The sequence below is a fragment of the Rhinolophus ferrumequinum genome, chromosome 20, assembly GCF_004115265.2.
Source record: "Rhinolophus ferrumequinum isolate MPI-CBG mRhiFer1 chromosome 20, mRhiFer1_v1.p, whole genome shotgun sequence".
Classification (NCBI taxonomy): Eukaryota; Metazoa; Chordata; class Mammalia; order Chiroptera; family Rhinolophidae; genus Rhinolophus; species Rhinolophus ferrumequinum.
In genome coordinates this window covers 43104422-43248600 of record NC_046303.1, presented here as the reverse complement: position 1 = coordinate 43248600, position 144179 = coordinate 43104422, and the positions used below count along the sequence as shown (strand labels likewise).

At 35.3% G+C, this 144179-nt stretch overlaps 1 pseudogene; it reads right to left on the bottom strand.

The window, feature by feature from the left end:
* Positions 1 to 68032: 68032 nt before the first annotated feature.
* Positions 68033 to 117917, bottom strand: LOC117012226 (keratin, type II cytoskeletal 8-like; annotated as a pseudogene).
* Between the last annotated feature and the right edge of the window lie 26262 nt (positions 117918 to 144179).

Below are 144179 nucleotides of genomic sequence, written 5' to 3'. Positions count from 1 at the left end.
AAATCTCTATTAGCAGGTCATTTCTTTGGATTAAGTTTTTTTGGTTATTTTACATTGAAAACAGCCTGGAAATGATATGATATAACCATTTATACCTTCATGAGTCAGATTATCACTCCTTTTAGCTAATGGGGATAAAAGATGAGTCAGAAAAACAGGCTAGAGATAAGATCTCAAAAAGAAATCTTGTAAAAGTTTTAGTTGGTTAGAAAGTTGAAAGGGAGGTACTGGATGTCTAGACTGAGCGGTAAGTAAAGGGCTAAACAACCAGAAGAAAAGAGTGAAGAAAAGGGACACTGGAAAATTAGGGGTTGGATTGGAAAAAAGTCAGAAGAGATCCTATTTCTATATTTGAAAGCTGCTAGGAGAGAGTAGATCTTAAAAGTTCTCATCACAAGGAAAAAAAATTGTAACTATGTATGTTGACAGATATTAACTAGACTAAACTCTGGTGGTCATTTCACAATATATACAAATATCGAATCATTAGATTGCATACCTGAAACTCATATAATGTTATATGTCAATTATACTTCATTAAAAAAAGATAGCATAATTCTCACCTTAAATATAATATTTTTGTTAGCTCAACTGAACATACAGAGAGAGATTATTTCATCGAACTCTTCCACTTTATAATTTAATTTCTCTCAAAAAGTTTACATGAATTTTCTCAAGTTGAGGTAGCTGGATCGGGTGACAAACAGGAGCAGGACCAGGTAAGCAGACTCCGTTTGTTCTCATTTCAGCTCACTTCACTGTATTGCAAAGTGCGTCCACTTCATTTTCTTTAAATACACTATTTTACAAAAATTCATTTTATGGACTGCAAATTCATTGTTACGAAGAGCACATTGCAATTACCTAAATGAGGCTGAATTTAAAAACTCAGTACAGTTGGCTGATGGTAAATTTGATTATCAAGAATATTAAATAGTTGAAACCAAACACACAAAGAGAAAACTACAAAATGGAGAAAATGTTGAGGATTTGTATGAACCTTTCTCAATTTCCCTTGGAATTATCTTGTCCTCAAAGGAACGGTGGCTTATTCCCTTTTATTTGGTTTCCATAGTGCTTATTTATCATTTAAACAAGAATTATGTTTGTATAGTAATGCATCATCAAGATCAATGAATACACATTCAGTTAAACTTATATAGATACATACCTAGACACACAAATTTTCCAACTTGAAATTCTATAACTGCTCCACCTAAGGGATTCAGAATGGTGCAGAATTACTCAGAGTCCACACCTACGTTAAAAGACAAACCACACATTCCACAGACACTAAATCTAAGAGTTTCTCATAGTAATATCACTCCTGAATGTTGTTTTAGAAACTTCTGCCAGATCCCACGTCTGGAACTTGTTACAAATACAAGCATGATAAATAGGAAAAAAATAAACAAGTGAGCTGAATTTTTAACCAAGGCAAGGAACAAAACCTGCGAGCATAATTTCAACCGAAAAAGCATTGGAAGGCTCTCCTGTGTCTAACCCCCATCTGGGGGAAAGGAGACAGAGGTAGAGGACGGGAGAAATGCATCTTTGGATCAGTCGCAAACATTGGGTTTTTTTGGATAACATGCTTTTGTGGTGATGCGACCTGAGAAAAGAGACTGACTGTAAATTCTGTAAATAAATAGTCTTTTGTTGTAGAACGTAGTGCTTATTCTATAGGGGTTTTCTTGTTCCATCTTTTAATTGAACCAATTTTTATCTCATACACATCACTGACAAAAAAGAAGATGCTTGTCGGTAAAGCCAGAAAAAATAAATTGTTAGCTTAAGGGCTAGTGACAGAGTAATTCAGGGATGGATATGTCTTTTCCTGATCTCTACTTCTATGAGCAGTGTTTAGTTAGGCAAAGATAGAACTTGGGCTGCTTACGAGACTGAGATGTTTTAGGATTGATATAAGAAAACTAAATCTCTCTCCATAACAAAGTTAGAATAATTCAGGGTTTCCCAAGGTTGCTTATAAAGAGAGTGACATTCCTTGGAAACATGAAGCAGTTGAAGTTGGTGAGGAATACAGATGGAAAAAAATAAATAAATAAAAATAAAAAAGGTCCAGGAAGATGACAAAGATACGGGGCCCAAGAAAAAGAGTCAGCTGTGAGATAGTCTCAGCTGTGGGTATGACCCAAATATTTTGAAAAGATATATCCAATTTTTAATGTAAGTACAGTAGGTAGCTGTGCTCTGCTATGCTCTGTGCCCTGTAAAGTAACCTCTACTCCACCATATACCTTGACCTCTACTCCTTTTAGTAAAATATTTTGTATATTTCTATATGTAAATGTGATGTCTTATGTAAATGTGATTTGAGAAATATAAGAAAAGAGACTAAAGGGAAGGCTGCTAAAACTATCTCAGGCAAAGCCAGGAATGAGACCATAAGGCATGACCAGAGGAAACATCATGAGAACCATTTGGTGGGGTTCATGGTGGTATGTCCTCTTGGTAGAAGGAAATTTTAATATCCCCTTCTTAGAATTAATCAAGGAAGATAAAAAATAAAATGGGATCTAAAATGTGCCAGAACAGGAGGAGGGTTCTTTAGGCAAGCTGGGCAAAGCCTCTTTGAGGAACATATGCTTGAGCTGGAATATAAATGATGAGCAGGAGGGAAGCAGATGAAGATACAGGGGAAGAATGGTAGAGGAAGGGGAAACAATTCCAGTGCGGAAATAAGCCAGTGTGGCTAGAGTATCACGGATCAGGAAGATTGGGGAGGAAAGATAGAGGATAGGTAGGCTGTGGTGGACCCTGTTGTCTCACATACTGTCTCAGCCTGGTTTCCTTAGAAACAGAGCCTGAGGCAAGCTTATACACTGACACTATTGGGCGGAGTAGAACCTTAGGGTAGTAAATGTGAACAGGGAAGGGAAATGAGTCAGGGAAGGAGTGAAGACAAACACAAATTGGGCTTTAGTAAGCTAACCACAAACTGCTCAGTCAGGAAGCAGATCTCTGTAGGGCCCAGGTGGACCCTCCCAATAGTCAATTAGGGGAGATGGGTGAAGGAAACATTCATCTCTCAGCTCCTTCCAGGTTCTGCATCACATTGGTGTAAGTTTGCCCATGGAGTTTTACCTCCCTTACTTTCCCTGCTCTATGGAGGCACTGGTTAGAGGTACCGGAGATCCTCTAACAGGTGCCTCCATAGAGCAGGGAAAGTAAGGTATATGGTTGGGTGAACACTAGGCAGTGAACTTGCTGTGGCCTTTTCCACAAGGTGGCATGACGGAGTACATGAAGAAGCCAGACTCTAATGCTGAGGGGAGGCTGACTTGGCCAGAGGAATTAGCAGATGATACTGCCCACCAGTAGTTGGAGTTTTTCAAAGATTTAGGGATTTGTTCTAATTTCAAAGTCAAGCCATATTGTAAGCAAGTAAGCAATAGTGTCTCATTTATGGATTCAACATGGATATTTACTTTCATATTTTGGGCTATAATCCAACACTAATTTTACTACTCAAATTGTTTCATCTTTAGCCATTGGAAGCTCTCTCAGTTGACTCCTTTGTCCCTTTGGCATACCCCTCTCAGTGGGGGACGGTTGTATGTATGTATGTATGTATGTATGTATGTATATATGTATGTATCCATCCATCCATTCATCCATTTATTTATTTTTATATTATTTCCTTAACTTTCTGGCAAGACAGAATGTTCCTGCACAGTCCTAGAATCAGCGCTTTCTCCAAGAAGCCCTGGTTCACTTTACTGAAGAATAGTATTGGAAACAAGGCTTGGTGTGCTCATCCCTACTGGGATGTTGTTTCTTTTAGGTCCTCTCAGCAGACAGAAAGAAGAAATACATGTGTGTAAACTAACCTGTGTATATGCACATATCTATAAACATTTCTTTATGTAACCACCTGTATCTATATTAAGCTACACGAGTTCATCCCGATGTCTCCAACTCTTATCTGTTACCATAAGGATCATTCTAGCCTGCTACCCTTCCTTATCTACAAATTCACATTCCAGCAGTGAGAAACCTGGCTCCCACCATCAATTTACTCAATTGTTCAATTCCAGTATATGTGTATATAAGAATATCTGAATTGTTAATCCATATCCCTATGGGAAACTTTACCGTCTGGGAAGGTCTGATGTGCAGTTCCTTTTGTCTTTAGTCTTACCAACTGCATTCATTTTCAAAGTTCCTTAGGTTAGTACCTTTTCCACTACTCCCTTCAGTGAGGTTGTTTTATAGACAGGTGATAGTTAGATTTTTTACCATAGTCTTTATTCCTTGCTGGGATCCCCCCGACTTCCTAAATGATTTTTCAATTTGCACACATTAAGTTTCATTCTTTGCTTTGAACAAAGTGCTGAGTTCTGACAAATGCTTAATGTCATATATCCACTCTACAGAAGAGTTCAACTCCCCCAAAGTCCTCTGCTTTACCTATTCATTCCTTTCCACTTTCCTCTGAACCCCAGACAACCAATGATATTTTTAATGTCTTTGTAGTTTTGTCTTTTGCAGAATGTCACATAATTGGGATCCTATAGTATATAATTTTTACAGACTGGCTTCTTTCATTTAACACTATGCATGCAAGTTTCTTCCATGTCTTTTTGTGGCTTGATAACTCATTTCTTTTTGATCGCTGAATATTTCATTGTATACATGTGCCACAGTTTGCTTATGTATTCACCTACCAAAGGAAATTGGTTGTTTCCACTTTTTGTCAATTATGAATAAAGCTACTGTGAACATTCAAAAAATCATTCATGGATTTAAAAAAAAAAAATCACTGTCTGCTGTGTGGGAAAAAAGACACGGAGAAGGGTTTGGTAGTGGGAGACAGGGATTTCAGAATTATCAGCCTGAAGCTTTTTTTTTTTTTTTTCGGTTTGTCAATTCCACTGAAAATTTGAAAAAGATGAAAAAAGAGAAATTACCATTTCTCTCATTATGGAAATCTTAATGGCCTTTTTCTGAGTCATTATGGTGAAGCATTGGAACAAAAGCATAATTAGAGTGAGAAGAAAATGGAAGACTATAAACTGAAGACTCTAAAGTGAGAATAGGTAACCCTTTAGAGAAGCTGTAGGATAATTTTTTTGTCTAAAAAAGAAAACATTTTATTTTTAAACAAATGATTTTAAGATATATACGTACAGGGAATTATCCAATCATGATATAGAAATTTATTAAGTAGGACAAAGTTGGTATAATTTCAGGACAACTTTTGAGTGAGATGAGAGCTAGGCGGGGACCAGAAGTGGAGGAATTGGCCTTAGGGCAGCAGAGGTATTTCTTTAATCACAACATTAAAATCCTAGTCACTGATTATTTCACATCTATATGTACTGTTAAAATGCCCATCCCATCGCTAGTTAACTTATAATAACTCTTTCAGGGATCTAAGAGATAAAGTTTTAGAATTCAGGGTGAAGTTCCAAATACATGCCACAACTCTGATATTTGCACCAAACAAATATTGGGGAATCTTACTTTAAAAATTTTCAACTGTTGCTATCGTTTGAAAAACAAAAAATATTACTTGGAAAACCATGTATTCTTCCAAAAGAATGTCACATGAATATTATATTCTGAATTTTGCTTTCAGTGAATTCAAGTCAATTTCTTTCCTGTCTATAACACTTTATCCTATGAGGATGCACTGAAATGGGCATTTTCACACATTGCTGGTAAAACATGAAATTGGTACAACCTGGTGAAAAGTAATTTGGTACTTATGTTATTAATAACATATGTACACACCCTTTGATACCAATGCGCTTCTTCTCAGAAACTAACCTATGGCAACAGACTTTACAATATGGGTGGGGAGGTGTACAGTATAAAATATTTATTACAGTAGTGTTTACAATAGCAAAATATAAGTGATGACACATATTTAATAATATCAGAATGTTTTAATATTAAAGATTTACAAAAAGAAGTATTACAGAGCTATTAAAATGTAGTGTCTTATTGGCTATGTAAATATATTAAAATACTTTGTTGGAATTCTAAGTAAGAGGAAAGAATAACAAGTGGGCATATAATATCATTAAACATGCTTAAAAATATATAGAAAAGTGGCTGAAAGAAAAAACATACAGATGCACAAAGACATATGAAACACATTGTTACAACTCTACTTCCATTTATTATCAAATACTCTATGAGGTTTTTTGAAGGAACTTTCAAATCATATATATATATATAACATTTGCCTGAAAGCCATTAGATCCTTATAGCTGAAGTACAATGAAAGATCTCAGTGTTAACATAAAGAGAGGTTTAAAAGCCGTACTACTACATGTGGATTTGATCTGCACATTAATGAATTCCAATTTAAGACAGAGAAGCAACAGTGTCTTTTCCACTTACTGCTGAGGGTTTCTTTGTTTCTGACTCAGCCTTATTTGCTATCCAGTCATGTGGCAGCAGATCTCATATTCTTGCCATCTTCCCACTAAAATTCCTAACTATGGAATTGGAAAACTTTTCTCGGATTCATGTTGACTTTTTAAATCCAGAATTTCTCTTCCAAATGATTGTTTTGAATCCAGCCATAATGCTCTATAATGGCAATTGAAATCCAGTTTCTCAGGCATCGAGTACACATTCTCCATAAATACTCTCTCTCTCTTTTTAAGGAACATTGAATTTTGGAGTTTAAACAACCAGCCTAGTTGGGGAAAAAAAGAAACAAAAAAACAAAACAAAAGAAAAACAAACAAAAAAGGACATGCATGATTTCATTTCACCAGTTAGCTTTGGAAACGGCTATTATTCATTGTAAACTTTGCTTTTATTCCAGGCAAGTAGTAGGGAACAATGAATCCATTTGTTTTACTGCTGACATAATTTGGAGATGGAATCTTTGCAATATTTCCTGATGAATCTTTCTTCTTTTGCCCCTGTATGGGTCCAATTTTTCAAATTGTCTATAAATAAGGAGACCACAGCAACAAGGGTTTTATGGCACACGTATAGGTATTTGAATGCTATTATCGTTCCACCATATTTTAATTTCCACCATTGTCAGCTCATTCAAAATTACCCAATTGGATAGTCTATGAATTGCTAGGTTTTCCCTAGCATGCTTTTGAGGATGAGGGAAAAATAAAAAGTAATTGAGACAACTTCCACATTTTGTAGAGGATACTAGATATTAATGTTTATCCATTATTCGGGATGGCTCCTTATAGCTCTTCAAAACAATAACATATCAGATTTTATCTACCAACAATATGAAGTGATGACAAAGTCAAGCATCGAGCACTTTAAAGCCATGATATTAAAAATTCCTTCACTGGGAGGGGATAGACTGTGGCTATGCTTTGCTTTATAGACGGATTCCTCAGAGGTTTATCAGCCAATACAAATGTAAAACCTAAGAAATACAGTTGTGCAGTAAGAGGAAAAGTACACATTGCCAAATAATCAATAAATGTAAAAAAAAAACAACACAAAAAAACCACATTTATTTTGAACTACTATTACTACTTGTATAAACACCAGTAAATAAAAATAGTAAAAGAAACATCCTATGTTTATATTAATCTCACAGGAACCTAATTTTTAGCTTCTGAGTGAAAACTTTATTGGATAAATGTACTTGAATATTCTCTACCAATATATGTTGTTATTGCTGACAATCCTTTAAAAATGCAATATTTTAAAACGTATGACATTTTAAAATGACATAAATTATGAGAATATATTAGCCTCCTCAAAGATGTTAGCTGCTGAAACACTGGTCTCATCAATTCTATCTGGTCTATTATTATCTTGTCTTATGAATAAATACCATTTTTTCCTTAAAAAACTAACCTAAATTCCTAATCTCTGTTTTTATTATACAAAATTTTTATTCAGATAAATTGCATTCAGAATAAGATTATACAGCTAAAACTGATGTTATTTATTAACTAGTTCATTTTTGTTATGTTGCAATAATTGATCTATCATAATTTTTATAACCTTAAGTAGCTACAAATTCTTAATGCAAAGGGTAAGCTTATTGTTTTAGAAGTCTCAGATACCTAAGATATCTGAAGTATTTCTGCTAAATGTATATTTTAACATATTTAAGGCAACTTAAGTGCTTATACACTTTCAGATTTTGGAGACTTGTCTCTCAATTCACCACTTTTTAAAGTAATCCACATGGAAGGGATTCATCTGAGAATGGGAATTTATGTCAACCCAACATTTAGGATTATTCATAAAAGTACTTTAAAGAAACATATTTTAGATTTATGAGTTTAACTCAGTGCCAAACTGAAAAGTGGAAGAACACTGGGCAGTGTTTCTCTATTTGCTGCTCCCAGTTTCATTTGTACACCTAACTCATGTGACACACATTATTATTTCTTTGTTTTTGTTTGTTTATATTTTTAGTAATCATAATTAAATTTGCACTAAGCAAAACAAACACTCATTCTGCTAATGAATATTTTTAATTTTACATTTTAACATTTGAAATCTATACTGAATTCTGTTCAAAAGGAGGAAAAACATAAAAACCCAAATGTTTTCACATGTGTGTGTGCGTGTGTGTGTGTGTGTGTGTGTACATGTTGGTGAAATATGCTTATGTGATATGTCTGTGTTTGTGTTTATATATATATACATATACATGTATATGTGTATATATATATATATATACATATATATATACACACACACATATGCACATGTATATATATATCCTTCAAATTCATTGGAAATGTTGGAAGAATAATTACTGAAAATTTTTGCTTTTATTTTTATGTGCAATGTTATTGTTTCTTTGGGACAACTTTTCAAGTTCTTTATTATTATTTTACTTTTTAAATTTTTTTATCAAGAAATCAAATGGTTCAAAAGAAGAAAAAACTCAATATAACTAGATATCATGCTTTTTTTGGTCACTAAGAGAAAATTCTATTATGTCATATTCTTAACACTGTTCTCAAAATAACTATTACTCTTTGGGATGTTTTAAAGTATCAGTAAACATTTCCTCTTAAAAATTGTATCATCCATTTCATAAAAGTATAGTCTTCTGTCATTTAAAAAACACATTTTCCTTGTTTTCAGTTCCCTTACAAAATAAATTTACTCCCAAATATTATTTTCTAGATCAAACGTTTCCTTTGAGTGAGGCTACACATCCCAAAGTTCATTTTTTCTTTCCTCTATCTTCGTTTATATTCCTTTCATTTGTTTGTGTATCTTTCTTTCAATGTACTCAATACAAATGGAAACTGGTAGACGATATATATTAAAAAAAAGAATTGCTGATTTCTTTAATGCTTGCATTTATGAAGGCAAATATGCAGTGCTATGTAGGATGTTGCATTTAGAAGGTTATATGCAATCCAAAAATCCATGGTTAGTAAATTGACTAGGAGTTCATAATTTTCTTAAATTAAGTGTGGAATAAAAACCCTGCTTAAAGTGTAAGTAACTCTAGGACACCAGCCCAATAACAAATTGAGACTCATTTTTAAAGCGACTTCACATCTGAACTTTAAACAAAATTTTTATATCATCTATATATAATTGTTTTCATTTAGATGCAGTATGATGTTGAAAAACTTACCTGCATAAAAATACCAGTATATTTCCGTTTTTAAAAACAAATGTCATTGATATATTTTTATCAGGGACTTCCAAATCTGATATGTCCTTCACTTTGTGAATATCAGCTCAACTTAAAAGAACATAAATTAAATATGGATATGTAATTTAAGTCCGTGGGTTGTACTATTGATTCAAACGAACTGGTACAACACAGATAACACATATTTAGTGATTGATTAAACTACTTTATGTAATAAACAAACTAGTCATTTATTTAAAGATGTTTATATCACAGTCTTACATATGACCTTAAAGTTTATCTATTACAGGGGTTTTCAACCTTGGCCCTGTGCATTTTAGTATGCTTAGCACTATTCTTGATCTCTGGACACTAGACGCCACAAGTTACTCTCCAGTGACAACCAAATATGCCTCCAAAAGCTCCCAATTTTCCCCTGGTTGGCAAAATCATCCTGGTTTAGAAACACTCATCTATTACAATTAGTCATATGATGCTTAAAACTCTTCATTAATACTGATTATACAGAAACTTTTTCTTTGATACATACATAAAAATAATTTATGAGACAGGCACATTAGAGTGAAAAAATGATGAAGAGCAAAATCTTATTTAATTTACTATCTTCAGTACATCTTTTAATAATCTGCATGCTTGCCATAGTTTTGAAAAAATTTGTAGAGATAGTTACTTTATTCTAATTTTAAAGCACATTAATTGATTTTTAGACTTTGGGATTAAATACGATCTATATAAGCATTTTGTAATCATTTAGACATTTAAATTAGTCATCAAAGTTATTATATGATAATCACCATAAACTTGTCTCAAATACTTATTTCCAAATATTCACAAAAGTTTAATGACAACTTTAGTTTAACATTTCAGTATTTTTTCCTACTGTAAGTGCCAATTAAACCCTCTCTCTGACATTAATACACTCGGAGGAGTTATTCACAGGGATTAACATTTCATTGGCCACAATAGTGGAATAAATGTTACTCACCATTCAACCAATGAACAAAAACATGAAAACTGAGTTTTAGTGAAAATGTCTTTTTCATGCTTATAGAAAGTCTGACTCTTGAGCAAGAGTGATTTTGGTTAAGGAAGCGTTCTTTCCATAAAATGTTGATTAAGTCAAAGGACAAGCTAAAACGGAATTTGATAATAGTGGCAGAATAACTATGGATAGAATTTGCTGTGCTTCCTTTTCTCATGAAAAAATTCCAAGCACTTTTCCTCATGTCTTCAGTGCCATGATTAAGTCAATTACACTCCTGAAAGAGGCTGAGGGTGAAAGTACGAATGGGAAAGGGACATTGTATTACACTCAATCTTTCATCCACTTGACCTTAGAAACCCCTTTCTCTTTGCAGCACAGACAGCCTGATATATACCATGGTGATTGTGTTAATGAGTATTCAATTTATTTGGATCTTCTTCTCTGATAAAATTAGGAAAAAGAACAATAAATCCTGCACGCAGTTTTCCCTTCAAGCATGAATCACCAGGGGGAAAAAGAGGAACAAGCCTTGGCCAAGTAATGGCAACAAGAAGCAGAACGGCCAAAGTGGGAAGTCTTGAAAAGCACCCCAGTACAACAAGGAAACAAAGCAAGTCTGGCAATGGAGAGGGGAGTAACACTGGCAGAGGTGATACCTCAATCCTTGAGCAGGACATGCTCCCCAGGGAGGAAGCAGAACTGTGGGTAGACATACCTAGGGATGATGGGAAAGGCCATCACTGAAGCAGACACAGCACAGACTGGTTCCAACTCAGGGGTTCAGAGCTGAAACAAACTAGGGATAAAAGCACATTCAGCTCCTAAAGCATAGAGAAAACCCAGGAGTTGGAGGGCCATTATTTGGGCAATGACAATGTGTGGCTGTATTCGACCCTCTGACGCTCATTTGAGGGAGGAGGCTTTTCAATGCTTGGGGTACATACAGGTTGCATGTATCCTGTTTCTGTACTGGGGAAATCTATGGAGAAGCAAGAAAAGGATAGAAGGAGAATCAAACCTGAGCACTGATTTAAAACAGGACTTGGTGCCTACTGACAACGTGAAAAGACATAAAGCCTGGGATTTGATGCCTCAATGAGATGCCAGGCAAAGAACTTTACTCTTTGTAACCCTAAAGTTCTGTATAATAAATTTTCTGACTACCATTATTCCATGAGAAAATCATTTCATAAGTGGTTAGAAACATGCAAACCCATTTATAGTAAATCTAGGATTCACCAGACTCCAAAGGAAAAAAAAAAGAAACCTAACACTAAACTATACTGTAGACGTACATAGTTAGAGCTTTGAATATTGCACTCATGAGTATAACTCCTTTGTAAGCTCAAACCACGTGAGAAATTAGAGCTAGCCAAGTAATTGGAAGCAGAAGAGAGACGACCCAGGAACACAACATTTTCTCATCCCAAGGTGGCCGGTTGCCTAACATTTCCATTAGCAGCAGATGGCAAAAGGCAGTGAGGGTGGGAGTGGCTGGCACCTCATAGACTGCCAGGCTCCGTCTGGGCTCTTGATAAATATTAATTAAATGAACTGAATCCATTGAAGAGTGCTGTCCATGCTGCCAATTATGACAACCAGTCTTTGTTTTATGTATTATCCTCATGTTAGTGTGACAGGCGAACTTTGATATATTTTACAAAGACTGAATGAGAACTCAATAGAGATGAAACTCAAAAGCACGTGTTTTTTTTTTTTTTTAATACTTCCTATTTTATGAACATATTACTAAAATCTTATCCTAGTGATATCTTGATTAGCAATTCATCTGGAAGAAAAGTTATAATACTTTAGCAACATCCATCTGTGTGTGATCCAGTCTGGGAGAGAGTCAGGTTTTTTCTTAGCTTGGCCTTGGGCTTTAGTGGATAGGGAGGAAAATAAGCCATATACACATAGAATTCATTCATGAAGGGGCTTATATTCCTGGGGCTCACAATCCTTGTGACTTAGGAGTTGTGAAAGTGTTAACTGGGCTCCTGAATAGGAAACTATTCAGAGGGATCTGTGTGCCTCCCTTCAGGAAAGAGAAGGATATAGAGCTGCAGCCCAGAGAAAAAGAAGGTGATCTGGAGATTGGCGAGCCCCCTGAGGGATTCGAGTTGAGGAACTCCAAAGAAATCTAGATGTTCAAATGCATCCCCAAATTCGGTGTATCAAGTCTACTTTGTCTGAGGGGGCTCCCCGAGTTCAAGTGTCATAGGAATACATCCTCTTTGTTACAGCGTTTCCCAGAATGTCTGCCAGCCTTGCCAGCCTGTGGGTTCAGATAAGGATTCATTAATATTAATGCCCACATTCCACAGCCTCTCTCTTAACAGCAACATAGCACTGTCCCTCTTCATGTGCAATGTCAGAAAAATGTTGGCTAGTTATTTCTGGGAGTCCTCACGTGCTCTCTGAGAAGTTCTCAGTGTCTTTTCCTCCAGCCGTCTTGTTAACGGATACTGCCAGGACATGTCCTAAGGGGAGGCACCTGGTCACTGGCAATGTCCCAGGATTTTTTAAGAGGATATTTTGTTAGGCTCCAGAATTATCATAAGGGAATGATGTCTCTTTGTGCCCTGTCATTAGTGCTCCAAAGAAGCACAATTAGTGCCTTGAGCCCCTACTGAACACAGCTAGCTCTAGTTTTGGTATGTCAGACCTAGCCCTGGGCACAGTAAGGAATATTCAGGCATCCGTACTTATCCTTTAGGAATGAGGAAACACACTGCTTCCCCAAGGACGCATTTTCTGACTTCCAGAATGTGTTAAGGACTTCTGTCTTTATGTTCTCACAGTTCTCTCTACTTCCATCATGGTAGTTCGTGATTTCATTCCATGACTTGTTTGTCTATCTTCCTCCTCTAAACTCTTGACTTGCAAGGACAGAAACGTTGTATAACAGAATGGTGTTCCTTAGCAGGGGTATGATTGCACTAGTCCAGTAGGCACCACTGACATTGGATTCTCTGAAGTTGGGGAGTGAAGGCTCCAATCCCCAGATACTTAATAAGTATTTTGTTTTCCTCTTTCTTTATGGAGTTTACCGGGGTTACACTCCATAACATATATTTCAAGTGTACAACTCTCTAATACATCATCTGTATATTGCACTGTGCGCTCACCACCCACAGTCTAGTATCCTTCTGTCACTGGAGGCCACATAGTTGGTCTTCTTTACCCTCTCCATCCTCCCCATATCTCCCATCCCCTTTGATAACCACCCTTCTGCGTCTGTGTCTATGAGTTTGTTTGTTCATTTGTTACTGTCTGTTTTATATCCCACACATGAGTGAAGTCATGTGGTTTGTGTCATATTCCGTCTGACTTATTTAACTTAGCATGATACTCTCAAGATCTATCCATGTTGTTGCAAATGGCAGTATTTCATCTTTTCTTATGACTGAGTAATATTCCATTGATATAGATGTACATCTTCTTTATTCAATATCCATGGAAGGACACTTTAGTTAGTTCCATGTCTTGGCTACGTGAATAACGCTGCAATGACCATAGGGGTACATATATTCTTACGAATAAATGTTTTCACATTTTTGGAATAGATACACAGAAGAGTGTTTGCTGGGTCATATGGTAGGTCTAGCTTTAATTTTTTGTGGAACCTTTATATTGCTTTCCAAATTTGCTGTACCAATTTAGCAGTGTATGAGGGTTCTTTTTTTCCTCCACATCTTCTCCAATTAACTTCTTGTCTTATTGATATTAGCCATTCTAACACATGTGAGTTGGTTTTTATTTGCATTTGCCTTACAGATAGTGAAGTTGAGCATCTTTTCATGTATCTGTTGGCCATTTTTATGTTTCCTTGGGAAAAAGTGTCTGCTCAGGTCCCCTGCCCATTTTTAAACAGGATTGTCTTCTGTTGTTGAGTTACATGATTTCTTTATATATTTTTGGATATTAACCCCTTATTGGAGATATTGTTTGCAAATATCTTCTCCCAGTAAGTAATTTTGAATCAGTAAATCCTATTATGCATTTCTATGTTTCTCATACATTTTTATTGAAAATCCATGTGTAAAACACACTTCTAAGAATAACAAATAGTGCAAATATTTCTGAATTGTGCAGCCCACCAGTTAAACAGACACTTAAGTTCTGAATCCCAAATTATACCTAAGTAAAACACCTGAAATTTGTTATATAAAGAAGTAGTGCCGGCCCGGTGGCTCAGGTGGTTGGAGCGCTGTGCTCCTAAACGCCGAGGCCACCGGTTTGATTCCCACATGGGCCAGTGAGCTGCACCCTCTACAGCTAAGATTGTGAATAACAGCTCTCCCTGCAGCTGGGTTGCCGTGAGCTGCGGGAGTTTGGCATGAGCTGCTGTGAGCTTCTGTGGGCTGCCAAGTGCTGCCGCAGGTTACTGAGCGCTGCCACAGGCTACTGTGTGCCGCCACGAGCAGCTGGTGGCCAGCGTGGCCAGCGTGAGTGGCCGGCAGCCATCGTGAGCTGCCAGGAGCTGCTGTGAGCAGCCGACCCACGTCCAGGAACCGACTGCCTCAGCTGGGGGGAGCGCAAGGCTCATAACACCAGCATGGGCCTGAGAGATGTGTCCTACACAACTAGACTGAGAAACAATGGCTTGATTGGGGGCAGGGGGTGGAGGCGGAAGAAGGGGGAAAAATCAAGATAAAGTCCTGCATATATAAAATTATATGAAATATAACTAACATAAAAATTATGTAATGTAGTATAATACAACACTACATCTCTTTCTCGTTGGGAAAACTGACGATGAGTCAAGTGCTACACAGAAGAGGCTGAAATTTCCATCACCCAATTCACATATCCAGACAGGATGAAGCTGTGGTGAAGACATAAGCAGCAATGAAGGTGTATAGACGTTGGGCTGAGGAAGCAACAAGCGGGCAGGGGCATGCATGTATTCATTTAGTTATACTGCAAACAGTCATTGGCCACCAATTCTATAAAAAGTGCTGTTCCAGGCCTGGGGAACACAGGGTAAATAAAATTAGGGAAACAGACAATAAATGAGTTAATAAATAAATGACAAATAATGTTAATATATAGATAATAAGTGACATGAAGAAAATTCAGTAGAGCCACAGGGCAGAGCAAAATATAGGCATGTGGTTATTTAGTATAATTTGGTCTCTGAATAAAGAGGAGTGAGCATAATGATACTGAAATAAGCATTGCAGGCAAGGAAACATGATGAAGCAAATCAGGTAATAGCAGTAGATAAGGTATCTTTGAGGTTATTTGGTGAATCACAAAAAATGGATGAGAAAAGTATACAAATGGGATTTATGGCGATGCCTAATCCATTGATACTCATTCATCTTATGAATATTTGTACTTTACAAGTAGCAGAAATTGGATGCTCCATGCACTGTACTGAGAACTTTACATTTAACCATCTCAAAAATCCTATGATGTAAGCGGTAATATTAACCCTATTTTCCATATGTAGATACGAAGGCCAAAAATTAGGAAACATTCCCATCACAAAATCAACTAATGTTAGTGCTGAGTTTTGAATCCAGAAAGCCTAGCTACAGAACATATGATAATAATCACATAAATATATATGGTCTCTAATGCATTTCCGATTTTAATGTCATTTGAGATATCTAGATATATGGAGAAATATGTATTTTAATATTTGAATTATTCAAATAATTACTTTTCCCACTTATTGTCAATAATTTGGTTTCCTTCACTGAGAAACATTAATATCATTACTTTGTGTCCTTTACCTTATTGTGTACTATGTAATTGAAATGTCTGTGTCAGAAATAGCTATAAAATAACAGAATTCACGCGATTGTTTCTATTTTGTCACAGTTCACATCACCAAATAATAAAGTTAGCTGTGGTAGTTGATGTCAACCACTGAGGCACCTAAATAAATGGGTCACCTTCACTTTGGGTGAATAAACAATAGTCTGTGAATTTATATCAGCTATAATTTTAGTGTTCACCAAATCTGCTTATCATGCTCTCTGGGTGAGAGAAGAAACTACACAAACATCAATTTAATGTTCTCTATGTCCATATATACTATGTTGGATTCCAAATATGATTTAAGAAAATATTTTGAAAGGATTAAAGTATTAGAAAAAAATCTTAAAAGATAATATTATAAATAGAATCAGCAAATGGTACAGCCACATAAGATGGTTCATAAGGTATTACAATTAATATCTGTCAGTGGATACTTCTTAAAATTCTTCCCTTGGACAATGTTAACAATGATATATCAACACTGTTATTTATGAAAGTATCCATGGTGATGAGTAAATAGATAAACAGAGGCAATTTAATTCATGGAACATTCACATTAATTTTATTAAAAATTTGTCTGCTAATATTACTACACATTCATTACTACATAGCTCAGTGACTGGAGAGCTGGCCCCAAACTACTATTTTCCCCCAAAAGTTTTTAAAAAAATCTTCTACCCATTTTGTTTATTTAAATATACCATCAAGAATGGCCCCACCTATCCATCTACTGCTGGCACATTTTCTGCTACATACAAATCACCCTATTCAAGTGCTTTGCCTCCTATCCGATAAAGCTGTGGTCATAGGAATAACAGATTTAATAGATACACTTTGTAATAGCTGGAAAAACACTGACTTGAGGAGATCACAACTAGGAGAGAATTTTAACACCAAAAGCCACTCCGAATGTTCCAGTGGGCAGTGCCAAACAGAAACATGGTCAATGACAGATGGTAAATATATTCTCACCAACTGACAATTGTAATTCCCATGGCCAAATAGTTCCTATGTCATGCAGTTCCCAGGTCAAAGTGACTTCATTCTATAGTTATGCTCAACAAATACATGTGACTATCTTTAATAAACACATATTTTGAGCTACAAGAGGTGCTTGATGTGTTTAATAAAAATATAAATACTTGTTACAAATTTAGAACACTGAAAAATCTATTTGATCATCATATTGTGCTACATTATTCTGGAAAGTTTTTAAGTATTATAGAGTACTCAGTTAACACCTTTAGTCTTTTGAAAAAAAATATGTTCTCACAACGGAAACTAAAACAGAAAATCTTTCAAAATTGTTTCGCCAAGTTACATGTTTGTATGGGTATTGGAATTAGGGAAATGAGTAAAACGGTATACGAGGGTATTTTTTTATCAGGCTTTTGCTGTGTGCAATTGATGTTTTAGGGAAAAAAAAATGATTTGGTCCAGAGTTTCTCCAGATTGGTATGAATTAGATATAAATGAAAGCTACTGTTTTATTTTGATATTGCTACATTACATAGATAGAATCCTTTATTCTAATATTAGTAAAAAGGATCAGCTGTTCACTTAGAAAAAAATATGGTCCTTACTTAGTTAGTCTTGAAATATGTAACAGATTAGAAATGCTGACAGTGTTGGCTAGTTCAAAAGAAAGATCTTTCCGGATTTCAATTTTGCTATTTCATGGAAGTCACATTTCAGAGTCTGTAACAATCCCCCCAGAAATGGAATATACAAAGGAAGGTGACACACCCTATCCCCAGGGTTGAGACTGTGGTACTGAAAAGCATCCACTGCCCCGGACTGGCAAGATTTCTTGTGATCTTTTTTCTGTCCTTCGTTCTGAGAATTTCGCTGGATAAAATCTTGCGGGAACTTGGAAAGTAACAGTTTTCAATCGCTAATTTACAGTAAAGTCTAGGTAGGCTAGCTTCAAAAATGAGACTAAGTACAAAGACAGACGACCTCAAATAACTCCAGGAATGAGCAGTCGTCTGTGCATTAATAATCTGTATATGGCATGCTCCTATGCAGTGCCAAAGTATATCACGCAGATTAGAATACCGATCTGAGTTCCCCAATTTGTCTTTCCATGTCATCATGTTAATCCAATAATTGCCAAATTTTCACATAATTTCCCTTCATTCATACCATTTCCCACCATTCATACCATAGTGTCAAGAAAGATTCATTGATCTTTATCTTTTTTTCTTTTTTTATTGTGATTGACTTGACTCTACAGGTGAATATGAGGAGAATTTACATCTTAATGTTGGGTCTTCTAATTCAGGGGAAAGGTAACTCTCTGCATTTATTTAGATCTTATTTAACTTCTCTCAGCAATATTTTGTAATTTTTAGTGTACAATCTTTCATATATATATATTTTTTTAGGTTTTTCCCTGGATATTTCTATTTTTGATGCTATTGTGAGTGGCCTTTTTTTCACCCCTCCCCCTTTGACAACCATCAGATTTTTCTCTGTATTAGGGGTCTGTTTCTGTTTTGTGTTGTTTTGTGTTTTAGATCCTGATGTCTAATTTTCTTACTGTTATTTTTGAGGAATAATATATCACCCTGAATGTGAGTGGCTTAAAAGTCCAGCTAGTGAATGAGTTCACAATTTGTCACGCTGCAATATGTACTGAACTTAGTGGGCAGTTTTTCCACAGGCCTCACCTAATCTCAGTCACTCATCAGGACTCACCTGGGGACTGATTGGGGCTGGCTGGTCCGGAATGCCCTCACTCACAGCTCTGGGGGATGGCTGGCAGCTGGCTAGTGCAACAGGAGTGACCGGGTCACAGGTCTCTCTTCATCCAGCAGGCCAGTCCTGGCTCATTTACATGGTGCTTGCAGAGTTCCATGGACAACAAGAAAAGGACAAGTCCCAATGCACAAGCATTTTCTCATTCTCTGCTTGTCTCATGTTTGCTATTATCCTATTGGCCAAAAGAAGTCCAATGGCCAAGTCCAGCATCAGAGTGGGTGGGCACTCAGAATTCTAAGGAAAGGCCACGTGGATACAGGGAGGTGAAACATTTGTAGCTATTTTGGCAGTCTACCATACTTATTAATCATATCAGTTTAACATGCAGAACTGAACATTCACTGGGTTTATAGCTTTAGCTATGTTTACAAGAAAATAAACCAAAAATTGCCACAGTGCTGAGTTTTCAATAGGTCAAAAATTTGAATAAATGCTTTCATCTACAATTTAACATTGACTAACATTTATTCAGCTTTGACTGTATAAAAAATCAGCATTTTATCTACATTATTTTCTTTGAATGGAAAAATGAGGCAGCTGAGTGTAATATTTATGAGTATAGATCTAATGTCAGACTGCCTCTGTTCAGTCCTAGAGGATTTCCTATTATTACCTGTGGGATTTGTGTTAAATAATCTACCTCACAGGGTTCTTGTGTTTTCATGTATTAGTATATACACGGGCCTTATGTGCCTAACATATCATGACTGCTATGTAAGTTATCACTATTATGATAAATTAAGTATATTATCGTCTCCATTTCAGTAATCATGCAACCTAGAGAAATTCATTAACTCAACAAAATAACAGTCTGCATTTACGTTGAAGATAGTCTGAGTCAAAATTCCATGGTTCATCTACTGCACTCTATTTTGTGTAATGGGGAAACAAATATGGAAACTGTTTTTACACACAAGTAATATTTTTTGCCTATAAATAATTCCCCACTTTATTAAAGATTTTAACATAATAATCCAAACCATGGTTTTCTTTTTCTTATTAACATGACAAATATTTTGACCTGAGTAATTTTGAATAATTGCCTCTATTCTAACATAGGAATTCATGATCAACAATTCCTAAGTCATATTTGATTAAATTGCTGTCTCAAAAAATATTACATCATTTTTACTTTCTTTCTGTTAATTGTAGTCATAAATACGCAGTTTGCCATATTCCAATATTAAGGATTGCTTTGCCTATTGAAAAAGATGCTGAACACAACATAGCATCTAAAAACATGTGGGTTTGAATTCCAAATCTTCCACTTACACGAGGCCTAGGCAAGTTATTGCCTTCTCTAAATCTTAGTTACATACACGAAGATAAAACTATGACCTACATCACAGAGAATTAAATGAGATAAAAGATTTTCAAAAGCAAGAACGGTGGGTAGTATGTAGTTAATATATGCTATGATTATTAAGAGTTGCAATACTGTTTTATTAATTTGAACAATTCTTTTTGAGTGAATTTTCCGTAAATCATATAAAATATACATGTTAGTATTAGATTATTTTATCATTTGGATTCTGTTATAACAGCTCTGATAAGGTGTTATGAAAACACTTTTTAAGGTAAGTGGAGCATAGTTTTAACTTATTTATGCAAATAAAAATGGCAACTTTCTGAGAAGGCATTAGTAATGGAGAGTAATTTCACGGTGCCTACGTATCATAAGCGTCAACTTACTGGTACTGATTTACTATATAAAATACTTAATAGTTGGGAATTGGGTGCTGGATACCATAATGGTTAGGACATGGACTCTAGAAACAGACCATCTAGATTCAAACACCATCTCTATCAGTTTCCCTGACTGCTTATGTTGGGCAAAGACCTGACTCTCAGTTTCCTTATATATAAAATGGAATTAATACACAACGCATAGATTTATTGTAAAAATTAAATTATATCACTTTAATTAAGGTGGAACCATATGAAAATTGTTAATATTTCCCCCATTTTGGATCTACAAAAAAAGCAATTTCATGTGACTCAACTTACTAGTATAGTTACTTAACAAAGCAAGCCCTGAATCAATTCTAGCTGCTACTATTATTGTTGTTGTTGTTATTATACCTAGGATTATATAGTAGGATACCTTCTTAATCTATGAATTTTTGATAATGTAACAACAAAGTATAAATGAAATCTAACTAGTAAAATTTAAAGTATGCATGACATGGAAACATTTCCAAAAGAAAAAAAATATACCAGTGAAAGATTCAAATGGATTCAAATACTCTGAAAATACTGGGGGTGCCAAAAAATGTATACAAGTGGACACTTTGGTCAACATTGCTCAAGAGCAGTTCGCCGTAATCAGAAGTGTCTGGATGCTGATGGTTACCACTCTGAGCACCTTCTTGTAATTGCAGAAGTCAAACGTGACTTGTGTTCATCTTTTGTTATCGGTATATATGGAGTATTACAATTTTAATACAGTTTTCCTTTCTTAAAAATGTGCGTATTTTCTTCCTCTTCAGTGTTCCATAGTGAGATATTACTATGAAATAATATATGAATATATTTGCTGAAGAGGAATATAAATACAACAAAAAATAACCAAAGATGCATCTTCTGAAAATTAATATCTATTGAAACACAGGTCAAGGAAGCCAAAACTTTGTTAGACTTCCTGATGAGGTGTATCAAAACAGTTCCTATGCTTACACATTCTATAGCAGTAAAATTCTACATTCTGCACATGACACAATGGAATTTCATCCTATGTTGCTCTATCTGTTACTAAACACCTTACTAAAACATCTTTTTCTTGGCTGCCACACATCTGAATATGTCACCCTCTTTATCATCCATCTCTGTGATTTCTTATTACCTACGCCTGGCATTGCAACTACACCTCTTAATCCTCCTGACCATCACACTCACACCAGTGTCTACTAATGAATGGAGCTGGTGAGATACCATTCTTGCTTTTGGCTATTTATATGCATTAATTTATATTAGGGCTGTTGATCCTCCTCAATGAATAACTCGAGCTAATGTAACTACCGTGGCACAAACATATTAAAATGTTTCAAGGACTAGTTTTACATCTGTGGAGTGCAGATTGCCTGCAGCAAGAAAAGAGCTTCCTAGAGAATACTCAACTAAAGGAAGGAGGCAGGATGGTGAGCCAGATGGAGACTCTGGGACAACTGGCAGAGCAAAGAAATTCCAAATGTGGGTTGATGGGACATTCTAATTCTAACCCAGGTGTTTGGGCACCAAGTTTTAATGCTAGAAGACAGAGGTTCTCTCCATAATTTGAAAGATATGCTGAGGACTATAATCTTTTGAAACAGAAGTTAAGTTTGGTTTAGTATACTACCTATCTACCAAGTTGAGTGTTACAGAGGAGTATTGTTTTCTCACTTCACTAGTGCAGAGATACTGCTCATCCGCTTCAGGGTCTAAAGGTGGTTTTCCAAATCCACTCAGAGTGGCATATTTCCAACTTCACCTACTCCTAGGTGATGGCAATGGCCTCAGAAAGTGTGCTGGAAACCACAAACATTGCAGTTTTGAAAACTGGACTGGCTGCACAGTTGTTGCTCAGCCATCTGAGCAACCATTGAGAGAACAGTTTTCATAATTCTTGTAATATATTTTGTCTTAAGTAAGCTCTTGTTGGATGTCCTAAACAGGCATAGCATGGAAAAAAATATGCTTCTTTTTATTTTTGTAAGAGCTGAAAGAAGGCAGAAGTTGGTGCTTAAGATTTATCAAGATCCAGTGTCCTCCTGGGGATGACCTTAGAGAAGCACTGTGGATTTGTGAGGGATTTGGGCCACCCAGTCCTAAGTCTGCTGCCCCCAGAGGCAAATTACAATTCAAAGGGATTCATGGGCCCCAGTATTCTTTTAGGCAAGCAAGATGGTTTCTGGAGCACGGAGATTTGGGTATTAATATCAACACTCTACATTCGCAGTGGATGGATAGTGGGGCCCGAGCCCGTGTTAGCAAGTGAGGTCCCTGTCATGGTCCAAAATAAAAAATTACATTCATAAAATTTTATAAAGTAAGTAAAAATTTGATCCAATTTATTATTACTCCAAATTAGCTAACATTTTTGGGGATGGCTCTAAACATTAGTGTAAATTGTTACCAGATTTTTCTTCTTTCTACCTGGAAGAATTAACATAAAATATGCTTTTTAAATGCATACAATATGGTTTAATAACTTTTGATTCTTGCTCTTTTCCTTCTCTTGCCTTTAGCTCTTGGCTGACCTACCGGGATCGAGCCACTCCCTTCATTTTCCAGCAGAGAATGTACTCACTCTTCCAACTTACGGTAGCCTGATGTTTCTAATCAAATATAAGGACTTGGGATTTAGTTTGAAAGCATCAGCATAATACATTTAAGTATAGATAAGTTACTACAAGTGTTATTCTCTGGTTCTTAAAATAATAATACTTGAGGCTATTTTACTCCAAATTCACTGTATTAGTAGTTTTCACTAATATAATCAAATTCCATTTATTTATTTTTTTAATTAAGGTTATTTTTTCTTTTATTCTATCCCTCTATTTTTCAATCAGCATATATGTAGATAAAAATCCTTCCTGATTGCATAAACTCAACTCAATTTGTTGAACCAACATGGAAACTCTATTTTAGAGAAGATATTGTCAGGCATCAAAAAGAAGTAATTGTGCTTTCTATTTCTTTGCACTAGAATGTCTTTTACATAATAGATGCTCAATAAGTAGTTATTGAATTAAACTAAAACATATTTTTTTGTTTATGCTTTTAAAATAGTGAAACTAGCATATAGCTTTAGATAGGCTAACAATTTGCACAGCAAGAGTTTGGGCTTCAAAGAATGTGCCACAGCAGAGGCTTAGTGAAGACTGCAAAAGAAATACGATGATTTCAGGATTCTCCTCCTCCTGTCAGATAGGAGAAGGCACGCGTGAGGCACAGAGAAACGGTTAGCCAATGATTCACTGCTCTGGTGATGGACATTGGAGTACAAAGTGCAAATCTGGGACCATATGAACCCCAAAGACCAATACAAATGACGCTGACATGTTGTTAGTCATATCCATCAATATTTTCATACATAATATATAATATTGGTGGATTTGGAGTTGACAAGCAGAAGTGGGTAAGTAAATGGTACTAGGAGGCTGGCAGACTGGGATGCAGGGTGGTGACTGAGCTATTACATAACATGATGAGACAAAACCCAGGCCACCATAGCTAACATATGAGTGAAGCCCGATTGTTACAGGAACCACACAAAAAAGTGAAAATCTAAAATAAAAAATGGGTAGATATTGTGAAAAGACCATGAGCATCGGAACTAGACAGACTTGGACTTTAATCTGTCTGCGGCATTCAGCACATTAAGTGATGTATTTAAGCCCCACTTTATCCTGGCAGCAGGAATAATAATAAATCTACGTGAACTATCTAGCACAGTGCCTTGTACATGGTCGAGGCTCAATAAATGTTAATATATGTCCCCTTATGAATGAATAATGAATAGATGTGTGAGCTGTGGCAGTGGTTCAAGGAGAATCGGGTAAAAGGAAACTTCTCTAGCACCGAGGGGCAAACCCATTCGTGGTATGTGGCACCAAGACCACCTTGAATTCCAAGGAACCAGGAGCAAGACCTACTCTCCTGAGACAGAGATCAGTCGTCCTCTCAGACAGTTTAGGATGGTATATGACTCTATCTATTTTTCCAGTTAAACAATAACTTATCCCTTATTAAAAATAACAGTAATTTCCTTTCATCTCTATAACAGCCTATGAAATATATACTATTATATTCATTTCCTGCTGAGGAAGGTAAAGCTCAAAGAATCTAACTTTCCCCAGTATACCTGTAACCTATCCACTTCACTCGTTTTGTCAATACCCTCATTCAGATCACTCTCATTGCTTGCCTGTACTACTCACAGACAGACCCTCCTAATTAGAAGCCTCAAACCCACTATTTCTTCCTCTAACCAACCTTTAGTAGCAGTCTATTACTTAATGTAAAAATGTATATTTAATAAGTCTTTATTTTTAAACCTTTCATTAGCTTGCCAGTGCATTTAAAGCAAACACCAGACACATCACGAAGAATCATGACCCCTCCAAACCCGCGTCTTCATTTGATGTTCTAGCCACACTGCCCCTCTTTCAATTTCCAAACACAAGGTTTTCATTCACATTCGTCCGCCGCGAGAACAATCTAAACTTCATTCCTTGCCTTCTCATTCTTCACTTCCTCAGTGAAGCCTCACTTCACTTCCTCAGAAAGAATTTCCTTGATTGTCCAATTTAAATGGGATCTCTCCGATTGTCTCTTTAACGGTATATTTGTTTCAATTATGGAGCTTTAAATTTCAGTGTGCAATTATATGTTTATTTGTGTGATTACTACTTATTGTGTATCCTCTCCTCTAGACTTTAAGTGCTGAAAAAGTAATGACCTTTTTTGTATTCTTCACCACTGTCTATCTGCCCAGGGGATAGTACTAGACACGACACACAGGTGCTTGATAAATATTTTTGTATGAAAAAATAAAGGAAAGATCACAGTTCAATAGGCAGGATGACTGAAATTCTGAAAATTATTATGTTACACATATATGGAAGACCATATAATAACCAGTATTTCTGGTAAAACCAAAACTCCATGATATTCTTCAGGTAACAATATAATAACTAAAGTAAGTTATATAGTGAAGCTACAGCTTTTCCTTTGGAGTTACCATGTGAATATCGGGCTTGCTTTTCTGCCACAGTTTCTGAAGTTCAGATTCTTAACTCAATCTTCTTTTTAAATTATAGGTTGCCCTACTCTTAAATTTCTTTAAAAAATATATCTCCTTGGTTTAAAATTTTCATTACAGTTTAATTATAATTTTCCTTCCATAATCCAATTGAAACCATTATGAGAATGGAAAGCACCATTAACTTTAAATATTTAGCTAAAACTCAAAGATGTATTTACTTCATAAAAAAGCAGAGATGTTTTACATTTCTCAAGATGTTTCCTATAAATGTTATTTTAAATATATCAATGTGCTTATTTCTTTTAACAAGAGATAAGAATAAAGCTCTTTTTAAGTTGCTTATATTTCTAACAGAAATTGAAATTAAAATTTGATTTATTACGTAGGATCCTCTAAATTTATATTGAAATGTAACACAGACACAGGAAAGTACACAGATCACAGTTATAGAGCCCAATGAATTATTACAAAATGAATACACATATGTAAATCCCAGCATTTCTCAATTATTATTGCCCACACAAAAGATAACCACTATTCTGACTTCTATCCATATAAAATGGTTTTGCCCATCTTTGAACTTTCTGTAAAATAAATCAGATAGTATGTACACTTTTGGCTTATTTCACTCAACATATGCTAAATTCTGCCCTGCTTTTGGGTATAGTATGAGTTTTATCCTTTTTACTGCTGTATAGTATTCCTTTTAAGTATTTACCACGACTGTTTACCAATTTCAGTATTGATGAAAATGTCCCCATTTGGGGTTTTTATGAATAATGCTTCTATTAAAATCCTTAAATATTTTCTGTGGTGCACAAGTGTATGCAATTCTGTTGGGTACAAGTTTAGCAATGAAATTGTTGGGTATGCATATGTCTAGTTTTAGAAAACATTGCCAGACTTTTTTTTTAGAGTAATTGTTTATATTTCCACTGCGAGTGTTTTAAAAGTCCTGTAGTTTTGAATGTGCACTAACACTTGGTGTGGTCTTTTAATTTTAGCCATTCATGTAGGTGCTTAGTGGTGATTCATTGTTTAAATCTGAATTGTTTAATAACGAGTAATAATGTTAAGCACTGTTTAAATATTTTTAACGGTTATTTGGATATATCTCTTCTGAACTACCTATTCAATTTTTTTATCTTTAAAAAAATGGGATTCTGCCTTTTCCTTATTGATTGTAGTTTCTTTCTTTTTTTAAAAAAATATGCACTCTGGATACATGTCCTTTGTCAGATTGATATATTACAAATATCTACAACGCTGAGACTTGCTTTTTCACTGTCTTACTGTTATGTTTGGACAAACAGAAATATGTAATTTTAATAAGGTTAAATTTATCATTTTTTTCTTATGTTTTTTCATGTTTTGCTTAAGAAATGTTTGATTATTTCAACGTCAAGAAGCTGTTCTCCTATCTTATCTTTCGGGAAATTTATTGTGTATCATATACATGTAGGTCTGCAATCCATTTGATTTTTGTGTGTGGTGTAAACTGGATATGTAGTTTATTTATTTGATTTTCTACATCGATATCCAAATGAATCATTACCACTTATTGAAAAGAACATCTTTCTTCACCATATTGCAGTGGCGCCGTTTCATACATCAACTGAATCTGTAAGTGTAGATCTGTTTCTGAACTCTGTATTCTGGTCAATTTGTCTTTGTCTTGCTTGCAGCAATAATATACTATATTTAAAACAAGTCTAGATTGTCCAGTAGTGTGTATCACTGAACTTCATTCTACTTTAAGAATAGATAGGTTATTCTTGATTCAGAGTTTTCATGTAAATTTTGGAATAATCTTGTAAATTTCCTTACACATGTGCAGACAACTATAATCTTTTGGGGTTTTGATTGAAATTGATTTTATTCTGTTGATCAATTTGGGAAAAATCAATATTTTTACAATATTGAGTCTTTAAGGGTATATACATTCCCTTGTTTAGGCTTTCTTTTAGCTTGTCAGTGATATTTTATAGTTTTCTGTTTAGATTCTTGTATATTTAGCATTAAACTTATTCTAAATTATTTGATTATTTTATTCTATAATAAAAAGGTTCTTTCTTAAATATCATTATCTAATTGTTATAAATGTATACACATTGATTTTTGTATATTTTCCATGTCAATATGCTTTGTCAAATTTGTTTGTTAGTTCTACTTTTTTTTATCCATGGATGATTCAGGATTTTCTATATTCTATTATTAGCATATTATGATTATTTTAGTCTTTTCCCACTATCTATGCCTTTTATTCCTTTATTGCCTTATTACACTCTATAATTTCCCAAACAGTGTTTAATAGAAATAATGAATACCTTATTTCTGATATCAAGAAGAAAGCCTTCAGCATTTCACAATATGTATAACATTAGCTGTTGTTTCTTTTGGAGCTATCTTTTAGCAAGTTAAGGAAGTTCTTTTCTAGTCATTGTTTTCTAAGGTTTAAAAAATATTTCTTAAATTTTATCTCTTTTTTTTTCACAGCATCTCTTATTATCCTATGGTTTTCCCTTAATGGAGTGAATTTATCATTTTTGGGATTCATAGTACTTTTAGATCTTTAGCTTGATCTTTTGCCATTAAAAAAGAAAAAAAGACATTTTGAGAAATTAGCTTTTCAAATATTGTTTTGCCGTCTGTTCTTTTCTCTGCTTTTTGGACTTTAAACATATGATGGATTTTTTTTTTCTTTTTATAATATTCTATAGTTCTCCAATGTTCTTTTTTTTAAATTTGTAATTTTTGTATTAAAATTTATTGAGGTGACAATAGATAGTAAAATTACATAGGTTTCAAGTGTGCAATTCTGTAATATATCATCTATATATCACATTGTGTGTTTTCTCTCCTTTTCTTCTCCTCTTCATCCTCTTCTGCCCTCCTTGTTCTCCTCTTCCTCCGTTTTCATCTCTATGCTTCAGCTTGAACACTTTCTACAGATCTATATTTCAGTGTACTAATCCTACCTTTTGCTGCATATAATATGATGTTAAAATAAAAAATTAAGTTCTTAATTTTAATTATTGCAGTTTTTAATTCTAGATTTACCATTTGATTCTTTTCTCAGATATTCCATTTACAAAACTAGAGTTTCATCTATTTTTAACATATTGATAAAATCTGTGGCTGCCAACTTGAATAACTAGGTGATCTATGGGTCTGTTTCTCACTGAAATCTAGAGCTTTTTAATGAAAATATCCTAGCAGCTCTGTGTGGTATTATCATCTCCAGAAAAGGTTTACTCTATCCTCTAGTGAAAATCTTGAGTTGTGAAAATCAGAGTAAACCAGAGCTTAGCTCATGTAGCTGGATTGAAATTTTTGTATGGCTCAGTTTATCTCTGTTTTATCTATTGCTTTTAGGGTGTTATTCTTTGGGGCACTAACTCAGAGCTCAGGATATCTATTAGGGTCCTTCCTATTCAACAAGTCCTTAATTTCAATTCTGATCTCCTTGGCACAAGAAACTTCCAAGTAGTCCTGTCAGCTTTTAAATGGTTTCTACTTTCTGCTTACATTTTTAGATTTTTTTTTTTCTTTTGCATAGGATGGAACAAATGCTTCTAGGATGGATACTGCTAAGTGTAAATAATGTAAGTCCAGTTCTCTTTGCCTTCCTCACTCTTAGGTTTTTCTTCTGAAATTCTGATGACTTACTCTAATTTTTGTGTCTCAATCCCATATATTTTTGCTACATACCCCATGTGTTAACCAAAACATTTTTCTTCTCTTCTGCCTGGTTATTGTCTTCTGCCTGGTTTCTCAGTCTCTCTCCCCACTCCAAGAATTAGCAAATGCTCTGAGAAAGAAAGCTTTTCCTAGAACGTTAGCTCACTACTTTTTGGTTCACTTCTCTTTGGGATTTTGATCCCTCAAGTTCTGATAGCCTTAGCAACTCTCTAATGATTTCAAACAAATCTTTACCCCCTTTATAATGTTATGTGTCTCTTCTAGTTGTTCTCAGCAGGAGTGTTGTCAACCAAAGCTACTCTTATTATGGCCATAGGGAAATAGCCAGCAAGTTGCTTTTGATAATTCAAAAGTTATATATTGTTTTTGAGTGTCAGGATCTGAGTGATTTAACAAGCATTGCATAAGCTTTAATAAAAGACATAAAAACATGAAAAATGTTTGCTATGTGTGAAATCCTTTAAATAGGCAACCCAAAGGCCCTATGCAAATGGAATGGTTCTTATTTCTGAAAGAAGAATAATTGAAATGGAAGGATATGCTAGTTTTTTTAGAATCTGAGAACAGATTATATTACAATATAAAATGGCAAAAAAATGTATCAATGTATAGTTGCTTAGTTTACAGTGGAAAGATCATGCTGATAGCAGTACACAGGAATTTCCTTTGCAATCCATTGGAGACCTAAAAATATTATTAGTCACTTGTTTTTCAGCTAAGGCAGAGAAAAGAAAAAGTCGTGCTGTACGCAGATGAATGGTGAAAACTTCAATGGCAACAAGAGAGTTCCACAAGTTGAGATGTTGCAGATCACGGGGCTCAAGAACTGTTGCCACTGGAGAGACCGTTTCACTTTTACTCTGCCAAGAAACATTAATAAACAGTTGGCTTTTGCCAAAAAGATTAGGACAGCGTAAAGGAACTTATTGAAATGATTTTAAAATCCTGTAAACCATTTTCAGCTGAAATTATATTTTGGATATGAATTAAAAAAAACAAACCTATATTCTCTGTTTATTTTATGTATTAGTTTTTTAGGTTTAGGTCTAATATCAAACTAAATGTTAACCATGCCACTGAATCAAATTTAGAGTAGGACAGGACATTATTCAGATGCTTTAGAGGGTAGAAATAAATATATCTATGCTTCTATTTTATGCACCGGGGCTGTATTTTCCTAAAAAAATAGCGTCCATTTAAAAAAATATATTTGGTTTCATAAACATTATGTATTTTCTATGAGAAACATATTATTTTGAAATTGTCAAGCAAACATTTTAATACTAAAAAACATCTAGTATATAAAATTTCATATTGCTATAATATTTTACTGTGAAGAACGCATTATCTATTTGTGCTTTAATAATTAAATGTTAGCCACAAATTCCTAGATTCGGAAAGCTTTGTTAGCATTGTAGACACTCATAAACGTATTTCAACTAAAAGTACTAAATCTATAAATAGCAACAATTGGGAGAGTCAGAAGAAGAGAAAGGATTACACTTCCAGATATAACGACTTGTTCACAATTATAGTTTGTATAGGTGGAGACTCCTGACTCACTGTAACTTATATACTCATGGCAGGGTAAAAAGCTATTACCCAATCATTCTGTTTCTTATTCACCCTTGTTTATAACATCATATTACTTAATCACATCATTATTTTATATAGCTTATAAATACTTTCTGCAAGTTTTCCATGAAAGGAATCTATTTTTTTTAATCAACTTCTATATATTTGTTTCTTGTACCATGTACAATTTATTTGAAACTCCCTCATGTGCCAATCTGTCATTTACCAGTATTATTCCACGATTGAACCTCCTATGGAACTTGTGTGGAAAGAATCTACATGAGAATTATCAAAATCAAAATCTGTCTTGGCTGTCCCATTATTGCCTGCCTTGGGTGAGACACTTTCTAGTCTTATTTGTTCTTAGAATGAAGGGATAGCTACATATAGTCTCTGATTTTCAGTTTAAGTTATTTGATTTGATTTTACTTTTTTAAAGATATACTATAACTTCTATTTTTTTCAACTGCATAGAGTTTAACATTTATTTCATTTAAGTTTTCTTCAGATCTAAAACTATTCTACCCTTTGTAGTTTTTAGACACTGTTGTCACCTTCATCTCCCATGAGTATTTCAGATAAACTGACTATGCAACTAAAAAACAAACAAACAAACAAAAACATTTCTTAAAGCAAACTTACTGGCAAAGATTTTACTAACATATGGATGACCAATTGTCCCAGCACCATTTCTGAAAAATCTGTCTGCAATGGTCTGCAACTTCAGCTCTGTCAAAAATCAAGTTTCTGTATTTGTGTCCACCTGTTTTAGGGTACAATAGTCTGTTCTACTGTTCACACTGCTTCACTGTCTTATTATTATAGTTTCAAATTAAGTTTCAGTCACATTTTATTCTGTTACAGGAGTCCAGCCACAGTTTATTCCATTACTGGAGTGTTTTGACTTTTCTTGACCCTTTGAAATTCCATATACATTTTAGAATTTACATCTAAGTTCCACCAGACTTTTTAGATCTTGACTGGGACTGCACTGAATTTACAGATTAAATTGGGGAAATGACATCTTTATCATATTGTGTCTTCCAATCCATGAACTTGGTATATCTCTCCATTTATTTAGTTCTTTCAAATGTTTTGCTATAGTTTTATAAAATGGTCCTATAAATAGTGTGCATATATTTTGTTAGGTTTAATTTTAGGTCATTTATATTTATTTAATCGTACTGAAAATTTTATACATATACACACACAGTAGTACAAGTCAGCTGCATATATTTTTCTACTGGTTTGTGCTCATGGTACATTGTTATATCTTTATATGTATTGTGTCATTTCAATACAATCTGCTAATCGGAAACTTATCTATGGAAATACTTTGAGCCTGGGATGAAGTTGGGTTCTTTCAGAAAGAACTTGTAATTACTTCTGTCAGTAACCTGGAAGCACCGAGTCTAGGGTGTTTTAAACTAAATTCTTAACTTAAGGGTTTTCTGGACCTCCTTTTAATATAAATTCAGACTATCAACCTGTATAACAATCAAGTTATGGTTACAAATATAATTCTCAGGAGTGATGTTTTTTGTTAAATCCTTTGTGCCAAATCTCAAGACAGTCAATTGCCTACCAGTACCCAGCTTGGGGAAGAGTATTTCTAGCTCATCTTTATAAATCAGGTGAAACTTTTTGGCTGTGTTCTGGCTTTATAGCAATCTTCAATTATACCCGTCAAGTCAGTCTCTGTAATTGAATTCTTGTCCCAAGTTATTCACATTTGGAAAAACTGATGCTTCTATTCACTTAGTTCACAAAATTCTCCAGAAAAAGCCAAATTTAGTGCCCCTTTTTCATCTGAGTTCTTACTTTTTTGCCAGATCATGGATACATTTAAGAAGATTTTTATCTAATATTTTACAGTGGATCAACATGGATAATTAGACAACCATATTACCTGAAGCAGAGTTTCCTCATGTATATTTATTAAATGTTATTTAATTATATGTGAATATTATTTCAATTAAAATCAATATTTAAATTTTAAAAATTAGTACTAGGACAATAATCATTAATAATATATAGTTACATAATAATTATTTCCAAGACCTATGCATGGAAAACACCTACAAGCAATGATAACCCAACAGAAATAAACACTATTCATCCATGTTATGGCTCTCAAATATAATTCCCCATTAAAAGGAACTATGGCTTTTGTAAAGAATATTTATTTCAGCCATGAGGCAAGAAATATATAATGAAATTGGAGAATTTCAGTGAGTCAACAATCAAGCATTTGTCAACACTCTCATTTTATGTAAAAGGACATGGAGATCAAGATAAAAGAAGACATTTTTCAAATACTGGATAATTTGAACAGCAAAGACAATGATTAATGGTAATTGTATAAAGCCCATTAAAAATGTATTGAGTTTAAAATGTAGAGAGACAGAGTGTGAAAGAGATACAGAAAGAGAAAAAGAGAAATCTGACAGCACTGGAAGTAACTTGACAAAAATTTTTCTTAAAATCAGCAACTAAAATGAGAGAATCAAGCATTTATTCTGGAATGTGATTTTAATTCACATTCTCCAAATAACCTTGGATGGTGAGGAAGGGAGAGCTATTCTTTACGAAAATATTCCAGCTGATAATTAAGAAAAGGATAATTAAATGAAAAAAAAAAACATTTTGTTATTCCCAATGAATAAGTGACTTAGGCACATAATCGTTAAATTGATAAATTGACTTTGTCAAAATTAAAAGTGTTTGATGTTCAAAACATATCCTTATGAAAATTAAATGATAAGGCACAGATTAAAAGAAAATATTTTTGAAAAGTATTTCTGATAATGGACTTGTATCCAGAATTTATGAAACAGACAGACAAACAAAAACCTCTTTCAATCCAGTATCAAGAAGGCAGACACACTAATTGGCAAAACTAAACATTTAGCCAAAAGAAAATGGATTACAAATAAGCACATGAAAATATGTTCAACATCATTAGTTACTAGTGGAACTCAAAACTACAGTGAACTATCTCCATACACTTACTAGGATGATTAAAATGGAAAGTCGGACAATAAGTACCAGGTATCCGTGGAATAATTGGACCTCCTGTATATTTCTAGTGAGAACAGGAAAAGCTTTTTTGAAAAGCTGTTCGGAAGTTTTTGTTTTGTTTTGTTTTAATAAACAAATAAGAGGCCAATGTTTTTTTAAAATCAAATCATTTACAATGTTAAATTTATTTATAGGTAGATCATTCTTCCCCTGAGGTTATGTGGGAAACTCATATTTTATGAAATTCAGAATTGTTGTAAATACAGAAACAGGGGAGTTATTTCTGTGATTAAAATTTTAAATGTCTAATGGTACAGCTATCTTTTAAGAAGTATATTTTAGACAGATAATCTCGCTACCTCATATTAGGTTGAGAATTTTCTACTGTGACTTTTCTTTGTGTCCAGATATTTATAATTCCTTTCATCCCTTTCTCATTTTCATTGTGCCTAGTGCAGTGTAGATGTTCAATAATTGTTCATTTAATAAACTAATTATTTTGTTATATATAAGATTATATTCCGTCAGGTTACAGTTTAGTCTTTTGGACTTTTGAATGACTGTGAACCTTTCAGGTAATGCTGCATATGTCCCTTTGATCAACTTGTCTTTGCTATATACACTAATGTAACCAGATTTCTAAGCTATGTATAGCATCTCAGTTTTATATTCTTTGCACTAATTTATAAAAAAACAAAAAATGAGAATTTGTAAAGCAGATCAAGTTCTGTTAAATTTCATTCATTCACTTATTCTTTATTCTCCAAATATTTATTGAACTCCTGAAATGCAGCAGATGCTCTGCTTTCTAAGGAGCCTTTTTCAAATACATATATGTGTTCTTACACCATGTCATTTTATAACTTTTGAGAAATTTTATTGACCAGAATATTTTGGTTTATTATCAGTGAGGTTGCTTTCTTCCTTTTAATATACCATTGAAGCCTTTAGTTGCAAATTCTACCTTAGTTGCTTTAAGTTAGGAGAAAAAAAGTATGTTTTCCAACTAAAAACCATTTTGTAAAATTTATGTTTGGAAACTAAATTTCATTTTCCTCATAACATTGGTGAGCATAAAGATGTGTACGGCTTCAAAAACCATTTATGATTAAAACACTTAATTAAATGGGTATAGAAGGAAAGTACTTAAACATAATAAAGGCCATACATAACAAACCCTCAGCTAAAATCATACTTAATGGTGAAAAACTGAAAGCTTTTCCTCTAAGATCAGGAACAAGAGAAAGATGCCCTCATACCACTACTATTCAACATAGCATTGGAAGTCCTAGCCAGGGCAATCAGGCAAAAGAAATAGATAAAAGGCATCAAAATTAGAAAAGGAAAAGTCAAATTATCACTTTTTGCAGACAATGTGGAGATATATATATATATATATATATATATATATATATACACATATATATAGTCTTTAGGGTATATATATATATATATATATATATATATATACCCTAAAGAGTCCAACAAAAAACTGTTAGAAACAATAAATAAATACTGTAAAGTTGCAGGATACAAAATCAATGTGCAAAAATACACTGTGTTCCTATGCACTAACAATGGAATTTCAGAAAAAGAAATGAGAAAAAAACCAAACAATTTGTTTTGTAATTGCAACAAAAAGAATAAAATGCTTGGGAATAAACTTAACAAAGGATGTGAAGGACTTAACTGAAAACGACAAGACATTATTATAAGAAATTGAAGCAGACACAAAGAAATGGAAAGATATTTCGTGTTCATGGATTGGAAGAATCAACATAGTTAAAATGGCCATAGTACCCAAAGCAATATACAAATTTAATATAATCACCATCAAAATAATAATAATATTTTTTTGAGGAAATAGAACAAAAAACATCATCAGATTTGTATGGAACCACAAAAGACCCCAAAGAGCCAAAGCAATAAGAAAAAAGAATAAGGCCAGAGGTATCACACTTCTTGACTTCTAATTATACTACAAAGTGACAATAATCAAAACAGCATGATATTGGCAGAAAATCTGACACACAGACCAATGGAAAAAAACTGAGAACACAGAAATAAACCCACATATATATGGACAAATAATTTTCGACAAAGGAGCCAAAAGCATATATTGGAGAAAAGAAAGCTTCTTCAATAAATGGTGCTGGGCAAATTGGAAAGCCACATACGAAAGAATGAAACCAGTCTATTTGTCACCACACATAAAACTTAACTCAAAATGAATCAAAGACCTAATTTAAGATCTGAAACAATAAATTGCATAGAAGAAAACATAGGTACTAAACTTAAGGACTTTGGTATTAGAAATAATTTTATTAATTTGATCTCAAAGACAAAGGAAGCAAATGTAAAAATAAATGAATGGGACTATATCAAACTGAAAAGCTTCTGCACAGCAAAAGAAACCATCAACAAAATAAAGAAGCAACCAATGGAATAGGAGAAGATAATTTCAAATTATAACTCTGATAAGGAGAAAATACCCCAAATATATAAAGAACATAAACAACTCAACAACAACAAAACAAACAATCCAATATAAACATGGACAGAGGACCTGAACAAACACTTCTCCCAAGAAAACAGCCAACAGATATATGAAAAGATGCTCCACTTCACTAGCTATTAGGAACACACAAATATAAACTACAATGAGATACCACCTCACACCTGTCAGAATGGCTATCATCAAGAAGACAAGTAATAACAAGTGTTGGAGAGGTTGTGGAGAAAAAGGACCCCTCATAGCTGCTGGTGGAAATGTTAATTGATACAGCCACTGTGTAAAATAGCCTGGAGGTTCCACAAAAAATTAAGCATAGTATTGCCATACGACCCAGCAATTCCTCTTCTGGGTATCTACCCCCAAAATCCAAAAACATTTATTTGCAAATATATAAGTATCCCTATATTCGTTGCAGCATTATTCACTGTGGCCAAGACATGGAAACAACTGAAGTGTCCTTCATTAGATGATTGAATAAAAAATATATGTTATATATTACTTGGACATAAGAAAAGATGAAATATGGCCATCCAATACAACATGGACAGATCTTGAGAATATCATGCTAAGCAAAAGAAGTCAGATGGAAAAGGTAGAGAATCATATGATTTCACTCATATGTGGGATATAAAACTGAAAGCAGCAAATGAACAAGACAAACAAACAAAAAAATATCATAGACACAGACAACAGTTTAGTGATTACCAGATTAAAAGTGGTGAGGAGGGAGGTAGAAAAGCATAAAGGGTGTGAAATATATGGTGATAGAAGGAGATATGACTATAGGTGGTGATCACACAATGCAATGTACAGATGATGCACATTTGAAATCTATATGATTTTATTAAACAATGTCACCTAAATAAATTTAAGAAAACAACAAGAAAAATTAAAATGTACGACAGCCACACCAAAAAAAAACCCCCAAAAAAACAACCAAACAAAAAAGAAGTGTATAGCTTTTCTAGTGTGTTTTTTGGTTTCTTTGATGTACAAGGTGTGATCACAACATAAGGTCAATACCGCTGCCGAGTGCCACCCAATGTAAAGGCAGGGATCTTCAATACAAGAATCGGAGCATTGAACCTTAGTAACGGTGTGTGACAAGTTTCAACTTGTTAGGTGCTGTCAGTGGGGTGTGAGCTACGGTTGAGCGAATGTGTGTTTTAAAGTGTGCTGTAAATCATCCTCTAACATGACAATGTTCCATGTCACACATCCCTTCTGGTATGCTGGCCATTTCTGTCAAATAAAAACATTACAGGATGTCCTCATCCACCTTATTCACTAGATCTGGCACCGAGCCACTTCTGGATCTTCCCCAAAGTCAAAATGATTTAGAACATTGAGGCAGCCACATCAGTGTAACTAAAGACACTCACGAAAGAGGACTTCCAGAACTGCTTCAGAAAGTGGAAAGAATGACGGGATAAGTGTGTTTGAAGTGAAGGGGAGTATTTTGAGGGGGATTAATAGAAATGTGTCTTTTATTGTATTTTTTTTAATTTAAACATTCACCGCTTTTGTTGATCACAGCCCTGTGTGTATCAGAACCAAAGAACATAAACTCTCTATTTGCTTTTTATATATTGTGAGGACAAAGAAAACCAGTAAGTACAATCTACTATTTATTAACTGTAGCTTCCAGTAATAGGAAGTAAAACTTATACTCAATATATTACACATCTAAATAAATTCCCAAGTGATTGCATGATAATTTATACCCTAAGTCAACAAGTTCTGCAAGTCAATTTGCATAAAATTCAAAATGTCACCAGTTTTACAGGATACCAAATATTTGAATAAAAGAGAAAACTAAATCATCCATTTATTTTGAAATATTCAGATGTCATTCAGATCAAACATTCAGATATGTGATGAAATTTATGTTTTCATTGTTTCATACGAGATAGATATGTATAAATGTAACCAATTAGATCCATGTACTTTAAAACCCATAGCTAAAATGTGAAAATATACTATGCACAATAGAAGAATATATTTTAAACTTTGCAGTAATGCAAATGTAGAACCAATCACTAAAATTACCATTTTCAAGAGCTCCTTTTGTAAATGTAATTTCATTCATATGACTTCAATCAACTAAATGCTTTAGTCTGGATCCTATAAATATATTTGAAGCTATAAAATAATAGCTATACATTATTATAATTTAATCCTCAATTCATCAAAGGGTCTTAAACACGATTTCCATTCTTATTAATATCAAATATAGATAAAAAAGGTTATATTTATAAATTTGTATTTTAGCTTATTCAAAAGGTACTTTGCTGATGCTTACATGAATAAAAACTAAGTAAAAGCATATGGAATCAAATTCACAAATTCTCTGTGCTCTTTCACATTATTTTCATTCTCTTCACTACTCTTTCTATTGAAAATGAAGTAACTAAATATTTAAGTTATTAAAATGGAAACAAAGATCCAACTAAGAAATAAAATAATCACCTGCAAATATTTTAACCTTTAGTTAGAGCTCCTAAGATTTGGACATACCTATTAGTACTTCCATATTAACGAAATATGAAATGTAAGTACTCCTGATAAATAGATAAAGGATATATCCACCCAATATCAGTAAAATTATATTTAAAGTAGAAACTTTTTCATTGGTCATAAGACTGCATAAAAAATTAAACAATGGCTTTTAGTTTCCAGTATCTGAAGTTCAAAAGAGGAAAGATTAACTTGTATCAAAGTATCTGTTTCCATCCAAATCATTTTTATACTATATTTGGAAATCACTAGTGGTACTAATATATTTTTCTTGGAAATAACTAGTTAACTCTCCAGAGACCATGATTGTGTTTTTTTATCTAAAAGTTTGTCTGGCTTTTATTTATTGAAATATTTTGACCTAGTAATTGACCTGTTATTCTCAAATGTAGACTCTCCCCATAACCAGACCCTTTATCACCAGGGCTCCAGTGAGATTAACAATGAATATAAAATTGCTTTCTTTTTCAATTTTTTTCTTAATATGGTTTAACTTAAATTACATGCCACAAGAGAGAAAAAAAATCAAATAAATGAATTCCAATTTGTATTAATATCTGATAAAATATTTATGGGTAAACAGTATTAAAAATCTACAGTCAAATTAAGATTTGAAGACCATTTTCCATTGTATTCATGGTTCATGTTTATTATGTGTACAAGGTTGGATTTGGTGGTTTCAAGTCAGTGGCAGTTCTTGGAACCAATTAGGTTATTTAGCTTCATTCAGAAATTGTATAAGAGTTTTGTGATTTTTTTTTTCATGCGTGGAAATTTTTAATAAAAACTGAAGATCTTCGCTGATTTTTATTCTTGGATTTCCATAGGTAACCAACCAAATCAAATTATTTAAGGAAATAATCCCAGATGATAGGATCATTTATTCATTTATTCATTCAACACATACCTACTAATTGCCTATTATGTGCAAAGTACAGTTCTAAATACTAGAAATACAGTGTTAAAAAAAAAGAAAACAGAAGTTCCTATCTCATGGATAATATGAATCAGTGACAAAGGACAGACAATAGACAAAATAAAAATATGTTGTTATAAAATGTAAATTAGTAAAATAAAGTTGGCAAGGAAATAGGAATTATTGAGGCATATGGCAGTATTATATAGAGTACAAAGTGAAGGATTCTGTAGGAGATATTTCTGGAAACGTTTAAGGTGAGTTTTGGGATGGTCAGTACTCGTATGGGGTCAGGGAACAGCATTATGGAAAGAAGGGAACAGAATATGCAGAGGTCCTGAGGAGGGACCATGTATGAAGGACGTAAAGGAGTCCCAAGTGGCAAGAGCAGAGAGAGAAAGGGATGAGTAATCAGAGATATGATCGGAGAGGTAATGCTTGGGGGCAGACTGAGTAGGGATTTATGGCTATTTTAAAGATTTGGAAAAGTTCTCTATAAACTTTATTCATAGTACAGATAGTAATTTTAAAACTGTTTGAATTGCACTTAATGAGTATCAATTAGTGCTTCAGTATTAATGTGGAAAATGAGAGTCATTTCTGTTCTTTCACCTAAGTTATCATTTTTCCAGCTTAATGGAAATTCTAGGCATTGGAATGGCCCAGTGCTCTGTTCCTGTCCCTGTCTTGTCAAAAAATGTAGTGATAATTTGAGTGAAAGCATAGAACTAATATTTATTACACTTAAATTTTAAATAAAGCATGCAAATGGCTAATATGAAACACTGAGCTAAAAATACTAGAAAAAAATTGCAAAGATAAACATAATAAGATTTGTATTTAATTTAAAAATAAAAAATTGCATAATTTGGGAAATTCCTGTTAACAAATCCAATAAAATTAATAGAGGATTTAATTTTATCAAAACCTTCAAAAGATGTGACTAATAAAAAGAAAAACATCTAGCAAAATCTTAAAATGTAGCATTAGAAAAATAGTGTTCATATCATAAGACATAATTGTCTTATGTACTTCTCTTGTCACATCATCTGGGATATTGTGTTCTATTTTTGGAGCCACATTTTAAGAGGGACACATAAACTGGATCATGCCAAGTAGAGGACACAATGGAAATTCAGGATGATAACAGGTCAGGAAATGATTTTATAAACCACACAAAGAAATAGATATAACTCTATGCTTTCGCCTTCAGACTTTGCCCGACCCCTGTTGTGAACCTACTCTCAACATTGCAGCAGAATTGAGATTTTAAAAATGTCAGAGAATTTCACTTCTCTTCTCGAAACTCTACAATGGCTCCACAAAGTGCTTAGAAGGGTCTACAAAGCTGTGTAGACCCCTCCTCCACAGGGCTCTAACCTGCCCTCTCCTACTATATGGTTCCTTGCTCACCCTGCTCCAGTCACATTGGCTGCTTTGGCTGTGCCCTTTGCACTGGCCGTTCTTTCTACCTGGAACACTTTCGCCTTGAATAGTCACATGACTAATTCCTATACCGCTTTCAAGTCCTTGCTCAAATATCTCCTCAATTAAGCCCACCTGCTGGCTCTATTTAAAACTGCACACCACCCCGATTTCTGCATGGTCACCCCCTTACCCTGCACTTCTTCTTTCCACAGGACTTATCAATGTTTACAAACTATGCCTTTTACTTGTTTATTATGAATATGGCTATGTTTACCCAAAAATAAGACCTAGCCAGACAATCGATCTAATGCATCTTTTGGAGCAAAAATCAATATAAAACCTGGCCTTATATTATGTTAGATAATACCCGGTCTTATATTATAGTAAAATAAGATCGGATCTTATATTAATTTTTGCTCCAAAAGACACATTAGAGCTGATTGTCTGGCTAGGTCTTGTTTTCGGGAAACATGGTGTTTTGTTTGTTTTGGGCTATGTCTGTCTGCGGAAAAGGAAGCTTCATGGGAACAAGAATCTTTGTTTTGCTCCATCTGAAATTCTCAAAATAGATCATAAAACACAGTAAGATGTTGATTGTTTATTTAATTAAAGTGATTTTTTTAAACTGATTTCACTCAAAAAATAAATAAATAAGGCATTATGACGTTAGAAGGGCAATTAATGATATCGTTCATAGATTTAATAGATACAGTTTGTCCAGCAGAACTTTTCACAATGATGAAAATGTTCTCCAGGGTCCAGTATTATGGGTCCTAACCACATGTAGCTGTTGAGAACTTGAAATGAGCTCAGAGTGTGGCTGAATAACTGAATTATTTTCCATTTTATTTAATTTTCATTCATTGAATTATATAGCCACAGGAGTCTAGTGGCAACCACATAAGACAGTACAGCTCTAGGAGCATAAACTAAAGCTACTGAGCAAATGTTAACGGTAAAAATTGTTGAATTCAGGAAGAACATTTCAGTCAGAGGCATCCAACGATGGAATGGGCCACCTTATCAATAGAGTGTTCTATGCCTCATTGCAATCATGTTTCAGCAATGGCCAGGGGGTCACGTACCAGAATTATTACAGCAGAGATGCTTGTCTGGATAGACTAGCTGTACTACAACATTAATGTAATTCCCAAATTCAATATCCTATTAGTATATGCTTGCTACCTAAAATTCTGTCTACTATACCTTCTTTAGTATTATCATTGTTGGAGAGAAATCCAGTATTCCAAAAGTAATGAAGGGTGTGCTAACAACAGATACCTTTTTAAATCCTCAGTTAGTGAAGGAAGAAAGTATATTTATAAAGGTGCCAAAATAAAATAAAATTATTATCATCCATCTGGATATGAAACCAGACTTTACAATGAGGAGACCATGGGTTCTGGAATCATACAGTCTCCAGAAACTCGGGGGAATAGGAATTCTCTGGTGGTTTAAGGCCACCAGATGTCCATCAATATCATTCTTCTCTACTTCCATAGTAATAGAATTTAGGCCGGTTCATGGGTGCCCACTCAAGAAGGACATGTCCGTAAGCCACAATGATAGTTGTCCACATGCGACGTAGCTCTTGGCCCTGAAGTATAAGCGGAAGTGATGTATACAAATTCTGCTTTGATTACTGAAAAGGAAATCTCTGGTTCTGGACAGCCTCTCTTCCTCTCCTCACTGGCTGAAATGTCAATGATTAAGTGACTTTAGATTTTCGAACAGCGTGAATATATTATTCACTCAATAAGTTCAAAGCAGATCCACTGAAGTTCTGATATGTAGAAACACTAGTTAGTAAGATAAACATAAGGCGTGTCCCCCAAAGCAAAAAAATTTTCAGACATCTGTTTTTCTCAAATCGGATTTCTTTCCCTACAGGTTCACATTAGATTTGCAAGTACAAATTTGGGGAATAGTCATGGAATCGTGGTCACCATGACAGGTAAACCTTTATAACTGCTACTAGAGCTGGTGACTTTTCAGTTTCATTTTTAACACTTCATATGAAAAAGGGAAAGGCTATTAAAGCAATGACAAAGATTCTGGTGGGCAGGCACCTTTCCTTTCTTCTTACATGGTACTTAATGTTTGACAACAAATACTCTTAGCTTTTAGGCTGCAAATTTGGATGGCATTCAGAGGATGTGAAGCCGTTTCCTGATGCAAACGTGTAATTATAATCAAACAATGAGAATAGTTACACATGGCATTGCCCAACAGTTCTTTAATGATGGACTTCCTTTTCCCCCTGGTCGAAAGGTAAGGGTTCATTGCAACCATTCAGTAGTCTAAATACAATTTGTCTCTTAAAATATTTTTTGACAAAAGCCATAGTCCTCTGAATGTATATTTTCTCATGTGCAAATGCTAGGTTTAATAGGTATTTTATTAAGCAAAATTGTTTCCCCCAGAAAGGCTTGCCAGAAGTCAAAGTTGAACTAAAAAGACTCACTGTTTTACCCCTTGTTGTATTTCTGATATAATGAACTGTAATTAGCGTACCTGACTTATATCATAATAAATAGAACATTCAGTTTATAATACAAGCAGATGGTAAAGTTTAGCCAATTTATCTCATAAGGTAGCTATTTTTTTTCTTACGATTCTTTTTGTCTGTTTGCAGTCCCATTTTATTTTACTTAAATTTTCTTAATTTTTATTAAATTTATTAGGGTGATATTGTTCATTAAAATTATATAGGTTTCAATGTACAATTCTATAATACATCAACTATATATTGCACTGTGTGTTCTCCACCTACCACCCAAAGTCAATTCTCCTTCCATCACCATATATTTGATTCCCTTTACCCTCTTCTAACTCCTCCCTTTCCTCCTTCCCCTCTAATAATCATTAACCTGTTGTCTGAGTCTATGAGTTTTTTGTTTGTTTGTTTGTTGTGTATGTGGGATATAAAGCTGAAAGCAACAAACGAACAAGGTAGTATTAAGTTTTAAAACAAGAAATTTAATTGTTGCTATTTTCTCTTGTTAGGTGTATTCTTCAAGTTTGAGCAACACATTCAATTCCAGCATTCATCAGAAGTTCAAGTTTAAGCAAGTTATTGAAATGATGTGTAATCAGGTCTGTTTTGAAAAGGAGAGTACTAAGGGCCTTAAGATTTTCTCATAGGTAAAAGTAGTCTATTGCTTCCAAGAGGTACTGGGAGAACACTTAAAATATTTAACATTGCAATAAGTTACAAGGTTGAAAATGAGTATATTGCATTATGTTAGTACACCAAAAGTCAACTTCCTATAACATATCCTTAAGGTGATTCGACGTAATACACAGTGTTAGTCTGTGCTGCAAAATAAATACACCAAGGCAACCAGACCAACATATATCTAACAAACTTCATCTAATTTCTTGCTCTAAACATAAATGAAAGGAGGCAATTCTTGAGACATACATCTATTAAGTTCCTATGGCGTGTCAGGTACTGAGTTACGTGATTTATCTGTGTTATTTCCTTCTCCCAGCAACCCTGTGCTGTGTTACTGAATTTGAAAGATTATGAACTAAGACATCCAATTAAACCTTTCTTTAGGCCACACACTTAATGTAGCAGTTGAGTTTGGAATAAAACACAATTCCACTTTCATCCACAGTCCATTCTCTATGAATTTGTCATCATGCTATCTCAAAGTATTGCCAAGTGTAATTTGATTGTTCAGAGTTCAGGTGAAGAGTGAAGAGAGCTTTTTATCCACACAATGAATGTTTCTGTGCTCAAATTCAGATCAGAGCTGTCTCCTTTTTCATTGCATATTCATTCAATATCACAGAATGAAAATGAAAAGAAAGTGTCGACAACTCGTGGTCTAGACACAGTGTGTGCACAGCAGTGCTCCTTGTCAAAAGGCAGTAGACAAAAGTAAGGAAATATTTCTGATCAAAACCCAGTTGTTTTCCTAACTGCTGTTCTCCATTTCCAGCTGCTCCAGCCTTTCATTCGGCTGCAGGAAGTTAATGACAGCTGTTGCAAGGATTATGATGAGAGACTTCCTACTTTAACTGATCTTCTGGACAGGCTAATAGCTTTGATCTGTCATTGCTCGGTCTGATCTAGTGCTGGCAATAGAAAAACCAGTCTTATTCCCATTCGACTAAAAGCTGATCAAAAATTAGATATGGAAATAGAATTATATTGTTCCATTTTGTTTAAATTATCATGCAACTTAAAAGGACTAAGTGAATAAGAACATCCATAAATGGAATATGATTTATTAATTGTCTTGGTTTTCTAAGAACACAAAAGTATTTTACTGAAAGAAGAGCAGCAATTGGGCATTATCTCTCCAAATCCCAAAAGTTATTTCACAACTATAATGAGTTTTAAGTGATAGAAATATTTCTTTAAAAGAATATAAATAATATAAAATAAAAAGAATTAAACCCAGAGTGATTTTCAGAACAAAATGATGCAATCACAAAGATGTGTCAAAAATATCATTGGTTTACTCTGAGTTTTATTGACTGAATTTTTGTTTTTCATTTGGATCAGTCAATGCATCTTAGAATTGGCTTTTGTAGCACTATTTAGTTCTCCACAGGGTTCACGTCAAAAATTTTCTACTCTAATCACTCGCCCACCCTTATCCCCATTACTCACTCACAAAATAGCCTGCCTCCTACTTTGTTTATTGAATATTTCTATACTCTGGAATTCCTGTACATTCTCTATTCCTTATTACCTCCAGACTGTTTTTAAAAGTTTGCCCATGCTTTTATCATTTTCTGTGGTTTCAGAAAGTGTTTCCTCCTTTTTGGTCTCACCTTTTCCATTGTGCTCATTAATCCAAAAACCATTTTATCCACTTCTGTTCTGAGTCAGAAATTACGCCAGGAACTAGGAATTCAGAGATGAGTCATGTTCCCCCTGAAAGCACTTATTGCCATCTTCTCCACTCTCAATTACATTCTATCACACTTGCATCACCAGGCTTACCCTTTCCAGTGGCTTGTTTTCCTATGCATCAAAACAAACACAGTGAGAGAAAATAAAACAAAGCAAAACAAAATAAAAACAACCTCTCCCTATCAAACCATTGTCCTATCTCTTGCCTTGCTATTATCGCTCAATCCCATAGTAACATTCATATCTATGAAATTTTTTTCCACTTATTCAGCACCAAGTAGTTCCTTAACTTACACCTCTGCTTCCATCACACCACTTCTCTGAAATTTACTTGAATATTATCTATGGTCTTCCAATGGTCTTCTTTGAAGTCCTTTTTCTCTATGACTTATTTTCAATAACTCTATGACTTATTTCGACTTGTTTTGAGAGCTTTGGGAATCAATCCCTTTGTTTCTGGCTTCATGAGGCTAATTTTTTATTATTGTTCTCCCTATTTGTCTGATGTTTTTTTCTCTGTCTTATTTGCTGAGCTTGGGCGTCTCATAATTCCTAAATAAAGGTACCTCCCAAAGTTCTCTTCTATCGTTCCTTATTTTCTTTTCACAAAATTGTCTAGTATAAGGTCTTCAAATAATGTCTTTGTATAACTGCCTACCAAAATTGGATTTTTTTCTTTTGGGGGGGCAGTTGGGGTGGAAGATTATAATGAGCTAGCCTCCATCAGGGGTTGGGATGTATTTATCTAAGACATAGGGAAGAAGAACTCTAGCAGTATGTATGTATGCATATATGTATGTATGTATATGTATGCATGTATGTATATATTTATTTTAGTTATTCAATGAAACCTAATGATGGCCTCTTGGTTATGTGGTATCAAAGGTCTACTAAACAAATACTAGGTCATAATTAGTAAAAATATAGATGTGATGTTAGTATTTATAAAGAAGAAAAATTAGATGGTAACTCATGCATCTCTAGTGACATTATTGAGAAGGAGGAAAGGCTGTATTTTGTGGGAAGAGAATTCCCTGATTCCCATCAACGTTCAAATCACATTTCCCCAAAAGATAGGCCCTGCCTGCAAGGTCATTGTTTTGTAAACCTCAGGCAAGCTGTGTTTATTACTGAAGAAAATTTGGGGAAGACATAGCACAGATCTGCTCAGACTTTTCCATAGGACTTTTTCTTTCATATCAAAAGCATGAGCTGATCTGCGCCCTCCACAACTAAGACTGAAAGGACAACAACTTGAAGCTGAATGGAACCTTCCACAACTAAGTTTGAAAGGACAACTTGACTTGAGAAAAAAAAAAAAATCCTGGAAGTATACTCTGTTCCCCAATAAAGTTCTGTTCCCTCCCCCAATAAAAAAAAAAAAATCTAAAAAAAAAAAAATTAAATCTGGGTTTTCTTTTTTTACCTTATACAAATATACATAAAAACTAGGAGACATCTAAATGAATCATTTGCTCCTTAGAATTTCTTAAATGGAAGATACAAAGACAACCTGCTCTAATACGCTTTCTGTCACTTGCCCTGTAGAAATAGCATCAAAGATAGGAATTTCGGTCTTAGAAATACGGGTGTACTAGAACAGGGGCCTGTGGTCTGAAAATTGGATGAGTAATGCTTGCTGTCATAGGGATCAGAATACCCCTTGCTTTAAGACACTTACCACACATCTGAGTCTTAAGATTCTCTTAAGAGAGTCAGCAGGTGGCTAAACAGATATGGTTACCAGACACATCACTATAATAATGACCCCAAGTTACCCAATGATAGTACCTATCATTTTTGATGACATTGATTTTGAAATTAGCTTTAAAATATGAAAAACAAGGGTATGGATGGTTATGGGCTGGCTATTATAGGTGGGAAGAATAGTATGATTAAAAGGTAAAAGACTAGGTAACACACGAAACATTCAAGATTTGGATACTATTTCAGGTTAGCTTAACGTAGATGTGGGAATATAGTGGACAGCCACATGGGAAGCTAATGTGCTTACAGATTGTAAGGGGTCTGAATGTCATGCCACATAGATTTGTACTTTATTTAGTAGGCACACTCATTGGCAGGAGGGGGGCCAATAATTTTCTCTCTCCCACTTTTTCAAGAGGGTGATATAAAAATAGCTTTGTTTGTAAGATCAACTAAGTAATTACTCGAAAACATTTACAGGTTATATTCTAAAAGCACAGAGACCAGTTTTGAGAACTTTGTTTCTCTCTCTTTCTCTCTCACCCCTACTCCTTTCCTTCCTGCTTTCTTTTGTTAAAGGAATAAGGTCATGACAGTCAATATTAGGGTAATTACCACTGGGATGGCTAAAAAAGAGGGGAAGACACTGGCAAACAACAACAAAAACATCACAAGAACATAGAATACAGATTTAATATGGGAGAAACGAAGAGGTTTTGAAGCATACGGTAATGAGCCAACAATGCCGAATAGAAACGGGCGAATGTGGGGGAGGTGTAGCTCAGAGATGGAGGGCAAGAACTGCAGGTTTGTTTTCATAAATGCTGAATTAGGGCAAAAGGATAACAACCAGGGTACATTTGGAAATTCAGAAGGAAGATGTGGACAAGAGATAGAGATTTGAAAATCATCCACAACAAAGTAAAACAAGCAAACAAAAACAATTCAGGGAGGATTTTTATGTTTTAAAGTCAGTGTTTTGCTGAGGGATTCTATCGTTTGCCACAAGAGTCCTGGACTTCATCTCTTTTGCATAAGTGCCCTTCTAAATAATTCAGTGCAATGCTTATTGTGTGAATGTCAAGCTGTATCAGGGGGGCTATTCCTAGGAATAAGCCAATATGGAAATGTTTTCGTCTGCTAATTGTTTAGTACTTTCCATAAACAGCTTTATCTGCACAAGGTTTCTGCTTGTGCTTGAACTTCCCATGCTAGTACTTTCACCATAAAAAGTTGAAGAATGTAGAACACTCCTCCGAATCCTGTTTTGACAGAAAAATCTTTCTTGAGGTTTTAAGCTTGTACTCAGTAAAGCTTGTGATTGAAGCAGCATCACATCAGACGAGATGTAATCATTTTTTTTAATGTCCAACAGAATGAAATCCAACCAACCTATTAACATAAATACACAGCAGTGGGGGTAGAATCATATTTTATAATAGTAATAGAATTTCTAGGAAATATTTTGGAAAGATGGGAACTGGGATTCAGAGCGACTAATTGAGGCTTTTGTGGGAATCAATAGTGAAAGTATGTAACAGCTAACAGTCAAATAAATGCCAATGAAAATGAGAGATCTGGTTTAATCCTATCAGTTTGGTAAATAACTAAATACAATGAAAAAATAAAAATAGATTTATCATTGATCCCAATGAGTAGGAGAAATAATCCTCTCCGACATTGTGATGGATTGAAAACTGGTTACATTTTTATAGGGAAAACTGTATGTGTAAAAATAGTTAATAACTATACCTTTTCATTCAAATTCCCACTTCTAGGAACTTGAGACTACAAAGATATAAACAGATGTTGGTCAGCTAGAACTTGGAGGAACACTTAGCTTTGTAGGAAGGGATAAACAAATTTGGGGACAGCCATAAAATTAAACAATATGCAATAATTAAAACTAATAATATCGCTATGTAATATTATTTTAAAAAGCTCACAATGCATTTATTAAATTAGGGTAAGGGGGATCAAATATATGGTGATGGAAGGAGAACTGACTCTGGGTGGTGAACAAACAATGGGATTTATAGATGATGTAATACAGAATTGTACACCTGAAATCTATGAAACTTTACTAACAATTGTCACCCCAATAAATTATAAAAAAAACTAATTACAGAAGAATATGCCTGATCCTATGTACATATATATTATATACATTGATTCACTTTGACTAGAACAAAAACGATCAAGTATTCAGACTATCGCTCCATACCCACCAAATCAATGGAAATTTGTCCCATAAAACAGGCTTTTTCCCTCCTCCTGAATCCTGGCCTTTTTGATGTGCTCATACATCAGAAAGTGTAGGCGGAAGTCACTGAACAGCGAGTCTAGATGAGGTTCTACATTAAAACTGGCAAAGAGCAAGACACAGAAGAAAGCAAAGGAAGATAGAGCCAATAAAAAAAAACTGCTGGGAAGAAAGAGCTTGTGAAAATAATAATGAGTATCAGAGATTTGAGAGAGAGAAAAACAACTATCATGTAGGTTGAGATACTGTAAAAAGGAAAATCTATTTACCGTGTTTTTCCGAAAATAAGACCTAACCGGAAAATAAGCTCTAGCATGACATTTTCAGGATGACATCCCCTGAATAAAAGCCCTAATGTGTCTTTTGGAGCAAAACTTAATATAAGGCCCAGTCTTATTTTTGGGGAAACATGGTATCTATCTATCTATCTATCTATCTATCCATCCATCCATCATCTATCTATCTAGATGGCCAAGCCCCATGCCAATCAGAATCTCTGTGTGTGGGACCCAAGCATAGGTATTTTTCAAAATACCCCAGGTGATTCCAATGTGCAGCTAAGAATGAGATCTACTGTTCAAAATGTGGTTATGAGCCGGCACTATTAGCCTCCCCTTTGTGCTTGTTAAAAATGCAGAATCTCAGGCCCCACACAAAACCTCTTGAATTAGAATCTGTATATTGACAACATCCTTGGGTAACTTATGTGTACATTAGAATTTGACAAGCTCTAGAATATTGCTTGTGGAACATTAGAATCATCTGAGAAGCTCTAAAAAGATGCTGGGTCCCTCTCTCAAAGATTTTTATTTAATTAACCTTGGGTATTTCCCTAGGCATTTAAATTTTATTAAATTCATTGGGGTGACACTGGTTAGTAAAATTGCATAGGTTTCACGTGTACAATTCTGTAATACATCATCTATATATCACATTGTGTGTTCACCATCCAGTGTCAGTTCTCCTTCCATCACCATGTATTTGACCCCGTTTATCCTATTTCACCACCCTCCTCCCCCTTACCCTCTCGTAACCACTAAACTATTGTCTATATCTATGAGTTTTTGTTTGTTTGTCTTGTTCCTTTTTTGCTTTCAGTTTTATATCCCACATATGACTGAAATCATTTGGTTTTCAGCTTTTTCTGCCTGACTTATTTCGCTTAGCATTATAATCTCAAGATCCACATTGTCACAAACTGCAGTATTTCATCTTTTCTTATGGCAAAGTAATATTCCATTGTATATATGTACTAAAAATTTTTTTTTTATCAAATCATCTATCGAAAGACACTTCAGTTGTTTCATGTTTTGGCCACCATGAATAACAACGCAATGAACATAGGGATACATATATCTTTATGGATAAATGTTTTCAGATCTATGGGGTACATATTCAGAAGTGGGATTGCTAGGTCATATGGTTATATCGAAAATATAGAAAGAACATATGCAACTCAACAACAAAAAACAAACAATTCAATTAAAAAATGGGCAGAGGACCCAAACAGACAGTTCTCCCAAGAAGACATACAAATGGCCAACAGATATATGAAAAAATGCTCAACTTCACTAGCTATTAGGGAAATGCAAATCAAAACCACAATGTGATACCATCTGATACATGTTAGAATGGCTATCATTAGCAAGAAAAGTAATAATAAGTGTTGGAGAGGTTGTGGAGAAAAAGGAACCCTCATACACTGCTAGTGGGAATGTAAATGGTACAACCACTATGGAAAACAGTGTGGACGTTCCCCAAAAAATTAAGAATAGAAAAGGGAAATTTTTAAAAAAAATGTGGATTAAAACTGTACTCTATCAGCAGGGTATTCTGGAAAAGTATAGATGCATAATTAGATCTCAACAAAGTCTAATTTTTGTAGGACATTATTTCTTTAAATGTAATTTACTGTTCAGGCTAACTTTTATGCATAGATTAATAAAAAATAATTTTTAAAGTAACTATGGAAATATTTTTTCTTTTCTAAAACAAATGTAAAATTAAATGTTGTCTGATGCTTCTAAAGAGATTTATAAATAAAATTTATTTGCATGCTATTGTTTATATATATGCAGGTGCATACACATGTACACACACACACACACACACACACACACACACACACACAGTTGGTGTGGAGAGTACAGCTTAGTTACATACATGGTATTGCTACTTGGGCATCCATTTTGTGTAGCCACATAGCCTGCAGGGGCCTTAAACTAACACTAGATCCCTTCTGCAAGCGCATGCCCGAGATAACAAGCCTTCAGAGTCACAAGGAAATATATGTTCCTGATATGACTATCTTAATAACCCTTGTGATCAACAATCTCCCTCGCCTCCCAGGGCCTTCCTCTTTTAAGTCCCTTAGATAAGATTCCCATGGATCTGACCAAAACCCCAATCCTTGTGGTTTGGATTGACCAGTCTGGCCTTATTCTTCCCAGGGACCCTTCTAAAGGCACGTTCCCAGTTCCTGTCTCTCTCTCTCTCTGCCGGTAACCTGCCTTGATTTCCCTCTGTGGCCCCTTGAGAGATGCTGTATAATTCCTCCAGGACCTGTGAGTGATAAGCCTCTCTATTTTCATTTTTGTGATTTTTTTGTTTTAACCATGGCTCACTACATTCCAAGGATCTATTTACCAAACACTAATTTACAAAATCATGGCAGTTGTTTTCTTTATATTTATTATATAAGCAACAATATTTCTAGATTTTTAAAGGTAGAAGAATGGGTCTTCTGACAGAAGTAAGGAAGCCAGTACAAATCCTGGACACCTAAAAGACCTTGCTTGTAGAACATGATTAAATCACAATTATAGTATCCTTTATTTCATTCTTCCATGGGATTGTGAGAATCTACAATCTGAAGCTCTGAAGCACTGCAAAATGAGGTTTAAAGCCATAACTTTATAATTATTGAGCTAAAAGTATTACTGAACACTTCTAAACTTCAGTCTTTTCAAACATAAAGAACCAAGGAGAAAACCAATAAGCCTAAGAGTTATATACTAGCCATCTTTTCATTTTAATATACTTTGTTACTAAATTACTTTCATGTCACTATGACCAGAGCAACACATGCCCACGCCTAGCTGCAAAGGAATCAGAGAAACCTACCAAGCTGCTGTCATGGACAATCAGATATTTTTTGGTAGGAAGAAGGAGAGAAGAGGTATTAATAGATACATAGGCAATTATATTGGGGTAATAAAATCTAACTCACAAACTATTGTCATAAGAACAAAATATGAATTCACACATGCACACATACAATCAAACTGAACATAATATCTTGTTAAAGAGTACATAGTCATAAAATATTATGTAAAATACCTCCCTTAATTTTCCCAGGTTGAAAAAAAAACATATAAAAATCTAATGACTTCAGAAACAGCTGCATAGGCACTTTTTGAGAATATATGTATTGTGTTTACATTAAAAACGTTTATTTCCCCAACTAGGTCACAGAAGTCCAGGTAATGATATCAATAAAGCTTTCCTATAATTTAATACATATTCACTAATTTAAGCATGAATTTCTTCCACTTCAATGTGTTTGATATAAACAAGGAAATGTAATAGTGTCCTTGATTGCAAATACAATATTTTTAAGTTTTATATTAAATATAGTATGCTGGTGGATGACTGCGGAGATATATAAGAAACTCTCGAAAAAGTCTAAATAGAAAATTTAAGTTACATTTGATAGCACTTGAAGCAGCAAATGGAGGCTTCCCTCCGGAAACTATTCCAGCCAATAGTACCAACTTTCAAATGTTAATTGAATTCACTTTACAATATTTGTAAACTAGGAGAAGGTTTTTATTCCAGAGAACCTTCCAGTCTGTGCCCTGGCACCCACCCTGGCTTGCTGCCAATGGGTTGCAGGTACGTCCAGAGGTGGGCCCGTCTACCTTTGTTTTTGCCAGTCGTGGACTGTTCTCCTAGTTCTAGAGCAGCTTTGTCACTTTACCCCAGCATCCACTAAAATACTGTAATTTTCTAGATGCACAGGAACTTTTCATGCATTGATGCTTCATCTTCCTAACTAGATTGTATGTCTTAAGAGCAGGGACTGAGTCTTCCTTCAGAGCCTACATGGTTATATAGAATTGGTGCTTACTGAGGATTTTTTATTGATTATTAACATAAACACATTACTTTTGTCTGACATTCATTATCTATGCATTTATGTACTAATAAATGTTATCTGTGCTATTTTGTTTAAAAAGAAAAATTTTAGTCTCTCCTATTCTCTTGATATCTGCACTATAATTGCCTCATGATGGAATTATATAGAATAATTTCGTGAGGCAATTAATGTTAACTTGCATTCATATTCAATCTTTCTTCCCATGCTCTCTCCTTTATATTGGTTGTAGGTTTAATTTTATCCTTTGAGATGAGCTCAGTGCTCATCAACCCCACCCTGTGCTTAGTTATAGAACTTCGAGAGCTTGGAAGGTACTTGGAAATCAAGTGTCCCAGCACTTGCATTTTACACATGAGGAATCTGAAACCAGGAAGGTTTAAGTTTTCAGTTAAAGAAACATTTGTTAAACATCTGTCGTCTACTTAGCCCCGGGGTAAGTCTTGGGGATAAATGGGCAAATTAGATATAATTGCATACGACTTAAATGTGATATCGTATGTAATGAATGGAACAAAATGCATGACATGCCATGCTCATTCATAAAACACTATTTGAACATTTTCCATTTAATACTGTAGCTCCTGATTTTCCCAGATTGGAGAGGGTGCAAAAAGGCCTGAAAATCACATGGCAGATGAGGATTCCTTAAGGATTTCCCTCTCAGTCTAATAAGACACTAATATCACGATTGTTCTATGATTCCACAGCAAGTAACTGCAACAGGAACTTAACTGAGGTGTCTTGACTCCTGTTTAGTGCTTTTTAACTCCAGTTACAACTCATCTTCAAGCTTCATTATTATGACTTACAGGTTCTTGCTGTTAAGATACGAATGCCACCATGTTAGAAAGTAGAAAGAACAATACAACAATGAAAGAGAAGTAAGGAGAGCTTTTCTCGACTCTACAATATACATTATAGAAAACATGCAACATTAAGTAAGAAAATACATGTATTATAGGAATGATCAATTAGAGGAAAGAGACTACTACTACTTCAGACACCTCAAGTGCCCCTGGCCTAAGGGTACTCAAGTAAGGATCATCCATGGTCCTGTTTGCCTGTTTTTCATGAGAAAATTATTGTCCTAATATGCTGTGAATTGGTTGCATTCATCACTGTAAGGGCATAGAAAGAAACAAACATATTTAATTTAATAAATTAAAACTATTTTAAGTACAGGTATAGATTATATGTATTCAGTTTTTAAAGAAATTATGTTGATACTACATCATGAATGACTTTAGGATCTGACTTCTTTCTCTATCTCCACTTCCCTTGATGAATTTCACCCCCAGTTCACCTTCAAACCATATCCAAATCACACCCTTTCACTTCTGGAAAACACCTATAGGTTGTTTTGTATTACATAAGTAAAAATTCAAATTTCTTCAGCAGGCATAAAATAAACCACTTGCTCCATAAAATCTCAAAAACTCAAAAATTTGAAACTCCTTGCTTTCTACCATGCAGCTTGAAAGTTCCTGTCGATGTAATTTAAATAATTAAATACCTTAGTCATCTTGGGCTGCCATTAAAAAAAAATACCATATACTGGGGTCACTTAAACAACGGACATTTATTTCCTCACTGTTCTGGAGGCTGAAATCCAAAACCAGGATATCAATATGGTCAGGTTCTGGTGAGGGCTCTCTTCCTGGCATATAGACCACCTTGTTCTTGTGTCCTCACATGGCAGATAGAGAGCAAGAGCAAGCTCTCTGGTGTCTCTTTTTAAAATGTCACCAATCCCATGATAAGGGCCCTACCCTTCTTAGTTCATCTAACCCTAAATACACCCTAAAGTCTCCATCTCCAAATACATTGGGGCTAGGGCTTCAACATATGAATTTTTATAGGACACAATTCAGTCTATAGCACTAAGCTTCAATAATTTCAAGCTATTCTTGGTCTCTTCTGGTAAATACTGCAAGGCAGGAATTAATTGTATCCATGTATAAAAATACTTAGGTATCAATTTTTAGCTCCTTATCTAATCATTCAGTCAGCACAAATGAGTTTAAATACCCCTTCCATGACTCACATAGAGTATCAACCCCACAAAAAGAATGTGTTATAGTTAGGAATAGACTTATTTCTCACCAGTTCGCCCATTTAGGTTTTGCACTAATTAAAAAATAGATACACGAGTTCTATAAGGAATAAAATACTAACTTAATTGGCAGTAAAACTGGATTTCAGGATTGAATTTCGAGCCATATTGGACTTTATGTTTTTTTTTTTTTCCTCCTGAATTGAACTAAACCACAAATTTATTGATTGAGGATCTGGACAATAGTGACATACAACAAGGGCAGGGCTGTCTTGGTTAGATGACGTCGTGGAAGCAGCATGGAGGAGAATAAGAGTGGCCGGTGGGTGCGCTGGTTCTAAGAGAGAATCACAGGCTGGATCAGATATGTCTACCTAGAAACTCTTCCTAGTTTTCCAGATTAAGGAAGTCACTTCTCCTCCTATGTGAAAGAGCTAATGAGAGGTGAAGGCAAGGACAGATACTTACCCATGAGTAAAACTTCCCCAGTTAGTGAGCTGAGGCCAAAATGTGAAAAAGTGGGAGAGTGGTTTGTTTTGATTTCTGCTTTGTTTGTGTGTTCGATTTCCGTCCAGAATGTACACACAAAACTCTCAGAGACTGAAAACGGCTGAAGCACTACAGAGCTCAGACAACATTTCGCTAATTAAGTAGAATAATTACTTATTCTTTCATAAGTCAATAAGGAATGAAGCATCAATACTTTATACATTGAGCAAATGATTAAGACGAGACTAAGATCCATTAACAGTGAAAAGAGAAAATAATCATAGTTGAATTCAAAATTCCTTTCAGAGAGGAGCTTGTCTTTGTTTAAGAAAACAATGATAAGCCATTTAACCTAAAAAGGGACATTTCAATAGCATGGTTTGGGATAGGACCAAAAAGCACTTTAACCTACCCTACTTAGAAAAAGAGTAAGAATGGGATGGTGGTATCACAGAGGAGAGAAGAAAGAATGAGAAATAGAACAACAATCTCACAAAAAAAATGTGCTTCAGTTTGGAGAAACTTGTGTCTCACAATTTCTGCCAATTAGATTTTAAACCAATTGAGAAATTGATACAGGACTGAGCTGAGAATAAACATCAGCAGGAGTAAAACTGAATTGGAGAATGTGAATTGATCGTACAGCCAAATGGGACTTTTTCTACTTTTTCCCTTTTGTATTGAACTGAACCACAAATAAGCCAGGGAACAAAGTATGGGAGTGGATATAGGCTTGGATTTCCTCCTCTTTAATTGCTGTCCATAGACAGCGACAGTCATCAAGGCGACTCTTGTACTGACCTGGCTGCCAAGTGTGTCATGGTTCACAGGGAAACAGAGAGAATAAGAAGAGAAGTAGATGCAGTGGGCAACTGTCTGAAGACAGAGCATGGTTTTTGCCAAAAACATAAACAGTCTTGGGGTGGTGATGGTTGTTGATCGCTGGAGTCTACTTAGAAATGGAGGCCCTGCTGCAAAAATGGACATCTCAGTGCAGACGTCATGGGATGAGTCTATTGGCCCTGCACATTGCTAAGCCTCCAGCAGGAGGGAAGAGTATTATTTTCAAAGATACCAAGGCTGCATTCTTCAGCATTAAGGAGAAGGATCCAGCTGAGACATGTACGTAAGTGCCCCAGAGACAGAGAACGATGCTAATTGAACTGTGCTCTGAGCATACCTAGAGTTGGTAGGTATCTGCCCGATTCTAAGGCAAAAGGAAAGGGGGGAGGTCAATATACTTTCTTCATCATATTAATAGCTGTCTCAAGCAGCTAATCTGAGGAGTCTAGACTGTGTCGACAGTATAGAAAACTAAAAATAACATTTAGTCACTTGAGTGATTTGCAGCTTTTGGGACATCAGCACAATAAAGTCTGCCTTGTTGGGTGCTTTATAGCAATCACTCTTCTAGGAGGTACTGATATGGCAATGATGAAGTGTCTTCCTCATGGGTTTTAGAACTCAGGACTGCAGGTGGAAGCACATGATATACAGTGAGAAGACTTGGACAGGGGACGGTGAGGTCATCTAGCTTTGGATTAGCAAAATTGGGAAATAATGTCACTGTGACCTCAATTTGTACCCACAGTGTTGTTTGGCTGGATTATCAGATTATATTTAACTGTCTTTATTCCTTTTCTTCTTCTGTATCCTCTTCCTGATACTTACCCTGTCTTTAATGGCTATGGATATTTTAAAATTATCCTTCATCCAATTTTTGGTAGAGACAATGCCCATGGTGCCAGGAAGTCTAAGATGGATGGACTACAGGGGAAAGAAGTGACAGTTTTAGCAGCAGCAGTGTTTATGTGGCAGCAGTGTTTCAGTCATTCCCTAGTGGTGTGCCAAAACCACATACCTGGATAAAAGTGTTTTTAACAACTCCCCAAGGCATGCTAATGACTCAGTTTCTCTTACATGGAACGTTATATGTTTATAGAAATTACAAGACACGACCTATTCTTTCTTGGGTGTGTGTATGTGTATGTGTGCATGTGTCTGTGTGTGTGCGTAGACTAGGTTCTGATATCAATCTTCCACTCTTCCTTACTCAAGTGATTACACTGGCTAGCATGCAGAAGAAAATTGTTCTGATTAATTCTCCTATAGTTTAGAAAACCATCCTAATTCTCCCCTAAAAAGCCTAAGAAAGGAAGAAAGGATATTCCCTGTTTTCTACATTCTGGGACCAAATATCATACAATCTAGTAATGCCATCCCATCAATGTTTCAAAAAATAAACTCTTTTTTAAAGGCCTACTATTTTTTTACTTAAATTTGAGAAGATATTATTGAACTTAAAATAGAAATGCCCTTCTATCCCCAGGTAAAGTATAAACATCTTAAGTTTCCATGAAAAATGTTCAAATGAAAAAATCATCCATAATTTTTGGAAGAACTAAGGTAAGCATGTCAATAATCCCTTTGTGCACTCAGTGTTATTTTCATTATGCCACACTGGTTTGTTAGAATTACAGTTTGCCTCTCTCATTACATCAAGATGACCATAGAGAAGAAAATGTAAAAAGGAAAGCAACATGTGCCTCTATGGAAATTATAAGGAATATCCGCATTTCGAGAGCAATGCCATATCGAGGATGATTCATAATAATACCAACGGCTACTAAGCAAAATTAACCCACCACTTTTGAATTTACTCAAAGAAAGCAAAAAAAAGTGTTTTCACAGTTGTCAGAAGCCTTAGTTGACATGGAGTCCAGCTGAATAAAGCAAAAGAAATAAATGACCGGTAACAGGAGTTGACATCAAAAGTTTTATGGAATTCCAAACTTGAGTAAATATCTTGACAAAGGCAAGTGTAGAAAATAAAATGAAATAGAACATTACTCCATTCGTTCTTTTGGGCTCAAATGAAGTATATTTTAAAGTTTACATAGAAGGTTACCACAGAATCACACAATAAAATGTCAGCTTGCCATGAAGGACTAAACAAAAAAGTATGAATGTGAGTAAAATTTTCGCTGTAATCAAGGAAGCTGTTGTAGGACAGGTGAGTGTCATAGCAAGTAATTAAAGCTATGCCATAAAAAATGCTGTGTATTTATAACAGTATAAAGTGAAATATAAGCTTAGGATAATCATGACAAGAATAAAACAGAAAGCAAGAAAATATTAAAGCAGAAATTTGTAATATCCTGGCTAAGTATTCAAATACTCTGGCTGAATTGACAGAGCTCTTTCTATCATGAGTAGAAGTCTTCCCAAATTACTTTGGTTAAAGTTTATCTTGGTCTTCTGACTTTTATCTTCATATAATTGGCAAAGTAATTTATATAATGGGAAAGAACTTGAACATTTCTTAACCCTGGCAGATAGATGATGTAGATAAATTGATACATAGATAGACTTTTTATTTTTAACTTGCACATACCAAAGCACATTTCTGTTTGACTGCCCAGGTAACACGATCCAGAGACAGAATGCTCTGATAATTTGAACTACAACTACTCTAATTTACGTCATAGTTGTTTGTCATCATAAATTAATAAACTCTCACATTTGTGTCAGTTCTCTGAAGATCTCTTTATTCCTGAGCACTGAAAGTTGTTGTTGTTGTTGTTTTTAAGGCATAGGGCCAGATCCCCAAATCTGTGTTTGACATGATGGTCCAGTCACACTTCAGCAGGCTTCTCTGTGGATAGCAGTGCTGTCAGCCATCTGCTTGCTTTGTATACATGTCTTAATTATGTGTATTATTTATGGTGTCGATAGGCTTTTTCCACCTGAAATTGTCACAACAGTTTTGCCACGTTGAAATACTAAACCGATTCCAATCATTTTTTTCTCCCCCAAGGCTAACATTAGTTGAAAGAAAGGACGCTTTCAAACAGAACCTACATGTATTGTTTCCTTCATGTATTCCTTCACTCAGCAAGTATATAGAGAGAATACCTGTTGTGTTGTAGAAATAATGCTCAACTTTGGCAATACAACAGTGACCAAGTTAGAAAGGGAGACTGATGTCTTGGCGTTTCTGTCTTCGTGGCCAAGATTATTAAATGCACAATTATTGTGAGGCTGTGTGATACCAAGTTTGGTAAGTCAGTAAAATTTTAGTAGTGCAAGTGATATGCCAAAGTAAGACTAAAATGATGAATAGAATTACTAATGATGAATAGAATTACTCTAGGAAAAAAAAAAACACAAATGGAATGGTGAAGTGACCTTTATTTGTTTTGATAAAATGTTTTTGTTAATAAGCCACGTGTCAAATTTAGCCTCTGAAGACACAGCAGTAGACCAAACACACTAGGTCCCTATTCTCATGGAATTTGCATTCTGTTTGGGGAGACAAACAAAACTAATTTAAACACCTATAAATAAACAATCTTAGATAGCAACAGAGCTATGAAGAACCAAAACTGGGTTTTAGTGACATTATGTTTGCCTCCCCAGCATTTATTTGCTCTGATTTCTTTCAAGGATTTACTTTTTCTTCCATGTAGCTCACATTTCTCTGGGAAAGCTGATGTCTCCCCTAGTACTAGAAGTGAACACAACTGTTCTCAAAGTAATTTCATCTCTTTGCAAGCCAATACTTGAGAGCAACCCAAACCAAAGGAAAGCAGTTTTTGCATTCACCTGACCTTAGATGTTAGTTCAGGGATGGGTAATGTAACACGTTCTAGCCAATGAAACATGAGGGAAGCATTGTTCTAAGCCTCTAGGGAAAATATTCTTAAGAGAAAGTGGGGAAATGGCCTGTCTTCCTATGGTTGTGATGCTTATAGTTGCTACCATATCTCTATGTGGTTAAGAGAATCTCAGCGAAACAGAACAAGGTTCTTGTTGACTGATACTGATTTCTCCCTGCCTCTGGATATCGGATTACATAATCCAGTGATCACGGTTGCATAAATCAATATAATTCTGAATTTCATGTACTCATCTGAAAATGATGTAAATGAAACCAGAGAAATGTTTAATGTATTAAAAGAGAGGTGGCAGGACAACAGGGGATAGTATAGGTTCTGCTTTAGAATGGCTGGTCACAAACGGTTTTTCTGAAGAGGTGATGTAAGGTGAGACAAGAAGTTAGCCATGCTGAGTCGTGACAGAAGACCCTTCCAGGAAGCTGAAAGAACAATTCAACAGTTGCAAGGTTCAATCAAGAATAAGGAGGTATGACATTAGAGATGAACAATGTTCCAATGATAAGAGGCTTATGAGACATATGGAGAGGTTTAGGATTCACTCTAGGAACCATTAAAGCATTTGAAGTTTGGGGATGACAAAGTACTGTCTTTTTTCTTCTATGTAATATTAAATATGATGTTTCTCACTACTGTTAAAATGTGTTGTGTAGTTTAGAGCAACCACATGTCACTTTACAGTGTTGATGAAATTAACATCATTCTTATGACATGAACTTGTCTTGTTTCTAAAGAATTGATGACAGTAATTGCTTACAGAACACAATGACGTTCAGTTAGTAAAATCCATTAACAAGAAGTAAAGATCAAAGACAATATAATTTCAATGTAAAATAAATTAAGTTTGGAAATTTTGTCTTTTTAATTATTGTATAAATAAAAAATAAAGTTGCAGGATGTAACTGCCAAAGACTGTTTTTTTGTCTAAAATAATTCCTCACCAAGACAGCATTGTACTAAGAATAGAGGTAATTGAGATAATTAAGGAGGTGTGTCTTAGAGAAGTGAGGACTTTTAGTTTGCTTAGATATATATTTACTGGACCAATTTAAAATGGTTTCCTAAATTTTCATATTGCTACTTTTCAGAAGTTGTGTATCATAAATATATTTCTTCAATCATGCATATCTGCACTAAAATACTCACTATGGAAACATATTGGCTGATTTCCACAAATATTTACTGAATTCCTTTGTGTGCAATGCACTATGCTAGGGACTTCAAAGAAAAGTATAACAAAAAATAAACAAGATTCTCTTCCTACCTTAAAATATCACAACATCTCAGAGAGAAGCACATAGAAAATAGAAAATCATATAAAATAGAATGAGACACAATTTTGAAAGCAGTATAGAGAGGAATTAGAGATCACTTTGGCTAGAAAATCAAGAAAAGGCATCCTGGACAGGCATTTCAGGGATGCCTTTACACATGAGCCTGTAGTTACAAGTGAGGTAGAAGGGATTCAAGTAATTTCGAATTAAATATGGATTTTTTAGTGGGTGTAGTGTAATGACTATAATTTACTCATGTCTGATTTGCCAACTGCTAATCTCAAGAAACAATTTATATTTAGACTCATCACAGGGAGTTATAATTGTCCATATCCCTTAACACACTGTATGCATGAAAGTTAACTATTAAAGATGTATTTCCTGACGTCAAGTAATTAGCAGTGTGATAAGAATCCAGAGAGGAAAAACAGAGAATTTGCGGATTTTTAATGCATTTTCCCCCCAGAAGCTAACTGTCAGGAAAGATGATAGAGACCACACACATAGCCAGAGCTGTGAACTATATTATAAAATAACTGCAATTCCAAATCTGATACTCAGTGCCTATGTGATTTTGCTCAAATCTGTTTGCCATCCTTAGCTTTAGTATTAATATTTGTAAACTTGAAATAATATGTGCAGATTTGTTCTAAGACATGAGAAAATGCATGAAAGTATTTTTTAAGCTTTAGAATTGTGCTTTCCAACATGGTGGCCACTAGTTATATCTGGCTATTTAAATTTAAATTAATTAAAATTGAATGAAATTTAAAATTAATTTCCCTAGTCACATTAACCACATTTCAAGTGCTAATAGCCACATGTGGCTAGTAGCTACTATATTGGCATCAAATATTTCTATCATTACAGAAAGTTTTATTGGACAAAACTGTTCTAGAATACAATACAAATATCAATTGCTTTTTCTACTTGTCTTTATGGTCAGAATAACATATTCGAGTTAATCATTGAATTATTTTAGATAGAAAAAAAACCTTAAAAAGTATAAAATCTATTTCATAAGAAAATATCTTCTTAATAAATTGTTATCTATATAGTGCTGTGCATTAATTTTTTCAAAAACCTCAATTATATTTGACAGTCCATGGAGAGAATAATTTCATTTATATATAGGATCAGAAAATGCAATCAGGAATAAAAATCATTCTGTAATCATAAGAGTAGAAGCCATATCACGTTTTAGAAAATGCTCCAAACACTGTAATATATATGTTTAAACTTTTTAATGTATAATATATATAAACACTAAGTGCATAGATCTTAAGTCTACAGCTTGGGGAATTTTAATTTACATACACATCTGTGTACCCACCACATTTCTAGTCTCAGAAGGCTTTGTTGTGTTCATTTCCTAAAAAAAAAAAAAAAAAAAAAATCCCTCTCCACAAAGATAACCACTCTTTTGACTTCAACCACTAAGAGATCAATTTTGGGTCTTGCCTCCATCTAAGTGACACTAGATAGTCTACATTCCTTTTGGCTTCTTTTCAATCAGTATTATGTCTGTGACATGAAGCCATTTTCTTGCAAGTACCAATAACTAACCTCTCCTGTTCTGATGAAGGTGAAGTGAGATCACCACTCAGAGAGGACAGCGTAGTTGCCTAACTAGTTTTCTGCTTAGCAAAATGCCTTTCCATGGTTCCAATGTATATTAACTATATATACTGTTAAGAACTTGCATAATAGATATATTTTTATGACTTTCTGCTTTTTAAAATGCAGAAAGTTCCCAAACATCATTGTTCTTGTCCTTTAAAAACTGTACTTAAAGCTTATTCTCCAAGGTGGCCGCCGTCTTTTCTGAATATGGTGATCCCTGCAACTTGAATTCTTCTGTGAGTTTCTAGCTCCCTGAAGCTGAGGGTTTCTCTCCATACAAATAGCACTTGGACATGGCAATTAAGGCAAAAGATAAGAGAGGTCTTCACTAAGAGAGGTATTTCAGACCCTCTTGTCTTTTGCGTAAAAGCAATTGTGAATAATGTTGTTTTCCTAATCCCTAGATCTGCAGTCCTGTTTAAAGATTAAACAATCATAATTGTCCTTGTGAAGATCCAAACTCTAAGCATTAGATCTGAATAGGTTTGAGCTTTAAAACTTTTTCTATGTAGAACATGCACATGAATAGAGTATGAATAGAGTTACCACTTCTTAATATGTACCAGGTACTCTGATACCCTTAACATAATCAGTATTTTGTATAAAACTCCCCCGCCCCTCCTTTTATACACCTATGAGATTCTGAAGTAAGGATTGTATTCTCCATTTATAGATGGAAAAACAAAGATCAGGAAACTTAAATAATATCCCTCATTGAAGTCAATAATAGAGCCTGGGGTCCAGCCCGGTGGCTCAGGTGGTTGGAGCGCTGTGCTCCTAACGCGGATGTCCCTGGTTTGATTCCCACATGGGCCAGTGAGCTGCGCCCTCTACAGCTAAGACTGTGAACAACAGCTCTCCCTGGAGCTGGGCTGCCCTGAGCAGCCAGAGCTCCCCACGAGAAGCCATGGGCTGCTGCGGGCTGCTGTGGGCTACCGTGTGCTGCCAGGAGCGGCGGTGGCCATTGTGAGCAGCTGGCAGCCACAAGAGCTGCCGGGAGCTGCTGTGATTGGTTGGCCAACCCACGGCTGGCAACCCAATGCCTCAGCCAGGGGAAGGACAAGGCTCCTAATACCAGCATGGGCCAGGGAACTGTGTCCTACACAACTAGACTGAGAAACAATGGCTTGAACCGGAGTTGGGGGGGAGGCAGAGTTGGGGCGGAGGCGGAAGAAGGGGAAAAATAAATAAATAAATAATAGAGCCTGGCTTCAAACTCTATCTGACATGATTGCAGACATCTATCTTTCTTTTTTTGTGCTTCCCTAAGAAAGTATGGAAATCGTATAGATTTTAAGGCAGTATTATATATTCTGTGCATCTTTATTCCTGGGTTTATATACAAAAACCAGTTCCTCTGAAGCCAGAATCACACCTTTTAGCGAGGAGAGAATTTTTCTAATTGTAAAAGCTAAAGGCTAATGCTGACAAACTGGAAATGACCTTAGAAATAGTGTAATCAAAATGTATCGAAAATAGAAAGTTTAAAATGTTTTAGGTCTCAAGTAATGCTTATACATTTTTATAATTTGTAAACTATTTATATTGTTATAAAATGTGAAATTGTGTTCTACAAAGCTATGTACTACTGTTGACTTCCAAGTTTCTTTTTCATTAAAGTAGGAAAAAGGTTTCCCTTATTATAGCACAAAGAATTAGCAAAGGCATGTAAATCAGTACTTTGATTTTATTCACTAAATGTTGTTCTGTTGCATACTGGAAGGTAAAATTGAAGATTAACATACATGTATGTATTACCACTGTTAGCATAACAGTCAGACACATTATAATCCAAAGGTGTGGTAAAGGGTTAAACTGTGTGGAAAAAGTAAAAATAATTAATGTAGAATATACAAAATCAAATATTGCCAATAAGTTGACACAATTCAGGCCTCTATTGCAGGAAAATGAATCTTTTAAAGATGTTTTTAAAGATAAAGGCATAATGGGTTCTTTTGGTCATGTCAGCTTCTCAGTGAATTTAAGAACTATTTGATACATGATGTTGTACATGGTAACTGAGCTATTGTCTTGCTCTCTAGGATTCACTTTATAGCAAACCTTGAGATCAAAATGTAGAACAGTTAACATTTCAGTACTTAATACAAACATCATTCCCTCTATTTCTAAACTTTTAGCTGTTGTCTAAGGTTTTGCTGTTTTTCCTAGCTTTTTTAGATAGATGAGGTCTCAAGAAACCATTAGGTAAAACTATTTCCTAAATGTACTATTGGGTCTGGGGAGTATGGAGTGGGGAGAAGTCTGTAAAAACTGTAGAGCCGTTGATGAGGTGTGTTTTCCCTGCAAAATACTCAGTTTCAATAATCTCCGAGAGTACTGAGTCAGTGAACCTGATATGGAAATATGTTTTAAGCAATCTAAATAATTGCTGTGATATTTACATAGTAACTGAACTTTTAAAAAAAAATCAGTAAATAATGAATGAAAAGGGGGTTCCCCCCATTAATATTTCAAGGGGAGAACGAAAAAGGCCATAGCAATGTAGTGAGTTAAAGAATCTTTAAAGTAATTAGCTTTAGATAATTGCCTTGATGAACGACTGGATTTCTGTTTGTAGGTCCTGTAGGAAAAGATTTTTATTTCCAAGATTTAGAAAAGCAGATTTGCACAAAAGACAGTTCTTGTGACTTCATTGATCTCTCACAGGGAGTGTGTTCCAGCTGAGGAAGCCAGAGTGTATTTTCTATTGGATCAAGCTCTAAAGCAGACATTTATGGGGGAATTCTTCCATTCGGCTCACAGCTGCTAGGCTAGTTGGATGGAGCTTGCGCCAGTGAGTGGAAGGTCATGAGTTTGATACTTGAACAGATCATTCTGCTTCACACAGACAAAGCTCTGTTAACAAAGGCTTAGATTACATCTAATTCCCCCTAGTGCTAGCTGAGCTCCAAGTATGAGGCTATTCCCATAAGAGGGACCAGGTTCTCTAAAGACCTGATGGGTCCCCAAGGAACAACACATAAAATTGTTTTCAGCATCACATGATTTCTGCCAAAAGGTAAAGACAACCTATCACAAAGAAAATGGGAGTCAGTAGTTTTTAGCATTTTCTGGAAAAATAATTGTTATTAAAGCAACTCAACCTTTAAAAAAACTATCAAAAATTTTAACTAGAATGCATTTGTTTTTAGGTGCGGTGGTGACAGTTGAAACTTTATTTTGGAAAAATACACTTGACTTTGCTTTTAGTTGGGGCGATGGGTAAGAAGCGGTCCCCCGGGCAGTAGACTCCCAGCCACCAAGGGTGGGCTGAAGACAGGCCGAGCTTCAGGCGGGTGTCCTGTGTCCGATGCTCCCCTGCACAGCTCCTTTCCCACAGGCTCAGAGGCCAGGAGACACCCCAGCAGCCGTTTACCATTTACTTGGGAAGATGTCAGATGACTCAGATACCAGTTTCCCATTGTGAATGTCAATCTTCACAACCACAGTCTTGGAGGAGCTGGTACTGGGTGTGGCTGAAGGGGCTGGTGACCCCACCAGAGCTGAATTTGGGCTGGCAGCTCAGGCTGTAGTTGATGCTAGAGCTTGGGAGGCTCCCACAGGCCGGGCTCAGGTCCCCGAGATAGCCACTGGTGATCTTGGTATGAATATTCATAGGTTGCATCCAAAAGTCCAGCCGGCTCTCCTCGTCCTCCAGCAGTTTGCGGTAGGCGGCAGTCTCCACATCCAGGGCCAACTTAACGTTCATGAGGTCCGGGTACTTGTACAGCTGCCAGGCCATGTCCTGCTTGGCGGTTCTGAGAGCAGCCTCCAGCTCAGCAACCTTGACCTAAGCATCTTTGAGAGCCAGCTCCCCACACTGCTCGGCATCAGCAACGGAGGCCTCCAGGGAATCCTTCTGGCCTTTGAGGGCCTCCATCTCAGCCCGGAGTCAGCTGATGTTCCAGTTCCTGTCAGAAACCCCCGTCTTCCTGTGATGCTGGTCATCCCAGGCTTCCCAGCCAATGTCGGCAGCTCCTCTTACTTTATCTGGTGCATGGTTTCAGCCTCTGCCCAGCTGCTGATGGTGACCTCATACTGGGCCTTAACCTTGGCCATGATGCTGTCCAGGTCCAGGGAACAGTTGTCCATGGACAGTACTACAAGATGTCAGCCCTTCCAAGTGGGACTCCAGCTCTACCCTGCTCACAAAAGCTTCCCACACATCCTTCCTGATGAGGACAAATTCATTCTCCATCTCTGTGTGCTTGCTGATCTCGTCCTTGTCCTTATTCTCCACCAGCCCTTGCGTGTTGACAGACTCTGCCTCCAGCCTAGGTTTCTCTGCAGCCAGTGTCCAGCTGCCGCCACTTGTTGATATAGCTCTCCAACATGTTGTCCATGTTGCTGCAAGTCGTCGTCTGCTGCTGCGGGAGGATCCACTTGGTCTCTAGAATCTTGTTCTGCTGCTCCAGGCTCCGTACCTTGTCGATGAAGGAGGGAAACTTGTTGAGGGTCTTGATCAGCTCTTTCTCTTAGGTGCACATGGCCTGGATGTTGGGGCCCAGCTTCAGGGGGGGCTCAGCAGGCACTGGGTCACTTGGACAGCTGTGATGCTCCCCACACCCCCAGCCCTGCTGTAACTTCCCGCCAGATTCATGTTGATACATAGGCCCGCCCGATAGCCGCCACCCACCCAGGAAAAGGCCAAGGAACTGATTGGGGTGCTGGGAGCACTCAAGTAGGAGCGGCTCCCGAAGGCCCAAGGGCCAGAGCTGGACACCCTGTAGGTCTTTTGGGTTACCCCTGTGGACACGGTGGAGGCTGGAGTGGAAGCAAAGAGGCCACACCAGACAGAAACTCTAGAAGGAGCTGAAAAGCTCTAGAACGCATATTTTTAAAATTATGTTTTTCTATAAAGTGGACTAGGCTTTTTTTAGGGTAAGAAACAAATAAAATATTTCTGGTCTAAGACATTAAAGTAAGGAGGCTCAACAGAGAATCAATCATTTTTGGAAGAATATTTTAAAATTATATCCATATGTGGTAAATTTTAGAAATGTGTAACTTGTTTATGCCACAACTTTTAAAGGCATTTATCCATTAACATCTTTGAAACCATTTCACTTAATTAAATCAGTATTTTGTTGGTTCTATATAGGATAATTTTGTTTTTACCCCTTAGTGTACATTTTTAATGTACAAGAATACAAAATAAAGGGACTCAACAGTACTTGAGACTGTTCTTCACTTAACTACCGTCCCTCACAACATATAGATGGTAAATAAATTCTGTTAATTTTCTCTCTCAAGTATCTCTGGAACAAGATGTTTTTGTCTCCACGTATGCTGCTAATACTTTAGGGCATAACCCTTCACCTCAACTTCATAACGTTCTCTTGTTGGTTTGCTTGCCTCCAAAATCATTGTCATCTTTCCAGAATGATCTTTCTAGAACTCAAGTTTCACCATGTCATTTCCTAGCTCCCTGTTCTCTTTAGAATAAGTGTGAGACTCTCCATGATCTGTGGCCTGTCAAGCAAGGCTTGGTATCTATGAGCCAGTTATACTGAATTAGTTCAAGTTTCCCAAATGTACATACTTGCTAATTGTTCGATTCATTTACCCACTGTTTGAAATTTCTGTTTAACTCGAATAGTCATCCTTACCCTCTTTTCTTTGCAAAACAAACAACTGAATTTTTTACTCCCTCCACATAGCATTCAACTACTTGGGGTGGGGCCTGGGGCGCTGGGCCCTCCAGAGCTCCCAGGAATGAACCATGATTTGCCTAAGCCCACGCAGTGTTTTTCTCTTCTCCTAGCCTCGCCTGTGGCCACATATCACTCTTAGTGTCACTATGTGAACCTCTGAGTCAGAGGGATGGTCTTGCAAGGAGAGAAGACAGGAATTTCCCTCTGTTCCTACTACTGGTTGATGCTCTGGGAGGTGTGATACTCTAAATAGTTTTAAGGGAATAAATGAAGGACAGATGCTAACCCGCAGAGTAGCAGAGCAGAAAGAGAAAAGAAACTGGGTTCTTTGATGGTGTCCTCAAGCCATTGAATTAACTCTGGACTGACTCAATCTCCAATTTTGTTAAAAGAGATGACAATTTTCAAATTGTTTAAGCCATTTTTAGGTGGGTCTTCTGTTCTTTGCCATCAAAAGCATTCTAATTGATACAAATTCCCACAGCTCTTAGAGAGATGTCTTTGCTCACACGTACCTCATCTCTGCTAATATTCACTTCCCCTGAAGACGTCTCTTAAGTCCCACCCACTTAGAATTCACGTTCTCTTTTGTGTTTTTAAGGTTTATGCATGTAGTTTGTACACATACTTAGATAGTACTGCAATACTCTGCTGACACATCTAAGACATGTTCTGGTGTGCTTGGCACGTATTAGGTTCTTACCACCTATCTATGAACAAAGCATGAGAAAATGAAGGACTGCTTCAATTCATCAATTCATTTAGGCCCATAGAGTCACAGGACTGACCTTCATATAAATGGTAAGCAAATTATTCTTGCTGATGAAGATAAATGTTAGTTCTATATGCATAAAAGTGTTATTTAACTATGACACGCCAAAGCCATGGGGAGTGGAAATCACATTTTGAGATAGTTTTGCTAATATTACATAATTTTGAAATATTATTATGACATCTTTCATTGATTTAGAAAAAAGTCTTTGCCCTTGAAAGCTCTTAATATGCATAATTATATTTTGTTCTTCACAATACCTTTATGAAATGTAGGAGAGAGCAGTGTTTTTTAACATATCTTCCAAGTAAGAGTCCTTTAGCTATAGAGAGGATAATTTATTATTTGCCTGGAAAACTGAACTCCTCGAGCCTCCTTTTAAAAAGCACCTTAGATTTACAATCTTCTCTCAGGTTAGTCTCCTTTTTATCTCTTTCTGGCTACAAGTTCTATTAATAGATTTTCACCAACGGATGAGACAATCTATTCTGCTCATATTGCATGAGAATCACCTGATATTTTTGTTAAAAAAGTTATCTTCTGTGCCTCATCCTAGATCTTCTTAATCACACTGACTGGCGTTGTTTAGAGTTGAAGAAACTATGCTTTTTACAGTGTATCAGGGATGGAGACATGAGTTTTAGAACCACGATTCTGTGGCCTCATTTTTAGTTTACTTTTTCACAGCTGCTATCACTTACTCTGATCCATATTTATTTTCCCAGGCCATGACTGTTATTAGAGTAAGACTGACTCCCATCCCTTTTGCTGCCTGTCCATCAAAATAGGGCCCTTTCAAAGCGTGGTGTTGCCTACGCAACAGCTAAGCAGACAACATAGATACTAATATTCTAGAGGTTAAAGTCAACCAAGCTGTACTGAAATATGCAAGGCAAGGTTGCTCTCTCACTGTCCACTTTCTATTTTGGCAGTTGCTGTAGTGGCCTCTATATTCCCACATATGGGGGCTGTGTTGTCAGAATTTAGTCTATGGAATTCAATTTTCCTTACTCAATAAGAGAAACGTTACCATGTTGTAGTAAAACCTGTTTGCTTGGTGCATAGAAAATACTCAATTATATTCACTTTTTTATAATTGCATTAAAATTACGACAGACTTAGAGACACAAACAACACAAATGTATTTCTCACAGCTTCCATGGGTGAAGAGTCCAGCATAGCTAAACTGGGTTCTCTACTCAGAATCTCACAAGGGTGCAAGAAAGATGTGGACTATGGACTGCTCTCAGCAAATAAAGGTTGCTGTCAAGTTCTTGCCATGCAGGCTCCTCACAACATGGCAGCCTACTTCTTCAAGGCTGGTGCCTGTATCTTTATGACCTCTGAACCCTCTTTTAAAAGGCACACTTAATTAGGTCAGGTTCACATAGGAAATCTCATATTTGATTAAGTCGACTGATTTGAGCCTTTGATTACATCTGCAAAAACCCTTTACCTTTACCATATAATGTAACCTAATTACAAGAATGAAATCCATCCTATTGGTAGGCACCACCTGCCATTAAGGGTTAGTGATTATACAGGGCACGTACACTAGGAAGTAGGGAGGTTGGAGACCATCTTAGAATCCTGTCTACTACAACAATAAATATGTATTCATTTTGAATATTTTTGGCATTAACTATTTTTTATCAAGTAAAATTTGACGAGTAAATGTAGAAAAAAATGAAAGAAGACAAAAGAGTATGTAATGAAAACATGTGTATTATTACTGGTATCCTTCCCAGTTTGTTGGCAATGATATTTTAGAAGATTCTTATATATGTTTCCAGAGTATGCTATGCATCTAGGTGCTAAAACGCTATTTTTTCTCATTGTTTTGTTTTTTATTTATCAATCTCCAAGATATATAATTAGCAGCACATATATATCTACCACATATGTGTGTATGTTTATATATATGTATTTGTAATATTATTCCATTGTACAGATGTACCTTCAGTTATTTAACTAGTCCTCTTTTGATAAAAATACATCTACTCTTTTATTATTGTAAATATATCTACTATTTATGTCATTTTGCATATGTTTATATGTTATAGGATAAATTCCCAGAGGTAGAATTTAAATAGTAAGTGTGCTTAATGTTGATTAATATTACCCATTGTTTTCAAAGATGTTGTATCAAGTTACACTCACAGTCTCCTTCTATTATCGCCAACATTGCATTAGAAAACTTTCAGCTTTCCCAATCTGACAGGTGAACAATGATGCCTCATTATTGCTCTCATTTATATAGCATTTAATACATTCGAAAGCCATTGTATTTCTTTTTTGATAGATTGCCTGTTTGTATTCTTCATTAGTATTTATCCTATGGCATTTCTTGTTCCCTGGCACATAGTGGAATATTCAAAGAGAAGGACTTCCCCAGCCTGAGAAGCGGGAAGTATATACTCTTCCTGAATTTTCAAAGCATAGCGAGTCAATTGAACACCTGCATCATCAGGAAACCAACTCCACGACTGGGGCTTCCATCCCATGGGACGCCTGGTTCTTCTCTTCTACCTCCTTCCTCCCTCCCTTCTGCTTCACCAGATAACAATCATGTCAGGTCGTTTGTAGCCAAGGTTTTGTATAGTAGGTAGCTTTAAAAATGTTTATGTTGAAATAAATAATAGGCACAGACTCAGAAGATACGCCTTTGAACTCCAGGTGTGATATTTGTTAGTTGTCTGTCCTCAGATAAATCATTTCACCTAATAAATCATTTCACCTAGCTGAAGCTCAGTGGTCGTAAGCCTTAAACTATATAAAATATGTGAGAATAAAATAAGCTAAATAAATTATTTAAAGAAAATAAGTATTTTCACTTTTTTTGCCATTGGTTTACTATATGATGCCAGCATGTTCTGAAAATCCAAATTAATTTTAATCTACAAATGCAATGAATGAGGTAGCACAAATAAGTATGTACAAATGTCAGTCTTCGTTGTTACTTACCCAGAGGCAAAGCATAAGCAATGCCACAAAATAATGTTTTGGGAGTTTGAAGTCCACAATGCTATTAAAATGCAAGATGATGAAGAATTTTTTTCCTTAAGCTATTCAAAACATTCAACAATCTCATCAATCTAGTTTAAAAATGCTTATTCTGAAAGGTTTCTAAATACGAAGTACTTTTAAAAATGTTAAAAAAGCCATCTTTGGTATACAAGAATATGATAAATAAAAGTAGATGTTCAAATGAGAGCAACACCTGAAGAGACTAACATCTGATGTTAGTCTCTTCAGGTGTTGTTTGGATTATTTGCTCAATGGTTAGTCCCTTTGAAAAGCTTGAGAAAAAGAGAATGAAATTATACTGTCACTACACTCAAGTAAAACAGGTATCACCTTAAAGTGTTTCTAAAATGTTCTTTCTACAAAACATTTTATTTAAATATATAAATTGTTATAACAAATCACACTTTAAAATTTTATCCATACATTAATTTGGAAGGAGATCCATACCGAATAAGACTCTACATTGGTAAACTGCTTGTAGGATCATAAATATAATGGTCAGTCTGTTTCCATATCCTTCCAGCCCTCCAGCCTTCGCATCTGGGGGCACCTGAACTCCACCTGCAGCTCCAGTCCTACCTCAGGCCATTCCACACTGGAAAAACAAATGAGTACAGATTCATGCCTCAGCACCAAGATCCCTTCCACTGGAGTGAAGTAATGTGCCTTGGGTCATTTCATGGGGTGGAGGTGGGGAGGCCCCGTGAAAGGTTAAGATCCACCAGCTCTGAGTTGAAGATTTTCAGTGATCTCAATATGCTACCGGACGCCTAATTCTCCCTTACACTTTGACTTGCTCTTTCAGTCCAGGAAGTGAGCAGAGACTACCACAGCCCTTATTAAAAGCTGGCTCAGAAGAAGGGAAGGTATTCAATGTCTCCCACTCAGGAGTATAGGATGCTCACATACACCTTATTAAAACACATTCAGGAAATATACAGACTTTGAGGCCTCCACAGAATGTATAACTAGGCCATAATTGCTCTTCCACCTGTTTCTTAAACAGTAAGACTAATAAAATGGAAGGGGTCTGTATGCTTGTATAAAAGTAGCACAGCCTGTTGGAGGAAAGGGGGAGAGGAGAGTAAAGCTGAGGAGAATCTCTCTCTACACTCAGTATGGAGTACTCTGCAGAAAAAGACTTCCTTAAAGGTAGAAGTTGAGCCAATCTTACCCATATTTGTACCCTGAATGAATGCAACAATGAGGAAAGTTGTCTACCTTGTTTAACAGAGTTTCTTAAACCTGCTGTAAGGGGAAAATGTCCAATGAGGCTGGTTGGCTAGAAAACTAACCTAAAAGATGCTTAGCAGATAGGGCTTCAAATTTATGACATTCGTCCCCCTTCACTTTCTGTTTCAAATGTGGTAACCACACCCCTACCTTATACCTTTATACTTTAATCCCTTAGTTGATTTCATGTCTGCTATGCTAGTCCTTTTGAGTCTTCAACCCACTATCTTCCAAAGGACCAGACTAAGTTAGAAGCATAAACTCACTCACGGACTACTTGTGTGAAGTAAGAAGGTTGCTTTACTTTCCTCATCTATAAAATGATAATAATCATACCAACTTCATTGGTTTTTAAATTCCTTGAACATAGTAAGACAAATTATTACCACTGTTATTTTTTGTCAGTCATGGGTGCATTTTATCTGGGCCTCTGAAACTACTTGCTAAATCCTTCTACCATCTGGGACTTCCATTACTTTTGTCCCATCCACCAACACCCTGCCTGCCACTGAGGTGTGGGTCTCTCTGACAGAACATGCTTTTCTTGTTAAAGTTCCTTGTACTTGCTGTTGTTGAAACCAGTCCTGACCACCTGTATAGACCATCAGCTCCCAAATCATCTATTAATATCCAGTACACTCCCAGTCTGGCTACTTCACTGACTCAAGGTTTGGTCACTGGTTTTACTCAGTGAACACATTATTGAATTTAGCAAAACCAGTGATAAATCCAGTGCATATTCTAGTGAAATTCAACAGAGGAACTCTATAACATTTCTTCCTTTCAGCCACTCTGCTATTTCTAGATAACTTAAGGAACACACTTTAAGCTTCCACAATGCAAAACTAGAAATTTTTAAATAGCTGAGGGTTAGTATTGCAAAAGAATTCGAAAGAATCTAACCACGTTTTATTAACATTCCTAGTATATTCTCATGTTCTTGCTTTTAAATTTAATTTGGAGCTCATGCGGAGTTGTGTCACAGAACTGGATTTATTTGTTTGGAAGACTCTCAAAAAATTCTAAATCCCAATTACAGATGCAGAGTTTTCCAAATTCAAGCATATACCTCAAACACATATCGTCACCAAAATCCTATTTCAAAAAATGATTTATTCTTCTTCTATTCTTTAGAGGTTTTGTTAATTGATGGAGCTAATGCTATTCCTATAATAATAAGTATTATTAATGTAGTGAATATGATTATGATTATTAATGTGAATATGATTGACTTTTTTTATATTAGCAAAGAAAATAAAAATGTAACTGTTACATCCAACACCATGCACCTTATTTCTGGGCTTTCCTCTCTTACGTGGAAATTGTTCGTGTTTGTGGCTAAAAGAGGGTATAGCCGCTTGAAGTCATCCTTCCCAGGTCTCTAGTTTGAAAGGTCTAAGCTTTTGAGGCTGGATTGTTGGATAAACCTTACTGGGGTTGGAAGCCATTTGACTTTCAAAATGGAAAGAGACCAACGTGATCCCTGCTGGGTTTTGAGATGGTCATGTATTAACTCAGCTGCTCCTAAAGAAAGAGTGTGGGCCTCTGAGAATGCCTGAGAGGGACCTGAACAGAGTAGTCTCTGAGGGCTCCAGCTTTGGGAATTTTAGCAGTGGTCTTTGAGGTTAACACTGTGGTCAGTACAGAGGGAAACTGTAAGGAATATTCTGTCTGGAACAACAATGCTTGATTAATAGAAGACCATAAAGAACAATGGTGGTGATGGTGAGCAGCAGGGACGAAAACACTTTCTCCATGGTTTTGCCTGAGCAATGTTTCTTATATGATACAAAATGGAAAAAAAGAAGGCAGTAAACATGAGCTGATATTGACTTGGGGGTAAAGTCACAAGTTTTCCCTACCTGTATGAAACATTGACTGGCATAACGTCATATAAGCGCATGTGTGTCATGGATCTGTGTCCCCGGCCCATGTATGCCCTTACCCACATGTACCCACATGTACATTTGGAGACTTGAGAGATTGATTACCCTGGAATTCCTATTTCTGCCTCAGTCTCAAGCAAGACTCAACAACAGGCTCTGACTGAATCACTCTATAATGAGTACCTGTGAGTGCAGAACACCTGTATCTGGCAGGAAACGTAATGATCAAGTCAAGTATCAGCCAACCCACATATCTGACAGTGCTGGTTTTGTACATTCCAAATTACGGCGTCAGAGGAAAGTCTGTCGGACCTCGCTCACAGAACCTTGCTTAACTGTTCTCTCGGGCACCTCTCCAAGGTGGGTGCCATCCACAGAGGCACATCTTGGTGACTGCATGAAAACTCTGTGCAAAAAAAAAAAAAAAAATAGGTCCCTTCTCTCACCAGGTGGCTGCGACCTTATAGTAACATGTTAGGGCTCAGTAAGTGACAGGCAGGTTGGATTTCAGCTACCACTTTCCCCTTTCGGCTGGGTGCTCTTATATAGGAGACGAATTGCACAACCCTGTGTGGCATCCCTGATATCTTGTCCAGATTTCTGAAATTGGTCTTCCCGGGTAGCAATCTATAAGCAGTCAATGAACCTTTGTGATAATTTAAAAAATAATTTCCCTCACTTACCCATAATTCCTCTGTTAAAGATGCCCCGACACATATATCAGCAGTGGAGAAATAGTCCAATAAAAGTAAGAGTCACTGGCATATATTTCACAAGGCATATTCATTGACAAAAGATGAATGGTTTTACTGTGGAAATTTAGGAATAAAAATAAAATTGTGTACTTGGAATCAACCTTAGGAATAAAAAATATAAATTTTGATGGAAAAGAAAATAGACATTAGAAAGTAGCAGAATGTTGATTGTGGGGATCTAAAGAAGGCAAATAGAAATTGGACCAAAAAATGAAGAGATTAAAGTAAATGATACAGAGTGAAGAAATGCTTCATCTAAGTTCCTTAAGATATCCTTGAACATGAACAAGCTGTCTGATTATGATCACAATCTTGATAGAAGAGTTTATACATTTCCAAAAAACTATTACCTTCCCAGAATATCAGAATAATAGAACACCATTGGAATTAGGAAACACTGAAACAGTTGACATCAGTTATAAGACTAAAGAAGGGAAGACTATGAGATGATTACAAATCCTCTTCAAACACCTAAGGGTTTATCCTGAGAATGCTGAATATTCACATCCCTAGAGAATTTACACAGAAAAAAATTCGTAATTAAAAGAAACACCTCTCAGTAGTTAAAAAGCAAATAAAAGAAATAATATCAATGACAAAAAAGCAAAAGAAAAAAGAGTGGGTAAAATATTCACCAAGAGTTCTTTGTGCGCATTATCATTCTCCTTTGGCTTGAGCAGCAAAACCCCCAAATCTCTGGTGTGTGACACCATTTTTTTTGCTCACACAACAGGAGTGCAGGTTGGCTGCACTTCTTCTGGGCTCAGCTAAGTTTGGCTTCACTTGGTTGGCTTTGGCTATGTTTGACTATACTTTGTTGGGCTTGAGTCTGTGTGTGTCTTCTTCTGGAACCCAAGCTGAAAGAATAGCTTCTATCTGGGATATGTTGATGAAAAAGGATAGGAGCAAGATGGACTGCTAAGGCATGCATTGAAAGCTTCTGCTTGAATGTCTGCTCATATTCCACTGGCCAAAGCAAGTTACACGCAAAGTCCAAAATCAATGAGGCAGGAAAATATATTTTATATATTAGTTTGTTATGGCTGCTGTAACAAATCACAAACTGAGTGGCTTAAAACAACAGAAATCTATTCTCTCAAAATTCTGGATTCCAGAAGCCCAGAATTAGTGTCACGAGGCTGAAATCAAGATGTTAGTATCCAAAATATATAAGGAATTCATACAACTCAACAAGAAAAAGACAAACAATGCAGTTAAAAAATGGGCAGAGGACATGAACAGAAACTTCTCCCAAGAAGACATACAAACGGCCAACAGATATATGAAAAAAATACTCAATTCCACTAGCAATTAGGGAAATATAAATCAAAACCACAGTGACATATCATCTCATAACTGTTATAATGACTATCATCAATAAGACAAATACTATTAGGTTGGTGCAAAAGTAACTGCGGTTTTAGTAATTATTTTTAACCTTTTAAACTGCTGTGGAGAAAAGGAACCCTCATACACTGTTGGTGGAAATGTAAATTGGTACAGCCACTATGGGAAACAGTATGGAGGTTCCTCAAAAAATTAAAAATAGAGTTACCGTATGACCCAGCAATCCCTCTCCTGGATATCTACAACCCAAAATACCTGAAAACATTTATCTGTAAAGATATATGTACTCCAATGTTCAGTGCAGCATTATTTACAGTGGCCAAGACATGGAAACAACCAAAGTGTCCTTCGATAGATGATTGGATACAGAAGATGTGGTACATATACACCATGGAATACTAATCAGCCAGAAGAAAAGATGAAATAGTGCCACTTGTGACAACTTGGATGGAACTTGAGATTATTATAAGTGAAATAAGACAGACAGAAAAAGTCCAGAACCATATGACTTCATCATACATGGGATATAAAACTAAAAGCAACAAAGAAATAAGACAAACAAATAAACAAACAGAAACTAATAGACACCAATAACAGTTTAGTGGTTACCAGAGGGTAAGGGGGGAGGGGACATGGTAGAAGAGGGTAAAAGGGGTCAAATATATGGTGATGGAAGGAGAACTGACTCTGGGTGGTGAACACATAATGCGATATATAGATGCTGTATTATAGAACTGTACACTTGAAATCTCTGTAGTTTTGTTGACCATTATCACCCCAATAAATTTTAATGGTAAAAAAAGGATATTAGCCAGGTGGTGCTCCCTCCAGAGGCTTTGGGGGAGCAGCTGTTCCTTGCCTCTTCCACTTTTTGTTGGCTGCTATCATTCCTTGACTTGTGCCCATATCACTTTAATCTTTGCCTCTGTCTTCACATGGACTCTTCTTCTGTCTGGATGCATTAAATCTTCTCCTGCCTCCCTCTTATAAGGATACATGGCACTTGAGGTCTATGCAGATAATCCAGGATAACCTCCCCACCCAAAGATCCTTAATTTAATCACATCTTTAAAGACCATTTTCCCCCCAAATAACATAAAAGTTAAAGGTTCCATATAATAGGAGCTGATATCTTTGGAAGGCATTATTTAGCCTACTAGAGTTTACTTATAGAGAAGCATGGCAAGAAAAAAGGAAATAAATAGCACTAAACAAATGAAACAATCTAGCATATATGCTGTATGTTAGGAACAACTGCCAGCTTGAAGAATGACACAGCAAAGGTACAGGCACCTTGGGAAACCTTCAACACAATACAGAGAGCCGCCCCATTGCTGGCTTTAGGAACGGCCTGCTTACAGACAAGGGACATCGGTTGTCTGATGTCATTTTTCAGTTTTCTAATTAGAGGATCTTTTGATTCACTTTCTAATTTTAACATAATTATAGTTACTAGCATTCAAAGATCTATCTATCTATCTATCTATCTATCTATCTATCTATCTATCTATCTATCTATCTATCTGTCTATCTATCTTTCTATTTATCTATCAACTTATTTAGTGCCCCTAGCACCTTGCACATTGGCTGGTACATAGTAAGTGTTTAATTACTTTGTTAAATAAATGTATGAAAATAGATGTGATGTCAGCCCCTTTGTAGCTTACAGTCTAAAGATCATGGAATCTGACCTTCTCCTACTTACCCATCAACAGTTGGCCATTTTAGAGATGTAAAAACTAAGATGCATAAAGTAAGGTGATTTGAGCAAAGCTTTAAGGAGGAAGCTCTTTCCAGCTTATTAGAAAGAAATAAAACTTCCATTTGTTAGAAACGTGATGAAACACTAAAAGTAAGTAGAACTGCTACCTCCATTGTGAACACAAGTCATGGCTTTTATTTCTAGAAATAATAACCAGGGCAAAATTTTCAGCATAGGAGAAAACAGGTTTTTTTGTTTGTTTGTTTTTGCTTATTATACCTCCCTCAGATCTACATGGTCTTTTTCTCTTTGAGTGGCTATACGAAGAAAAAAATTTAATGATTAAAAAAAATCCATGGAGACATTTGTTTGATATTTGGTCCTGTCAAGAAGTCTACACTTAGGAAACATCCCTGGTTTCAAACAGCCCATAACATCTATTTACACTTGGTTTACAGGATTACTACATAAAAAATGCCATCGTGCTTTATTGGCTCAATAATTGTGTTATAGCTGTATTGCAAAGAATAACCCTTCTTGCTTTGGTACCCTCTCTGGTTATGGCACATGTGGTTAGGTAGTAGATAGGAGAGCATGAACCAAATGTCTCCATGGATGTTTTGGACAGGGTCAAATATCAAGGGCCTTCTGTCGTGGACCACAGTTCTCCATGGACATTATGGATAGGACCAAATATCCTACCATGGAAATTACCTTTCCTTGTTGTGTTTTGTTCTTTAGAGAAGGCTTCCCCTCAAGAACTATCAAACAAAGGCCATAATGTCACAATTTGCAGAAAAAAAATATGCAAAAGTTTCAACTTTAAAAATGCAAATTAAGACATATGACATAACTATTTGTGCACAAACTGTACATTAATACCTTGCTGATAGCTATAAACTGGAGCAGAAAAGTCTTTAAAATGTCTACCCACTAGACAAAGCATTCCATTTTTAGAATTTTACTCTAAGAAAATAAGAATATGTGACAAAATTCACCCATAAATATGTTTATCAGTACATTGTTTATAATAAACAATCAAAAACAACACTTACATCTATCATTAGAAACTTATTTAAATAAACTGTAGTTCATCCATTCAAAGGAATGTTAATCAGACATTAAAAATGATTATATAGGTTAGGCATCAGCCAACTGTGGTCCACTGACTAGCTGCCTGTTTTTTGTTGTTGTTGCTGTTGTTTCTTATTTAATATACCCATCACCCATTTATTTTTTAGGCCATACTTTTTATAAACTTTACAGTTTCATATACTTTCTTCTGAAAAGTGAAAATCATTTGTTTCTGTAAAATTAAGTTATATGAATGTTGGATGGTGCCAGAAGTCAGAGGTCAAACTATGCATTGAGGTCTGGAAAACTGACTGGAGATTACAAGAGGGAGTCAGTTTGTAATCTAGACAGCTCCAAGGGGTTTCAAATTTGGAAATAGATTTAGAAACAAAACAAACAAACAAACAAAAAAAACTTTTATGAGAGAACTTTTATTTACATGAATTAAAGTGTTTCACCTTCCTTTTCACCTTACTCCAAATCCTCTAAGATTATGAAGGTCAGTTATTACTATCTTCCTTTTACAAATGAGGAAACTAAAACATAGCAAGATAAAATTACATTCCTAACATCATATCGGTAAATGTTTTATTTATTATGTATTGGGACAGTCTTAGTTATTATGACTATCAGCCAAGTACTTATTAAGGAATCTTCATGCTTAATATAAAGAAAATAAAACAAAAGGCAGGAAAGAAATGAATGTCTCAGAGTCCTTACATAAATCATTTCTTTTTTTTTAAGAAATAAAGAGGTTACCAAATGAAAGGCAAGAACTGCATTTAAAATAGAAAATAAATTTTAACTAAGGATAAAGTCAAATAAAATGTCTAGGTCAATGAAAAGTCAACCAGTGAACTTGAAAGTATCCCAGAGTGTTAGAAAACTATCTGAAAAGACATTGTCTTGGTTGGTTTAAACTGTTAACTAATGTTCTTTAGTTTCCTTTCAGCTCTGAAATTTTTAAATTTATTTTTTTTTACTGAAAAAAACTGTCAAAAGATTAATGTTGTTAACATAATATGTACATTTTCCGTATTGGCTCTTGCAGTAGAAAAGGATTACAACGTATCTGGAGTCCATGTTTCTACCTTAGTGTTTAATTCCCATGAGGCCGGGAGGATGTGGTTGCTTAGCAATCATGCTTCACACAATTTGTAAATCTGCATATCCCTTCTCTGTCTTTATGTGAACTCAACAGAAAAATATGTACATACAACTTGTTCCATTTCACCTTCCAACCCTTGAACTATCGAAAATAACAAGTGTTATGTGTAACACTTGTGCAGAGGCCATGGATGTAGTAACGCCGAGAACTGCAAACTCAGGGGAGAGACAAACCATGACCTAATAATTCTGGATGCTTTTGCAGGTAATGGTGGTAATAAAAATTTAAAAATGAAAGATCTTAAAGATAAAATTCAATGGATCACTTTTATATAATTTCCCCCAAAAATAACAGCTGTGTAAAACTATTAATTCCCCAAAGGCAGGAATATGATTTATTCTTACATTTATTTCTATTGTCTAACATAGTGCGATTAATAAGTAAAATTAAATAAAATGTAAACACATTAGTTCTTGAACTGGATAAAAGTGAATTTCGATTTCTAAATATGGCAATTACATATTATACATTCAATTTATAATTGGACTAGAAAGATTAATCTCCCAAATTGCTTTGGTTTAAGATGTCTAATATAATTTTAAGAATTACTAAAATAGTAAAAATGACTTTAAATATTCAATTTTAATGATGATTTGATCTTATTTTAATGATTCTTCTGCTAACAAAAATGGATCCTTTGTTATAATTCAAACAGAACTGAACTGATAGTTTTATTCCAATGTGGGTTAAATTCAGCCAAACAACCAGTTTGGTCTCCATTTCATTGAATTGCTATCTAAAAAGTGGCTTGACATCATGGAGATAAACCACCAACTCTATTTTGACAGTCTAAGTGAGGAAGAGGATTGAGATGGTGTTTCAGGCCAAGACACCCAAATAAATCCACATTCACTTTTGCCTACACTCTTCAGATATTTATTATGTGGAGCTGTCTTAAATTTTTCTTCCACATCTGTTCTTAGATAGTAAAACCCTAGAAACTTAGTTTTTTTCATAAACTATAAAGTGGCTATTTAATTTTTTTTTAATGTTAGCTCCATCTCATTCTTCACTGTGTTTTTGGAAATGAAGCCAAGAGAATATGTCTTCTATGAATATGATACATAGAATCCATGTAAGGTAAGGTCAAATATTTTATACAAGCATAAGAATTTACGGATGTCAGATCTGTAACACCATACAGATCTACAACAAAGGAGACGAGAATATACAATGGGGAAAAGACATCTTCAAAAAATGGTGTTGGGAAAGCTGGATAGATACATACAAAAAAACTAAAGTAGACCACTTTCATATACCACGTATAAAAATAAACTCAAAATAGATTGAAGACTTAAAGATAAAACCTGAAACCATAAAACTCCTAGAGGAAAACATAGGCAGTAAACTCTTTGACATCGATCTTAGAAATATGTTTTTGGATATGTCTCTTTAGGCAAAGGCAATAAAAGGAAAAATAAACAAATGTGCCTACATCAAACTAAAAAGCTTTTGCACAACAAAGGAAACCATCAACAAAGTGAAAAGGCAACCTACTAAATAGAAGATATTTGCAAATGATAATCTAATAAGGGGTTAATATCCAAAATATATGAAGAACTTATATAATTCAATATCAAGAAACCAAACAATTCAATTTAAGAATGGGCAGACTACTTAACAGACATATCTCCTAAAACATATGGCCAACAGACAAGTGAAAGATGCTCGACATCAGTAATCATCAGGGAAACGCAAGTCAAAACCACAATGAGATATCACCTCACACCTGTCAGAATGGTTATCATCAATAAATCAAAAAACAAACGTTGGTGAGGATGTGGAGAAAAGGGAACCCTTGTGCACTGTTAGGGGGATTGCAAATTGCTGCAGCCACTGTGGAAAACAGTATGGAGGTGCTGCAAACAATTAAAAGTAGAACTACCTGATGATCTAGCAATTCCACGTTTGGTTATTTATCTGAAGAAACTGAAAACACTAACTTAAAAAGATACATGCATTCCTATGTTCACTTCAGCACTGTTTACAATAGCCAAGATATGGAAGCAACCTAGGTGTCCATTGATAAATGAATGGATAAAGGAATTATGATTGTGTGTGTGTGTGTGTGTGCGCGCGCGCGTGTGTGTGCGCGCGCGTGTGTGTGGTGTGTGTGTGTGTGTGTGTGTGTGTGTGTGTACACCTAGTCAAAGCAATTCTGGAACTCTTTTTCTGGAATGGCCGTCAGAGCTGTCGTCGTCTTACACTTGATGTCCTGAATGTCATCAAAATGTCTTCCTTTCAAAATTTCCTTTATCTTCAGGTGAAGAAAGAAGTCACTGAGAGCCAGATCAGGTAAGTAGGGAGGGTGTTTTAGTTTACTGGCTAAAAACTCCCTCACATACAGTGTTGTGCGAGCTGGTACATTGTCGTGATGCAAGAGCCATAAATTGTTGGTGAAAAGTTCAGGTCCTTTCCTTCTCACTTTTTCACGCAGCCTTTTCAGCACTTCCAAATAGTAAACTTTGTTAACTGTTTTGTCCAGTTGGTACAAATTCATAATGAATAATCCCTCTGATATCAAAAAAGTTTAGCAACATCATTGCAACCAGTTCACAAACTTGTCAGATGATATACATATGTGTGTGTGTGTGTGTGTGTGTGTGTGTGTGTGTATATATATATATATATATATATATATATATATTTCTTAATGTACACACACAAGTTCCTGGAATATTAGTCAGTCATAAAAAATAATGACATCTTGACATTTGTGACAACATGAATGGACTTAGAGGGTATTATGCTAAGTGAAGTAAGTCAGACAGAGAAAGACAAATATCATAAGATTTCACTTATACGTGGAATTTAATAAACAAAACAAACAAACAAAACAGAAATAAAGTGATTGATACAGAGAACAAGCTGATGGCTAACAGAGAGGAAGGAGGTGGGGAGATGGGCAGAAAAGGGGAAGGGGATTAAGAAGTACACACTTGCAGTTATAAAATAAGTCACGAGGATGTAATATAGAGCATAGGGAATATAGACAAGGATATCATAATGACAATGTATGGTGACAGATGGTACTAGACTTACTGTGGTGATCACTTTGTAAGGTATATAAATGTTGAATTACTATGTTGTATACCTGAAACTAATACGATACGTCAAGTGTAATTTAAAAAATATTGTTGGTGAAATTAAAAGCCATTTTTTTCTCTTTTCTTGGAACAACTAAAATGTCACAGTATTTTATACGTATGCATCATAAATATCTATATATTCATATTTATGTAACATTTATATATTATATTTGTTACATATAATATATATTTGTATTTATTAAATAGATCTTTAAAATAATTGAATTTTAGGTTTGGAAGCTATCTTAAAAGCAACTTTCATTTAATAGAGAAATTCTCTGAAAAGGGTCTGTTGAATGGGGGAGGGACCTCACTTTTTTGGAATTTCATGTTATTAGTGAATAAATGACCTCTTGTATTCATGAAATATTCTGTCCTCATGAAACAGTGGTTTCTCAATAAATGTATAATGACATCAAATTCAAACTCAAATTCTTAACTTTTTCCATTAATGCTAGTTTTGCCCCTATAACTACACAAAAATCAACCTTATCCTCGGCTCCATAATATTAGGTTGGTGCAAAAGAAACTGAGGTTTTGCAATTATTAACCTCTTAAACCGCAATTACTTTTGCACCAACCTAATACTTGAAGGTATATATTTTGAGCTTCCAAATCTTCACTTTCCCAATATAGACATACCAACAAATAACTTTTCCCAGGGCAAAAACCATTTCACAAAGGGTATTTATTACTGTCATGTCTCTATTTTCTTCAAAATATAGAGCACACAATGAAATATCTGAAATGCAAATAAAACTATTGAAATACACTCTGGGGATATATTTTCATTAATGAAAGCCAAGATTTTATTTATTTTGTGACTCCGATCAGATGGAGTCACTGCTGGTTAAAATTATTGCTATTATTCTAGTTCTTATTTTTGCTTGTACATTTGGTTTTCAGTTTTTATTATTATTATTTACTGTTAGGCTAAGTTTTACATATCCTGTACTTTTAAAATCAGTAATAAAAAAACTGAGCATGCTACCATCATTGCCCCCTATCAGACCCTACAGCAGACATTGACAGTTACAGCCCTTTTTCTTGCAAGGTCCAAATACCAGCTCAGAATTTTCCTCATCTTTTAGTGTTGACTAGTAATACTATACTCATTTGTTTTTACTTCTAATCTTGACTTCAGGATGTACATTTACGTGTATTCCATTTAATAATGTTAGTTTTACTTCTATGTTATTTGAAATGTTTTGGTTCCCAATTCTGCTAACTAACCTATAAGCTATTATTTTAACACCCTCCCTGAAATTTGATGAACTTTCTTTTTGTTTTTTCCATATTGTCCTAATCTGATACTGATCTATTATTCTACCATTTTTCAAATATGTATCTGGAAGATAATTACTTATATTTCTATATTTATACTAATTGACCTCAGTGTGGGCTTATTAGTTATTGGCCCTGTTTTCAAATACTCTTTCCTCCTAAGTGTTTCTGTTTGTTTGTTTGTTTGTTTGTTTGTTTTTTGGAAGTCGCTTTCTTCCCATACATGTGATCATAGGAGTAGAGGTAGGAACATTAATTTTTATAAAGAGGGAAAAGTTGGCATTAGAAAATGATCATTTCTTTCACTTTCCCAGGTGAAAGTTTAGCCTAAGTAAATTTACAGTCCTTAAAATATTTATGAGAATTCTAACTTTGATCTTAGTCAGTTAGCCCCATTTGTTCTACTCTTTATCTTTGAATATCATTTACCTTAACTGAAGAGGCAAGAGCAGGAAAAAAAAAAAAGTCTTGGTAGATAAAATAAATTTATTTGGTCTCCATGATGTTTTAGAGGATTGAAAAGAAACTGTTCTGGGTAAGTATTAAATATAATTATGATAGTTATTGATTCATTATTTACTGAGTTAAAATATCCTAGCCAGATATATTTTAAATATTGCACATAATATACAACATATTTTTATAATGACAGAGTAGATTAGATGACAGTTTGTGGTGTATAATTATTTTAATATTATATCTGTTTGGTCTCCCTCATTGTAGATTTATAGTCTCTGATTGACAAAATTTTAAATAAAAAATTCAAAAATCTGTGTTCCTGTATGTGTATCCAGGAGATTTTGACAAAGACTATTTCAACACATTAATCACAATCATAATTTGGAAGTCATCCATACAGTGACAAGAAACTCAGGTTCTCAAAATGCTTTCTCTCCTCTTCCAGTTCATCACAATGGCATATTTATTAATTTATTTTCTGATATCTAGGTTTTTCAGTTTCCCATTAAAATGCAAAAATCACTAAAATGGTAAAATGCTATTCAATTTTATACTTCCCAATTCTGACTAGTCCTGCTTAACTTAATTCAAAGGACTCACTTGCTCTATTTGCTCTTTTAATATTCATGGTTGGTAGAACTCCGTTTGGCTCCTTTGACATTCCACACCATTGATTTTTAAACTTTTCCATGCTAAACACCTGGGACAGAGAAAACTCATATCAGTGATTATGAATCATGCACCTATGGCTCACAGTTCTTATTAGAATTGTCCCTTTAAAAGGCATTCTGAAAATTCTTAAAAGCAAAATGCTTGAGCAAAGCTTGGGAATTAGAAGTGCAATCAATAGCTGTTAGAGCCTGGGCCAGGGATGCTGAATATCTTTCAGTGGATAGAAAAAGAGATCCAATACAGTAGGACAGTCACTGCCAAATCATTATAATCTATAGCAAATGTGTGACAGAGGAGACTTGCAGCAACTTTCATCAGACTTAGAGAAAATATTATTAAACTAACAATAAATTCAGTGATCTCATCTAATTTTGTTAATAAAGATGATTTTAGAAATATTTCATAAAACTGCACAGAAATACTTTTGTAACACCATGATTATAAATTGAAAAGATGCTGTATTGAAAATATATTTGTTTGGATTGCCTGCAATTTTTCAGGCAGTATTCCGATACTACCCCTAGAGTTATACCACATATACCTGACATTACTATCTGTTTTTCTGACCCATTCCCTATTCCAAATTATTTATGAAATATAAAATACAAAAGGTATTTTTGGGCACGAGAGATAAAATTTAGGCTTTGGCATGAGGCATTCATAGAAATATACTTAATAGAGGGTGGTCCATTCTATCAAATGTCAGAAGGGATGATTTTGACACTACATTTCTAAGTTAAATCTTGTTTGTGAGAATACTGTTTATTTTATTGTCTCTATGAGACTTGGCAATTTATATTGACGTGATATCCCCTTTTCACTTGATTATTTTTCTTTATCTTCCATGTGCAAATAAGTCTGATTTTAACTTATCACTTGTTTTCACTCTAATCTTGCCCCACCAATAACACAGATCTCTCAGTTATCTATCTATAACTTTTCTATGGAATAGCTCTTTCTTCTCTTAAATCTAAACTTATTTTAAATGAGTGTAAGTATCTGGTTACTTCATTAAATCATTAATATAGCTGTAATTAAACATTTGTATGTTTAAGTACATATTTTTAATCATAAATTACTTTCTTTTTAGTTTTCCTTTATATTTTAGTGGAGACATCATGGTAATTTTTAAATTATGCACATTGATTATATAATCATTTTATCTATAATTTTATTTATTAGTAAAGGGAGGATTAAACAATATTTGTCACAAAGAAGGGATGTTGGGTCTAATAGGGTTGGAAAAGATTGTTCTAGAGTGTGTGAAAATCTGAGTACATGGGAAACGTGGACAGAGCTGGCTCCGAGGGAATAAGATCTATGAAGTTCAGACAATTAAGTTCGCAAACTCATTCTAGAAAAAGCGCTATGTACATCATTGCTGAATACACTACGGTCACCTTCGAAGTACTCCCTTGGGAAGCTATACACTGACACAAGCGCCTAGTCCACCCTTCAAAGCCATTTTGGAATTCTTTCTAGAATGGCCATGAGAGCTGTCATTGTATTACCTCAGATGTCCTGAATGTCATCAAAATGTCTTCCTTTCAACATTTCCTTTACCTTCAGGTAAAGAAAGAAGTCACTGGGGGCCAGGTGAGTAGGGAGTGTGTTCCAATACAGTTATTTGTTTACTGGCTAAAAACTCCCTTACAGACAGTGCCGTGTGAGCTGGTGCATTGTCGTGATGCAAAAGCCAGGAATTGTTGGTGAAAAGTTCAGGTCATTTTTGTCTAACTTTTTCACACAGCCTTTTCAGCACTTCCAAATAGTAAACTTAGTTAACTGTTTTGTCCAGTTGGTACACATTCATAATGAACAATCCCTCTGATATCAAAAAACGTTAGCACCATTGTTGCAACAAGTTCGTGAACTTGTCAGACCTCGTATATATTCTCACAGAACCCTATGCTTAGAAGGCCCTCAACCTTAATTTAATGATCTGTCGTCATCACATTAAAACTTTTCATACATTTTGAATAAGGGGCCCGCATTTCATTTGGCTCTGATTCTTGCAAATTGACTACAATAAATAACTTGAAAATGGTCCACAAGTAAAAGCTGATGTTGGTCTCCCTGAATAATTTCATCTCCTACCAACTTCAAAAAAATGGTAATTTCCCCCAATAATAAATTCTTATTCTTGATTCAGACTTCTTTCTGGGGCTCCATATTCATGTTTTGGAGTGCCCAAGTCAGCCTCTCCACGAATACCCAACTCTCAGTGACTGGCAACATCGGACACTAATTACAAGGTGCAGAATTGGCACCATTAATTATTATGCCTCCTTGTGCCACATCACCTCCCTCCTCTGTGAACTAATTGATGTTCATCATATTTATTTCATTTTCTCAACTATTCAGATGCAGACAATGCCTTAGGTTCATGCACTACCATTTTCATCCACATTGTTATATACTCATGATTAATCCCTTGATTTCTTATTTCATAGCACTATAATTGAACCTCAAACCATGCACTGAAAAACCTTGTTCTCTTTAATTCTTATCATTTAATATAGTACCACATTAAAATTTTAAATAGTTCTCCATATATTTTTCAGTTGAATCATTATGTCTTGATCATAAGTTGCTTTAAGAATAGTTTCTCCCTGACTCTTCAGTTCCATTTTTGACATGCTCTTCAAAGCTGTACTAAGGTTTTGACCAAATTGAACTTCCAGAAGCTTCTTACACACCTTGTTCTTTTAAGCTTCTGTGCTGGTATACACAGGTGTGCTATTTTGACTGGAAGATCCTCAACATTATTATTGGGCTGGCTGGGTCCTCCTGAGAGCAGGTGGTAAGATGGAGCTGAAAGTGCAAGAGATTTATGGGGGATAATGCCTGTGAAAGATAAATGGGGTAGAAAGAAGTGAACAAAGAAAGCCTGGAATGCAGATCTGACCTCTTTATTTAAAGGAGAAGAGGAAGGAAGGAGTGGGTACAGTATAACGATGAATAAGTCTTGGCCAGCCTCGAGAGGAACTCTGACATGCAGATTCCCTTATGTGGAGTACCACGTTGGGCAGAAACGGTCAGGCCCTGTTATCCCCACCATTCTGTTATTGGATGAGAACTGTGACTACTCAGGAAGAGCCTAACTTAAGCATAAAGGCTGTGGTGGATCCTAAAAGCATTGACTGGCAGATGCTCTATGGGAGAGTAAATGAAGAGCACACCTTCGTGATTGTTAAAATTCCCCATCTGAGACAAATACTTTGTTGGAATGTGACAGAGAATAAATCAGTCAGTTCATAAATTAACAACTCTAAATAATCCTTCAAACTCAGCTCAAACAGCTGAGTCTTGATCTTTGACCTTTCTGGAAGGAATAATGTACTCCTATAACTCCTTAAACATTTCAGTTCTAAAGTACACTAACAAAATCATATGTTGATGCTTGCTTATCCCTATTGACTATGAGACTCACCCCTAGCAATGTGTTTGGGTAGGGTTAGTGGAGTCACATGACCAGTTGGATGCTAATAAATCCAGGAAGAAGGGAAAGGTAACATAAACTTAGGAGGGACAGGGGTGGGTTTGAAGAGAGTCAAGGTCCGTGGGACAATCATACCAACAACAATAACAAATCCAATCAATTCAGGTTCCATTTTCCTGAGCACTGCAGCAGACAAAAGAATATGAATTCCAGAAAATACTTTGGCAGACTGCAAACCCTTTTAAAATACATATTTTATAATATCCCCTTAAATACCCCAACATGAATATTATAGATAAAATAGCCTACCTGTCCCCATAATATAAAAAGATTAACATTTTGCTTTACTTTTTCTATAAAGGAAGAATTAAAGGAAAATAATTTATAATGAAGTAATGTGTATCTCAGTGTTTAAATCCTCAGTCACCATTACACTAGCAGACATACTGAGGTGGTGTGATACTTTCCCCTACAGTAAAATCACTGTGAATGTGACAATTATAAATGTTGGCTGATGATTACGTGTTGTATTGCCAACGCAGCCTAGTTTGGTTTCTACATTCTCTCTACCCTCCTCCCTACACTGACCACATGAATTATTAAAAGGAGATATTCCATCTTTCTTTACAAATGATTTTATCTTTACATACCAAAAAAAGGATTTTAAAATTGTGATACAATTCACAGATGTAACATCACATCTGTGTATTTAATGACAATCAAGTAAACAAAAAAGAGAATAGCATAACTTTAGTGCTGGCACTGTTTTGTACACAGACCATTTCGACTCACTAGCTTAAAAACAGCAGTATTTAGATAGTGCAACCAATGTATGAGATAAAGTAGAACAAGCAAAAAATATTGCTCTGTAGATTCTTTTATTTGTCAAAGACAAAAATTTGATAACACATTGTAGGACAGGGTTGACAGATAATTAAAAAGCTAAAAGCAAATTTCAAGATTTAAAAAATTCTAGAACCAGAACAGTTAAAGCATCCAGTTGGCTGCGAATAATACAAATGTCTAACCACTATGTTGTACACCTGTACACCTGAAACTAATATAAAATAATATCGAATGTCAACTGTAATTTAAAAATTAGGAACACTGAATAATAAAAAAATAATGGAGTCAGCTTTTCGAAATAATTCCAAATTAAATGATCTAACTATGATATCATACCTCTGTAATATTACAAACATAACCTCTCCGGGAAAAAAGTTTAAAGAGCCAAGATTAATTGAGAAAATATAAATGCATGCATTCATTTTATGTTGTAAGGAGTCCCAAAGAGGATTTAGAATGTAAAGGAAACAGGAGGAATGATCTTTACTTGTCACTTTAAACTTCAATGCTGATGGAAGCAATTTTAAGTCAATATTCTTTTGCTAGTCTTCTGAAATTTCAAGGCATTTTATTAGCACTTTTATTTTAGGGCCTATTAGAGTTATCCAGTTTTATAGTTCATTTTTCATATATCTCTGTGCCTCTCTAGATCTAAAACTCTTTTAGGACAAGAATTACATCTTATTTTTCGATACACCATAAGACTAACACAATATCTTGAATGCAATACAAACTAAATAAAGGTATACATTAAGTCAATTTGTGTACTGAGGATTTTAAATTGAGTCAAAATAGCATTGTAATTTAATCTCGAGACAACTTCACAATTACCATTTTATCTGGATGAGTTAGATCCAGGGATAAAACATTTATTGCTGAAGTACTGATGACTGATTCTTGATTCAGATAATTAAAGATTTGTGGTGTAGTTTCATCGGTAAAAAGATATCAGGAGGGACTGTTAAAATGATTTTTTCTTTTGATTTGAGATTCACAATTAAGAGATTTCCAACAGTACATCAACATTAACGTTCTATATTCTTATGTTCTATATTTTAGGTCCTCTGGAGACATAATAAAATTCTTTAGGTGAAATAAATTTTAACTAAGTAAAGACTTGTTTATGCAAACAATCTTTGCCTAGTAACATGAGTTTCAGATCCAACATACTCTTGCCAGGTTGTAGAAATTAAAATGCAATAAACGGGATGAAGATGAAGAGCTTTCACCTCTTAAAAGTCTGTTGCTATTTTGAACTTATCTCTAAGAAAGCCTTTGGTAAGATGTAGTTGAAAGCTGGCCTTTTTCATTCTGCTTCAATTTGAAAAATGAGGACAAGGATGGGAATTTTCTGGATGTAGGAGAAAGATGGAAACAGGAGTAGGACCATGCTCATGCTCAATAACTTTATAGTCCAATGACAGAAAAATTAAACACAAACAGGAATCTCAAAAATTGAAAAGTAAAATCAGAACAAAGAAAGAAGCAATCTCTGGTGAAACCTCCCCACTCTAAATTGTATCTCTCTCCCTGAAAAATAATATATCAATAAAATTATATATTCATATGCATGATATGCATGATAAATCATGAGATTGCCCTAAGGCAATCTCCCCTAAGACAAGGAAGAGACACAATTATTTAAGAGACACCATTTGTAGTTATCTCAAATTCCTGCACTTTTTCAACTGGGTAAGACTGTCTTTTCGATAACTCTTCTCTCTTCCACTTCAAATTTCTGGTACAGTAGCTAAAGCTCCTATTTCTAGTTTTTTTTTTTTTTGGTTTTGTTTTTTGTTTTATTGGTTTTACCTTTTGTGATTAAACAGATCTGTAATAAAATGTTACCACTTACCTGAACTAACCTGGTGTGTGTTATCACGAATGTTATCCCCGCCCCTACCTCTGGGTTTAACATAAACTAATGTTTGAAAGCTTTTACTTCTATTTGTGAAATCACTCTTTTTATTACTTCATTCTATAAATGTATCCATACAACTACTAGTCTTATGTTTTAAATCTCATTGGGAAGGGTAGCTTGAGAGTGGAGAAGGGTCTCTAACAATATCTATTGACAAGACTGAGTTTTACACAGGCAGATACCTTTGGCCTATATATAAAGCCTAAATAAGTATGAACAGCAAGTATTATCTATGCCATGACTTTCTGAAGAAAACAGATAGATGTATTCTTATCTACAACATGTAGATGAAAAAGTAGTAACATTCAGTAACTATCACAGACACTTAAAAAAAATAAAACTCTAAGATACCTGGGAAGGTCCTGAAAATTTTTTTTTAATTCTAATTCCTTTTCCAGTATTCTATTGTGTATCATGATTCTTACAAACTGTAAAGCCCACTGGGTTCAATCTCTCTGCGTGATCTTACTCATTTTCATGGTTTCTTCTATCATCTGGCTTTTGCTAAAGTAAGCACCTTGAGAGCAAGGGTTGTACGTTTTCTTAATTTCCTCATAACTTACTTGTACTTCTCACAGGAATACCATAAATATTAACAAACTATAAAAGTGTATCTAAAAATTGGTCTCGTCTCTCCAAAGAGGGTCTTCATATTAAATTATGTCCTGAGGAATATACACTTATATTTTAAGGCCATTAAGATTTTTAATAATCTGATTTGTTATTTGTATTACACATTCTACGTAAAGTATGTTTCATTCTCAGGAAAGACAGTGTATAGGTGAAGGGTTAAGAATATAGAAAGATTTTATCCTTAATATGCAGCCATAATGGCAAATTTCTAGACTTTATTAAATTAATAGTATAAATAACCATAGTAAAGCTAGAACTCAAGTCAAAGAACCACTGTGCTGCTGATGTTTCAATTCAAACTTTGTTAGGATCACAAAATGTGAGAGGTCAAGTTCATTACAGCCTTTGTAACTGGTATTAAGTCATCTAAGCATGTGGTGAATATGTTATATTGAACAGTTATGACTAACACATGTGTAAGAAAAATTCATTCACTATTTAATTTATAAAAAATTTCAGTGTGAAAAATAGCATATTTAACTTTATAGAATAAAATTTTAGAGGTTTACGGGTAAAACAAAATATAGATGAACTCCCAAAGAGAAAGGTTTTAGTATTACCAAGGAAATGAAATTGTAGAATTCTCTAAAAGCGTAGCCTATTAATCTTATTTGGTGGCATAGAACATGAAAATGCAATTCCTTCTTTTAATTAAAGCATAAGAGATTCCTAAATGACAATACATCGTGAAATCTATTGTCTACTAAATTAAAGGTCTGAGAAATGAAAGCTATGTCAGAAAAAAGCAAAACTCCCTATTACTTCCCATGGCTCTGCAGCCAATTACACCAGGGTAAGGAAAGTTGTAGCTGTATAGCACTTTGTTTCAGTGAGCTGCCATGAATTTTTATAACGGAAAATATATTTTTCATCAAAAAAATGGAACTACTGATTTCTAGAGTTTATTAATTATAGCTAAGAAATAGTTTCCAATTTTATATTGTAAGAAATGCAAAATAAAAAAAGTCTGCAACAGTCATTTATCTATATTTACAGTTTGAACTGCGAGTATCCAATGAAATGTGGACTTTTTTCAATACTATAAATGTATTTACTCTTCCTTATGATTTTCTTTTCTTTTTTTTAATTTATTGGGGTGACAATTGTTAGTAGAATTACATAGATTTCAGGTGTGCAATTCTGTATCACATCATCCATAAATCACACTGTGTGTTCACCACCCAGAGTCAGCTCCCCTTCCATCACCATACATTTGAACCCCCTCACCCTCATCCCCCCCCCCCCAACCCCCTTACCCTCTGGTAACCACCAAATTACGTTCCCCAGATTAATTTTCAAACCCGTGGCCATCCTGTGGTCACCGACTGCCCTCCAATCCCCTCACCCTCCCCCCACCCTCCACCCCTCTCGCCCATCTAGCAACCCTCAGTTTTTCCTCTTTGTCTCCAAAACTGTTTCTGATTAGTTCATTCACTTATTCTTTTCTTTAGAATCCGCAAATAAGTGAGATCATATGGTACTTATCTTTCTCTGTCTGACTTATTTCACTTAACATAATGTTCTCTAGGTCCATCCATGTTGTTGCAAATGGTAAGATTTCTTTCTTCTTTATGGCTGTGCAATACTCCATTGTATAAATGTACCACAGATTTTCTTAATAACATTTTCCTTTCCCTAGCTTACTTTATTGTAAAACTACTCACTTATTTGTGGATTCTAAAGAAAAGAATAAGTGAATGAACTAATCAGAAACAGTTTTGGAGACAAAGAGGAAAAACTGAGGGTTGCTAGATGGGCGGGAGGGGTGGGGGGTGGGGGGGAGGGTGAGGGGATTGGAGGGCAGTCGGTGACCACAGGATGGCCACGGGTTTGAAAATTAATCTGGGGAACGTAATTTGGTGGTTACCAGAGGGTAAGGGGGTTGGGGGGTGGGGGATGAGGGTGAGGGGGATCAAATGTATGGTGATGGAAGGGGAGCTGACTCTGGGTGGTGAACACACAGTGTGATTTATGGATGATGTGATACAGAATTGCACACCTGAAATCTATGTAATTTTACTAACAATTGTCACCCCAATAAATTAAAAAAAAAACTACAGTATATAATATATATAATATACAAAATGTGAATTCATTGACTGAATATGTTATTGGTAGGCTTCTGGCCAACAGTAGGCTATTAGCAGTTAAATTTGGGGGGAGTCAAAAATTGTAGGTGGATTTTCAGCTGCACGGGGGGTCAGGTCCTCTAACCCCTGCATTGTTCAAGGGTCGACTGTAGTTTAATTACAGATAGAAAAAATAGGAAACAAGTATTTTTTCTTCCATATTTTTGAAACATAGTTCTAAATAACATGTATCTTCTTTTTATTATATAATGTTATTTTAGTTTTAGGATAAAAATTCCCAAATTGTTACAGAATTGGGAAAAATGTTTTCTTTACTCTTAGGTATGCAGAATTGATTTCTGCATATCAGACATCCAATGAAAAGGGTTAAATGTTACATTTCATTATTTACATAAATCAAAATTATGAATGATTTGCATAGTATCTCAGTATTGAAGCTGAAAAGAAATGCCTTCAAAGAGTAAGATTTAAGATGCATCAGTGATTCTAGTGACTGCCCTGGTGGAAACCTCTGAAGCAGATCAGCAAGCCCAGCCACGCCTCTGCAGAGCGGGTAGTTCCCGAATAGACTGGGAGTGAACAGGACATTCAGAGGCACATAGTAGGTTGCCTTTCGGAACCCATGAGATCAGTCTGCTCAAACTCGATTAAAATAGCCTTTGTGCATAGACTTAGCATCATCACTGAGTGTAGCTATGACTGATACAGGTACTTTTCAAAAGTATGCTTTAGGCCACTGCATTTTTACAAAAGACGTACATTAGTATCTATTTTCACTAAGTAAAAGAACTCTGAAGATTTTTGCTTTTACAAGAAAATGCAAAAAAAACCGGTAATAGCATTCAGCGTTTGCTTCTCAGTGAGCCATTACCTAGGCGGTACACACCCCTAATAGTGAGGGTGGCCCTGCCAAGCTCCTTCCCCCAAACTACATTCAGCATTTCAGCATCAAGTCGCCCTATCTTTGAACTGTGTCTGTGAGCATCTGTGCTTTATCTCGATTTATTTTGTGTACCTATAAACAAGATGTGTCCTAAGGTGTCAGCAAAGCCTTAAGAGAGCTCTTAATGGTGTTATGCTTAGCCTAAAACTGGATGTAATTAAGCGTTTCAATCGTGGTACAAAATAAACACATTAGGCATGTGTTGAATTTTGGGTCTGGTAACACTCAAAAGATTTTCCATAGGAATTAATGGTAATTGCTTCTTTGCTTCGTGCTCTTTAGTCTTACAAAAGGTTTCGTAGGAATGCTCTACTTTCGGATAACAGGGGGAAACCTGTAAATGAAGGACTTCTTTATTCAACCGGAGTACTGAAAAGGACCTGCACAAACCACCCAGCCCAGCACGCTCCACGTGTTCAGTGCATCCCACTGGTGGGGCAGGTGATGAGTTTAGGTGGTGCTTTGGTGTACGAGGTATGATCAAACACGGCGAAAGTTTAAAGAATAATAAAGATAAAAATAAACTATTACAGTAAAAGACACATTGCCGTTAATCCCCCTCAAAATACTCCCCCTCACTTTGAACACACATGGCTCCATTCTTGCCACTTTCTGAAGCAGCTCTGGGAATCCTCTTTCGTGAGTGTCTTTAGTTGCACTGTCCCAGCTGCCTTGACGTCCTGACTCATTTTGACTTTGGGGAAGAGCCAGAAGTCGCATGGTGCCAGAACTGGTGAATAAGGTGGATGAGGACACACCGTAATGTTTTTATTTGACAGAAATTGCAGTGTATCAGAAGTGATGTGTTACATGGAGTGTTGTCATGATGGAGGATGATTTATGGCACACTTTAAAACACACCTTCTCTCAACTGTAGCTCACACCTGACAGAATGCACCAAACAAGCTGAAACTTGTCACACACTGTTACTAAGGTTCCTTGCACTGCTTCCCATATTGAAGATCCCTGCCTTTCCGTTGGATGGCACTCGGCAGCAGCATCCATTGTATTTTGTGATCACAACGGAAAGGCTCCATGTCACATATCGCTTCTGGTACGGCAATTTCTGTCAAATAAAAATATTACGGTGTATCCTCACCCACCTTATTCACTGGATCTGGCACCATGTGACTTCTGGCTCTTCCCCAAAGTCAAAATGACCATGAAAGGTAAACGTTTTGAATTGATTCAGGTCATGGCGACAGCCATGACTGTGCAACTAAAGACACTCACGAAAGAGGACTTCCAGAACTGCTTCACAAAGTGGCAAGAACGATGGGATAAGTGTGTTTGAAATGACGGGGATTAATGACAATGTGTCTTTTACTGTAATACATTTTTGTAAATTTAAACATTCAGTGTATGTTTTGATCATGCTTTGTTATTAGTTTCTTAAGGCTGCCAATATTACCACAAACTTAGTGGCTTTAAACAACAAAAATGTATTCTCTCATAGTTCTGGAAGCTAGAAATCTGAAATCAAGGTGTAAGGCCCCACACTCTCTCTGAAGGCTCTATGGAAGGACAATCATTTGCCTCTACCTAGTTTCTGATGGTAGCAGACAATCCTTGGTGCTTCTTTGCTGTAGACACATCACTTCAATCTCTGCCTCCACTGTCACATTGCAATCTCCTTGTGTATCTGTGTCTGTGCCCAAATTTCCCTCTTCTATAAGGACATCGGTCATTGGATTAGGACACATAATCCAGTATGACCTCATTGTAACTTGGTTACATCTGCAAACACTCCATTTCTAAAAAAGATCCTATTCACAGGTACTTAAGGTTAGGACTTAAACATGTGTCTCTTTTGGAGGACAAACCACACAAATGCTGATTTTTATATTTTAGTGTACATTAATAAAATAGAATTAGCTCATCAAACAATGATTTCCCTGATACAGTATTATTGCTTAAAATGACTGAAGACTAAAGTTAAAAGAAATAAATCAATTTAAAGGAATATCTTGAGTGAAAGTTTCTATAGATGTTACTGAGACATAGGAAAGGTTGTGAAGTTGACGCATTAACATTTGGAACGTACTGAGCCAGCCCAATCCCTTTCTACAGGCAGGATATTATCTAGAGAGAAAAATAAGGTAAGTAACTAAGCTTCTTAATAAAAAGCTTCCCAAAAGAGATTTTACAATCTCCCTCACAATTAGGTCATTGTGCTACAAATCTCATTGCCTGAAAGTTCTTCCTTATATCTAACCCAATCCCTCTTCAGTTAAAAAAGATCACTGCTAGAAACATACCCTTTATTCAATTCAAAACCATTAAGTCATTTAGCATATAGGTATGTAAATTATAGGTATGCAGAACTTATAATAGCTTAAGAATTTAATAGTTCTATGACACATGGATTGTTTGTTACCTATATAAAAGTAAGATTTAAGAAGAAAATGCACATGGTTAAATATAAAAATTAGGGTTCATACCCAAATAGCATGTGTTCGATTTTTTTAATCTTGTCACAATAAAACATATAACTTTTAAGATGAATTTTTAATCAATTTCATGCTTCAAATAGTTATATAAATCTTGTCAAATCAAGAAGGGTAATGTGATAGTACAATCTCATTTGTGAACACCTAGAATACAATTTTGTAATTTGGATTGACTTATACATTCATTTTAATTGATATTTTATTTTTTAGGATAAAACTTCTCTCTTATGCAACATTCATTCAAAGCCTCTCCACTATAAATATGATTTTTGTATGAACGATTTTGTTCCTTACTGTCTTTTGCTCTCACATTCTCTTTACCCTTTGCAAAAAAGCAATGGCTTTAATTTTGAATAGTGGATGAGCATCCTAGCTTTGTGCCTAAAATCTCTTGGTACTCTTTTCTAGAAAAATTACATAACAATTTTATATTCATAATGCAAACTTTGATAATTTTGCAGTGCTTTGTGGCATAAAGCAGAACTGTTTAAAAAGTTTTCTTAAAAATAATTTTAGAAATTTAGTTTTATAAACTTTCATTTATAATATTACACTAAAAACTTCTTTTTAAAGCCTTCTTAGAGCAAAAAAAATTATATTAAAAATATAATTTTAATCAACAACATAAATCAAGTTTAAGTCAACTTTTTCCTTAGCACTGTATTTCAATTTGGAAGTACTGGCATAGAGGACAATAAGCAAAACCATAAACTTCTAGTGAAAAATATTGTTGGCACAAATTCATAAAACTCTAGAAATATAAACTGAATGCAAAAAATGTCAGAATATTTATGTAATGTACTGAATATGTTTGGAGCACACTTTTTAATGATCATCAACCTTCCACAATTTCTGAATTATTAGTCAGGCATTTTGCTTTCACCTTTCCTTGATCAAACTGACACAATGGTCATTTCACAACACATTCCATCTTCTGTTGAAAGATAAGGAGAAAACAGTAAGTAGGAAGTAAAATATTAATAGTTAAATTCATTTTTAAGATAATCATTCACGTTCTCTAATAACTATGGTATTGTTTTGTTCATAATCCCCTTCATTTAAATTTCTGTAAGCTTTGTGCCAGCTTGGATAATCTTGAAAAAAATCCGTCAAATATGGGTATACGGATATTTGGTACTATTTAGTTTAAGAGTGGAATTAGGCAATAAGAGTCTAAGCAATTCCATTAAAAAGGAGAAATGTTTATTCCTACTGTCTACTTGAATCTGCTTAACACTCAAGTTTGTTATTTTATATCTTTGAGAATCACAGATGAAAGATACTTTCCCTGAATGAAGTGGATTATTTAGTGAAGCTTACTGAAAAGCATCATACAGTATACTTCACCAAAGCTGTTTGACCCAAAAGATGAAGAATCACTTTACAGACTAGAGAGTCAGTGGCCACTGGTTTCTAAATTTCTTGCAGAAGTCCTGAAAACCTCACTTGATTTGTTACTGACAAAATAACTCCTTTAATGTATCCTTTGTTTATTAAATGAGTGTTTAGTCTAATATGTGTCTAATACGTCAAACATTCCTGGCTTTGGAATCTTATAATCTAGGTTTTTCAGTATGGGACACATACTGGTTGTGATTTTTTTTTTTAATTATGAAATCATATAGAACTTTAAAATCCTCTTTTCTCAAGTGAGATAATTATGTTAACCTTGCAAGTATTTGTACTGATAAATTGAGAAAGTGAATGTGAAATTGTTAGTGTGGCTGGCATATTAACAAATTTCACAAGGGATAGCTAATGCTACTTGTTTTTGTTTTTCATTTGTTCCCCTCCAATCAGCAGTTCTTGAACTTTTTACTCTCAAGACCTCTTTTCAGCTTCAAAATTACAGAACTCTAAAGAATTGTGTTTATGTGGATTATAACTGTTGACATATTTAAAATTAAAGTTGAGAAAATTTTGTATTCATTCATTTGAAATAACAATAAACTGATTAAATATTAACAAATAAGATTTGCTATAATACTTTATTTCTAAAATAGTTTTTAAAAAGTATCTGTGGTAGGTTTTATTTGTTGGAAGGCTATGTAGAAAATCTGGCTTCACATAGAGGCATAGTTGGAAAAGGATGTGATATTTTATAATATTTTATGTAATGGATATTTTTTTGATGCCACACAAAAACTAAACACACAGTTTCTAAAATGTTACTTGCTAAAGTTTAGTTGCATGGCAGTGAGAAAACCAAACTGAAACAACATCAATAAATATTTCATACTCTGTCACATTAAAATCTACTGGCCTATTTTACAATGTCCGTGGATTTTATTGGAAAATATTGATTCACTGAGATTTGTAGACCTTCCAAATGTTGACACATTTCACTATTGTACTAGTTTGCTAGGGCTGCCATAACAAAGTACCATAGACTGTATGGCTTAAACAACAGAAATTGATATTCTCATAGTTTTGGAGGCTAGAAGTACAAGATCATGATGAGGGCAGGGATGATTTCTTCTGAGGCCTTTCTCCTTGCATTTTAGACGGCTGGCTTCTCCCTGTGTCTTCACATTTCCTTTTCTCTGTGTGTTTGTGTCCTAATCTCTTCTTATAAGGACACCAGACATACTAGATTGGGGGTCTATCCTAATGACCTCTTTTAACTTTTCCTCTTTAAAGACCCTATCTCCAAATGCAGTCATATCCGTAGGTAATGAGTTAGTGAATGGAATTCAAAATGTGAATTGTGAGGGCACACAATTAGGGCTTCAAAAATTACGCAGTATGAAAAATCACCTTTGTTAATACTGCCATCAATGTCATCAGAAAAATCTGTAAGTATTGGGTAGACATGGTTGCTACCCAAAATTCTAATTTTCTTTTGCAAGCTTGAATTTTACCATGAATTTCAAAGAGTGCTAGTTGTTGACTTTGAAGAGACAAGCTCCCTTTAATCATCAAAAAAAAAAAAAAAAAATTTCTGCCAGATACTCTGAATAACTAATTTGCGTATCAGTTTTCCTTGAATAAAAAATGGTGTTCTACGAAGTTCAATTTGTAACTCAAACAATATCTTAAGTGGGGTTCATTGTGGCGATCACACTTTGGTATGCAGAAGGGCTTTATGTGAACATCCCATGTCACATAACCATGTAAAAAAGATGTGTACGCCAACATAGATTTAATACAATCAACGATTTTTACTGCTTCATCGAGGACATTCTTAAGTGAAACATTTGTTTAATTACAAGTGGATGACAGTGAAGCCTACAATAACTATTAGCGCAATTTGGTGCCACTGCTTTGTTTCATGCTAGGGCATCAGTTCTACACACCACAGTTTTTGCCCCAATGAGGCAAATGTCAGAACAGTCAAAAAAGAAAATAATGTCTTTGTGTTACTATGAAAATAATACTGACGTTGTGGACTCCCTACAATTGTTGGGGGGGCTTCCAGTGTCCTCAGCCCATACACTGACAACTATTGCCACAAATACATATTAAAATGTAAACATTTTATTATCATACAGAACTGCAAAGGCACTTTCTAAAGGAATTCTTTTATGAGGATTTGGAGGGAGGTGATAAAATTGTAATAGAGGTCAGTATAGTGTATATTCAAGAGATTCGTTGCATGATAAATCCAATTTCATCTTTTTTTTTCCTTTCTTTGGCTATTTTTATTCTGCTTAGAAAATTGCCAGACTGAGCATTCAGGAGCTCTTTGAGTCTCTAGGGCCACATGAATTGCGCATGTTACTTTTTGCTTTCCAGCAGAATCCAATGAAATAGTTTGCCAACAGCACCATTTGGAGAAAGTTTGGTTTGAAGGAAAGAACCGTACAGATTTGTGGCTCTTATTTGTTAATCATGAGACCAAGTTTGTATTTTGTTTTTTGGGTCTCACAGTCACAGATCCCTAGCAAGGATTTAGACATGTTTTCAGTTCCTCGGACGTTCCTGAAATATTTTTAATGATTAGACATGATGTGCTATTACCAGCATTTCTCTCCTTTTAAAGAGGTCCTATTTAGTGGCTGCTTCAGAAATTCACGCTTGTGGTAATTAAATGTCCAAACCAGACACATACCCACTTTCTCTTTTCTTTCCTTTCCTGCCTTTCTCCTTCCTTCCTCCTTTCCTCCCTTCCTCCCTTCCTTCCTCCCTCCCTTTCCATATCTATGCATTTAGTTTGCTCAGGTTCCACCCTTGTCGATAAAATGTATGAATTTCATAAACATATTCGCTGAAATATGTCTTCTTGAAAGGCATATTTCAAGAAGCATGAAAAGCATGCTTCTTGAAAAGCATGACATTAAGAGGCTTTTGACTAATAAGACTAGGATTAGACAGCTTGCTTTCTCACTAATTATAATAAGTACCACCCTTTCAAGTTACACCTGCTGTGTCTTGGTTTTCCTACCCCTAAATAATACCTGTGTTTACAATTTCGATAGGAGAATTAAAACTATTCTATGTAAAGTACTTACATATAAATAGCTGTTAATGTATTAGTTTAAAATTATCCTAAAATTATAAAAGATGAAAAATAATTTAAACAATACTTTTCTTTACATGGGTGATTAAAACTAGTTAAGGATAAAAATCTATAACCATATGTACGTTTTATATCTTTGAGGGAAAAAGCAATAAAAATATTGTATTCAGAATATATCTCTCTATGATCCAGTAATTCCACTCCTAGGTATCTATCCAGAGAAATCCAAAACTTCAATTCAAAAATCTTTATGCACTCCTATGTTTATTGCAGCACTATACACAATAGCTAAGACATGGAAACAACCAAAATGCCCATCGGTAGATGACTGGATTAAGAAACTGTGGTACATTTATACAATGGAGTATTATGCAGCCATAAAGAAGAAAGAAATCTTACCATTTGCAACAACATGGATGGATCTAGAGAACATTATGTTAAGTGAAATAAGTCAGACAGAGAAAGATAAGTACCATATGATCTCACTTATTTGCGGATTCTAAAGAAAAGAATAAGTGAATGAACTAATCAGAAACAGTTTGGGAGACAATGAGGAAAAACTGAGGGTTGCTAGATGGGCGGGAGGGGTGGGGGGTGGGGGGGAGGGTGAGGGGATTGGAGGGCAGTCGGTGACCACAGGATGGCCACGGGTTTGAAAATTAATCTGGGGAGCGTAATTTGGTGGTTACCAGAGCGTAAGGGGGTTGGGAGGTGGGGGATGAGGGTGAGGGGGATCAAATGTATGGTGATGGAAGGGGAGCTGACTCTGGATGGTGAACACACAGTGTGATTTATGGATGATGTGATACAGAATTGCACACCTGAAATCTATGTAATTTTACTAACGTCACCCCAATAAATTAAAAATAAATTAATAAAAAAATAATAAAAAAAACCCAACTAAAACAAATTTTAAAAACGTTAAAAAAAATATATCTCTCAACTGCCTTATGATATTAATGTAACATTTTAGTTACTGTTCTTCTATCATAGCCCTTGAATATGGAAGTCTCCAAACATATCAAATTACATATCTCTAAAACCACTCTTATTTCAAAGTATATCTATGCTTATTGTACCTAACTTGCAGGATACATATACCTTCAAGTTAGAAATTATTAAGAAAAATTATTCAAACTTATTTTTAAAACCACCTGACCTCCTGAAATACATGAACCAGTGGTTTATGGTACTGATTATTTTAGTAAAAGTAAAAGAGGATAAATGTTTTTTAGTTAGCATAGTACATCAAAGTTGAATTCAGTGAAATAAACTGGTCTCTAGGTATTTCCATCCTGAAAGAATTTTTGAAGGCTTTACTCTCAAACATTCATGTCCACCTCTCTGGATCAAATTTTAACCTTCATCAGTCTTTGCTCGTCAACAATTTATTTTTTTTTCCGGAATCCTGAGGGATATACATAGGCCCTGTTCAGTGTTGGTCTGAAGGCATTAGATAGTTCTCATAAATGAGTATTTAGAAATCTGTTAAAGCCCTTACTTTGATCTAAAAAGGCAAAAACACAGCATCAAAAATGTAAGTTTCTCTTTATGATACATATGTATTTTTTTTTTCTGGCTATATTTTAAATTAGAATAGGCTGTTTGCTCCTTATAGCTACTGGGGAAGTGGAGAAGGGATAGAAGACAAGTGACCTATCCAGAGTCCATCCCCATCCATTTTTATTCTTTATTCCTTATTTACTTGAGACTGTGTGTGGCATAGGTAGGTGGGTGAGGATGGGGATTGAATTTTTTGGCAACCAGAACATCTATCTCGCCTGAAATTGGTACCACAATGAGCCTTGTGTCCTGAGAGCAATTCTGGATATTTAGCACCATTTATCTGTCAACAACTAGTCAGGAACTGTTTATTTTCCATTTTATTGTGTCATAAAAATGCATCCTTCAACATGTCAGAATTAAAATTTATCTTTTTTCTTATTAACTAATTTGGTGTGGCTGAATAATTTGCAATTTAATTTGCCCAAATGGTTTCCCAGCCACCTTCTTATTTTTTCAGAGACTACTGTGCAATACCCCATATCTGCTGCCCTTTCCTCTTTAGCTGGTGCTGAAGTATTTAAAACTTGTTTTAAAACTGTACTATTGGTGTGCTTTCAATATTTTTTTTCATCTTTTTTTCCTCAATTATATTTCTATTTTTAATTTTTCTAACCTTTTGGATTAAAGTTTGAAACCAAACTAAAGTTTGCTTCCAGAAATAGCAATTGAATGGACAGTTACAAAATTTTTGTGCTATTAGCACACAATATACCAAAACTCCTATGGGGAAAAATATGACTTTTTGGATGACAATTTTTGCACAGTATGGAAAGTGTAGTTATTAAAAAAATAATCTAGAAACATTTTACTTTTCTTGTGTGTGTGAAGCAGAATGGTACATTTTTAATTAAAATATTTCTCCATACTCCTAAATATTCACCAAGTAAACTTATGATATACTAAAAAACTTTTCAGTAAAATGTAGTTACAATAACAAACCATATTCCATGTATAATATCTTTCCAAAAGTGATATATAGATATGGTGCCATGTTTCTTTAGAAAGTTAACATTGCTTTATGAAGGATCATAATGTCATGTTGTCTTACTTTACCAGTAGGTTTTAATGTGTACCTTAACACAATGAAAAATACAACTGTTCAAAGCAACCTCTTTTTTATTCAGAATTTTAATGTTAATATAAAGTAATATCATTATACTATGCTAGATGGGAGACCCAAGTACTAAATAGCTAATGGATTTTGTTTTCCTTTTAAAACATGAAAGAAAAATTGTGTGTGTGTTGTAATGGAAAATATTGAGTATCAAATGTATATGAAGATTCTTTAGAAAGTATTCAGTGCCACATTATTTTTTGTGGTAGGTAATTTTCCCTATTTTCCCAGTTGATGAGAAAGAATCAGAAAATGAAGTGACTGATTTTTCTTAGTAAACTAAGTTTCAAGTTAGCTTTCCTGTGCTGTACACATTCTTAGTATCTTGATAGAACTATTTCTTTCTCGCTGTTGTCTAAATCATCATTTGACTCACACATATGATATGTGTGTTTTTATACATAAATATATGTATATGTGTAGTTACATACATATATTTATATATATAGTTCTCTCTGCAAAAGTATTTTAAAGATAATTTTCACAGCATTACAATATAATCCAACATAATTTTCTATACTTTCCGAAAATTCTACTCATGTACAAAGTGATAAGCTTTTCAGAAGTATTTTCTGAAGTGATAAGAAGCAAGCAGCAATGTATATAAAGTGCAAGATTTATGATAAAAATAATAAAGTTAATCATGTGAGACTTTGTTAGATCAGATCTTTAAATATTTAGAAATATCCACATTATTGATTTAAATTCACTTTCTTCGTAGCTATTTTCTTAATATAAGTATAGCCTCTTTTTACTCCTATGTGATATATTAAACGTTGTAAGAAAAATATGTTTTTATTTAAATTACAATAACTTTGGCAAAGTTGATGTTGAAATTTTAAACACATCTCATAAAATATGTTGAACCTACTCCATATTTTCATTAAATGTAGCAAGTGTTACATCACATGTTCTTATGGAAATGTTTTAACTGATTAAAATAAATTCTATTAAAATTAGATAATTATCCTCATGAAATATTAGTAACAGACTTGGGCCACTTTTCTATTATTTGTGAAATTTGGTTTCATTTGGAGGTGTGTGGACAAACGTGGAAAGAATGTGCAGACAGTTGCAAATGGTTTCCACCTATCAACACAGTGAAAGAGAGTAGAGACATAGAATGGCTGACAGGAACAAAGGCAAGAAGTGCAATCTTCATATTATAAACCAAGTAAAATTTTGCATTTCTAAGTACTTTTTAATCTGTTTTTAAACCAGACTACAGTATAATGAAAAACTTTAAAGTCTAAATCTCTATTTCTAGTGTTTTTCATTGTAAACATTATTAATATCCCTCCTTTTGACATGTTGGCTCATCTAAAGACCATATTAACATTTTCCAGAGAAAATTTTACATAAGAAGGTGCAAATATGGCATTTTCCAAAATGCAGATCAGTGGTTTCCCTTTATTTTTATATACATCTCATATCTGTGATTTGAATCACCGTATTTTTTCAGAATTCACTGTGTATATTTTCAATTCCTGAATATATCACCGTGTTTAATCATATTTAGTTTTTAATTATCATAAAGAATGTACAAAAAATGACAGGCATCTTATACACATGTGGTTGGTCTGTGTATGTTTCTCTAAGATAAGCAAAGAATTCTCAAATGTTTTTGTCTGACTTGCTTTATTCATTCATTCTTTAATTCATTCATCAAACCTACAGGAAATATTTATTGAATAAACTATGTAGAAGTCAATCTCCAAAAAAGAATTTCAATTAGAATGTGCTTTTTGTTTTCTTAAATTGATTTTTTACTTTAATCTGTTAAGTCACTAATTATTGACTATGTAAACTCTCAAGTTAATTTATGTACTTAAACATGATGAATCATGGAGCTTGCCCAGAAGTGATTGTCACATTTATATTTAGGAACATGATTTAATTTTCTTCTTTTTAAAAGCTATTGCTATTTTAGTGACTTTGAAAGCTGAGAAGAGTGCTAATCCATTCTTTATTTAAACTTTGGTTATTTATTTGATCTCTTTCATTTCTTAGACATATTAAATTCTGTACTATACCTCTTATGAGCCAGGATGTACTTATCATAAAATATATTAAAAATTTCATTTTACAATTCAGCCCTATACCGAATTTTATTTGAAACCCCCTGTGTAGAAGTCTAAGAGCAGATAGAATAAAAGTCAAGCCCATGTACTGAGAGATTATATTTCATTAGTAATATGTGTGAACTTTATTATCTCGAAGAGTCTAACAACTTCTGAAGTTGCTCATATTCTGTGAGATTTTAATTTGTACTGTCATCCAAAAAATTTTTTTTAATTTGTTTTTATTTTGGAGTCTAATTTCCTGATAATTTCTGAGTTTAAAATGGCAAGGAAAGGGCTTTTGGAAATTGCAAAAGGTCATACTGTCACATGAAATAAGTTAGGTGCAATGAAATCCTCTTATTAGCAAATGTGGAGCAAATTTGGTTGAGGATAGATCAATGTTGTAGAAGTAGAGCCAAGAGCAATTTTTTAATTTCCTCCTTATCTTTCTCTTTGATCATTGCCAAAGATAATACCAGAAGTAATTAGATGAAAAATAATTTGACACCTTCCTACCTCTTGGACTTAGTAAGTATCCTTTTTACCTGACCCTAAAAAATTTTCTGCACAATTTATTTGCTTATAATTGATTCTCTTATCTTAAATATTCACTCTATTAGGAAGACTCTCCTGTTTTATCAAAGGAGTAGATTTCTCAAAGGTCCTAGGCAAAAATCACATTTATAACCTGGTCACCAGCTCTGATTACTTCAGGTCAAGTCAGATAGATAGATAGATAGATAGATAGATAGATAGATAGATAGACAGACAGATAGATACAGAGATACACATATATTTAAATAGTCTTCAAATATAAAGAAAAGAAAGCAAGGAAAAGCAAAAAGCAAGGTAAAGAGGGAGGGTGAGGTGAGGAGGAAAGAAGACCAAATTTATAACATCTTATTTAGTCTACTACAATGATTTATTTCTTCAAAAAGACTTTACCTGGTTACACAAGAAAATTCAATGTAGTAGCGAAAATAAAAAGAGAAATAAATGGTTTGAACAATAAACGCTTCACAATAGGAAACAGGAAGTGCAATGTTTATAGTCACAGTAAATTCTAATGAAATAAGTATAACTTCTTCTCCAATTAAATCAACTTATATATAGAAAAATGATTTGGCCAAAATCACTCAAAGATGTAAGAATTTTGTCATTTTACTCAGAAATTGAAACATAATAGTATTCACCCAAATCTAAAAACAATAATCTCCTTTATTTTAAAGTGGGCTTTAAAAATTATACTAATTTGGAAGTTTAAGCATTAGTATGATAATGACTAAAGCTAGACATTTTAAATAATTGTCTTATTTTTCTGCTTTTGGCTTCTAAATTTTTTTTCCTTTTTGTCTTTACAGTTATATCTTGACCTTCTACACATCTTATTTGGAAAAGTGTAAACTTTTCATTGCAACATCTATGTTGCCTCATTCTGTACTATGCTTGTTTTTCTGTACTTTTCTCATTATAGGTTTAACTTTTAATATGGCCTGTTGTTTAGGAATTGGTATAATTAACTCAGTGCTCAGAAAAGGTCACGTGCATGGTTCTAATTAATTAACATAACTAATATATCAGAGGAACTGATTACATATAAAAGCATGCCTCTACTAAAGTGATTTACTCTAAAAATATCAATGGATGGAGGATAACACATTGAAATGTTGCCTTGGATAGATAATTGATATAAAGAAGTGGCCTTGATAACAATATTATGAATATGTTGAAACAGTGCTTCTCAAACATTAATATACATATGAATCTCCTGGAGATCTTGTTAAAGTGTGTGTTCTGGGGGGGAGGCCTGAGATTCTGCATTTCTAATAAGCTTTCATGTAATGTGGATGCTACTGGCTCGGGGACCACATCTGAGTAGCGAGGATCAAAGAGACCTCTCCATATGGATACACTACAAAACCCCATTCTAATAAATGTAAAAATAAAACCAAAACCTTACACTTATATCAAGAAGCTTTCAGAAGAAATTTCATAAGCATATCACTTAATCATTTTAAAGACAGAAAAAAAGTGACTGAGAGAGTGTAAGTGACTTGTCAAGAGCAACAGATCATAATTAAAGCGATAAATCTGAAACCCAGGTCTCCTAGATGTGAACGTTTTCCATTCAGAAGTTACAAAATAATTTAGTTCGTTTCAAAACAGCAAATGACTATTATTTTTTTGGAAGGCGGTAGTATGGGGTGACAGTCTTGCGGTGATGTTTATTTAATTCCACTATTTCTAAGAAACCTCACTATATTCAGTGTAGTTATCTGCTATAAGCTCATAAATCAAAGTTTTTAACTAGCGATAATGGATTTATTTTTGATCCTTTTACTCTTTAGCAGACATCTTGATCAATCAATAAAGCATTTGACTGAAACTCTTTGCCCAAAACCATTTATACAATTGCAAGCTCCTAAAGATATAATTTGTAAACTCCCTCCAGAATTTATCATTTGATGAAGGGCCAATTTTTACTTCTTGAGTTTGCTATTTCCCGTCTAGACAATTACAGAATGGTATTTTTTTTTTTTTTTGGATAATTTTGCTGTTCTTTCAATTTTGTTTTCAAAGTTTACAAAATGATGCAGTTGCTTTTTAAGACCATGAACTTTAAGAGTAAAACTTTTCTCAAATACTTACAAATATCCCTGTAGGAGTCTTGTTCATTCTTTTTTCCCCTGATGCTTATTCCTAACTCCCTTTTTCTTCCATACAATGATATATTGCTATATATTTCAGATTCTTTTTACAATTTACACTGTTTTTGATGATATTTGCATTAAAGAGCAGTCAGACTAATGTTAGATATTTGAAACCAGAATATTTTGGGGGTACATTATATTTTCTCGAGTGATATAAAAATGGTCATATCCTAATTTTATTAAATAGCACATTAAATGTAAAAAAATAGGTACTGTTTGCACTCTTTCTAAAATAATTAAAAGTGTATTTATATGCAATAACTTCTTAAAAATTTTGGTCACCATAACATAAAAACTATTTCACTACATCAAAAAGTCTGGAATGGCCTGATATCATTATTAAAATCATTAGCATGCAATAGTAAAGAGTAATTTCCTAGATTTGGGCGGTGTCAGAGCATAACTCCAGATGGAAGCTGATTACTTACCTATAAAATGCTTCCTTTTAGAACTGAATAAATTTAGATGTTAGGACGGGATGATGCTGTTTAATTAATTACATGACTGGTTTAGAATATACGACTAGCTTCTTTAGGTGTATATCTGTCATGCCCCTCACAAAGATATCTGCAGCTTTATTCCATTCAGTTCTTCCTCAGCTACTTATCACAAAATAAAACACATATATTTCTGATATGGATTGGTTAATAAACATACTCATTTTATAGTTAAACTTGATTTTAGGCCTATAATTAGAGAATTTAATTTCTCCGATGAGAACTGTCATGAATGGACCAATATTTTCTCAAAATCTGATGACATTATAAGAGAATATTAAAAAAAAGCAAATAGGATTTTAATAAACCTGTATATAAAATGCTGGTTGCTTTAACATAAATTTTATCCGATGATAAAACAATGGTACTCCATTTTAGCAGGGATGAAAATAGATTAAAAGACACATGTGAACATTTTTTTAAAATGGCAACTCCCCCATGAACTGACTGCCCCACGATTCTACGTAACACTTGTGACAGCAACCTCTTTGGATGTGTTATCTATGGAATGGTGTTATTCATGTTATCTATGGAATGCTAATTATGTTTTAAAGCGGAAACCAATTAAATGTAGTCCACACGTCATTATTCTTAATTTCTGTTTTATTTAAAAAATTAATCTGTATATAACCCAGCTTTGTTAATATCTTATAAAAAATAAAAATACATTTTAATACTTTCTAATAACTAAATTGATTTTGAGTTGCTATTAAAATAGATTTAAATATATAAAATTTACTACTTTGTAAAACATTACCTCATAAGGCTCTAATTAAATGGAACACATGTGTATATTTGCATTTGATTATATAGATAAATGGTAAGCCCAACTATCTAGGACTTAAAGAAAGACTATATAGTTGGATTTCTGTGATATAAATTCAAATTTTGGCAATTTTTCAAGATAGACTTTTAAAATGAGGATACTTATTTCTTATTTTTTTTCAGATAGACGCATTCCCATTTCCAATTTTTAATAAAATTAATTTGACTGAATACCTGATACCATCCCTATAATAAGGGGGTAATGTGAAAAATATTCAACAACCACATTGGTCTAAGGTTTTACTAAACAGAAAAAACACTAGGCTTCTCAGAAAAAAGTTCAGGGGTGAACAACTTTTAAGGACTGAATACAACACTGTCTGCAATGGAAAATATAATTTTAGAATGTGATGGCCCATTTCTGGAGGAAGCTAACAGAAAATCAGTTTCTTCATTAATTTCTATGCATCATAATACCCATGAACCAACTGAATGTATAATATATGCCTGTTCATATTTTTACACTTCCTTTGTATTTACCCATATTGCAAACAACCTTATTATATTTGGCTCAAACTTCTTAATGTACAACCTTGAAATTCTTGGAGTGTTATTTTACATATGAGTTACTATGTATTCAAGAAAGTTGCTATTATTATCATCTCTATGACTCTAATGAGCAAACTAAGGTATCAAAAGGTTGAGTGACTTGCCCAAGGTGAGATGGCTCATAAAGGCTGGAGCTGGGATTTGGCCTTTCTTGGAGTGGCACAGAGGGTATATTCTTAACTATTTTGCTGTGGTGACTCTTGGGTTCTAAATGGACATTTTCTGATGCCTATAAATTTGACTGATGCCTCGAAACTGAAAATGATAGGAAATAAGATCCTCCACATTATAAACACAGATTCTAGTTACATCCAATTAGACTTACTAAATAGCAAACACAATTCACCCAGGTCCACAATATATAAGAGAAAAGTAGAACTTGAATGGGTGACTTACTGAGGCAGTTGCATAAACAGCTTAATCAGAGTGTTGTGGTATTTACCTTTCTTCCCCCTGCTGCCACCTCAATACAAATGAGGAGAGCTCCCGAAGGTATCATGCTACCCACTCCACCACTGGATGCTTTCTAAGCAGTAGAAACTCATTAGGGCATCTCTGAGGTTATTAGGCTAGAGCATATTGAGATAATTCTTGTGCAAGCCTGATATGTATCTCCATGATTTGGGGGATATTTATGAACAAAGCATCTGGTGTCACTTATCATCTGGGACCACAGAGCAGGATAAAGAAAAAACATGCAGTGTGAGTACCCTGTCCCCTAGCAAGTGGCATGTGGCAAGGATGGAGGAGTTACCTACCCATTGGCCTAGTGAAAATGATGCACAAATGGCCAGGCTCAAACCATCATCACAGCTTCCCATACAAGAGAGTATCCTCCTGGGGAAAAGGATTCCAGCAATAGAATTCTTTTCTAAAAAGTGTGCTTCCAGGAAGTGGAAACTAAATTGAACCAGGAAATATGCATGGGTACACAAGTCCACAAGCCTTAGGGGAATCCATTATCACAACTTATGATGAATTAGCATTTGGGGCCTGACACAGACTGCTCGGAAGATAACAAAACCAATCACAAAAGATATTTCCCTCCTTTTTCTCCAAATACACTGGAGAAGAAAACGTGACCCAGGAGCAAAGGGTGAGAAATAGAGAAGAAAGGGCAGAAAAGGAGACCCTGTTTGCCTTCCCACTACCAGTCCTCTAGCCAAGCTAGGTAATAACTGTACCATGCGCTGGCATTTAGTTTAATTTAAAACTTAAATCTTGCATTGCATGCGAGATTTAAGTTTTAAATTAAACTAGAACGGACTTTTTAATACCAAAAGGAGTTAATCACTAAAATTAGACCTGTTCTTAGGACTGAAATTTATAGCAAAAAATTCCATGCAAGGCTGGGAGTATCAGAAATGTTTTAAGGTACTGGTTTGGAAGAGAAAAAAAAAAATCCAGCCATTTCTTAACTGTACCCTCATTGGATTCAGTCCACTTATTAAAGAGTTTAAAATACATGGCACCTGTATTACAGGAGCTCATAGTTCAAAGAGTAATTAGATGTACAAGTTGTTTCAACTTGAGAAGTGCAAAGCACATGCATTTATTAAAAGGAAGGGTGTCTAAACTAGGGAGCTTATAAGAGATACTGAAATCTATATTGTAACCTTAAGTACGACTCTATTAGCTATGTAAAATGTGGCAGACATAGAGTGATGGATTGTAAATGGTGTTCTCGGCAGAGGGAGTTCTATTCAGGAAGATTCTCATGTAAGGCATAACATCACACTCTGAAGACCTCAGTCCAACATGAATGTTACTCTGGAGGAAGAAGGCACCTTACAATGTTTTGTGGAAAGAGGGGTGAGAAGCCCAAGGCAGTAAGAAAGACCAAAGCAAGCAGTAATTTTAAAGCCATGCTTTGTTTTGTTTTGGTTTAATTTCTGCAAAGACATTTACTAACCATGGATAGAAATACCAAAAAATAGTTCTCAGAAGCCCTTCAACTGAGATCAGTTAGGGCAAAAAAAAAAAGGAAGAAGAAGAAGAAGAAGAGGTACAACTTTCAAGGGAAAAGAAACTTGAGGGACAGGTAAGTAAGAAGTTCACTTACCGGATCCAGAAGAAACACCACACTCCCACAGTCACAATCAAGGAGGTCCAACTATTTGAACCAAGATGTGTCTTCTTTTTCAGGCTCCTGCCCTCCAAGCAAACCTGATGAGTCGCCTTCTCGCCTGCATCTTGCTTCTTCCTTTAGGTTCTGCTCCCCTTTGGGGGCACTATTTCTTAGGCGGGTGAGGCGGCGAGCCAACTAAGGCCCCAATGTCCTCATTGATTGTCACTTCTTTTTTCCAGCTGGGTGTTCATCGCACCTGCATATCATCCAAGTTGTTCCGGAACACCTCTCTGTGTGCCTGTTGGCCATAGCCAGGACCTATGTGCTTCATGGGCCACCAGCTGCTAGAGGCTCTGGCTGAAATGGCACCTATACCCGTGAGGCCCGCCTGCCTCTGGGAAGGAGATGGTGTAGGGACAGAGTCCCAGGGAGCAGTTTCCAGGCTCTCAACCTCATGTGGAAAGATGCTGGCTCTAGTAGTAGATGGCCATCAGCTGGGATCAGATGGCCATCAGCTGTAACCAGTTAGCCATTAGCCACTAATATAACTGCCGTGGCTATAGTAGCAAGTGCGGGTTGTGGCTAGCAAGTGTGGTTAGCAGAAAAGCTGATTGCGGCTAGCAAGTGGGGTTGGCAGAGAAACATACAGTGGATTGCGGATAGTGTTCATCCTACTTCCTGTGTCTCGCCCTGCCGCCAGCGAGACTGGGTACAGGAAGACCCCTTGTTGGAGTACTGGTGGATGTTTGCTTTTCTGTCTCGACCAGCCGCCATCGAGAATATAGTGGTATGTGTCCCTATCTATGGCTCCGTTGTTGTTCCTCACCAATCCTGCATTCTTGGATATTCTTGGATGCTTGGCCTCACCATATCCTGCATTTTTGTGTGGGGAGTGGGAGCTGAGTCCCTGCATTACAGAGGGCTCAATGCTCTGCGCCAAGCCAAACTGCTTCACCATGGAGTAGGCAATGCAGTGACTTCCTTCAGGTTATCTTGCCCCTTCCCTAAGAAGTGACACTGCTGGAGTTGATTGCTCACTTCTTGCCGCTCAGGGTCATGCACATTACTCACAACAGCTGCTCCTTGCTGAAGGGTGCTGGTCTCTCAGGAGCGTCAGAGCAAAGCCCAGTTCATCCACAACACGATGGAAGCCGGCATCACAGCCTCCGTGGGCTCCAGCAATCAGCCACCCCAGACATGGCCTGACTGATGAAATGCAACTGCTCTGAGTGCTTTCTTTTAGACAAGCTCCTTCTTTGCTCCAGTTGGGCACTGACGCGCTTCCCTTTGCACTTGAAGATGTGCACGTGGGCAGACTCATGGCCCTCCCACGCAGCGCCCAGTGTGCTCTGCGGCTTCCTTACCCAGAGAGGAGCCCGCAGCATTTCTGAACCCAGCACCAGCGCCGACAGGTGCTGCGAGTAGAAACTGCTGGCCTGAGTCAGTTACAGCCTCTTCAGGTGCTGCTTGAAAATCGACTCCTTTTCTGCAGTGTGGGAAGGTTGATGAAGACGGTCGGAGTCTGGCTTCAGCAAAGCATTGTCCAAAATATCAGCTCGGTGGATGGAAGCCAGAACACGTTAGTGTTCTGCGGTACCCATTCTAGCAATTTCCACCAGAAGCTGGTTGAGGGTCCCCCCGCTTCTTGGTGTTGGAGAAGCCGGATGTGGTGGTGCATGAGGGGGCGCTACTTGCGCACCACGTGCATCTCATCAGTGAACAGGATGCTGGCCGGGCGCAGGCTTCCTTGAAGAGCCTCCACAAAGGGCCAAGTCCTAAGCCTGCGTTGACCTACACAAACTGCAGGCTGGCCATCGCCAAAAAGGGCCCTGGGACCTCTGTCACTACCTTGGCCAGCGGTGTCTTCCTACAGCCTGGAAACAAAACAACAACGTGCCCTTCAGAACTTTGGCACCAAGGTGAAGGAAGCGGAAGCACTCTGAACTCTTCAGATAATTCACAAACTCTCAGATTTCTAGTTTGGCTTCATGCAGTTATCCTGCTGTCTTTGCAGTTTACTCCTTTTCCCTCTTGCTGTCTACAATAGTAAAAATGAGACATTTTAAGTGATTGAAAGCACAGAAACCACCTTCCCTTCTCATCATTCCAAGCAGATGGAAAATATGTCACAGCCAAGCCCACTGCTGTCATCCCCAAGGCAGGGTAGGTGTTTCCAAAAAGCCCGTAGGCTTACAGGAACCTGGGATCCTGGCTTTGCCTTCGGCTTTCAGCTTCTCTTGAGCTGCCAATAGATTCTAATGAACTGTTTCGCTGTGGGCAGCCTGTGTTTGTTCGACCCAGGACAGCGGAAGCCTCCCGAAACATAGCACTGGGGTGCAGGTCGACCTCCAACACATTGCCCCAGAACACTGCCTGGATGTGCTGCACTTTGACTTTGGCTAGCAGCTCGTGGCCAAAGTCGACCCAGGAAATGTCACCCCCCCTGGTGCTAAGCGAGTTCAACAGGCTCTCCATGACAGCACAGAGGAGCAGGTGAGCAGCCACTCGCGTGCAGTGTGGTCCCCTTCTCCTTGTGCCTCCTCTCCTCTTCATCGCCTTCAGAGGCCTCCACTTCGATTTATCGTTGTCTTTACTTTGGTAGTAAGTACCACTGAAAGTTTCCAGAATCTGATTGGGTGCTGGGCTAGGTGCTGTATCAGCCACCACCACTTATCCCTTCGAAGGTAGGGGTTGGCAGTCACTCTTGAAAGCTCTGTAGGTACCATCTTCCAGCCTGGCGAGACCCACCCTAGGCCTGTGGAGGAGACTAGGTATAGTCTCCTCCCTGCCCCAGAGTGGAGGCCTGGGCTCCATCCAGCGCTACCCTGTGCACCCCCAGCCCCTGGCTGAGGGACTTTTTTTTTTTTTTTTAGTTTGTACCTTAACCACTGTATTTACTTTTGAAGGGGAAGATAATTTAGCTTTCCCACAATTTCCATCAGCCTACTCCCCTAAATCACCACCCCCACTCCATACATCATAAAATGTGGTATACTTGATAGTCTAATGAATCTTCAAACCTCACTCCTTTTCCTACCAAACAGTTCTCTAAGCTTGTCTCTTAGACATTCTGGAGCCACTGTGTAAATATTATCAACCTTCAAATTGTATATACATATACATATATTTATATATTTATATTTAGAGTATACTAATACAACTCACATTTCACTGAATCATAGTGTTTTTGCATTTTTGAAGATTATTTCTTAAGTTTCCTGTTTTGTTTTATGGAAATACAAGTGCAGTAAAAACAACCTAATAAACCTGGGGGAAGGATCTAAGTTAATAAAAGCCTGTAATATGTTTACTAAAAGACCTAAACACCAGATGTTCAGCCTTCCTAATTCTATGTAAAATGTTCATAACAGCAACTACTGCTTATGCATCCTGTCTCCAAGACTTATGAATAACAAACAGTTACCTCGTTTTGTTTAGCATATAATATGTGGCTCTTGACTCTGCTCTGAGCATTTATTTGACTCACATGACACAAGTTTTAGAAATACTACTGAAGATTTGCATTAAGTGAATACCTAAGGGCCTCGGTAAACGGATATCTAGGTTGAGTTATTGCTTAAGTGGTGTTTAACAAAATTATGCTTGCATCACCTGGGGATATTTTGAAGGGATGGTTTGATATAGAAGACAGCTACTGTAGTACTACTACTCCCTTCAATTGATTTAAAGGAGAATCAAGTCATGTAAGGGGAAAAAATATAGTCAGATAACCATTGCCACTAACTGGTGACATAATGGACCTTCTTTCCTAAGCAATGTTATCGATTTTGAGAGCACAGTTCTTTTGCTGCTATATAAGAAAATGAGACAGGGCTGTATGTGTGTGTTTATCACATTTGTAAATTCTATAGGAAAGGATTGGCCCATTGCATTTTATTCAGAGGTAAAAGAGAAGGTATATTCCTCTAGAGTGTATGTGTTTTAGCCCACACTATACTTTCAAAATATGTACAAAGTTTTAAAATACTAACTGTAATCAAGTCATTTATGTCCTAACTAGCTATTTTAATTTTTAAAAATATTATCTCCCTTGAGAGTATTACAATATTAGTATAATATTGTTACAATATAAACATTTCATTTAAGTGTCACATAATGCTGAATAGGCAATGTTTTTATCTTGGAATACTCTAGGAATGATCTGCTGGTTCCTTTTATAGGTATTCTTTTGCAAAGACTGATTAGAATCATAAAGACAAATAGTATTAGAAGTTTCCACCATGATGTATATAACTGAAAAAAAAAAATAGGTGACTATTTTAGTTGTGTTTAAATATAATTTACCGTATGACCCAGCAATCCCTCTCCTGGGTATCTACCCAAAAAATCTGAAAACACTTATCCATTAAGACACGTGTGCTCCAATGTTCATTGCAGCTTTATTTACGGTGGCCAAGACATGGAAACAACCAAAATGTCCTTTGATAGATGAATGGATAAAGAAGTTGTGGTACATATACACAATGGAATACTATTTGGTGGTAAGAAAAGATGAAATAGGACCATTTGTGACAACATGGATGGATCTTGAGAGTATGAAGCTAAGTGAAATAAGTCAGGCAGAAAAAGCAGAGAACCATGTGATTTCACTGATATGTGGTATATAAACCAAAAACAACAAAAGAACAAGACAAACAAATGAGAAACAAAAACTCATAGACACAGACAATAGTTTAGCGGTTACCAGAGGGTAAGGGGGCAGGGGGGTGGTAGATGAGGGTAAGGGGGATCAAATATATGGTGATGGAAGAAGAACTGACTCTGGGTGGTGAACACACAATGGGATTTATAGATGATGTAATACAGAATTGTACACCTGAAATCTACGTAACTTTACTAACAATTGTCACCCCAATAAACTTTAATTAAATATATATATAATTTACCATTGCAAGGAAAGCATTTTGCAATCCCAAATTATTGGGGAAAAAAGTTTAGGTACATTTATAAAAACTGACATTTTTAAAAAACACAATTCTCAGAATATCATTTATGAAATCTCCAGTAAAACAGCTAATGGCTTTATCATAAACATATTAGTAATCTGTACCCAATAACTACCCATGGTGGATGTTAGATAGTCTAATAGAAAACAATGTGAAACACTGATTTCTAGGTTTTAGGTTGTTGCCATGTCTTGGCTAGTGTAAATAATGCTGCAGTGACTGGGAGTGCATATGCCAAATATTTGGCAAGGGTGGCCACGGGGCCATACAGTTTTGATGTGGAAGGTCCATTTATTTTGGATGACAAAAGAGTCAAACCAAAAAGAAAGGACATGGAAGGAGATTAAGAGATTAGGAGGAACTGAGAGGAGTATCACGGACAACATACGTTGAGTATCTATGCTATGTAAAGGACTCCCTAGGTGTTGTGGAGGACGGGACAAAACCAGAATAAAATTTGGCCTCTCCCATCTTGAAGGCGATCTAGAGCTACGTGAGAATAGGAAAGACAGTAAAAGGAAAAAACATCAACCACATCAATTATACTTTTCTTAAGTGCTCGATGCTTTTCAGGTCCAATTCCTATAATGGCAACAAATGATTTGCCAGTATTAGTGACAGAAGAGTCAGAAGTCACTCTACTAACCATTCATACTCAACCTCTCTTTTCCATAAAGAAAGGATGGCTCTTCTAAAGTATCTAGGGTTTCAAACTAAACAAGGTCCCTAAATTTGAATATTGCCCGGTATTCTTATTTTGGTGTTTCCTCTAAATATATAGATAGTTAAAATGTATTTCTGGAAAAAGTTGGTGAGGGTGAATTCATGGATATCTACTTGATGACAAAGAATAATTTTGAAGAGCACCAAATACATGAATTGAATGGAGATATAAATGTTGGAATTATTTTAAATGTGATAAATTACTTCAAATATTTGTTAGCCATTTCAATGAAATTTTACATACACAATTGCAGGATGAAGAGTGAAATGGTTGATGTATCACTATAGATAATACATACTCTTTGCTTAAGTAGCTAATGGTCTGGTAAGAAAGACACTTACATTACTAAATATAATGCATTTGTGATGTGTCCTTCCATTTATAGTGGTCAAGCCATTAAGTCTTGTGGAGTGCAGGAGAAGGATTCCTAAAGGATGACACATTTGTCTGAGTAGTTGAATTTCATCGGTGTGTGTGTGTGTGTGTGTGTGTGTGTGTGTGTGTGTGAAGCATTTAAGAAAGAAAACAGAAAACTCAGAGAAGATGATGAGAATGGATTTAAAGTATGACAGCCCGTTGTTAGGAAGGCCCATTTAAAGGATACTATGTAAAAATAATGAGCCCAATTGATGCATTTTCAAGTTATTAGAACAAAGTCCTATTGAGTTTTGTAAGTAAAGTAGAAATCTAACTTTTAAGTGTCTCATTATAGCATGATCTCCACCATTCTGTATTCCCCAGACCTCTGTGATTTCACAGATCTTAGAGGCAAATGTCATTTATTTTGTTCTCATTTTTGTAAACTATGTTAACCACACAGCAATGCATATTTATGTTAGTCTGTTTCCTGCCACACAACCCTGCTCTGTTCTCTTTCCTCTACCCCCAACTGCTGACATTCAGATGCACATACGTAGGTACACACACACACACAGTAAAAAAAGATTTATGTTTCTGCTTGATGACTAGCTATTAAATACAGCCTTCGGCTATGTGAAGATAACTAAAACATACACAGGTAGAACGCATTTATATAAAGAGAAGCAACATCAAGTTCAGGCAGTTAATGCTAGAAATCAGCCATCAAATAGGATTAGCTTAGCTTTACTGGAGACTTTTCCTTCAGATTTTAAACTTTCATTTCTCCATTGAAGATTATTATTTTTCACTCCAAACATCCAGAACTAACTGAAGAAAATAACCTACTTGTCTAGACATTGCCTAATGGACTGTGGGGAAGGGAGGTGGGGAGGACGGAGAAGATTTGCGGCAGAAGAAATATCTGGACAATAAGTTAAATGTATGTATGATGAGTTGTTTTCAGAATAAAAATATTGATTGGATTCCATATGCACTTTTTGTGGAGGGGCATTAATTGACTAGAGTATATTCAAAGAAGAACACGTGGCACTTTAAAAACTATTTATGAAAATAATGTGTCTCTAATTTGGGAGAGACTTGAGTAATTTAGGTAATTAAGTAAGCAGTCGGTAGGTACATAAGATAATGAACTTACAGGAGAAAAAAAAAGAAAGAAAGCGCTACTTTACTCTGCTATTATTCACTCGTGTGCTCCCCAAAAGAATAGAACATAATGTGTAGAGGAGACAGAGGTTCACCAAAATTAACTCCATTTTCCTATCATTATTCCAAAAACTTAATGTGCTCAAAACATTGGGGGGAATGTAGCAGGACTTGTATATACTTGGATTTTAAATTCCCATGACAAGCCCCTCTGTTCTTCATGCTCAGTGCTCTTGCCCTTGACAACTATAACTAAACCGTAACTAAACTATAACTGCTTTCATATTCTATGCATTTGCCAACACTGTTTTGTCATCTGTATGACAGAAAAGTGTATAATAATTGATGTACATCTCGGCATAGGTTGACCTCTCTGATTTTAACACAGGAGTATTGTTTACTAGATTAACTAGAGGACTTTTGTTGTGCAAACTGTGATAAAAAGTGAGGTATAGTAAAGTGAGAAACAGACCCCATGTTTAAAATACATAGTAAAGTGCAGATTAGAGAATAGAACCTAACAGGAGAGAGAAAGAAGAGTAAGACAAGAAATAATTGATGGGGATAGGAGAGTTTGGAGAGTAGATGGAGAATTAATTGGGAGGTGATGGCAATTTTTTCTCTCTTGCCTACTCTGTGTGTGTGTGTGTGTGTGTGTGTGTGTGAATGAATGAGACAGAGGAAGTAGACTTTTAATAAATTTTGCTATGCTGAATTTGATTCCCATTTGGCATTTTCAAGAAAGTTCATAAGGGTAACTTGACTTTATGTTGACCACATCTGTAAATACTATATTTATAGGGTCTCATAAAAGATATTTTTAAAAGGTAAACTAATCACTTTCATACAAACATGAAATGGAGTGCAAACTATTTTGTTTAACTCATTAATAAAGGATACAACTGGTTCAAAGGAGAATTCTAAGTACTACACTTATATCGGTAAATCAGAAATGCCAAAATGAATTTACAAATAATGCAAAATTGGCTATTGCCCACAGAAGGGAGGTAAGTCAATTGCCCCTTCACTAGGGAGAATTTGTTTGCATATGGAAAATAGTAATATTCAGTGCTAGGAGTTGGTGGAGACAACCTGAAGGGTAAGTTAGAAAGGACATCCACTAATCATTTTTGCCCATTTCAAAGTGTTTTACAAGTTTTCCTGGCTATATACCAGATTTAAATTGGTTTTCAATCATGTTTTAAATATGCCATATACTTATAAATTGAGAGGAAAATGAGAGCAAAGACAAAATGTTGTTGATTCAGCTCGGTTTTTCAATTTTACAATGGTTGTCTGGTATGATGACTCCTCAGATTCTGCTGGTTATCTAATTTTCCGTCTAAATAAATGCTTTAGTTATTATATTGAAAACTCACATTGGTAAATCTTACACCTCCCCTTCTTACCACATCAACACTCTCTTCATCTTCCCAACTGATAAGCGAAATGTCATGTACACGATCTATTGTTCTCGTCCCACTGGAATGGAGATAGAAGTGAGAAAAACACAATCCTGATAAATTCAGAATAGGGAGCATTAATTACAGGGATTTAGAGTTAATTTGTTTAAAGTGAAGTTCTCACTCCCAGGTTCTCAGTTCCAAAGAATTAGAAAGGCCACATTAATTTGCCTAATGAATGGGTATTGAGCATTAAATGCTGAATAAAAATATAAGTAATCTTAGCAACTTGGATGGCCACTAAGTTATAACTACACAATTACTTTTCTACTTTTCTGGGAAGCCCTTTAACAAAATGGAATCAATCGTTGATTTGAAATTTGGAAGATAGTTAAGTGTTTTGCAAATTTAAAATACGAGAAATATATTGGTGGTGCTATGCCATATCTACTGATTTTCAATTTTTATGCAATGGACTTGCAATGTAAAACAATACATTTTAATTTTAAAGTAGATTGCAACAATACCTAAGAAAATCAAGAGATAAAATATTTTGACATTTTCTGATTAAAGACTCAACACTGTCTTTTAACAGAAAGACCAATCTAAACATGTACCACACCACATCATGAGAATGGGTTACCAAACTGTTTCTGGTTTGCTTCATCTATGTTAATAACACTTTTAGCTCAAGTATGATGTACATCCCTATTAAAGTGATGGAAATGCAGGAAGTTTAGTCTGAGAATTACTTGTGTAATTTTTCTTGTTTTGTGTGTTGGTGGTACCTAAGAAAGATTAGTCACATCAAAATAGTTTTGTGTCATTTCCTAGGTAATTTACTGCACGTAGATATTAAGCTTTAGTTCAGGGTTTATACTAAATAAACCACTAAGAGCCAGTATGAACAAATTTCCAGAAAATAATTTAGTACATTTAACAAAAACAAAAAATAATTTGAAGTGTTAATTTTAATTAGGTTTCTGGATAAGGCTTATATTATATAACATTCTTGCTTCAAATTGGTCATGCAAAACATAAATTTTATGACTTGTTAAGAACAAATTACTGTGACTTTCCCAGAGAAAACCAAGCCTAGCAACATTATATGGGAAACACAATTTTAGTAGCTTGTTAACAAGAAAATACAATACTGAGGCTTTCTATGCTTTGTCCTTCGTTGAGGGATAAAGACGCAATAAAGTTGTACGAGTAATAAAATTGCTGTTAAACTTCAAATTAGGCTTAAAGAAACATGCAAGTTTATTAATCATCATTAAAGTTATAATCAGGCCTACAGTGTGGAGGAGTTTGTAGTTTAAACCCTTTGCTTTCAAACTAGGTACCAATTAAATTATAGCTACATTATAATGTGGTAGTTCTGACAAAGCTCTCTTTGACCAAATTTTAGTCCCATTTCTCTGAGCCCTTTTTTAGAGCAGGCCTCGCCCTTGGGCCTTGTCCTCAAACCTGCCTAGACCAGTTGTAGCAAGAATCCTGCTGACTCAGTTTAAAGAGAACCCCCTACCCTCAATATCTGTACGCCTTGGACCCTGGCTTGCTTTCGCCATGAATTCTATTGAGTAGGCTTTGCACAAATCCCCCACACATTTGATGTCTCTTCGTAATTTTCTACCCACTGATACCCCACCCCCTACCTGTGTGTTGGCTGTGTAACTCCCCACGTGTTCTTGCTGGATTTAGAGTTGAGCTAGAAATCTTTTCCTTTTGCAATAATCTTGACACCCATAGCAATAGTCTTGAATCATGTCTTCCTTACTGTGTAACAAGTGTCAGAATAACTTCTTTAACAGTTGAAAGGATATATTTGAACCAGAGTAAAACTCAAGAATATGCCTTTGATGCGAAAAGTTCTTGAAAATACATAATTAATTACTCAATTTCCAATTTTCTCATGCACAATTTTAATTTTTATTAACATTACTGTTCAAATAGTTTTGTGAAAACATTCAAAACACATATCGTAAGAGTTCAAATTTTATTTAAATGCATTGCTATAAAAATTTAAAGACAACTTTGATTTTTTTTTTCACCCTTGCTCCCCAGGACAACCAGCATCAATGTTTTGTGGATTTTTAAAAATATTTCTTAAAAAAAAAAAATTTCTTCCTGGAATGCTTATTTTTAAAGCATTAGTTGAAGTCCTCAAAGCACCATTGTTTTTTACTCTCCATGACTGAGTTATAATGTGTTCACATCTTGTACTATATTTAAGATATAAAGGGACAGTGATTTTGCTTTCAAATAAAACTAAGCACAAAGCTGGGGCTTCATAAAATTCACACAACACACAGAATCATGAACTGTGAAGATTCTTGGGAGTAGCGTGGGGAGGTTTGGTGGTGGTGGTAATAAACAGAGGATTGGATAATGTTCATATGTTATATACTTCATGTGATTTGTACATTTTAAAAATCACTTTTACAATAAAAAATACAAATTTAGTACTTAGAATGTCTTTGATCAGTAATTCACACAATAATGATGGCAGGGTTTACTTCAGGTCCTTATTGCCCTGCACATTATGTCATGTCCCTAGAAAAGGCTCTTCCGTTGTGTGCTAATCGAGTCAGTCTGAATTAACTGGTTTTTTCCAACTAAACTCAAATGAAGATATTGTGCCATTTCCTTCCCAGCACCCCTTTAGAGCCAGAGTCCCCAGCTGCCCTTTTATTTTCATTCCGATGCGATATACTTGAAAGTCTACAACCTTGTTCAAATCAGCACTGTTATCATTCAACCACACACAATTTACTACCATCTCTGTGGATAACCTCGGTACATTGTTCACATACTTATTTTTTAACCAACTTCAGCTGACCTCATTCTCATGCTTTCCAAATTCATGTTGGCGATCAATGTAACTCTTCAAGTTCACATCGTCTTACTCCCGTCAATAACACTGGACTAAGTTATTTTCCCTCTAGCTTGACCACCCAGTGTTACATCCCCGCTCTGGACCTCAGCAGCACATCCATATCCAACAACTGAGACTTTGGCATGTATAATCAAAACTTCCTGTCTTGTTTCCTTTCCCATTTCTCCACACCCACTAAATCAGTTCTCTAACTTGACCGAGAACGCCAGTTTCTCAGCTTCTCTCTTTCTTTAATTAACTCTCTCCTTTCTAGATATATATGTCCTTCTATGCACCTTCAGTCAGTAAACATTTTTTTTAAAATCATTTTCCTGATTCTCTGGTACCATTCTAATTATTTCTGTTGGTGGGATTCATGGTAGTTCTTGTGGGCGAGGTATCCACAATTCCCTTGTTGATGCCTGCGTTCTAAGCCTCGTTGTCCAGCCTTTCATTATGGATATGCACCCAAATATCGATTGGATAATTCTGCTCTTTGATAAAGATAGTTACACATTTTTGTAAAAAATTCTGTAGGCCACCATGAATTCTGATAAACGTACCCGATAAAACTCAATGACTCTAAGAGCAGCCTAGCTCACGCAAGATAATATCTATACCAGTAGAAAAGATAAGGCTTGAAGAGAGGTTTGACAGCTCTCGAATAGTTTAATCTATGCCAGTGATTCTTAAATTGGAGTTCAAAGTCACTTAAAGAACCTGTGGTAGCAATGTATTTAATACTATAGAATTTATTTTCTTGGGAGATAACCAAATGTAGCATTCAGTGAATAAATGCATTGCAGAGTCCAGACTCTCCAGTTGATCAGTAGCAATCACTCCACTGGGATTCTGTGTGGCTCCTTTTGGATTTGGGACCTAGACTAAGAGGACAGGTTATCTGTCCCATACATACCCGATATATGATGATAGAACAGGGCCACATCACACAAAAGCCACATAACACAAAAATAGTCTCACTTTAAAGGGAAGGACGTGAGTCAGTCAATAGCCCACAGCTATTCTGAGATGACTGTGAAGGCCTCTTACCCAGGATGTTAGGGGTTCCCGTAAATAGGGTATGATTCTCCTGGGAGAGCTTTCGTTCATCTCTTCTATTTTCCATTATCTGTTTTGACCAATGCTCTTCTAATTCAGGCTAATGGCTTCTTTGGTTGGCGGTTATTCTTTTTTTCACTCTGTTTGCTTCCAGTCTATTCTTGTGTCAGGACCATCTAGGTGCTTATTAAAAATGCATTTGCCCTAACTGTACTCAATCACAAACTCAAGAGATGAGGTAGGAGGCAGGATCTGGAAATATGCATTTTAACAAACATGTTAAATAATTTCGGTTCTCTGTAAATTTCCGGAAATGCTGGATTGAACTGAAGGTGATTCTTTAAGGTAGGGGACCTTTTTTAGTTATTGAGAGGTTAAAAAAAAAAAAATAATAGAGGTTGGGAGCCTGAACTAAGCTAGTGACAGAACGTCTTGACAAATTACAGATTTGAGAGTTATTTTGGAGGTAGATCCACAAAACCCAGAAACACAACAGGGAGGAGATGTCAAAAACGAATGAAAAATCAAGATGAACGTCCAAGTTTTGCATGGGATAGAGTGCATAGGAGTGCGCCCATCAATCAAGTGAAAGATACAAAAGAGTTTCTCTTGTTGATTTGGAGTTATCTGTGGAGCAGAGGCACAGAGGGAGTGTTAATTGTGGGTCATCGAAATGAAAAGGTAAGAGAAGGAAGTGGAGTTTGTAGTCTTTGAGGAGAGACTATTGTAAACTATTCTGCTCTGTGTCATTCATCTGAGGTCTGATTACATCCTACCGTTTCCTTAGGTCCTATGTTCAACAAGAGCTCGTTGGAGTCTTTTATGTACTGGAAAGTAGTTATGTTTTTTTCTTTTAAAGTTATGAAAATTCCTTGAAAATAAGAAGTTCTATGATTTTTCTAGGAGAAAAAAAAGAGACTTCTGCTTGACAAATTAGTTTTGAGCCTGAAATCATTCAATTATATTCCATTAACTACAACCCCCAATCCTAGGGACACTCAAAGAATGTGTGATTCTCCTGCTACCTTGTCTGAGACCTTGAAAGTATTACTACTTTTCAGCACTTGGTGTTAACATACATAACTAGGAACATGTTCAAGACGAAGTTTCCCTAGCCTTGGAATTGATGTACATCTTTTAAGCCCCCCAGATCCCTGGTTAGACTAAAGGATTGATAAAACCATGTGTGTAAAGTATTTGTTACCGTGACTTTGCTCACATTTTTTTTTTTAACTCAAAAAAGTCAAGAATTTTGATTATACTTATAATGATCAACTGGAAGTATGGGTTCACTCTGTTTTTCTCTGACCTAAGACTTTCAGTAGAATTTCTCCATTTAATAAAGATAGAAAGAAGACAGGATTCAACACATGTGTCCATGCCATAGAAAGATAATGCCTAGGAGGGTCTCTCAAATGACTCTACCAATGTAGCAGGGTGCCCTGGGGATGTATCAATATATCAGTGTGTCTCCCAGGAGCACTAGATCAGCTTATCTCTCCTAATTGGGATCATTTTGCCTGGCCAGAGAACTCTGACCTGTACACTACCCCACTGCCTGTCATCCTTTCTGCCACCACTCCACCTTCCCTGGCTGTGCTGCAAGACAACCCTCAAATTCTACAAGACACCTGTACTCTCATTCTAGAAAAAGTTAAAACAAAGAAAAGAAAAATATGTCATGTTAAAATACATAGGTTTATTAATTTTTATCTGCTGAAAATATACACATTTAGAATACTTTTCACAAGGTACTCTAACTTGTGTTCATGTTTTTGAATTTTTGTGTCCATTTCTACTATGCATTAGGCAATGATGAGCTTTTTATTTATTCTGCACAAAATTTTATGTACGTAAAATAGAAAATATATTTGGCTCAGTATAAATCACATTTATAGTTTATGTCTTAGTACAAAACAAGGCTTACCTAGTTTTTTTGTTGCTGTCGTTGTTTTTCTGTTTGTGTGACAGTAGAATGCAGTAGCTTCATAAAGGAGAGGCAAATGATTATTTACTTTTCAAAAAACCTTAAGATCGACTTAAACGTGTCCTTTATCTGAAAGGCCCAGAAACCTGATCTGGTAGTTAAGATTTGTGAGACCCCTCTGTGTTTCTGGCTTAGGTATTCCCCACATGGAGCAGAGGAAATATCCTGTTTTTTACAACACATTAAGAACAAATTGCTTGAAGCTGTATCGAGTGATCTGTAATCAATAGAACACTGATGTGATTAAAAATGGTAAGTCAGTGGAAAATTCTTCTAGAGAAGTAATAGTATGTCTTGTTGGGAATTTTTAATGAGATAATTTCAATTCACCAACATCAGAGATACATTCTTTGAATACATATTTCATTAATATCCTGGAAATAAAATTCTACATTTTGAGTCAGTCAATAAAGTATTCTTTGTTGGTATAATACATATATACCTTTTATATCCAAATAAAGTACAAAACATTTTAAAACTGTTTGTAACAATAGAGGTGTTTGGAAACATTTTATTAAACAAAGTGAAATAGTGAAAAACATCCATAGAATCAGAGTTCATTGATGCAAAAGTTTTGATCACTGTCAGGAACTTTTACAAATTTTCTTTGTTCTGCCTAGCAAATCCCAAATTTCCTATTTTTTTCCAAAATAATAATAATAGTAATAATATGCTTGACATACTATAGGGATAAATTAGCAGTTACTAATTATTTGTTATTTTTTAAAAGAAAACATAAGCTGTTTAGATAGTAATTTTTGGAGATGTACTGAACCATGCACTTTTCTTCTCATTTTTTACTACTATGTATTTATATTCCCTAGACACCTAAATAAGTAAACAAGATGGTGTGCTCCCAATATACAGGAAATGTCTGCAAACTGCAGAAAAGGTTTTAAGAAATCCAGTCCATCTCTTTATTTGATTGTTTGAAATTATGAAAAATAATTTTTTCTATGAACCACACTTTATTCCATTTTTTCACCTCCAAGCAGACATATAATGAATTCATACACAATTCATATTTAAGGTATTTTTTGTTTGTTTGTTTTTTGCATTTAACTAAGTTATATGCTCATATCACATGTGTGTATGAATTTTGTAAAATATTCTTTAAAGAGAAACAAATAGGTCCAAATAATTTTCTTTAAACTAATTACCATTTACTTGATTTTTTCCATGAGTCCAAAATGATAATTTAGGCATATTATACTGTTTTTAATGTTAATAATCATTTGAACACACTTTTGACAATAGAGGCAAGCAAGGTACTTTATGAGCCATTTTCTTTAACAATGAACAAAGAAACAGAAGTAGTTCTTTCCACATATTTTCGGCAAATGATTTTTCCAAAAGTAGTTTTATTTCCTCCCCATCACATGACTGCTGCCACACAGAAAGAATGCTTTGGGCCCTAACACCACTTGTCACTCAGACTGTTCAGTCTGGCACTAAACATCCCCTTGCTTGGTTACCTATTTTTTCATGTGCCTTTCTTTCTTCCTTTTATCATTCTTTAAAAGTAAACATATTGAGCACCTACTATGTGCCAGGCACTGTGCCAAATATTACAAATATATTTGCTCATGTAATTCTCATAAAAACACTGTCAATTTGGTGCTACTCTATTCTCAAGTCACAGATGAGAAGCTTAAGGGTCAATAAGTGACTGATCTGAGTCTAAACTTTTCTCACTTCTTAAAAGTGACGAACAAACAGGATCTTACAGGCTCTTGAACATAATTAATTGATAATAAGAAATAATCAGTGGATTAATTGATTTAACCTTTATTTTATTGCTTAATTACCCTTTCACAACATATTTCTCAATTCTACTTGCTTGACTTTTACAAATACTGTATATAAATAATCTGACTGGATTTTATACTCAGCACTTGTTTTATGAGTTCTCAACCAAGGTAATTGCACAGCGCTGCTTCTCTCCAAACCTTAAAAATGTGTGGGGTCGTTTTGGTTGTCAATAATTGAGGGGTACTTCTGTCATTTAGTGGGTGAGGGTTATGAACAGTAATTATCTCATAATACAGAGGAGACTTCCATGCAACAAAGGACTATCCTGTCCAAAATGCTGACAGTAATCCTTTGGAATAAAACTGACAGAAAAATCAGCACAAAACTCAAATATTTGTACTGAGGCCACCATTATTGAGATCTTAATCACTGCGAATTATTTCATGCAAAGTTTTTAAATTAGGGGTCTGATAAATGCATTAGTGGGTCCTGCACTCAGTATAATATTTTGTTACTCGGTTGTTTAAAATAAACATAAGAGAACACACAATATCCGATTGTAGAGTTTGCTGAGATTTGGCATTAAACAAAAAACTTTAAAAACCACTTACTTAATCTGCACAGTTTGCTGTTTTATTTCATCACAACACAGCCCCTCTTGGGTATATTAGGCAATTAAGTGTCTACCAGAACAGTAAATCAGGCACCAATTATTTATGCAAGAAGTATACATAACTCCAAACAACAACTTAATATTTTTGAGAAAATTTTAGTGGAGACAAGACTACTATATATATGATTTTACTTTACTTTTAATTTACTTTCACTTTACTTTATTGTGTTGTATTTTTTCCCCCAACACAAGTGACCTTGGAATTCTGAAAAAGGAAAGATGAATATGAACTTGAATAGTCAGGAATTTGAGGTAGATGTTAGATGAACTATATTTTGAAGAAAGTGTGGAATTTTAATTGAGGGAAAGGAGTTAAGAGGAAGTAAATTTCTCCCTCGTTGAGAGACTAAGTGGAAGAAAGTGAATATGCACTTCATTTAGTTTTAATTTTTCTTTTCTCTTCCTTCCTTTCTTCCCTTTCTCTCACCTGAAAAATTTAACTTGCCTATCTTGTTTTTAAAAATCAATTTTCATTAAATTTTTGAAATTTGAAAGTTCATAGACAGCTTTAGAAATAATTAAGCTAGTATTCTGATGACTTTCTCTTAATAACAATAGAATCTGAAATAGCAGGTGATGTTAATTCCTAACATAGTGTAGCAAACAGAAGTGACCTAGTCCGTAAACCAAATACAGATATTGTATTTCCAACATCTTTTCAACACATGCTCAGAGCTTTGACATAGTATTAGCATAACATTTTGAGCTTAGTACAGTGTCAGCATATATTTGTGGAATAAATAGATTAATGACTGAAATTGACTATGGAAATTAATTTTTCTTTTTACTATAAATATTCTTTATTTAAACATAAAACTCTTTAGAACCCTAAGTATAATAAACAATGGAAAGTAGATTACTGTTTCCTTTTTTTATCCTGCTAAGCTGTATGTACTTTTTATTTGTCAGTCAGTGATCATTTCATCTCTGTTTAAACAATTTCATGTGGTATTTTCTGAAGCAAGTTCATTTTTATAAGTGAAGTGAAGCTATACATATTTCACATGTATACGAAATGTGAACTATTTCCCAATGTGTTAATATTAACCTTTGAGTATATAATAATATTTCAATTTGTATACATTTAGCTTTATGAAACAATATTTGGGAAAGACATATATGTACCAGCTGTCAGAATTCCTTTATTATGAGACAGTTAAAATTATCTCATAAACTGACACCCCCACCCCTGCTTCCAAAATTCACATGCAATCATTTTAGAGCCAACAGCTGAATTGAATTCTAATTTGTGTGGTAAAAAAAAAAAACCACAAACTATATATATGTGTGTGTGTGTGTGTATATATATATATAAATAAAATTAACTTAGTTCTTAATTATAATTACAAATCTGTAATATATCTATGGAATAGAAGAAATCTATGTCTTTATATGTAGTGATTAATAGAAAATTGATTAATATTACAGCTATTTCCATGTTTAATTTGTAGGCTTGGAAAACTACTTTAAGAATAACTATTTGTTATGCACAGGCTTACCCAGAATTATATTTATTCTAGGTAGATTTGTATTAGGATATTTATCTTCCAAATAAAATATTTTATGTCACAAAAGATGCCTCGAATAAAAGTGCCTATATGTCTTACAATTGTAAGGCATTAATATGATTTTGCTCAGTCATTTTGTGTCATTCTTGTAGATAAGCAAGATACATTTATAAGACACTGATTTTTGGGTTGCATTTTTCTTTTCAGAATCTATCACAGAAACTGTATTTCTAGAAATGTATTTTAACTGGATGTAAGTCCCTCACACTCCAGATTCATTCATACAAGTCTGATATGTGTGGTTATTCACCTTCCAGAAATTGTTCAGCTGCTGATGAATAAGGATTCCAGGTCCATCGTATGTGTATGTGTTTCTATGCCTATCCAGATCACCCCTTACTAAAGGAGTGAGTCTGTGTGATTGGACTTGTACTACATACACTTTTTCCTGGCCCTGGCTGTTTGTGCTGGGGTGAGCTCCTGACTCAAAGACTCTCCTCCAACCATAAGTGAAAGAGATAATTTGCTTCTTTGTCAAGAATTTTCAGTGAGTTGGTGGTGGACTGTGAGGTGAGTGGTCACGAACCCTGTTAGTCTGGTGCTCTGGCAAAGGAAAACCAGGGACAAGATGAATCACAGGGATGAGAAACTATGAATCAGAAGGGAATCAGAAGAGAACTATACTATAGAGTGTACTTGTGAGGAGCATTAACAGGCTGAGAGCATCCGAAATGAAAAATCTGCCCAGAAGAGAGGAAGAGGAAACCTACTATTGTTTCCCATACTTTCTATATAAGACGTGGCTGTACTTTCTGCAGTTTGATCCAAGTTGGAATCTTTTAATACCTTTCTATTATTGTTCTGTGTGGGTTTTAGTTCTTTGTAAGGAAAGAGCTTTGATACTTTGTATCGGTAGTAAACTGTCTCACTACATAATCCTTTTCTGCATGCAGTAAAAGACAAAGTATGTGTATGTATATTTCAGATAGTGTACTCACTGGTTATAACTATTTGTATCTATGGAAAAATAACACTGTTGTAAGCTTTGTACAGGATAGTTGCATTCCTTGATTGCAGTGGGATTCAGTGACTTCCAATTACCACGACATTATATTCCCAGTATTCAGATAAAACTGAGAAATAACCTGATATACAGATGCCTTAGAATAAATTAGCCAGGAATAAAAGTACTCATTTGAACAAAGCTGTGGTCAAATGTGTGCGCCCCCTGCACCCCAATCGTATGTTGAAAACCTAATACCCAAGGTGATATTATTAAGCTGGGAACTTTGGGAGCTGATTAGGTCAGGAGGGCACCGTGCTCAGGAATAGGACAAAAACCTCCCGCTCACAGCAACATTGAATTCTCTCCCATGTGACAATGGGCCTGCTCTATAACTGTAAAGCAGAATTACTTGTTTTTTTACCCATTCTGTAACCAACCTACTTGGGCTGCAATTTATTTTCTGTTATTTCTTAGGAAGCTTCTCCTCCCCTTTTCTATCCATCTCCTGCTGAAGGGAGTTTATAAGAGATTTCAGAAATTCTAAGACGAAAGAAACATTTTACCCTGAATTTAGTTGATATAACAACTGTCCCTTCAGAAACAAATGATGAGATTGCTAATTGTGGAATTAGGTCACGATTAGGAAAGATGAACAAGACTAATTTCAGATATTTTCAGGCAGTGGATGTGGAATACGTATTTATCCTTTCTTTTACCAAGAAGAATAAAAGCAAACACCTATGTACCAATTTATGGTATATGTATTGGGTACATATTATTTAAATCCCACAAATCCTACCAAAACTTGTTATAGTAGATGATATTTTGATACCAATTTTACTACCAAGGAAACTGTGAAACTGTGACTTCAAGAAATTAAGTAACATTGTGAAAAATGTCATTGAATTAGTAAATGATGAAGCTGGGTCTTAAACTCAAAACTTCTGATCACAAAGCTCAGGTACTTTTCATCCAATAACACTGTCATCTTATTAGAAAAATGCTTCACAATATAGTGATACCATATATATTTTCAAAACGTCTATGTAAATGATATCAAATTCATTTGTTTATGCATTAAGCAGAAGAAAATATGTAGAAGGATCAAAATGAAATATATTTTATGTTATCCATAGTTTTCTCACATCTGCATCCTTTCTCACAATTGCTCTTGAGGTGAGGGAGGCTTTAGGATGTGTTCATGTTACATGTTGTATGTTTATATTTATGCATATGCATATTATATACTATAAAGTGAGGTTAAGTAGTCTTTTTAATTTAATTTTTCTAACTTTAGTGAAAAGATTTTCCACCTTTTCAAATTTTGCACTTTGAAAATGTTCAAAATATTAAACGTTCCACTTTGTTTATTAACAATAAAAGGAAATTCTGAAGTTTTACTCTCAGATTACAAAAATAAATTTTCTGTGCAGTCCAAGATGTAGCCACTAATTACATGACTATTAAAGGTAAAATAATTTAAATTAAACTAAATTTAGTTATCTTCACTCAGTCTCCACATCTCAAGTGCTCAATATCCACTCGTGACTACTGGCTACCATATTGGACAGCACAGATATAGAACATTTTCTTCAGAGTGAAAAGTTCTATCGAAAGCAGGATAATATAATCTTCGCATTATGACTTAGAGTAGAGCCTGAGGGCCAAATTGGCCCTCCACCTGTTTTTGTAAGTCACATTTTATTGGAACATAGCCACATCCGTTTGTTTTTATGTTGTTTATGACCCTTTTCTCACTGCATGGCTCATAACGCCTAAAATACTTAGTATTTTACTCTTTACAGAAAAAGGTTTACTAAATTCTGATCTAGAATCTTTTTTTCTAAGCAGTCAATAATTGGTGTGATTTTCTGGCTAAAATACCGTTTCTACGTGAGTACTTATAATCCTTTACCCTTTTCATGCTCCTCTTCCTTTTTTGTCCTCTCGTCTCTCTTTTATATTATTTCAATCACATATTTCTTTATTTGAATTGCAAAACTCAAATGAAAATCTCTTCAGGAATTTCTTAGTAATTTGATAATTAAAAGAAGTATCTATATGGTGATGGAAGCAGAACTGACTCTGGGTGGTGAACACACACTGTAATTTATAGATGATGTGATACAGAATTGTACACCTGAAATCTATGTAATTTTACTAACAATTGTCACCCCAATAAATAAAAAAATAATAAATAAATAAATAAACTGACCCCCCAAAATGAAAAAAAAAATGAATTAAATAAATAAATAAATAAAAAGAAGTATCTAGACCTAGATTTCTAAATACTTTAGCCACGATACGGTGACATTATTGTAAAAGTACAGTAGTGTTTTTGATAAAAATCATATAGGATATCATTATCTTGACATCTGGATTTGGGATGTGGAAAGGAAGTCATCGTTCTGTTTTATGAGCCTGGATAAAGAGGAAAGTTCCTTAGGGATGGAATCCCATACATATCTCCTTTTGCTTATTTCTTTTCAAGGAAAATTTCATATTCATCTTATCGATATATGCTACTTGTTTTCACTCCAGATAGATTTAAAAAAAAAATAAAAGAAAGAAAAAAAAGCCCTCTGAAGACAGGATAAAAAATTGTTCACTTTTTAAATTTTATTCTTATCTACAAACATTCCAGTGCTCTCCTCTGCTCTTTCATGTAACAAAATGAGAGAGAAAGAATTTTCTTTGACTGACATGGGACAATAATGACTGCAAAAAAGTAATTTATTTGAAAAAAATCCCTGCTACTATAGGGTAATTACAGTTAAAATTCAAATTCAACTACAATCTTGAGCTATGTAGTAACTGCAAATGAAATTTTACCTGCGCATATATTTATTAGCAGTAATCAGCCTGATAAAATTTATTATGCTTTCTCCACAAGTAATTGCTTTGACCCTTGGTGGATCAAACAATTTACCTAATATTTGGTCAGACTCTTTACTGTGCACCATTTCATTCATTTCACCTAATAGTTAAGAAATAACTGAGATGTGATAATCTGGGTTATTTTCCTCATCTAGTACTATTAGAGATGATCGCACACATCTAGCCAGCATTTACGTAGCATTACATGGGGGATAATTCATGTATCACAGTGTATCGCAGCTCTGCCTCTTGCTAGCTGTGCAATTGTCTCCAAGTTACTTAACTTCTGTGTTCCTCAGATTCCTCATCTATTATACAAGGATAAAAGTGTACCTATCTCATGGTATTGTTGGAGAATTAAATGAATTAATACCTGCAATATTCTTAGAACTGGTCCGTAATACACATTCACTGAATGTTAGAGAGCTCTATGTTAGTACACATGGAAAGATCATATGTACTCGAACCAGTCAGGTTTGTCCCTAACTCCCCTTTCTGCACCTCTAGTCATGTTAAATTCAATGAGCCTATGTTTCTTCATCTCTGAAATGAATATACAAGGTCTGACAGTTAAGTTTGTGAAGTTGTTGCTACCATCTTGCTAACCTTTTTTGATGTCAGAGGGATTCTTCATTATGAATTTGTACCAACTGGACAAACAATTAACCAAGTTGACTATTTGGAAGTGCTGAAAAGGCTGCATGAAAAAGTTAGATGACCTGAACTTTTCGCCTACAATTCATGGCATTTGCATCACGACAATGCACCAGCTCACACAGCACTGTCTGTGAGGGAGTTTTTAGCCAATAAACAAATAACTGTATTGGAACACCCTCCCTACTCACCTGATCTGGCCCCCAATGACTTCTTTCTTTACCTGGAGATAAAGGAAATATTGAAAGGAAGACATTTTGATGACATTCAGGACATGAAGGATAATACAATGACAGCTCTAATGCCCATTCTAGAAAAAGAGTTCCCAAATTGCTTTGAGGGGTGAACTAGCCACTGGCGCCAGTGCATAGCTTCCCAAAGGGAGTACTTTGAAGGCAGCTGTAGTGATATTCAGCAATAAGGTATGTAGCACTTTTTCTAGGATGCGTTTGCGAATTTAATTGTCCAACCTCGTAGTTGCACCTAGTCTTCGTAGCTACCTATAGTAAAGGTCAGTAACAAAATATGTAGGATGCTTGGCATATGACAGATACTTAGTAAGTGACAGTTTATATTAACATTATTGTATAAATATGAAGATTCCAAATTAGCTGACTCATTTAGTCAGCCTGGCCAGCCAATAAACATAGTTACAGGCCCATTTCCTCAAATCTCTGAGACCTGTTTTGTAAAATCTGTTGAACAAATGTGTGACTAGTGCTCGTGTACTTTTTCTCTTTGCCAATATATGCTTCCATTCCAGTGGAGTTAAGCTGAGATTCATGATTTCACAGACCATGAGAACTAGGAACAGTCTGAAATGTACGTAAACCAACCTCCTCATTCACAGATGTGGCCAGTGAAGTCCAAAAAGGTTAAACGGTCCCTCCAGAGTTGTACAGCTATTTGGCCAAATTTCTTCCAGGAAGCTGGACTAACCCCAGCCCTGCTGTTTCTTCCATCACTTTGCATTTAGCACTTATGTTTATATACCCTTGTATATTTGTTTATATAACTTCACAGTTGCTCTCTAGTTGCTCACATGTACGCAGAATTTTTCTCCAAGTTCTAAGCTTCTTGAAAGCAAGGACCTTGGGGTCTTCCCCTTTTAGTTTCTTCCAAACAAACACATTAGTGTTATGAAAGAATTGATAAATGTTTAATTAGTGAAAGAATTGTTTTGGATTCCACAGTGGAGTTAAAATTCTGGCATGTAGGGTATCTGAGTCTGCTCAGGTAGCTATAACAAAATGCCACAGACTGGGTGACTTACATAACAAAAATTAATTTCTCACTGTTCTGGAGGCTGGGAAGTCCAAGATCAGGATACCAGCATGGTTAGGTTCTTTGAGAGCTCTATTCTTGATTTGTGAATGGCCTCCTTCTTGCTGTGTTCTCCAATGGTGGTGAGAAACAGCCAGCGAGCTCTTTGTGTCTCTTCTTAAAAGAGTATGAATTCCATCATCAGGGCCCCTTTGTTATGACCTCATCTAACCCTAATTGTACCCCCAAAAGCCCTATCTCCAAATCCCACCTTAATTAGGGGTTAAGGCTCCAACATGAATTTTGGGGAAACACAATTTAGTCCATAGTATGAGGGCAAAGCTTTTAATGTAATTTATGTAAGCACTCCATTTCAGATCAGTCTTGTTGCATGTAGACATTTCAGACATTGACATACAGCAAACACATGGATACATGTACACACATTCAGAGTTGGCTCCATTTCTGTGGTTCATGTTGTTCCTGGTTCTCAGAATACTTTAGTCATGGTGATTTGAATGGAGACAGTGCTTTATAAACACCACATCTTCTCCTAAAATACTGATATGCTCCAGTAAGTTCATTGCCTCCCATTCTCCAATTATCACAATCATGAACCAAGGTATATGCCACCTGCAAATTTGACATGGCCATTTTCACTAAATATTAAAAAATATAAATTTGAAGTTTTTAAAATACCAAGTAATATGTGGGATAGACTTCCTCAATACCTTAATCATACATTCTGACCCTAAGCAGTGATTGCCACTTTTTATAATCACAGATATGTTAAAGCTCAGGTTATCTCTGTTAGAAGCCAAGGAAAAGAGGGTGGAGGCAGAATTAAGATCTCAAAGTAATGGAATGAACTAACGCCAAAATTGTGTGTGCATATGTTACTGGGTCATAAAAAAATAAAATCAATGATTCTACATTGTAACAGATTCAGATTAATCATCCCCAAACAACTATATCAAACAGACCTCAACAAAAAGTTTTACTTTTAGTCAGTCATTATGAAAAAGAATGGTCAGGTTTCTCATTTGTATTGGGTTAGAAAAGGGACTGAGAATACTTCAGCCTATTCTCCCTTCTAGTTTGTTTCATGTATCCTCAATGACATGGACATAATGTTCACTTACATTAAGGCTATATTCTTACTGTATTCTTGATATGCATATTTATGTATTCTGAGAATAAAAATGAAAAAGAAATAAAGGAGTTGGTCCCTTTCCCAAATTAAAGAACTTTTATTATCAGCAATTTCTTACCGTAGTATTCTGAACAATTTGGAAATATAAAATTCTCCAAATTATTTAAATTAAGTTTCTTTCTTCTCTCTTAATACCTGATGTATTAATACACTCATGCTCTGTAGATTTCAGGTGTGCTTTAAAACTTCTGATTTCCGTATTAAATGATTAAACTAACTGAGACAATATGAACCACTCAATATCTTTTCAAACTCATCATGATTGCAAATGAAGATTAGAATCATCATGAGTCTTGTTAATGTAATCAAGCACACAAAGGTTATTAATTTCAAACAGTAAAACCACATTTATGTAGTTTAACAGAAAAATGAATTATTGGAATGATAGGTGGTACCTTCCAGAACCAGCAGGGAGACTGCTGATCAGGGCTGAGAAAAAATAGGAGGAAAGGGAAACCAGGTAGCCAAGAATACAGCCACCGTCACATCATGTGCTCAGTCTGGTTAGAAAACTGCCTCCAGTGCCAGCAGCTCTGGTCATGCCCTGCTGAATTCTTGGAATTCAACGCAGCTGCCTCTGTGGTCACTGGACACTGGCTATTTTTACTGCCACCACAATGTTCCAGAGGATTTGTAAACTATCACTTAGTACAGAAGTGCTGTCTAGGGCAGACAAAATCTGACTGGTTCAACAGCGATCCCAAGCTCAGGCTGACTCACACGCCTGCATCTGGGCTGCTGAGGGCTTATGAGAACACAGATCCGGCGGTTTCACCTTCGGAAGACTTTCCCAGATCTCACAAAATGTCAGGCTGCCCAACCATTGGAAGACCATGTCAAACCTAATCAACCAAAAAGCAAGCAACATCTATCTCACTGTCTCTTGTTGATTTCTATTCCTGCCTCTGCTGTGACTAATCTCTGGCCACAAAGAAGCTTCAAACAATTACATTTTTTTTCCAAAGTAAATTATCATGTTTTTGAACTGTTGGCTAGCATCTATACCTCCACCTGAATTTCTTAGGCATTGCCGATGTTTTTTTTTGTTTTGATTTGAAAAATTATTCCTTCTAAACCTTTCAAGGTTTCATTTCAGCTTCATATTCAGCTTTGACTCATTATCAATAATAAAGTGTTGAACTGTACTAAGGCAATGTCTTCTTTATAATGTGATCTTTATTGGATTTAGTTCATAAAACTGTGACGAACACCTGATCTACTAGCCAGTTGTTAGTCTCTCTTTATTAGGTGTTAGGTATGGTATTTAGTTCTTGCGAGTGAATTCACACTAACAATATGTTATTGGTGCACAGACAGAAGAAAATTGCCAGTTGTTCTCAGACCTAATTTGCTCCTTTCTACCATAGTAATGCCAGCACATCAGCGAATGTTAAATGTAATTATTACTTTCCTTCATCTGTTTCCTAGATAGTTGTCTCTAGGTGCCTAAATGCATTTGTGCAGCTGTTAGTACTGGCATAGAACACATACACACACACACACACACACACACACACACACCACAGAGCTGGTATTTCACCCACACTATTCATCTGCTAGTTACAAGCAGAGGTAGGTGCAGGTGAACTATAAGTAGTAATAGACCCGAACTCACCATTTTACAAAAGACAAACATTTTATGGATATGAATTATGCCTCTGAATATTACCCCTAAAAATAAATTTGTTATGCCTTCTGTGCAGCATATATATCAAGATAATATGCTAACATC